The sequence below is a fragment of the Squalius cephalus genome (assembly GCF_949319135.1).
Source record: "Squalius cephalus genome assembly, chromosome: 8".
NCBI lineage: Eukaryota > Metazoa > Chordata > Actinopteri > Cypriniformes > Leuciscidae > Squalius > Squalius cephalus.
Genome location: NC_137129.1, coordinates 16,822,052 through 16,966,230, shown reverse-complemented (window position 1 = coordinate 16,966,230; position 144,179 = coordinate 16,822,052). Strand labels below are relative to the sequence as shown.

At 38.4% G+C, this 144,179-nt stretch overlaps 2 protein-coding genes across 9 annotated transcripts; both read left to right on the top strand.

Annotated features, from left to right (window-relative positions):
* Positions 1-22,692: 22,692 nt before the first annotated feature.
* ccn2b (cellular communication network factor 2b) lies at positions 22,693-28,120 on the top strand. 2 transcript variants are annotated; one of them, XM_079878696.1, is made up of 5 exons: positions 22,693-22,851; positions 23,786-24,002; positions 24,188-24,439; positions 24,752-24,963; positions 26,449-28,120. In XM_079878696.1, the coding sequence occupies exons 1-5, from the start codon at positions 22,795-22,797 to the stop codon at positions 26,752-26,754; spliced, it is 1,044 nt and encodes a 347-aa protein (XP_079734822.1). In that variant the 5' UTR covers positions 22,693-22,794; the 3' UTR covers positions 26,755-28,120. The 2 variants fall into 2 exon arrangements, with proteins under 2 accessions (XP_079734822.1, XP_079734821.1); XM_079878695.1 differs by having other exon boundaries at positions 24,188-24,451.
* Positions 28,121-41,656: 13,536 nt separating this feature from the next.
* Positions 41,657-127,808, top strand: epb41a (erythrocyte membrane protein band 4.1a). 7 transcript variants are annotated; one of them, XM_079878685.1, is made up of 21 exons: positions 41,657-41,671; positions 63,881-64,281; positions 85,637-86,413; positions 87,389-87,493; positions 88,058-88,100; positions 88,201-88,276; positions 89,346-89,564; positions 89,841-89,928; positions 90,660-90,812; positions 91,739-91,836; positions 91,953-92,128; positions 95,645-95,883; positions 96,737-96,811; positions 97,083-97,121; positions 101,706-101,768; positions 107,396-107,566; positions 118,779-118,907; positions 120,623-120,721; positions 121,138-121,218; positions 121,552-121,668; positions 125,148-127,808. In XM_079878685.1, exons 2-20 carry the CDS (start codon positions 63,889-63,891, stop codon positions 121,648-121,650), a joined length of 3,123 nt encoding a protein of 1,040 aa, XP_079734811.1. In that variant the 5' UTR covers positions 41,657-41,671; positions 63,881-63,888; the 3' UTR covers positions 121,651-121,668; positions 125,148-127,808. The 7 variants fall into 7 exon arrangements, with proteins under 7 accessions (XP_079734811.1, XP_079734809.1, XP_079734812.1 ...); XM_079878683.1 differs by lacking the exon at positions 41,657-41,671 and adding an exon at positions 46,401-46,566; XM_079878686.1 differs by lacking the exons at positions 41,657-41,671; positions 101,706-101,768 and adding an exon at positions 46,401-46,566.
* Positions 127,809-144,179: the final 16,371 nt, after the last annotated feature.

The window sequence follows — 144,179 nt, the reverse complement described above, 5'->3', positions numbered from 1 at the left end:
ATTTGTCTGATCCCTCTATTAAAAATAAAACAAGGTGCAGACACAATGAGGCCTTTGGATCTAAGCTGTTATTAGGTTGTCTGTTGCTATACCCGAGCATCAGTTTGGTTAGAAATCGTCATTACTGTTTCCAGCCTCTACCGTGGGGAGATCAACTGTACTGAGGTGCTGATCCTCCCAGGGTGATGCCCTTTTTATATTTGGTCTCTTCTGCCATGACCCCATTCTATCTATCCATCTAGCTCTTTTCCATATCCCATTCCATTGCACTTTAACATGGATTCCCCATGGAAGCTGATCTTTAAGCTGTCATTGAATATTTTTAACCTTTTTAACCCTGCCACAACCTTTTTGTGGCAGGGGCAGATGGAAACCCAGCTATAATTTGAATACATGGGCAGCTGAATCATCTCTCTCTTTATTTTCTTCTACTATATAGGGAAAATGGATGTGTGGCAACATGTGTCTAATGTTTCCATCAGAAGGTCACGATTAGTCTTGCACATGTACCTTTTTGTCTGTAATGTCTAATGAAGCTTGAGTGCACATTGTGTGAAAATAGCTATGATCTTATCCAGCAGGACATTCCCCTCCCTTTTACTGAATGTACTTTAACATGTACACACTTAATAAGACACTAAAAAGTTGTAGAAATACATTGGCTAATGTTTGCCAATACAGTCATCGATTCAGGAACCATTCCTAGATTCTGTTCTGTGTTAGCCTTCAATCTATTATGAACAGAATATTGAATGCAATAGACCACAGCCTGAAATGGGTTTGGGTACAAACATATGCAAGATTGCAGAGGTATATTCAAGACCACAGCAAACAGAGCATTTAATTAATTTCTACAACACTTACTTGACCTTGTGTTCTCCTGAAAACATTACAGGTATCAACATACTTGAATCTTCATGCATAGTCTCATGAGGGGGCCCACAAGTGCCTTATGTAAATGGCACATATATTTTTGAAAGAACTAAGTGTTTTTTGCTAAGAATCAACTAAAAAAGTTACACAGTGTAGCTTTAATTAGGGTTGGAGCTGAACTTTGGAGTATGGTAACATTCAGGAGCAGTATACTGATAGCTACTTACAGAAGGCCTATCTCATGATCATTCTTCTTTTTAAGCTCTTACTTCGTATTACACCTGCTCAGTTCTAAAACCTAGTGAGCTGCCTTCCTGTCTACTGCTTACAAATGTAGTAAATAGCTGCTTTTCACCTGTTTTTACATCATGTGCACTGCTTTGTAATACTTCTCCTGACCTACAGAGTTGTGTCATCTTTCTCGATTGCAAAGGTACTTTCTGACCTCCTGGCATATCTTTTTTGTTGTTTCCACATTTGCTTTTTGTTGAGTTTATTTGCATTTTTGACACTTTCTTTGAGTTGTTCTTTATTGCACCAGCTTTACTGTGACTGTTGCCACCTAGTGGACTCACCGTTAATTCCAGGCATGAGTGCAGATGACTCAAGTGGACAACTGAACCATACTTTTGGATTAAGGCAGCCATGCTGAAACCACCTCTGTTGGCCACCAAGCTTGTTCCCAGTGGTCAATCTTGTTTGTTTTGATGAACTTGTCATGCTTAGGGACAACCTGTTTAAATATGCTAAGACCAGCACACCACCTCTATGTTGCCTTAGAGTTTTGCTAAGGTATCTCGATTTCAGAACTGAGAATGGTGTGCTTCATGGCCTTCTTTCCTTTGTTTCCAGACGCCGACACCCAGTCCTCACGTTTTTCAAATAACATCAGCGTTAACTTTCAGTACAAGGTCTGTGTCAATATTCTGGCAGTTGTACAGCACCGCCCCGGCTCCTCGCTGCTTATGTCAACTCCTCTGTAGACCTCACCCAGAAAATACTACAGCAGCCCAGTTCCTTTGGAAAGCTCTCAGAGAGCTGGGCCACTAACATGTAGAAGAAACCCATTAATCTTGAAGATGTTTCTGAAAAGCATTAAATGTGCTTAATCTGATCTGGCAGTCATTTTGATTGATCGAGGGCCAGCTGGCATGGGCGCCTGATATTTTGGCCCTTGATACAAAGGAAGTCTTGGGAGAAACATCAGAACGGAGAAGGTTAAGAGGTCTTCCAGCATTCACTTAATCATTAGGCTACAGTAAGCTGAACTCGAGAACCAGATCAGTATAATTCAGGAATGATTTATTGAGACTATTTTTATTAACCAATTCAAAATGTACCTCACCAATCTAAAAACAAACTAGGGTGAACTGTCCCTGTAATTCTGATGGCATCTTAATGACTACTATGTTTGACATTAGATCTAGTGTGGAAATATGTCCTCATTTTGAGAGAGTTGTTCTCCTTAAGAACAAGGGATTGGCTGTGAAGGTGGAACAGGGAGAGATGGTAACGAAAGAAGAACCTAATTCTGATGGGGTGTGTCTCCCTGACTCCGGGAAAATTGGTCCGACCATCTCGTCCACCTCCCCCACCCCTTAATTCCTTCCAGACAGACTGAATGTTGAAGCTGGAAGGCCTTCAAGGGCCTCTCCTGTCTGGAATGTGTGAACGCACTTTGGGGGGAAACAGTGAGACGGGTTATTGGGCGCTGGAGAGAACCAGGGCAATGTGATATGCCACCTCAGCCACTGCTGAGCACCTGTGGGATTTAGTTTGGAAGGAAAAAATTCCCCTGCTTTCATCCTTGAGGGCTGTCATCTCTCTGAACACTCGCTGTCCACCACCTCTACCCTTTCTTCCCCAGCCGATATACCCCAGCCTCCCTCCCACTTTCAGCCTCCAGCCCTGGTGCAACATTTCATCCATTCGGCTCAATGGAGACCCACCCCAGAGTCAGCCTGGGCTGTGCCAGAGGTATTTCCGTGCAAGAGTCTTTCCAAGTCAAACCTCTGGGGACGGAATAGTCCCTGCCAGCATGGAGCAGTCAAAACAACCCTCTATTCTGAACAACTACCCTGTGGGTCTGCACTAACAGTGCCTAACTAAACCAACTGCTCTTGCTGTTTACCAATAGAGCAACGGCTGGGTTGTCTTTTCTGGGTGTTTTATAACTTTCCTCATTACCAAATGGGATAGTAAATATGTCAGTTGAGAATATGTCTGTAATAAGGTACAGTATGTGATGTAGAATATTTGCTCTAGGTATCATAGGGTTGTGTAAGATGATGAATGGTAAAGTTGGTACAATTCTTATTTCCTCCAAAGATACAGGAGGAATCAATGCACCCTTTGTTCACCATCAACACCTTTCAAGTCACTCACAGCATTATATAATATCTAAATTTCTTCTTGAATAACCTAACCAGTTGTAGAATGCAAAGATTTGTGATTATTATTCCAAATTTATGTTACCACATGAGTTTTGAAAGGGGGAAAAATATGATGCAAATTTTTCCACTGAGAATTTTTTTTTTTTTAAAGATAATGCGAGTTGCAATAGATGTTTTCTTTAGTAGATTCCTTATTGTATACTGTGTGTGTTTATATTTTAATAATGCATCTCACTTACATGGGGGGAAGACTATGTTGACTTAAATGTCTCAAAGTTATTAAACATTTAAAGACTGATTTGTCCAGTGCAACCTTTCTGTCAACTCTGGTGTTGTATACAGTGTATTCACCACAATAGTTCCTATTTTCCCCCCTGTCTCTCTCTCTCTCTCTCTCTCTCTCTCTCTCTCTCTCTCTCTCTCTCTCTCTCTCTCTCTCTCTCTCTCTCTCTCTCTCTCTCTCACACACACACACACACACACACACATAGACAGGCTTGTGGAAAACCATGTCTGCTGCAGTGCTTTGCATTCCTGTGGTTTGACTGGCTTTTCCTGCCTTGAACGTGAAGAGCGACTGCACTGAAGAACATTCCTTGATGCTTTTTTCTCCATGTATTTTTTATTAGCTCAGTTTGTCTTTGTCAAAACGCACAAAGTCCACGCAAACCCAGAGGCAGTGATTGTGTGTCCATGCAGGATGTTTTAGCTTTGCTCTGGCCATGAGAACAGCTAACACATCTTTTAGTCACCATTCGCTGCTGATGCTAGACTGATAAAGATGATAACAAGAGTTGCGAGTTGACACAGACGTCCGAATGTTCTCATATCTGTCTCATATCCAGCAGTGAGAAGGAGGTCTTTTAAAACTGTACAAACAGAGAGAGGTCTTTTAAAACTGCAGCCAAGGATGCAAATTCAAGACCACATGTTTTTCTAGTTGGTACATAGTGCAATGACTGAAACCGACAGGACAGTTCATTATGTTATTGAGAACTATGGTGGGATTTCGAGACATCATACTATATTTGTATCCCACCCTAAAGATCTTCCCTTAGCCTGGCGTGCCAAGAAACCATAAGTTTATTGAAAAAGCAGCATGAGTTACATATGATCTCACTGTTAAAGCACAATCCTGGGGATAACCGAAGCGCAACCCTTGGGCCTTTTACTCTGTGAACAATAGTCTGTTGTGTTTAATAATAAATTAGAGACATAACAATAGTAATTACAATCAACATGAAATAAAAAATCAACCTATTTACTTAATGCATGTTAATCAGTTTTTTTCAGAAGGTTTTCCTCATAATCTTACATTAAGATGTAAAACCTTTCTTTGCCTTTGAAAAAACTTTTGCTCCATTTTGGTGTATGTAATGTTTTTTTTGTTTTTTTTGTTTTTCAATCTAGCCAGTTTCTGAAGGACAAAATCAAGTCTGGCCTACATTTCTTCATATAATATCCAGTTTTCCTCAGAAATATATCAGATTATGGAATGAAAACAGGTTGATAATGGCCATGTTGACCAAATTGTAACAGTATGAGTAACAAAGCAAAAGTTACTTAAATGTTATTGGTTGTTTTCATGACATTCTGCATCAGTTTTTTGAAGTAGAGTCAGAATGTTTTTGATGTCTGCAAAATGAACTTAACATAATAGCTATTTTCTACCTTCACCCGTGTCACTGAGTAAATGCTGCTTTCCTTTGTCTTACCGTGATTTTTCCGATGCAAACGTCCTTGCTCTGATCCATTCATGCAGCTCTGTGCACACTTAAATTGGCCTTCCAGCTGTGCATTTCTTTGGATCCCATTTCCATTGAGCTTTAGCCAATCTCTTAATGGCTAAGTTTAGTACAGTGTTCAACAGTGAATGAACAATGTAATTCCCAGCTGAAAAATCAGAGCTGATTTGGTTGTTTTTCTTTGACTCTGCTTTTGAGAAATGAAAAACCACTGTCATTTTATGCTACAGATCTCTGATGCAATCGAACACACCTCTTTGGTAGCAAATATTGTGGAATTTTTAGATATTTAATTTGAAAAACATTAAAATACCTCAGTCTAGTTTCATAGTGTTAGCGTTGGGTGGATATAAAGAGCGCATGGCGATGGAGTAGCAAACAAAACAGGGAAATGCGCAGGAGATAACTTGAAAACACAGAATAGCACAACCACTTCAACATAAATGATACAGAACAAATATCATAGACAAATATCAAATATCACTACAAATATCACTAATACCATAGAATTGTGGTGGCAACTTTTAAAGGTGACATATTATGCCCCTTTTCACAAGATGTATTATAAATCTATGGTGTCCCCAGAATGTGTCTGTGAAATTTCAGTTCAAAAAACCCTCCAGATCATTTATTATAGCTTGTCAAAGTTGCCCCTTTTTGGGTGTGACCAAAATCGCACCGTTTTTGTGTGTCCCTTTAAATGCAAATGAGCTGCTGCTGCTCCCCGCCTTTGTTCAGAAGAGAGTCGATCCTTTACACAAGCTTCGGATACTCCAGCAATAACAAACGCGAATTTCAGTCAAATCTCAGAAATAACCCGTTGCGGAGTGCAGCCTTACAGTAAGAGGTTCAACTTTTAGACGCACATGGACGTTTCTGAATGGTTGGATACATTTATGTAGTTGTTGTGGAGTTACATTGATTAATCTCATCGACTTGCATGTACTGTCATGTTTAACTTTTACACAAGTTGAGAGTTCCCTGAGGTCTTTATAAGACAGCCGTGACATTTTTTGGTCAAACACTGTTCTGTGCTCGTCTGTGCAGCAACAACAGAAAAGTTTGCATGCTTTGCTCCAACTTTTGCCATTGCGTTAGAACTGGTTACACTGTTGTGAAGCACTTGTGAAAACCAAATGGCGGTGCCGTGGGTGGAAACATGCAGATTAAGGGGCGGTAATATTATAATAAGATCCCCTTCAAGGGGAGCGAAATCAGATTGGCTTAAATTTTGACATGCTTGCAGAGAAAGGCTTACCAAAACCAAGTTAATGGGTTGTCACTTTTCACGTTTTGAGGGTTGGTAGATGCCCAGGGGACCCAATTATAGCACTTAAACACGGAAAAAATGTCCCCTTTTAAAAAAAAAATACACATGCTATTGTTTTTTTCCTTTTAGAAAATGTACACATCTAGTATACTTGGTTATACAGATACTTATACAAATACACACGCACAAACTAACAACAGTTAATTGTTTTGTTTTTGTAAATGTTAGAGACATCTTGCCTTTATTAAACAACGGAATAATGAATAATAATAAGAGTTTGCAGAAATAACCCAAAAGGGCAAAACAGCAGAAGACTCATTTCCAAGAAACAGACCCCAAGCAAAATGTTTGACCTTCCTGTGTCTGTTATTCTAGCCTCATTACCAGGTCATTTCACAGGGTCAGCTAACAGCAGCAGATGCGTGTTACACTGGTTGTTATATTGAATATGAACTCATAGCTTTCAGATTTGGTTTGATGGTTGACCAGGCACAAAGCAAATGATGAGGAGGGTGACTGTGGACGGATGAGGATGAAGGAGTCATGAGACTGAGATGCTGATGAGCATTCATAAGCTGAACATCATAACATTCAGTGAGCACATGCAGTCACTCATCCTCAAGAGCAGAGTAAGTAACAATTTATTAGCATGAGAGAAGTACTTTTCACAAGTCTGGATAAACATTTTCAAGTTTGACGCTATAAACTACATTACCATTCAAAAGTTTGGGGTCAGTGTTTTAAAAAGTCTCTTATACTTACCAAAGCTGCATTTATTTGATCAAAAATAGAGTAATATCGTGAAATTATGGGAAACTTGCTGCTTGTTGTGAAGAAGTTCACGTTGTCATTACTGTTGGTGGTGTAGATGCATATGTATACAGGCTAACCTGAGTGATTCTCACACCCCTAGTGCATTTACAAGTCTGCAATTGAGAATGCTCTTCCACAGCCAGATTTTCCATAAATGCAACCCCCTGGGATCTCACAGCAGTGCTGTTATGTCATCAGAGTTTCCACAAACATAACTCACATAACTGTTGTGCATTTTGTCTCAGAATGGAATGAACAGTCCTGTTTGACTCATCACAGCACCACGTCAGCAATGCTAAGATGTATTAGTGTATTATTTAATTTTAAGTCTCGAAAACCTCCCTTAAAATGTGTATGTAACCCTTCCACCACAAAATGAGTCTTCCTCAATACAGCAAAGGCAGACCTCTGTTCAGAAAATAGCTCACAAATAGAGTCCAGTATGATAATAACAGGAAAAATTAACAGTCAAACCACAGTTGGGCTGATACTAACGTTGGATATATTTTTTTGCCTCTGAAAATACACAAGTTTGGGATGAGACATTAGACCACCCCGGAGCTTTGGTGGAGTTCCATTCTGGGATAGAAGCACAAATCTTTAACTCAATATTTCATGGAGTATATAATTTTGAAACAGCAGTGCTGCATATCTCTCCCTTACCTCCCACGTAAAGCGTAAAATTGTGTGGGAGAGCTGAACACATGCCAAATGAACAGCAAGAAATCAGCTTAGTTTGACATTAATCATCTCAATGTTTGTAATTAGCACATGGTAATGGTTTTCACGATGCCTATAAAGTAAATGTTTTTGATTACGTACTGAACATACTGATGAAATTCTGAGCAAATAATTTTCATTACAAATAACAGTAACACTTTATTTTACGGTGCCCTTGATACAGAGTAATTACTTAATTAGGTACTTAGTAATAGACATTGTAATAACATGTAACAAAATGTACTTAACATGTAACTAAGTTATGGAACAGCCTGTACTTACAGATTGTAATTACACACATGTAATAGGCAGCTACTGTTACACGTGTAACAAGCCGAGTTGGATAAGGTTTATAGATACACATGAAGTGCACTTAAGTACAATCTTGATACACTTTATTTTATATTACATACAAGTAATGCTACAGAACATTTACCATGTGTAACTGCAGACCTTATAGCCTAACATATTTAAGTACTTGTTGTTACATTGTGTTATACTAAGTACTTTCTTACATAATTACAGTGTACCAAGTCCGTAACACGTATGTAACAGACTCGGCTTGTTACACATGTGTAACAGTAGCTGCCTATTACATGTGCGTAATTACAATCTGTAAGTATAGGCTGTTCCATAACTTAGTTACATGTTAAGTACATTTTGTTACATGTTATTACAAAGTCTATTGCTAGGTAATTAATTAAGTAATTACTCTGTATCAAGGGCACCATAAAATAAAGTGTTACCCAAATAACTTTCACACTCTTATATAAGTTGTGTTCCACTTGACATACTATACACTATGCACTATGTACTCAACAGTCTAATGTATGAATTTTATAGGGCCCTATCTTACACCCAGCGCAATGCAGCACCAAGCGCGATGCAAGTGTTTTTTGCTAGTTTCAGTCCGACGCAGTTATTATTTTCACGTCCTGCGCCATGTTGTTTAAATAGCAAATGTATTTGCGCCCATTTGTGCGCCCATGGGCGTGCTGGTCTGAAAACGAGGTGTGTTCTGGCGCATTGTTGGCACGTTGCTATTTTGAGGCAACAGAAATAGACTGCGCCATTGACCAACTGAAACCTGGTCTAAAGTCAATGGGCAATATTTTTTTTGTTATTTAATGAGCGCGTTAGTAATGTGCGCCTATTGGCGGGTCCACAACGCGCATACACTCTGCTTATTAAACTCACAGGGATGCACAGCAGCACACAAACATGCCAAATATTTAAAATAAAAGGATTACAATGTAAAAGATTATTGTTGTGTACATAAAGATATGGTGGAATCCGGCTTGTCCCGTAGATGGCCTGCTTGCACACTTTTACCTCGCACATGAGCAGCTCCGTTTGCGCTCTGGAGGCGGCTTCGGTCTTTCCACTATCAAATTTCGTCATGTAAATAGCGAATCTGCCATGGCGCGAGTGCAACTGGCATTTAAAGGGAATGGGAGATGAGACTCTGATTGGTTTAACGCACGTAAATCCCAAAACACACCCATTACTCATTATGAGAATGGGGACAACCCTTTTAGACCATGTGCCTGGCGCGCCGACCATTTTTCCCGTCGTTAAACTAGCAAAAGTGGATTCGGACACGCCCTAAGTGAACTTGTGCCGTGCGCTTTAGACCATGCGCTTAGATCAGGGTTCACCAATCTCGGTCCTGGAGGGCCGCTGTCCTGCAGAGTTTAGCTCCAACACACCTGTTTGAAAGTTTCTAGTATGCCTAGTGAGACCTTGATTAGCTGGTTCAGGTGTGTTTAATTGGGGTTGGAGCTAAACTCTGCAGGACAGCGGCCCTCCAGGACCGAGATTGGTGAACCCTGGTTTAGATCATTAAAATAGGGCCCATAATGTTATTTTGTCATCTAGTATCTATAGAGTCTGAAAGCCCCTCCACCTCCATTACAGAAGCTGCAACTGCTGAGTACATGAAGTGTCCAACGTGCATCATCAGGGTATTTAAGAATTTGCAAACACACTTCTTCATTTTGGAATTTTCATTATCAATACACTACATTTACAAAATAGCACAAAAAATAGATTGGGACACATATAGTTTTAGGCACAAAAATGCTAAATGCAAACTATTGTGGCTAATCTAACACCAGAGCTGTCAACACACTGATCCAACTTGAAATCCAAGGAGTCCATTGCATAAGACAGGAAACATTTCCATTACTCTTGCTACATTGGTCAAAATCAGCTAGACCAGCAAAAACAGTTCATGTCATATGAATAAAACCACCTGCTGTCAGGTAGCCTGCCTTCCAAGTGTACATATTTTTTGTAATACAGAACCTGCTGGGGAAAAACTTGCTTAAACCAGACTAAACTTGTTAAGATGGTCTCCCAGCCTGGCCAAGCTGGTCTTTAGCAGTTCTAGCTAGTCCCCCAGAATGGTTAAGATGGTGTTCAGCTAGTTTAGATGGTGTCCCAGCCTGATCAGCTCAAAAGTACCCAAATCCCTCAAAAATACCAGCCTGACCATGCTGAGAGACCAGCTAAGTCCAGGCTGGTTTAAGATGTTTGGAATCCCTTATGAAAAAAAGTTTATTCAAGTGTTCTATTAGTATACTTCTTTTAAACTAAAAATAAGAAAGTATACTTTCAGTCTACATTTGATATACTTCTCAGAAATATACTTAAAATTACACTTAAGTGTACTTAAGAAAAGTACTGAAAGAGTACTTGTACTAAGAGAAAAGTCTCAAGTATATTTGGCCTGTACTTGTACTCAATCTTTTGATCGAGATATACTTAAAAGTATAATTAAGTATTCAAAGTATACTTGGCTTGTAGTTGTGTTAACTCTTTTCATTGAGTAGCCTATTAAATATACTTTTTTTACATAGTTTTTCATATACAGTCTTACGAAACTTACATTGTTTGAAAATATTGATTAGAATATTGATATAAAACAGATATAATTCTGCATATCTGAATTTTTGTGTAGGCTAGTCCACTGAAAGTTTGCATAGGAATTTATTTTAATTCTACTTTACTCTTTCCCCTGCACCATTGACTGAATTTTCCAGCTATCCATGTTTTCACTGTTATACGGTAGGGGGCGCTATGACACATGTTCTAGTACAGAATCTCCGGATCAAAACACAGGAGAAGAAGAAGCTGAAACAAGTGATAGAAGATTGCTCACGCAAATGTAAAATAATGTGATCATCAAACATTAAACAGCATGTAAATCAAAACTGCTTAATGTTACCAAATGAAATGTCGAATCCATGAAGAGAAAACGACTGTGAAGCTTTGTTCAACATTTGTTGGGGTGTTGGACTCAGTCTGCAGCAGTCAGGTGGTACAGGTAAGTGCTCTTTAAGTTGTTTATGTTCCTTATTATTGTAATGTTATGTGCTTTGAGACATGGGGTGTGGTTTTGCAAACTCTACTGTATGTGATCATGTGTTTTAAAGAAAGCGTGGCTTTTGAGAGCACTCTGAAAAAAGGGTGGGATATTATGCTTTTAAAGCTAATTTGCTATTGCTAGCCGCTCCAAAAATTGCCTAACCTACCTTTAAGTCTTGTCTGTGAAAACGGGGGATAGTCTTTTGAAAATGATAGTCTTCGATAGTTGCTAGAGGGGGGTTTTACCTTCAGATTCTCTGAAGCTTTGGGCTTTTAGCATGTGGAGATGCCCCATTTTTCTTGTTGAATTTCAATGTTTCATGATGACTTTAACCTTGTTCCTCAATGCATTTTTTCATGTGCTGCTGAACTGTTACTATTTAAGAAAAGGGGTCTCATTTAGAGTTCAGAAAGGGTTGCATATGGTTCATTGACCTTAGCTCAGGGATCAACTATTAGTCAATATGTTTAGACCACCTGTAGGCTGAAATGGTTTACAGGTGTCTGTACATGCGCTCTCTGTGGATTTACATGCTTTCAGTGTTTCTTATGGCAGTTAGGATAATCAGTCATGTGGCAGCTTTAAAATGTCAAATGTCTGTGTGAGATAGGCCTAGATGCTTTAGAGAGGCACATCTGGGCTGCAGACTTGAGATATTTCATTGGTAATATTGACATTGGTGGAATCTGGAAGCACAGGATGTTCCGGGATTAGTGGAACATTGAACATTTAAACATTCTATTTTCCTTTTCTTGTTGGGGGCCGCCCGTAAAATCTCCACCTTTGTAAAAAGCAGGGCTTTCTCGAGTTCATGAGGATGCATTGATTCCATGCCAATAGCAAATCGCACCCCAGATCACCTTTACTTGCAGATAATATAATATTAATGAAATAAAAGGCCACTTGAGTATGCATTCATGACTAGAAAGTACACTTATAAAAAGTGCACTTTATAATAATGTTTTGTACATTTTAAGTTATATTTTTTAAAGTATCTTTTGTCATACTTCAAGTACCTCATTACAATTTAACTGTATGTTATTGAATATTACAGTACAAAGTTAAAGTTAATGTAAAATTAATCTTGAAACCCTAGTGATCAGACATTAATAGGACACAGACTTTTGAATCTTGTGTGCGTTTCATTAGTTCATCATACAAACCACAAGCATTGACAACTACATTGAGCTCTATTATACATGATTTAACAAAGGCACATTCCCTTTAACAAATCTCAGAGGCGAATTACAGCAGTCAGCAGTCTTGATTTTCTTCATCCTCAGTTTATTTATTGCATCATGCATCCAATATAAGATCCCAGGCCAGTGCCAGAGGAAAAAAAACAAAACAAAAAGGTTCCAGAAAGGGAGCAAAAAATAGAAAACATTTTAATTTGAAAAAGAATCAGCTGTCTAAACTTTACTCATCACTAGACGATACAGCAGAACACCACAAAACCACAGGTATGGGACACAAAGTGCTTTTCAAAAACCATCCACGTTGAGACAGGAGGGAACGGGAAAGTGGAAAGAAAAAACAAAAAAAGGATAATGATGTAGACAGGCCAAGTGTGTAAGGAATGTACCAGCAGCTTCAACAACATCCTGAGGGAAAAGAGAAAAAAACTATTTTTAGCAGAGTACGATTCACCTCATTAGAGACAAGGTGCTTTTGTCATCACAGTGGGCTACAAGAAATTGTATTACATAAAGTCCAACAACGTGGGCTGCTAAAGAAATATTTCACCCAAAAATGGAAGTTGTGTCAGCATTTTCTCAGCTTCATGTGTTTTCAAACCCATTTGATTATTACTGTGGAGCACAAAAGGTGTTATATAAAAGGTGAATATTTGAAGAATATATTGGCTATATTTTTCAATGTAATGAAAGTTAGAGTCTGTCAAGTTTCACATGCTATAGCTTGTGTTGAACAGACACTTCAAATCTTCGTGCATTCGTGAGAGAAGTGAATTATGAGTCACATCTTCTCAGTCTCAGAAAGATCAGTGAATAATGACTTCTAGTCAAGTTTGCACTGCAAAAATAAGGCAATCAGTTTCCAAAAATGTTTTAAGCAAACTGAACTTGTTAGAATTTACAGTACATCCATTGTGATTGCATGGAATAGAGAACCCAGTACATTACACGGAGTAAAGAAAGTCACATGAGTTTGGAGTGACATGGGTGACAAAACAGAGATAACAGAATTTTCATTTTTTTAGTGAACAATGCATTAATGTCCACACATTTATATGGATTTTGTCTATTGGAAATGCTCGTCTACTATGAAACCTAACTTTTTAAATGGAGCCTATACGTTTTTTTCTTCTCTTAGACAGTGTGCTTTTACTTTACTTCTTTAAGAGAAATAATTGACAGCAGTTTTTAGTGCACTTGTGTTCAGTCACATATTGAATGGGCTCTTTATGTATGTTGGGAAATTACGTTGGTGTTGTTTTAGATGTTGAACATACTCTCTAATATTAAATTAGCTTTGACAGAATTGTGCTTGACCATTTCAGACAGATTGACATTTCAGTTATTGATGCAATTTATTACAGCCAACCAAAACTATTTGAAAAACACCGTCATTAGAGGGAGTATTGGATTTGTACAAGGCTCTCATTGACAATGTCTTACATAAAAGTTTTGGAGTTGGATAAAAGAAAATGTTAAAGTTGGACTCCCTCCTGTTTAAAAGAATGTGCCCAATAAAATAGCAAATTGTTGGATTTCTTTAGATGGGTTTTGGGGGGAAATGTATTTATAATGTAACAAATCTGTTCCTTTCTTTTCAATATGTATGCTAAAGTTTACAGCAACCAATGAATCTACTGTAATGTGCATTTGGCTTATAGATCAAATAGACAATAATAATGGCTTCTATCTTCCATCATTAACATCATTATCCTCTTTAACTCTGCAAATAAATAAAGGTCCCAAAAGGGGGTTTTCATAGCGATGCAATTGGAGAACCACTTTTGGTTCCTCAAAGAACTTTCAGTGGACACTTTTTTTAAATTAGTTATTTTTATAGGATATTTTAACAATCTGAAGAACCTTTTTCCACTATAAAGAATCTTGTACAATTGAAAGATTCCATGGATGTTAGGTTCTTCATGGATGCGTAGATGCCAATAAATAATGTTTATTTTTAAGAGTTATATGACGTGCCCATGCTCAGGCTCAGGCTCACAGTAGGAGTGAAAGCAGAACTTGCATGGGACTTATTTTACCTCACTTCTGAAATCCATCATTACTGTATGTCTCTTTCAAGTCTCTCTTTTGGGTTTCCTCTGAATAAAAATGGCACTACTTTTTATTTATTTATAGTTTTGTACTTCCTCTACTCCCATTTACGTATAAAAGGCGTCCATTCATTACCCCAGTTCTAAATCCATCAGTTCTACAGTAACTTCCTGAAAAAAATGCTGGTGTCCCCATCAGGCCTCTTAACTTGCTTAACCAGCAACACTTCCTTGGTCAGTCAGCTTCAGCATTCCACCTTTTGCACTCCTGAAATCCCCTACCTTCAGCAAGAGGATATAGCCATATAGTAATCAGATGGAGAGTAAACCAAAGGCAGGTGTAAAGTATGACATACTCATGAGAACAGGTGCTTACATCTGCATTAAATCAAAAGGGGAGATTAACTAAACCGAGAGCCGCCTAATGAAAGTACCTTTGGCATAAGCATGAAAATACACTCAAAGCTCTGCCCTGTCTGGGCGTCTTTGAAGTGGGAGGTAATGAACTGAGTACAGGATAAGTGCACTGATGCTGAATGAGAGATCTTTACAGACATGACATTTACCCTGCTGTCCCATAGCACACCACCACCAGAAAATAAACTCATGGATCTGAACACCTCTGATCGAAGAAAGAAATGCACCGTGCTTCTTTCTTTTTAATTTATTTAGAATGTTGGTTCAGTAGCACTGTTGTCTCACAACAAAAAGGTGTAAATGTGTTTTTTCGAGGTTTTTTTCTCAAAAGCATCATAATCTTAAGTGGATTGTAGAAATTACAAGCACCAATGCTATCTATGTACATATATCTACTGATGTCTACTTAAGCTTACAATACTTTTGGCAAACAGTAGGTTCCAGCATACCCCATAACTAGGATAATGATGTACTGTATGGATGGATGGATTGAATCTCATTGCGAGTGAGATGTTCTGCTCTAGCATAATTTAGAGATGTAAAGGATCTAAAGGTAAGCCTTGAGGAACCCCAATTTTATCTTTAAACTGCCATTTTGTCTAATAGTGCTAAATAAACAAAGGCAAATGCAAATTTTAAACAAGGTCTTCAACTGTTTATTGTCTTTCACAGGTCAGGAAGTCTTTACAGATGCACTTTACATTATGCTAATACCCACTATAACACCCCTTTGCTACAGTGGCGATTTTGCAATGTGCTGCATTATAAATTGTAGTCAACAACATCCAGCTTGCTTTCATAAACTTCCATAGACAATGTTTAGGGCCTCTAAACACATGGTTTTCTATTAGGTAACTGTAAACTATCCCATTCCTACATAGAATTATAGATCCTCCATGTTTGTTGCTCTCATGATAGCAGTGCTGCAAAGGTTACCTGCTGAGGCTACCAAGAGGAACCAAGATGCCAGGTCGGATCAGGGCAAACACCTCATGTAATGGAGACTGCAGAGAGGTCAGAACCCATTCTCATATCCTTCTCTCTCCACACCAAAGGGGGCCAAAATGCTTCCGTTAGACCACTTGATAGATGCATGTGATTTGGGTTGACAAAGTTAATATGTCTCTGGTGAAGGGTGTTACATCCTCCTGACAGTGCAAATGTAGTGGAATGTTTCTTTTCAAGCTGTGTAGTGTGATTACCGGAAGATTCTCCTCATAGTTAATCGGAGTATCATGGAGTTCACAGCTACAGCAGCTCTGCTGAATCACTGAGAACCAGGAAAAGACCACAGGGCTGCATCCCAGTTTGTATACTTATTCTCTGCACAAAGTAAACACTTTAAATAACAAATATTTCATTATAGTCAATGTTTTCCCATTGAATGTTTTCACTGAAGGGCTGAATGAGGCTTAAAATGAATATTTTCCCTGTCTGCTGCCTTTGAGTCATTATTCACACAATATTTAAGGCTCAGAAACAACTTTGTTTCCTGGTGGACTGTTAAAGATCAACACACTATAATTTTTTTTGGAAAACCTGTAGAAGTCAGCCAATCAGATTCAGACTTTCGCCTTTGTGAAAGTGTTTCATAAGTGTTTTTATAAACTTCTGTGATCAAAACTGAAAGCTAAAGATGAGCAAAGATGACAGCAAGCATTTTGCACACTTCCATGTTGTCCTGTACCAGCCAAGAAACTACAATTGAGATGAATGGAAATGCTAACAGATAGCTTTGTCCATCTATTAGACCTCCTTGGAACATACTACATGTCGTAAAATAGTGTATTGATACCATAAATCCCTTTTTGCATACACTGTAGAATCTCCAAGTGTCTATAAGTAAGGTGTAATGCAACATACAACTGCACTTGTATCACATATGCAGTGCTGCAGAAACCAAAAGCAGACATTTTATGTACCCATTAAATTGTGTCATTAATCTAGGATTTGGTGTACCAAAGGCTGGCAGTAAAGTTGTCCATATCGTGAAAGCACACCACTCTGTATTCCGTAACAGTCGAGACAAGCAGATGGCAAAAGCTATTAAACCTGCGTACAACAGGTTTGACCACTACACTTTTGGTGTTATGTTTTTCAGGCAGCAGCTGTTTCTGTTTGTTCATTAATGAGCATGCAAACAAAAAACAAGGGTAAGATCAGATGCTGATGTTGGGTGTTTTTCATCAGGAGAGAATCTCACTATTTGTAATGTCCTAAGAATCAATGACAGAATTCCATACATCTTCTAGATAAACACACTAATATTATAATACCTAGCCTGCTAAGATCACTATGGAGAACAGAATAAGATTGTAATATTTTAGATTCTACAAGCTTATCTTAATTATGGAATTATGAATGTTATCATATTTGTTGCTTGGAGCATCTAGTTATCACTCAACATCTGGGCAACCTGAAATGTTGTGTCCCATCCTGCTGTATCTGACTCTGAAACCGGTAGAAAACTAGCACAGAGCAGCCACCAGTCACAGACATGACATAGACTGAGAGTACAGTTAGCAGCCTGTCCTGCAGCAACAGAGTCATGGCAACTCCACACTCACACAGCTTGAGGATATTTATGGCACTCCTTAGTTACGGTTCTGTTTTGAACTTATCATGACCATACCGGAGTATCCCGTTGTCAAAGCACAATCCCCATCCCACCACTCCGTAGGAGAGGAAAGAGTCCACGGCGCGCTGCCTGCTGTTACATTCCTGCACCTCAAGTCCCCTAGCCCTGAGAAATAAAATTCCCATGAAAACACTACATCACATTGGCCTGGCGACTGCCTATAAAAGGTTGCCTGTAGTACACATTATCCTCTTCTTTGTCTTCATGGATCATTTGTTTGTGATGTGTTAAAGGCAACTGTGGATAGCACTATTGTGAAGCATTTCAGGAAGTGTGTGCATACGTGTCAGCGCTATCTGACACCTGATGGCTCACACGACCTGTGTGTTATTTGCATGGGCGAGGAGCATGCTCACTTAGTCCTCAGGGGAGCTGAATGTGAGCATTGCAAGAGTTTCTCCATGAAGTAACACCACTCTCGTTTGTCCCTTTACTTGAGGGAATTGGGGCAAGCATCTGTGCCTTCTGCCAAGGCGAAGAGGAAACTGTGTTCTTGGGGTTCACAGTTGGAGCTTGCCAAGGAATTTGAGAGAGGTATGGACTTTTCTTGTTCTTCGGTGGCTGACGTGGGCGATCTGCTGGACGAGGATGTGTTATCATTCACATCCTCTGACCCAGCAGGCAGCACACTTTTGGCTTTGAGCCAGGAAGAGCAGGATGAGGCTGATGAGGGAGAAGATGATACTGAGCCCTCTTGGCTTGCCTGCCCTCCGTTTGATGAGCTTCTTGAGGTTATGTCCCGTGCCACAGACAGATTAGATCTGCCTTAGTGGCGCGAGAGATGTAAACTCGCCCGTGGCAGGTTAGATGAGCGTTTTTTTTATCCGGACATAACCGCCATGCTCCTGTGAGCCTGCCGTTTCTACCTGATCTCCATGCTGAGGTAGAGAGATCATGGAGGAAAGAAACCATATTCTGCCGGCATCCATCCATTTCAGCATGCAAATTATGCGAATGTGGAAGGGAAGCAGGAGCATGGATATGTGTCGATGCCCCCTGTGGAAGAGATGCTAGCGGGCTATCTGTAACATCTTGGTTAAATGGCAGAGCATTGGCTGGGGCTGCCCTGCACATGATGGCTGTGTTGCAGGCTTATCAGGCTGACCTGCTGAAGGACCTGGACCAGGGTCAAGATTTACCCCCTGAGGCAGTGGCTATACTGTTCCACACTACAGACTTGGCTCTCCGGGCCAGCAAATAGACTGCTGCTGCGACTGGCAGGCGGCAATAGTGGCCACGGAGTGGCATGTCTTGGTGAACTTGTCCGACCTTGGGGAGAAAGAGAAAAACTTTCTCCTCGATGTGCTGGTTTTCATTTTTGGAACAACTGTTGAGACGGTGGCTGGAAAGTTCAAGGAGGTGAAGGCAAGGTCTGCAGCCTCTAAGGGGCCTGACCCATCTGGGTCTGGGACCATAGACAGGGCCAGAAGGTAACACCTGCCTCCACTCTAACTGAAGTGGGGTGGGTATAATAGAGGTTTTGGCACACACGCTTACATCAGGCCCTGGGGCTGGACCTATGTTTTGGCTGTGTCTCATTTTTTTATTAGTTCTTTCTGATAGGTTCAGTTCATGTGAGTGATCTGTTTTCAAGTCTCCTTGTCACACTGCTTGTGTTTTTAGCGCAAGAGCATAGCTAGGCCTCCTCTCATTTTAGAGATTCTTCATGCTGAGGCATCCGCTCTATTGAGCTGAGTCTAGATGGTATCACCAGATGTGTGTGGCTTTCTTTGAACTCCCTTGGTGAAGTTATTTAGAATAGAGTGTTGCTAGGCCTCATCTTGCTTAGAGAGTCATCCTGCTGAGGCCTCCACTCCCCAGAAGCTCCATCTTGATGGTAATATCAGGGTGTTGGGCTCTCTGTAAGCTCCCTAGACAGGGCTGTCTTTAGCTTAGCTTGTTGTTAGGCCTCCCCTTATTTTAGAGGGTCATCATGCTGAGGCCTCTGTTCTTTATTGCTTGATCTAGACATGGATGCCAAAGGTGTATGGCACTTTTTAAGGCCTCCTTGGTATGCAGTTTGTTGGAGGGAGAGTTGCCAGATCTCCTCTCATTTTGAGAGTCATCTTACTAAGGCCTCCACTCCCCAGAGCTCCGCCCTGATGACAACATCAAGTTGTATGGCTCTTCTGAGCCTCTTTGGTAAGGTTATCCTTAGTGTAGCAGGCCTCCCCTCGCTCTAGAGGGCTGTCATGCGCAGTACAGCTAGCAATTATATGAATAAGTTCTCTGATGACACAGGTATCCCAGATCTCATATTAGACACATCAAATTCAGTTGCATATAAACATGAGGTTCAGAACTTTGTCCAGAGGTGCGACAAACATTTTCTTACCATCAACATTAAGAAAACAGTGGATATGGTGTTTGACCCCAAATCCATTAGAGACCACTTACCAGTGGTCATCAATGACCAGAATATAGCCCAGGTTGACTCTTACAGATATCTGGGCATACACATTGACAATAAACTGACATGGAGTGTTCAGGTAGAAAACGTACTAGGGTCTAACAGCGACTACATTTTCTTCATAGGCTAGGGGTCTTTGGTGTTAACCAGAAAGTGTTGCTTCTCTTCTACCATGCTGTAATTGAGAGCATTCTGTGGTATGGCATCTCAGCCTGGTCTGGCAATCTCAGTGTACAGATGAACATAGAGAGCCATTAAAATCATGGGAGTCAAGCAGCATCACACACTCCAGGCTGTCTTTGACGAAACAATCATCAGACAGGCCCAAAAAATGATCTCAGACCCCACCCATGTCCTCCACCCTGAGTACCAACTTCTTCCCTCGGGAGAAGAACTCCTTTTCCCAAGTGTCCATCAAAGCCCTAAATGACAAGTACTTTTTCAGATTTACCCCTTTAAAGGAAAACGCTGACTTTTTGGGACTTTAGCTTATTCACCGTATCCCCCAGAGTTAGATAAGTCCATACATACCCTTTTCATCTCCGTGCGTGCCGTAACTCTGTCTGACGCACCCACCGCTAGCCTAGCTTAGCACAAATACTGGAGGTAAACGGCTCCATCTAGCCTACTGCTCCCAATAAGTGACACAATAATGCCAACATTTTCCTATTTACATGTTGTGATTTGTATAGTCACAGCGTGTACAAATAACAAGGTCACATGAGACACAGCCATCTTCTAACTGTATACATACTGGGAACTATATTCTCAGAAGGCGAAGCACTGCTACTTCTGCGGAGTGATTTACTCCAACTCTGAGCGAACTCTCTGCTCCTCACCACGGGGCTTTTCAGGTGCTGTGAGCAAATCACTCCGCCCAAGTAGCAGTGCTTTGCTAAGCTAGGCTAGAGGTGGGTGCGTCAGACAGACTTACGGCACGCACGGAGATGAGAAGGGTATGTATGGACTTATCTAACTCTGGGGGATATGGTGAATAAGCTAAAGTCCCAAAAAGTCTGCATGCTATGTGATCAGATGTGGTACTGCATGTGTAATATATTTCAGTTATATTTACTCTGCAGCATAAACACAAATATAGTGAAATATATAATATAATAGATTTCTTATATATTTTTGTAAATATTTACATGTAAATTTTCAAGCTAACAAAAGCACAAGCATACCTGCATGTACTAAATAATTTAGCTGAGAAACTATAACTGCACTGAGGAGTGCATGGTCATTAATTTTTAAATGTAATAATTACAGTCATTATAGTACTTGACCAATCACCATCTGAACCACAGGCTACTCTTCAGCACAATGGTGACCCCAAAAACATACCAGAAAACCTTTTAAATTCCAAAATAATAGAACATTAAATACTAACAGATTTCCCCCTATATTAATATTGAGCAAAACACATTAAATAACACTTCATTTTAACATTTTCTCTCCTTTAACAGTCAGAAGCATAGCATGCTGGGAACCAGAAATCTCTAGTAACTCATGTGTGTATATGTATGTATATATATATATATATATATATATATATACATATGTGTGAACATACATTCACATTTAAATGGGAACATGTATGTGCAATATATGTACACAATAAAGGATACATCTTTGTGATTATTACATGCAATGCTATTTTTGTCTTCATTTACAAATATTTTATATGTATTAATATACAGTCATACATGGTCAATGCATATATTGCAGTATATTGAAAAATATAAGCACTAGTTTCCCATATATGGAAATGTATTATGTAATATATCGCATTATATGTTGCAGTATGTTCCCTTATATTTTTGTTCCGTAAGGGTAATGCTAGCTAAATAACTGCTGAATGCACCTTTAAACTTTAAATTTAGAAATTCTGTCATCATTTACTTAAAATACATCAGTGTTTTTTGTGCATACAATAACAGTCAATGGTAGTCCTAGTACTGTTTGTTTTGAACCCCACTTACTTTCATTTTATAGACAAATTTTTTTTTCTTCTTCCTCAAAATATCTTCTTTTGTGTTTCATAAGAGAAACAAGAATAACAACAGAATATCACCAGATTTTGGAGTTGACACTTTTTCTTCAGAAATGTAAAAAAGTCTAGTTTGAACCACTTGCTGTGTGTTTTTGAGCACATTTTGTCTCTTTTCTCTGAATGACATGCTTCAGGAAATAGCTGCAATGCGGGAAAAATAAACATGTTTCTTTCTCTGCACCTGACGGATTTCATGAGCTTGTTTTGTATTTCCACTAAACACACTGTCTCTGTGTAATTTTGTCCCAACAAACATTAAATTGTTGGCCGTGTCATATCCTGTCCTGCAGGCCTGTCTAACATGACATCATGTGGTGGGAAATACTTTTTTTTACTGTTTAATGCAATACTGTTTGATGCCAGTCAAAACATGAAGCATGCTCGCATAGTTTCACACATCACTTGTATGACGTCTAAACATTGTTGCATTACAACAGTATCTGATAAACATTCTAATCTATCATCTGCCAAAACATCTTTAACCATCCTGTAGATTGGCCTACATTAATTTTCCGATAAACGGTAGTCAAACCATGTGCAGAAACCAGACTTTTTCCCATGTGCACGCTCTGGAATCTGTGGTATGATTAATTGAAAGGCTGGTCGACAGCATCTCTTGCGTTTTCAAACATTATGGAAAACCATCTGGAATTGAAATATTTTCACCCCTCTGGGTCGCGTGGCATGGCTTGACTCCGGTGGGCTACACCCCATTCTGGTAGTATTTAAAGAGGGGCTCTCTGCTCTCCACTTCACAACAGTCCTGCAGTCTAACCGTGATCACAGACACCAGAGAACCAAAACAAACCCGTGGAGTGTGCTTCTGTTGGGAACTCTTTGAGGAAATGGCTGGAACAGTATTCACCAGATCATGCATCGTTCTCTGCTTGCTTATACATATGGTGAGTGAACACATCAATAATATTTTCAAAGTAAAAGTAAAACCTGTATTGCTATAAGCTTTATGCAGAATTGACATGAATTAGCTGATTTGATTATGTAAGTTAATTATTTATTATTTTACTATCATTTCAAATTACATAATGAGACACATAGGAATTAAATAATCAGTGTACAAGTGTATGTTTGTGCTACTATCTGCAGAGTGAGGCGGTTAGTTGGGGATGTGTTTAACATCTTAACTATAGTTTTGGGTAATTTGGTCTAATAAGGTTTCATTTAATGGATTATTATAATGTTTCCCATGATAACATGTGAGGGGATTATGTAAGTCACTAACTGGTTTGTGTTCACATATGATGCTCAGAACAGTGATCTCAATGCAAACTGAACCATTTGAAGGAAAATATTCTGCATACTTTTAATGTATAATATTTATATATACAAGCTGTATTTGATAAATATGCCTAATGAATTATTATGAATTATTATTATTATTATTAATTTATTTTTATTATTTACTGTTTTATATTCAGTATAGAAGTCACTTTTTAAACCTATGATATTTTTTCTACACCTTTTATTATTTTAAACATGCTTCATATGATGAAGTTATACTAGTGTAATTCCAAAACATCACTTCCCAAGTGACAAAACTACATAATCTCTAATACATTTTATCCCCCCATGTGGCCATCAAGAGTATTGCATATGGACAGTCTGATCTATTAATTTTTTCCAGGCAGATAGACACATTGTAGAATAAACAACTGTCAAACAACATAGAGAAAACAAACCTTTTGCTCTGTGCATGCTCTGGAATCTATGGTATGATAAAAGTGTTATTACCACAGATTTATGAAAGAAAGCTTCTATGAGGGATTGCTAAATCTGATGCAAGTTGAAACCCTAACATTGTGTCATTGTTCTATGCAGGCGATGTGTCAGGAATGCTCTCAGCCCTGTGACTGCCCAGCTGAGAGCCCTTTATGTCCTGTAGGCACCAGTCTAGTGCTGGACGGCTGCAGCTGCTGTAAAGTCTGTGCCCGACAGGCAGGAGAGCCCTGCTCTTTCCTGGAGCCATGCGACCATCATAAAGACCTGTATTGTGACTATGGTGTGCTCAGTGACACTGAGACAGGCATCTGTATTGGTGAGTATATGGGTGCAATGTTGTGTTTTGGAATGTAATTTAGGGGTTACACATTTTGTTATATAAAGAGGAGAGAAGTGAAATGAAAATCAATGTTTCTGCATGTATTACACTACACTTTTTGTCCACAAGTGGGAGCCTCTCATTGTTATGAAGTTGTCTTATGTCTGTTGCATGTGTTGCAGCTCAAGAGGGTCAGACGTGCGACCTGGGGGGTGTGATTTACCGCAGTGGTGAGACGTTTCAGCCTAGCTGCAAACATCAATGTGTCTGCATGAATGGGGAGATTGGCTGCGTACCAACCTGTGCAAGCAACATACGGCTGCCCTCTCCAGACTGTCCCTACCCACGACGTGTCCAAATCCCCGGCAAATGCTGCGAGGAGTGGGTGTGCGACCAGATCCCACAAGAAGACACCTTCCAGTCAGCAATGGCTGGTAGGTCAATCGGCAAGTCAAATTTTCTTTCATTTTGCTTCACCATGTTGAAACAGCTGCTTCTTTATCAAATCTCCCAATCTCCCGAAAGCCCTGTCATTGGGTGTGGGGCAGATGGGGACCACCTACTGTATGAATAAAAAAATAATGAAATATGGTCCTGGCGGGCCCTGTGAATTTCCACATTTCGGGTCTTTTTCCATAGCAAACTTATTTTACTAGCCGCTCTGCATGACAATAATATGCTTTCCATTTTCATGTAAGTTATTGTCATTGGCACATGGATTTAACACCCACTTTCTCTTCTTTCAGCATATAGAGAAATAACTGATCAGGGTGTCCAGTCTGAGAGCGCAAGGGACAACTGCATCGTTCAGACCACTGAATGGAGTGAATGCTCTGCAACTTGTGGCATGGGTGTGTCCTCTCGTGTAACCAATGACAATGAGCAATGCCAGCTGGAGCGGCAGACCCGCATGTGCATGATCCGCCCCTGCCATGCAGAGCTGGAAAAGGACATAAAGGTAAGAAGGGTTGAGAGCACAAAGTAAAGCTGAAAGTATACTTCCCTTGTCCGTGTTCCACTCCGGACTGTGGACAGTCCGCATGAAATAATTTTCGTCCTCTATGTAGTGCGCATGCACTGAATGTGTCCATCCATGCACTTGATCAACAGAGTATACTTTGAAAGGCTTGTGTGATTAATTGTGAGTTAGATGGAGCGGAAGTATACAATGGGCTTTAAAGGGTTAGTTCACCCAAAAATTAAAATTCTGTCATTAATTACTCACCCTCATGTCGATCCAAACCCATAAGACCTTCGTTCATATTCGGAACACAAATGAAGATATTTTTGATGAAATTCTAGAGCTTTCTGACCCCCCCCATTGACTGCAACATAACCACCACTTTCAAGGCCCAGAAAGGTAGTAAAGACATCGTTAAAATAGTCCATGTGACTACAGTGGTTTAACCTTAATGTTATGAAGTGATGAGAATACTTTTTGTGCGCAAAAAACAAGCAAATTCTAGTCGCTTCATAACATTAAGGTTGAACCACTGTAGTCACATGGACTATTTTAAAGATATCTTTACTACCTTTCTGGGGTAAGAAAGCTCCGAATTTCATCAAAAATATTTTCATTTGTGTTCTGAAGATGAACGAAGGTCTTACAGGTTTGGAACGACATGAGGGTGAGTAATTAATTAAAGAATTTTCATTTTTTGGAGAACTAACCCTTTAAGGCTGAAACTATGAAGTCTTTGACATGATATGTAGGGGAAATGATATGCATATTAAGAATTCACTGCCATGACTTATTCACTTGTTCCCTTGTTTCATTTAGTTTAATCATGGCCATGTCACAACTAATATATTGTGAAAACAAATTAATACAAGTTGCCACAATTTACTTAAAATGAGGAAAGTAATTTATGCAATGTAGGGAAAAAGTCTTAATTCGTGGCCATGATTTCGACATCACAACACGTCATGTGAGGGGCTCCATACTAAAAATACTTAACGCAAGTATTTTATATGTGATTGCATTCTGAAGTGTGTCGCAAATCATAATGGTGCATTGTGCCACTAGTGTAAAATGTGTTGTTGTGCAGATCAGGTCAGCTTCTGTCTTGGTTCCTGAAGAAAATCTGAGAAATTTTGTTAATCAAAATAAACTAATGAGTTAAGCAGGTTAGTTAAACTGTCAACATGTTTATAGCTATTTAATGGCACAACATTTTAAGAGTAAAGACGAAAGTTTTTGTTGTACAGCCCGTCTGTATGCGCGAGTGATTTGAGCAGGGGAAAATGTAGTAGGCCTATACCCAGGCCTTTACTCTATCGCCTCCTTGAATAGGTATAAAGTTTGTTACGTTTAGAGTAATACAAAAACGCATGCCTAATGAGACCCAGTGCAGCCGAAAGTTTGTTTATGGTCTTCACTTTTTTCAGTAAACCTATCAAAAACCATCTTAAATATTAATAGCCCACCTCTTCCCCATTACAGAGAGGGAAGAAGTGTGTGCGGACCCCAAAGAGCCAGCGCGGGATGCGCTTCGAGTTGTCTGGATGCCAGAGTATCAGGCTGTATAAGCCAAAGTTTTGCGGGGTGTGTACAGACGGCCGCTGCTGCACACCTCATGCCACCGTCACAGCCGAGGTGGAGTTCCGCTGTCCTGAGGGCGACACTTTCAGGAAGAGGATGATGTTTATTAAGACCTGCTCCTGTCATCACGATTGCCCCCGTGAGAACGATATCTTCCTTGCCTCAAACTCACGGAGAATGATTGGGGACTATGATAATGACATGTGAGGAGCTGTCCAGTGTAACACACACACACACACACACACACACACACACACACACACACACACACACACACACACACACACACACACTGATAATCAAGCACATGTGCACATGAGGCAGCTCCGTGTTTTACTGAACCCTGAAATACTCACGCCCTGTGAGCATAGAATGTTTGACATGAAGTGGGCATTTTTATTGGCCCCGCAAATCTTCTCTTCTCTTGTTTGTAATTTTTGATGCTCTGAAGTCATCTGGCTGTTTGACTGGTCATGCTACAGCAGACCTGAAGCACTGAGAACTTTGTGTTAATAGGATAGTTCACTCAAAAATGATAATTCTGTCATCATGTACTCACCCTCATGTTGTTTCAAGCCTATGAGCTGTTTTCTTTTTCTTTTTGGGAACACTATAGGGGAGTTTTTGAAGAATCTTGATGCAGCTCTTTTCCATGATAAAAATTCATCGTGATTACATCTGTAAAACTCAGAAAAGAACCACAAAGACACCAAGGAAATCAAAAGAAATATAGGACATACAATTTTTACATTATATTCGAAATATTCTTAAGTCATAATGTAGTTCTGCATAATGAATAGACAAATTTAAATCAGAAACAATTTAATCACTATAAACTGTTATTGTGTAGAGAAGGGGTGAATGAAGATTCTTTAAAAAGTCTCCAAATGACATAATTTGGGTTTGGAATACTGTGAGGTTAAATAATAACTTTTTTTTTTTTTTTAATGATTTGTATTATTATAATAATTTTGATTATAGATAATGATTATTTTTGGGTAAACAATTCCTTTAAGACATTGTGTACTAATGGAGTAGTTAATTTCAAGAACGTTTTCCTCAATACAGGAATAGATTGAAATGACAATAATGTAATCATACAATTGTATTTTTTCTTTCATTTGTAAAATGTCATTGGGTCATCATTATTTACGATTATTTTTACCTTACAACAAGGAATAATATTTAACAACTGATGTAATAACTTTTAATATTTGTATCTAATTGAACACAATCTGTCAAGTATGAAAATCTAAAATGAGTCCCAAAGTATTTTGGGAAGAAAACATTCCAACAAAAGAGGCTCAGATAATGAGATACTGCCTGTGTTGTTTACTGTTTATTTAATAGAAAATGAATGGAAAAGAATTGAACAATGACGAATACACCTTGTGTAAATAATGTTAGACCGTGTACAGATTGTACTAATTTATGTAACTGTCGTTTAACTCTTAAATGTAGTTTTGTACGTGTACTGTATTACTCTGTGTTCATTGTAATCACCTGGCAATGATACCAGCGAGTTATTTTCTGATGCACTTTTATTTTCCAATAAAGAAATTATATTTTTATATATACTCTGTGGATTATTGAAGTCACTTAATCCTATACCAACAAAAGGCAACTGCACATTTAAAGGGCCCCTATTATGGATTCATGTAGCATGTAACATAGCTCTAAGTGAATGAAAACATCCTACAAAGTTTTAAATCTGAAAGTGCACTGTATATAAAGTTATTGTCTTTCAAAAGTAAGAGTCGTCTCTGAGTCAATGAAATGAATTGACCCTTCACTAAGCCCCGCCCTCCTTAGTTACTGTTGCTACGCCTGACAAGCTTTTGCGCCTGGCACGTCTATTACAGTATATGCACCAGTGTCAGACATTCCCAAGGAGATAATTAGTCATTTTTGGCGAACAGGTGAAATATCTGACAGAGCAAGACAAAAGGGACTGCAGTATGCATTCGAGGGATATGTCCACGACATAATATGCAACCGATTAGAGAATCATTTAATCAAAATTGAAGCTAAAGCCTATAGGTCCCAGCGCAAGGATGCAGCAGCCGCCTCATACGCTGACCATTCAAATGGGAAACACACAAATTGAGGAACAGCTATGTTTATGTTTATGTTTCCCTTGCTAGAAAGCTTGCCAGACTTCCCGCTCCTAGTTACGGTTGCTAATCCACGATTGGCCTGTGGCGGTTTTTCGACCGTGGCTTAGCGAACGGTCAATTGTTTTTCAAACGAGTCATAAGCCGTTTCGTTGTGACGTCAAGAGGAAACATTAGCATATTGCCCGCCCACTTGTTGCGCGCGCAGACACCAGGGAAAACTTGAACCTCAAACCTGCAGCTGATTCCTGTGGATACTGGATAGCATCATGTCGAGAAAGAAGCTGTGCTCTACAATGTGAAGGTAAAGACAGTTTTTGTTTTTTTTCACTGCCCAAGGGCGAGCATGTGAAGAATCAGTGGTTAAAATTCATCTTTACAATATCACAGCAGTATAATCCTAAACTTTTGCTAAATGCTCCCTTTATTTTACTTGCAAACTGCTTGCTCTTGTAAGATTGTGTGTAAAATAGTTTTGAGTTTTATATTGTGTAGGTCTCCTGCCTGCTAACTACTGGCCAACTCATGTTATCACTGTCTTACTGAAATACTTCTGCTGATCAGTTTGTGGGCCACTATTACCTATAACTGTGTCTATTAATGCAGATTGTCTGTCATTCTCACTACTTTGAGGAACTGATGCACTGTTATTGATACAGTTTCCACGTGTTCACCACAATATATTACAAAAATACTCGGTAAATAAATTAGTACAAGTAAAATAATCGGTTTGTTGATGGACATGCACTTGTTAATGCTGATGGTGACTAATTACAGTTGCAACATCTCATAATGTACCTCACACTGAGTAGTGTATCACTGAGAAACGTCCTGTTCGAGTCATCCTTGACGTTGCGATGGAGGTTCGGGTTAAATAAATAGTTCTTCCAGTGTTTCATCATCGGACTCGCGCTCGCATCGATATTGGCCATATTTACATGACTGCAAATGACCCAAGTCCAGTTTTTCCTCCTATGTGGCACAGATCACATATGACCCACGAATGTGTAAGCAGGAAAAAAAGCACATGTATTCCGATTCTCAGATTGTGGAAATAAATCTAAATCTGAATCAGATATGTGCATTTGTGTCTGCCATGTAAGCGGTCAGATCAGATTTGACCCTGTCAATGCGAGTCATACATCATTGAAAAAGCAATAGTTGCGAATGACACCATCTGCGATCACATGACTCTTTTCAATGCCCAGGCTGCAACAAGGGCTCTCTCCTCTTTTCTTATCTGCTTTAAGAGACCAATGTTTTGCTGACCTTTAAAGATGGTGTGGAAAGCAAAACTTTTATTATTTCCGGGTCAGTACGTCTACCTTGGGTTGTTTCGTCAAGTGTATAGTCAATGCAGATATCGGATATAGTTAACAAATCAGATTTGGTTTTCAAGACCTGCAGTGTAAATGCGGCCTATGAGTCTAACTCTTTCCTCATGTTCTTTGTTGTTATAAATGAACCTTAACCTAATGTTAAAATAATGATAAAGTTACATGAATTGTTGGAAATAATATAGGCTACTATAAATATTCCTACAATTGATTTTAATATTTTTTCTGATGTTTTTCACTAAAATAAATCAGCAAGTTAACATTAGATGAATAAGAATTAGCAGGAATTCTAAGCATTTCAATCAGACAACTGTTGGAATTGTTTTAGCAAGTGTGTGCAGGAAAAGAGAGAGTTTTATATTTCTGGCAGAGGCTCAGGATGCTGCAGTTCATTGTGTTATTGAGAGTGGCTCAAAGGCAGGCGGTTCATTCAGCTAATCTATAGATTGACTGTCTTTCTGCTGCTGAGACAGTGGCTACCACACACATTTGTTGCTATTTGTCCGTCCTTTAAGAAAATAATAATGAAAAAAAATAAAATAAAATGGAGGTTATGAGACACTTACAATGTAAGTAAATGGGGCCAGTTTGGCCAAAACATAACAACAGTCACTATAGTTGTGCTCCAAATGACGTACTGTACACTATGCACTACAATGCATTATGTAGTCAACCATCTAGTGTATGAGGAGTGAAATGTTCATCATTCCACATTTCTTTCCCCCAGTTAATTAAATGGGTAACACTTTACAATAAGGTTCCTTTATTAAACATTAGTTAATGTATTAACTAACATGAACTAACAATGAGCAATACATTTATTACTGTTTTTGTTAATCTTTGTTAATGTTAGTTAATAAAAATAAAGCTGTTCATTGTTTGTTCATGTTAGTTCACAGTGCATTAACTAATGTTAACAAAATTGTAATAAAGTATTAGTAAATGTTGAAATTAACATGAACAAAGTTGAACAAATTCTGTAAGTGCAGTTCATTATTAGTTAATGTTAACTAATGTAGTTAACTAATGAACCTTATTGTAAAGTGTTACCATTAAATGCATCATCCTGGGAATTTGAAGTCTGCACTTTTTCTTTTTTTGGAATTTTCAGTGTGAACACATCTAGGCCTATTTATATTACAAAATTGCATCTATAGTGCATCAATGACTCTGTTTCATAAGTATATACTTCTGTTAAACTGCCTCATGATTAGGCTACTTCTACAATGTTGTTTCAAACTTTTGAAGCTTGACAATTTTGGTTGTGCAGATTTTCAGTGGATGGACAAAATGATTAGAATATTAAAAAATAGCCTAAGCTATATAGCATATCTTCATTTGTGAACAGAAGTCTTTGGAACAACAGGAGAGTGAATAAATTTGGACAGAATTGTTACCTTTAACATCCCTTTGACTGGTATGATAAATGTCACAATGCAAAAATTCATGAATTCTGAATGAATGAATAAAGGCTTCACTTTCATTATACTTTCATTCTTTCTTTTGCTATCCTTGGAAATTTCACATAGGCATAGGCTAGCCTACTCCCTAGAGTATCCAAAGGTTAAATGTCTTGATCAAGGGCTCAGTAGCCTACTTAGTTCATAGATTAACCCTGCAACCATTTTCCCAGTCAGATGTTTAACCACTACATAACCCACACCGCAGAAAAGGAATCGTGATTTGAACATTAAGGGGGCATCACCAGAGAAGAGCTGTGACGCTCGCCTACGAAAGAGCACAGCGTCGACAACAATATTATAGGCTACTGGAAAACCACCGCACAGGGAGAAAGGACAGCGCCTTTTCTTTGCCGCAGGTAAACACTTCTGGGTTAGCCATTTAAGCCGGCTGGTCAGAATAATGAAGATAACTATCACTGACTAGTATCGCTATTTCGAGGACAGCAGGTGCGACTGGCTATTTCTGAGGTGTAAAGTGTGTGAGGCTGATTGACAGATAATGTTGCTATAGTTACAGCAGTGACCGTTAGAGCGGTTCGCGCTGTCAGCTGGATCAGCGCGTGCATTAAACGGATCTAAATAAAACACTTTCAGCTGGATTTATTACGGAAACAGAGATGAGCATTCTGCTCATTGTTAGCACGGTTACTGTTACTGCATTATGCTGCCTTGAGATCTGTCATTTCGAAGTCGTGCTAAATTGCTGTTGTCATTTTGTTTTATTTCGTAATTTCCGACCATGCACTTTCGGTTAGTTGCAGTCGTATATTTGCAGTCGTATATATCAAAAAACATATATTTGAGGCATGTGGCTCCATTTCTATCCGTGTCAGTATTTGTAAGTTATGTAATAGGCATTAGTATGGTGTTATTTATCGTACTGCAGAGAAATGACCAATATCTCGACCCTCTCCCCAAAATGTCGTGTGGATTTAAACGTGCTCAATGGAGAAGAAGAAGAAGAAGAAGAAAAAAGTTATTGTTCATTATTGATTTTGTTTGACAGCTGCTTTTGGCATTTTGTACATGGATCTTCTGTTTATGACGAAAATCATTGGTTGAGGCAACCAAGAATGTTATTAGGCTACATGACATTAAAAGGTCACAGGACTTCCTGATTTTGTTTCCATAATGGTGTGAATTATGATGCTATGCATAAGATGTGGCTGGCAAAAGGTATTTGAAACGAAACCCCAAATCGCAATGGAAGTGGCACTAACTGGCTCACCAAGCCCTGAAAATTGGGTTAAATTCAAAGCTAAATACAAGCTTTTACAGAACACACATGGATTGTAGGCCTATCCATACAACACCTTTTAAAATGCACATAACCCTTTTGAAACATACCCTAATGTTGCATCACAAAATGTAGGGAAAATAAGGAGAACTGGAGAAGGTTGGACAAAATGTATCATTAATGACCAGACAGTTTTTGCTTTGCGTTACAGTGTAGTAAACAGCTCAGTTCCAATCAAAAATAAACTTACACAGAGAAACACATGACAAATGTACAAAATGCTTGCTATGCTTGTTCACAATGTTCAAAATGTTTAATCAAAATGTGCAACAATTACATTTAGGGCTACAATAGCTTATCATCAGTACCACTTTTTACCTCATGTAGGCTATGTAGCCTACCCTTAAGTAATACTATGAAGTTTTATGGGCAAGGCACAAAGATGCCCCTTTAAGGGTACTGCCCCAGTGACAAGCTGTTATACTGCTAAAGGTAGAAGGTTTAGTATGGCCATTTTTTTCTGAGAGTGCAGGTTATATGAACATGTTATGTAATGTATTGAAGTGCAGGTGCATTGGGGTCTGGGCATACACTAACCAGGAGGTTTATTATTTTCAAAGTGGAAATTGTATTGGGGTAAAACTGTTATTAAAGAGAGATGCTCAGGTGGGCATTGTTTCATAAATTGCAGAGCTGGAGGTGGTGGTAAGTCTGGTGGGTGATCTTTTAATGGGATTTTGGTGCTACAACAGATTTGAGAATAAGCTTGAAATAAACAATGTGCATGCTTTATAGTGTTTTTAATGTCTGAATGTTATCTTCATGCTGATTTAATGATGTGCACACTCACAGCATTGTTATTTATTTGTTATTTAGTCCAATAATAGCTGATTTTGCCAAGTAAGACATGTTCCTCAACATATTTTGCTGATCCTGGAACAACATTTCAGTACAAAATTTTTATCCTAACCCTATCCTTACCCCTAAACTTAACATATAACCAAACTTATCCCTTAAGTCAGAGGGAAATGATAGGTGAATAACACTGATGTAGAAGCACCTAACCCTATTTGTAAGTCTAAACTTGATATAAACTGTAAACTTGTCCCTCAAATGTGATTGGTTGTTTGGAATGTTGTTCCAGGATCAACAAAGATGTTGATCCAGGAACATGTTGTACTTCATGAAATCACATTCACCTTCGTCTGCATATCTGAAGATGTTATAGAATGTAATGGGATGTGAAGTGGTTTGTCTAGAGAAAAAAACAACTGAGATGAATATTAAGTTCTTAAGGCTGAATGCTGATTGTCATATTCACTATTTTTCAAGGTTTGACATTGTAATCATATAGTTAGTTATGTCCTTTCATGTCTGATATTATACACAGTCTTTCATTTTTAGCAGTGGCGGCTGGTGCTAAAAAGGGAGGTGGGAGTCGGACTGAATGTAATTGTTAAATAACCATTTAACTTGTGATATAATAATGTATCACTACTCCTTAGCTAAAAAATGGAAGTTGAAAATTCAACTGTTAAAGCATGAAATAAGGTACCACGAATCAGTGAATTTGAGTTTAATGTGGGTATATTTTCAGTAATAAAATAATCATTAAAGAATTTGTAATCCTTTTTTTTTTAAAATCAGCCATTTATATTGATGTGATTCAAAGATGAAGGCCATAATACTAATGTTGTCCACAAGAGGGAGCCACAGGATAACAAATCATTTTTAAGATCTCAGTTTAAAGACGGAAAATTGCTCAATAAATTGACTAGTAAAAAAAGGACTAAAAAAGGACTTTGTGTCAGGTCACAAATCACAGGATCCAAAATGCGAATAATGGTAAGGTTTATTTAGAAACAGCAAGATAAACAAGACAGGAAGGCTGGTGAAGGCGGGCGGTAGGTCCTTGGCAGCGCAGGGTGACTGCAGTGGGCTGAACACAGTCCTGGAGAACGAGGATGACTGAAGCGATCAGAGAAACCCTCACCAGGCAGAACCCAACAAACGCTGACAGAGAGACGCAGGATAAATCCATGAGACAGAAGTACCAGGCGGAAAACTACACAGACACAAGACCAGACAGAGAACCAGCAAACAATGATCTGACACTGAACATGACAAACACAGCACTACATATAGGACTCATAAACGCGGCACACCTGCGACTGATCTGATTGCTCGTCAGCACAGCTGACGCTGATAGGCAATCAGATCAGAGCAGTACACACAGAATGAACAAGCAAACCTGCGAACCGTGACATTACCCCACCCCCTAGGAGCGTCACCTGACGCTCCCAGAGGGCCCTACCTGGCGATTGTAAGCATCGATAAGGGAATGATCCAATATGTCCCGAGCAGGAACCCAACTCCTCTCCTCCGGACCGTAACCCTCCCAGTCCACCAAGTACTGGAATCCACGTCCCGACATCAGTCCAGAATACGATTAACCGAATAAGCTGGTTCCCCATCTATGATTCTCCGGTACGCCGGAGGGAATTTGAGGCGGACCGTCACCGGACTAAGGATCTTGGTGATGGTAAACGGGCCAATGAATTTAGGAGCAAGTTTTTGCTCCTAACGGAATGGAGAGGAATATCACACTTTTTGACCAGCGATGTAGACGGGAGGCCTCGATCGGTGGCAATCGGCCTGGACCTTGGTGCGCAAACCCACCTGGAGAAGAGTCTCCCTGGCCGTTCTCCAGATGTGTCTGCACCTCTGGACGAATTTGTGAGCGGAGGGAACCGCAACTTCGGATTCCAGACTAGGAAAAATTGGTGGCTGGTACCCTAAGCTACACTCAAATGGAGACAGGCCCGTGGACGACACTGGTAATGAGTTATGCGCGTACTCAACCCATGAGATATGCTGACTCCAAGAGGACGGATTCTGTGACGCTAAACATCGCAACCCTCGTTCTAATTCTTGGTTGGCCCTCTCTGTCTGACCGTTGCTCTGGGGATGAAACCCAGAGGAAAGACTGACATTCGCCCCCAGCAACCGACAAAACTCTCTCCAAAATTTGGATATGAACTGGGGACCCCTGTCAGAGACTACGTCTGTCGGGAGGCCATGAAAATGAAAAACGTGGTCTATGACAGCAACCGCTGTCTCTCTGGCTGAAGGTAATTTGGGCAGAGGGATGAAATGAGTAGCCTTCAAGAACCTGTCCACCACGGTTAAAACCACCGTGTTACCCTGTGAGGCAGGGAGGCCTGTGACGACCAGGGTCTCAAAGGAACTGACAACGGTTGAAGGAGCCCAGCAGGAGGACGAGTGGAAGTCTTACAACTGGCACAGACCGAGCAGGCCGATACAAAACGACGAGTGTCACGAGCCATAGTTTGCCACCAGAACCGTTGTTTAATGAGAAAAATAGTACGATTGACTCCTGGATGACAAGCCACCTTGGAACAATGACCCCACCGGATAACGTTGGACCGCAATCTCTCTGGCACGAACAACCGACCTGGTGGGCATCCGGGCGGAGGCACTACCCCATGTAAGGCCGTGCGGACCTTTGACTCGATCTCCCAGGTCAGCATTGAAACCACACAACTCTGTGGAACGATGGACTCGGGAGAAACCGGGCATTCAGATTGGTCAAAAATGCAGGACAATGCGTCAGGTTTGATGTTCTTGGAACCTGGACGGTAGGAAATGGAAAAATCGAATCGACCAAAAAAAAGTGAGCCCTCCAACCAATGACACCACTCCTCCAAGGCTAACTTGACTGCCAACAATTCTCTATTACCAATGTCGTAGTTACGTTCGGCGGGTGACAAACGATGAGAAAAATAAGCACACGGATGAACCCTGCCGTCCACGGAGGAGCGCTGGGAGAGAACCGCACCTACCCCCACCTCTGACGTGTCAACCTCCACCACAAACTGACGAGAGGGATCAGGGGCGACAAGAATGGGGGCTGAAACAAAGCAGTCCTTGAGTTTGGAGAATGCAGTCTCAGCTGCACTAAACCACCTGAAAGTCGTCATGGTGGAGGTCAAGGCAGTCAGAGGCGCGGCTAGTTGGCTATAGTTGCGAATAAATCGCCGGTAAAAATTGGCAAAGCCCAGAAACCTCTGCAGGGCCTTGCGGGAATCTGGAGTTGGCCAATCCACCACTGCCTGAATCTTTTCGGGATCCATGCTCACCCCCTCAGACGACACAATGTATCCTAAAAAAGGGACAGACTGTGCATGAAAAACACATTTCTCCGCCTTGACAGAAAGCCCATTCTCCAACAGCCTCTGAAGCACTCGTCTGACGTGCTGAACGTGTTCCTGGAGAGACGAAGAAAAATCAATATGTCATCCAGGTAAACATATATGAACTGATCGACCATGTCTCTCAGCACGTCATTGACGAGTGCCTGGAAAACCACGGGGGAGTTGGAAAGACTGAAAGGCATAACCAAGTATTCAAAGTGCCCCCTGGGGGTGTTAAAAGCGGTTTTCCACTCATCCCACTTCCTGATGCAGACCAAATGATAGGCGTTAGGAAGATCCAACTTTGTGAATAAGGAAGCGCCCTGCAGTCTCTCGAAAGCTGAAGACATCAGCGGCAAAGGATAAGTATTCTTTACTGTGATGCTGTTCAGTCCTCAATAATCAATACAAGGACGCAGGGAACCGTCCTTCTTACCCACAAAGAAGAATCCCGCCCCTGCAGGAGAAGAGGAAGGGCGGATGAGTTTGGCTGCAAGAGAATCAGAAATATATTTCTCCATGGCCTCCCTCTCGGGAGCGGAAAGAGAGTATAATCTGCCCTTAGGCGGAGACGTACCTGGCAATAGATCTATCGCACAGTCATAGGGATGATGCGGAGGAAGAGAAGCAGCCCGAGATTTACTGAACACCTCCTTCAGGTCTAGGTACTCCCCGGGCACGTTAGACAGGTCTGCCTGTTCATCCTGCAACACAGAACAAGACACAGAAGAACAAGCAGACACCAAACAAGACACATGACAATTATCACTCCAAGACATGACAGAGTTCTGATGCCAGTTTATGTGAGGGTTATGGAGGGTGAGCCAAGGGTGTCCCAACACCACAGGAACAAAGGCAGAGTCAATGAGGAGAAAATGGATCTCCTCGACGTGGTTGCCAGATGTTATCAGACTTACCGGTCCGGTGGAATGAGTGACGGATGACAGGAGTTGATCACCAAGTGCGTTTACAGAGATGGGATGAGTGATAAGAATTATGGGGATTCCTAGATGATGCGCCAGGTCTCGGTCCATGAAGCTCCCCTCTGCTCCAGAGTCCACGAGAATGTTACACAGATGATGCGAGGCAGCCCACTGCAGTCTGACCGGGAGGAGCGTCGATTCTCGGGAGGATTCATCCAAGGAAATACCACCCGTCAGTAACCTCCTCCTTACTGACGGGCCTTGACTTTTACCGGGCACTTTGAGACAAAGTGTCCCCCGGCTCCACAGTACAGACATAGTCCCTGTGCTCTCCTCCGCTCCTTCTCCTCCCAGGAGTGGCGAGCTCTGCCCACCTGCATGGGTTCCGGATTGAATGATGGGCCGACCGTAACACAGGGAGTGGTGACAAGATGGACCTCTACGTCCGGAATCAAACCTCTCTGCATCAGAAGGTCTCGACGCTGCAGCCTTGCGTCCACTCGAATAGCTAGATCGATCAAGCCATCTAATGATGCAGGTAGGTCCAGAATGTAGATTTCACTCTGGATACGGTCGGCCAACCCATGCAGAAACATGTCCCACTGTGCCTCGCTGTTCCACTTACACTCCGTGGCCAGTGTCCGGAACTCTATGGAGTAGTCTGCCACCAACCTATGGTCCTGTCAGAGGTCTGCCAACACTCTGGCCGCTTCCTTGCCAGAGACCGCACGATCGAACACCTTCTTGAGCTCAGCACTGAAGGTCTGAAATGACTCCAAACACTGATGTCCCTGCTCCCATACAGCGGTTCCCCATAGCGCCGCTCGTCCGGATAGTAGCGTTATTACAAAGGCTACTTTGGACTCCTCGGTGGGAAATGATGAGTGCTGTAGAGCAAAAAACAGTGAACATTTCATCAGGAATGCACAACATAGTTGTGGCTCACCCGAATAGGCAGCAGGAGGAGGCAGGCGAGGTTCCGGGTTGTTGGTAGGACGGTCCATGGGTGGAACAGCGGGTGGTGGATTAGGCACAATGGGCGTGTGGGCAGACTCGGCTCTAAGATGTTGCAGCTGGGAGGTAAGTTCCGATACCTGCGGCACCAAGGCCTGAACCGCTCGACCGGTCGCCGTGATCTGGGCTGAACATTGTTCTGGAGAACGAGGATGACTGAAGCAATCAGAGAAACCCTCACCAGGCAGAACCCAACAAACGCTGGCAGAGAGACGCAGGATAAATCCATGAGACAGAAGTACCAGGCGGAAAACTGCACAGACACAAAACCAGACAAACCAGAAAACAACGATCTGACATTGAACATGACAAACACAGCACTACATATAGGACTCATAAACGAGGCACACACAGAATGAACAAGCAAACCCGTGAACCGTGACACTTTGAAATTGCAAATAGGGAAACCAATAAAAGACATGACTTACATCGCATCCAGCTCCATGATTCTTACTTTTTTTTTATTCATTTGAATGCCTTGTAAAAGTATTTTTTGTAAAAAATAAAACCGAATTTAGGCCTACTTTCATCTCGGAAGAGATATTGCGCCTAATTGAAAGTCGAGAATGGTCCAATCACATGAATCAACAATATCGATTTGCTAAAATCAAAGGAGGGAGGGTCAATCTGAAACAAGCCAATTATAGCTCAGCCTCAAGTCACAAGTTTCAAAAGTTTACTGACCTACATAGACACCCATTTGTCTGGCGCCATGCACATATAAAACGATTATTTGAAAAGTCGATGATTTTTAATAGGTGCTAACATGACTACCAGTCGAATAGTATGACTAAATAATGTTATTTCGTAATTATTTTGCAATAGGCCTATATATATATATATATATATATATATATATATATATATATATATATATATACTGTATATATATATTAAACTTATTTTTAACATTTTGAAGTAGGCCTAGCCTTCTTCTCTTGCTAGCACCCCCTATTGACCGGCTGCCAATGTTTAGCATAATTAACATAATTTTATGATAGTTTTCTGGTTCTTTGGTTCTAACACGCTTTTGGACAATTAAGCCATGCATAAACATATGGATTGCATCGGACCAAGAGGCATTTATTTTACAAAATAAAATTGTGAAAATGAAGTATGTAAGCAATAAGGTATGAAAGGCTGTGTTGTATCGTGAATAAGTCATAGCTGAAGGGCATTGTTAGGCACGACTTGAAGCGAATTTTCCCGCTGGAAAAAATAGTCCCATCCTGACCATGAACAGCAACAGAAGTTACATTATATCGCCATTAGATGGCAACAAAGACTGTCTTTATGAGTGAGTCCCCGGCATTAGTGACGGCCGCGGTGAAAAGTGCAGTACTTTTACTGGTAGCATGCCCTTATTTGAGCTGATGCTTGAGGGCGAGTTTTCGATGGGGAAATGGCTAGTCGCTGTAAAATGATGCAACCCATTTTTATGTCGATTGCCCTCCAGTATTTCTAGTGGTGACATTGCTAAAACAGTGTTAACACATCCCCTGTGAGGTTGGGTGATTTTAGAGAATGTGCGGTGCAAGCATAGTCTGCACACCTTCAATACAATTAAGTGCACTTCTTTTACACAATGTTTATTAGACATACTGTAAGCAATATTGCAAACTTTGTCACCTGTCAGAAAGTCAGTATTAACTCTCCCCTGTCTGTATGCATTCTGTGTAAATTACCAAAAAAAAACAAAAACAAAAAAAAAAAAAACATGAAAACACAATGCCCCATAGACTTACATTGTTTAAGTGTTCTGTCAACACATTTTATTTTTCACAGTAAGGATTACTGTACCTTTTTTTATTCTGATGAAAAGTAGCCTTTGGAACGAGTTGAGTTATTTATAAATCTACCTCTTGGTATGTCTTTCATATCATGCTCTTTTGGATCAAATCATGGTCTTCATTATCTTCTGGAAATAGAATTCAGGGGAACAAGATAGGCCGTAGAGATGAGCAGCTAGCATCATGATAATGAAACATGAGCTTAATGGGAGTTTGGTTTCATTCTTGGCAACATTAAATATTGAACCTTACTATGAGTGATAAGAGCAAGAAAAAGTATTTATAGAGAGCTAGCTCATATTTTCACTCTCTCTTCTCTCTTCTGTCTTCCATTTTTTTAATCTTCTGAGGTGGAGAGAATGGTCATTGTTAGAAATTTTATAATACACATACATTCTTTAAGTTATGACAAGTCCTAAACTATGTTTTGGTGTAGAAATTGTTAGTAAAATATATTTAAATCCTTATCCAATAAATTACGAATGACTTGAAAAGTCACGTGGCCTTTGAATGTCATTGTGGACAATGTGTCAACTGACCTTGTCAGCTGTCAAATGTCAACTGACCTTGACGTCAGTGATTCTTTGTACAAAAGTTAATATATTACCTTTAATAGAACCAAGAAAATTCAAAATTCATTATTCAAAAAATAACATGCTTGGTCTTCCAAATGTCTTTTGAATTTCAATAGTTTCATCTGCAGCCAGTAATTCAGTGCACAAACATCTTTATACTACTCTTTGCAAGCGAACCATTAAGTTGGTGTCCTGTTTTCTTTTACATTCAGTAATTTTGTTCATGGTTCTTTATTTTTTTTTAATGAAGGCATGTCAACTTCTACTAAGTGACAGATAAATTTGATTGGACTTGTACAAAAGTTAAACTAAAGTTTACTAAATACACTTTTATATCTGGCTGTATATGTATTGCTGATATGTTTTCTCTGCCTCTCTTTTTTATCTTTCGCATCCTGGATTGGATTCTCCTTCATTGGCTGATGATTTTGCTGGAAATGACTCGGTGTGATTTGTGGTGAGTTTGTCATATTACTTCTTTTATTTATATTGAGATTTGCAAAACTCAGCAGAACAAAGACTGGTGATTCATTGTTTCAGGTCACATCATGGTTCCCTCAATAAACTCCACATTTGCTCACAAAGTAAAGAAATTGCTTTTAAAACAAGGATTCAGAAAGTACCAATATCAATCTTTTGTCTGAGACAGACAGATGACACTGTACTGAGAATTAGATCAGATATCTGAGATCTGTAAATCTCTTATCTGTGCTGGCAGAGATGAGGCCTGAAACACAAAACCTCAGGCTGAAAAGGTTATCACATCACTATAAAAGCTTTTTACACTCTTCAGACACTGACAGATGATGGTAACCGGGAACAACTGATAGATAAAAAGAGTGCAATGAGATATTTTACAAGACACTCCTCAAGAAAAAGGGTTTGCACTTTCAGAAATTCTAATTAAATTCATTATTATTATTTTTAATTAAAATAAGGCATTAAAAATTAAATTGCATTCCTTTTTTGAATTTATGTTTTGCCTAACTTTATTGTGACACCTCACAGTAGGACTGAGGGTTTTATGATTGAGTCATCTATGTGTTTCATGGCTAAAAAGAACTGCATACAAGACATTCAATGTGTCAACCTTCAACTACCTTTGCAATGATCTTTTGGCATTTACTGTATACATATTTTCTTCAGAGCATTTAGTGAATCAGTGTATCAAGTACACACTAATCTTTATTTTGAATGTGAATGTGTACTGCAGGTCATTAGGAAGCTATGCGGTATATGAATGTTTGGGTCAATCCCAGTCATTTTGTTTTATATGGTCATTTTATATTGACGGTGTATAATATATGCAGAATTTCTGTCTTTGAAAAACTGGAAATATTGCAAATATAGGGTGAAAATAGTTTTAATCCATAGCAACGAGGAAAAGCACATTTCTTTATTCATTTTTCTCTACATTTTCTAAGGGATGCATCTTTTTTTATTATGCAGGATAAAGATATTTTATTTGCTTCATCTTGTGAAATAGAGATTCAAAAAATGTCATTAAAGTAATAGCTCCCATGTAGTTTTACATAATGTCAGCAGATGGCAGCAGAGAGTCTGATGGGGAAATGGAGGAACAGGTGGTCACTGGCTTGAGCTCTGGATTAACCACATGCAAACAGAAAGAAAAAAACATCATCCCAGGAAGAAACAGTGAAACTCAAAAACACCCAGAGGAAGAGACTATTTACTGTGGATGTTTTCATCACATCAGCCTTTTTTGTGTGTGTGTGTGGTACGCACTTTTGAACAACATTTCCAACAAAAAACAAAAAAAAACACGATTTTATATTTATATAATTCATCATTAACAATATATGATGTGATAACATTTATTATACAGTTATTTGATAAATAAAATATATTTTTAATTAAAAAATTAAAATTAAAAAATATTTATATATTTAATATTTATTTTATTTTAGATTTTAATTTTGTATGATGCCCAACTGTTAAACTTTATATTTTGTATTTATATTTTTATATTTATATGTTATATTTATATTTATCTTACCTCTGAGCAATGAAATCCTCGAGTCTAGAACAACAACTGAGCTGACAACAGAAATGACAACAGATACAAGTCAACATGCATTGTGTCACAGTTTTAAAGTCCCCCTGTGGTGAAAATCAAGTTTTTAATGTTGTTTATATGTCTATGTGGTGTCTTTAATATGCTTTAAGACAAACCATGTGCAAATTCATAAGTCAACACCATTGCTGAGTATTTTTTCTTTAAAACTGCAGTGAACCAAATACAGTCTCAAAAACGCGGTTTGAAATCGCTGGTGTTTCTGACGCCACAAACTACTTTGTAACCAATCACGTCAATGAGTGATTGTCAACTAGTGGATCTCTGAGCTGGCGTGAGTGAGTGGAGGCGGGGCTATTTTGCATATTCATAGAACTGCGTATACTAAATGAAGCAAGGGTGTAGAGTAACATTCAAGCTATTTTAAGGCATGAAGAAAAAAAAATTCAAGGAAAAACCCCTTAAATATGTCATTTTGGTGATCAAAGATGAGTTTTAAGGGATACAACTATTGACTGCAGGGGGACTTTAAGAGAAAATAATGCTTATAATATTATTAATAAATATACATCCACATTTATTATTGTTATTTTTTATATGAACAGTTATGATGAACATTGCACAATTTACAATGCAAATAGGTCCAATCTTTGACATATGAAAAGACAGGGACATTGTACATTGTAATGGCATCAATGCTTTTGTTGTGCGTAATACTCATTATATTTTTTATTATTTTTCTGTATTTTATTATTTTTCTTTTATTTTTATATCTTTCTGTATTTTCATGTTATTTATGATAGTTATTACAATGTGTATATGTAATGCTATGACTAAAGACCCTATCCCTGTAATGGATTATGGGTGTAATGGGTTGTGTTTGAAACACAGCAAGTGTGTTGACAATTTTTGGCTGCACTAACGATCCCCAAAATCTCTTGGCCATATTGGTGTGTGCATCTCTGACATGACATCATTCATTCAGTTGGAGGTCTTCTATGGCCTGTCAGGTTAGAGATATTTGACTAATGCTGTGGTGGTTGTCAGAGCAGTAATTAGGGGTTTCATGCCCAGCTGGTGCCCACTATCACAGCTGTTAATGGAGAAGATCTGGGGGTGGGGAGGAGATGCAGAAGGTTCTAGAGGGACGGGGTGGGGTGGGGTGTGTGTGTCTCCTCTCTGTCGCGACCATCTCTGGGGACTTTGACTGTCTGGTTGGTGCTGTCACTTTGTTTTAGCAGATGTATTGCAAAGCACCTGTCCTTTACATTATCCATGGGAACTTGAAGGGCCAATGCTCCTGATGTGGGAAACCACATTAGAAAGTGACAGACAGAGATCCATATAGTATTAATTATCAATGTAACCAGCCACTGATAAAAGATCAAGTTTTGTTTTAAGAGCCAAAAAAGGTTCATTGATGTCCTGCTACTGAATAGGTCCCTCTTAGATTTTAACAAAAACAATAATACATATTTGTGACATTTTTCAAATAATGTCACAAATATGTAATGCTGTAAGCATTCAGCCAAGAATAATAATAAAATAATATTCTTGGCTGAATGCTTACAAAACAAATAGGCCTAAATGTGAACAAACAAAAGTGCACATGCACTTTTTGTTTGTGCAGTTACTAGGGCGGCACCATCATGCATTATTTACTAGTAGTGATGGATGATGGCTTGTTTTGAGGGCAGAGGGAACACACCCAACCCTCCAGTCATGATTATTGTGTGTATTGGTTAGACAAAATGCTGAGATTTACAATCCTATGAAGACATTATATGTCCATTAATAGCAGGAGAAACCTCATATATCTGATGTATCTGAACCTGAACTACACTAGATAGTTTTTTATCTGAGATTTGTGGCACGAATTCATTTATTTATTTTCCTTAAAAAGATAAAAAAATAATAAAATATGATATATATATATATATATATATATATATATATATATAGACACACACACAGACACACACAATTGGTCTCAATTTATATTAAGTGTCTTTAACCTATGTACTTAAAAAATGACTAGGTGTGGATGGTAACACTTTATTTTACAGTGTCCTTGTTACATGTTACATATACAGTAGTCAACATTTGAAGTGGATTAACCTTTCATCAAAGTTATACATTAATTTTGAACAAAACCCATTCTAGTCTTAGGACAACTTTGATGTACTTTTTTGATCCACTTCAAATGTTGACTACTGTTACTTTAGTAAGTAGTATAAATTGTGCATATTTACATGCACCTCACGCTAAACCACACCCTCAGCCCAACCCTGACAAGTAAGGCATGTAGTTAATTATAACTCAGTACTTAAATGTATACTTATATTGTAACACGGACAGCTTGTTTTTGTTTACCACAGTTTACATCACGTCAAGATGTTATAGCCTATTTAAGTTTGCAGGGACATGAATTCCCAAATAACAGAACCCTTCAACTGACCACCTAAATGGTAACTGGGCAAGGCATTAATATTGCCAAATGCACCAAGAGACAATACTTCAGACTTTGAACTGAAAATCTCTGTTGTTGTAATAACAGCTGGCACTGACTTCTCAGGTTCTGTCAAGAAGTAGTTTTAAAAAATATATATATATGTATAATTACAATGTAAAAACATGTAGCCTATGTACACAATAACTGCATGTATCGAATGATCAAATTGTATCAAATTTAACTGAAATGTTAGTAGGCCACATAGAAGTTAAAGACACATATAAAGTGAGACCAAATATTTACATTTTCAGTGGAAGAACAAGTTGCTTTTACTATCACAAAACAGCAGAACCTATTATGTAAGTGTCTGAGATTAAAATCATCCAGTTGAGTCAAACACTAAACACTTTTTTTTCACCTGAAATTTGCAACGCATTTGATATGGGAGATAAACTGTAATACGCTAAAAGCTGATCAAATGTTGTTCCTTTTTTAGTCAGTCATGCCTAATTTGGAAACAAAGTAGCAGCTGAAATTAAACAGTTTCAAAACGAATCCAGTTGATCCCGTTTCTAAGTCTCCTTGGTTACGATGCTGCTGCAGCCTTAGCGCCAGGGACCGAAGCTCAGTGATCTCACATCTGATTGGCTCATGTCTACCTCTGCTCGCCTCCCATTGGTCGCTTTTACAAATACGCTTGGCTCATTGCATAGATAGCCCCCCCTTTTTACTAGAATCTATACAGCGTTTTAAAAAAAGGTTGGATAATTTTGTACATGGTTTTGCTTGTGTGATATCTGTGGAAAAGCGGTTTCAGGATATTTTGTTGTGGATTACTTCTACCCGTTGATGAATTAAGGGAAAGGTAAGAGGGGAATCTTGCTGCTGGATTATGTATTGTGTGATGCTCGCGAGGACGGGAATATGTTGACATTTTTTTTTTTTTCACATTCGGCGCCATTTTCAGACATTCCATTCACGCGCACCTGCTCACGCACTATGATTATCAATATCAAAGCATTTTGATCGACAGCTGTCAAAAAACTACAGACGTTTTAAAGTTATAGTCGATTGATGAGCGCTCTGATTTATTGTTTTGTTTCGGTGCACTGTTGGCGGGCTGTCCGTATACTCGCATATGTTGGATAGTTTAAGACACTCATGGCAAATGTTTTCATTTTTATGCGCTTTGATTTAGTATACAACAATGTACTTCAGGAAAAGGGTTAATTTCTGTGTAGTTTATGTCCGTTCGGTCGTGTCGTGTCGTGGGAAATTGTCCCGTGAGGCTGTATCAGAATAAAGCGGATGTGTAGCCTACTTCGTGCAGGTGTATTTACTGTAAACAATATTATATTGCTATGTCAATGTTTATTACTAAAGATAGTTGTGCATAACGCGGTTAGATAATTAGATAATCTGTCCTCAAATTAAAAGGCGCTCAAGTTGCCTTTCTTTCTTTCTTTCTTTCTTTCTTTCTTTCTTTCTTTCTTTCTTTCTTTCTTTCTTTCTTTCTTTGTTTCATTGATTGAATCAATATTATTTGATATTACAGAATAAACCTGGCTGCATTACAACAACAAAATGTAAAAAAAAAAAAAAAAAAAAAAAAAAAAATTTGTTTCAGATCAGATTTTGCACAGTTTCACTTTGAGCATCATCAGTCTGTGTGAGAACTGCAAAGCTGATATTATGATATTTAGAGGCCCTGTGACACCGGATCTGTCATAAAGACTAACAGTCTTGAAGTCAACAGATCATATGCTGTGACTTCTGGATACTTTGCATTGCATTTCATTCAAACACAGAGGCCTTATAGGTAGTTATTTTAATAGCTACCTTCACTTTGTTTCTGAGGCTTTAGCCTCAGCTTGTGCCCATTCAGAAATGTTATGCAATCAAACCCCATTTATAAATTGGATGTGCTGTAAGCCTTCCTATGTATTTGTATAAAGAAGAAAAAAAATGACAGAGATGTGTAATAAAAAGCGCCTTTTCCTTTTGATTGAACAATGTTCTCTCTGATGTGATTTGAACGCGCATGTTCTTTGCATGGTCTTTGTTATTGTTCTGCCATGCAGCAAAGGCACTCAGGAATATCTGTTTATAAGTGAATGCGAAGTAGGCACTGTTATGGTTCCTTTTAAGGTCTTTCCTGACGTGTGTTCAACTTCTGCATATAATGCAATTCAGTCCAGATTGTAGTTTAACACACCACCAGGGTTCATCAGGGTGTGTGTGTTTTGCGCTGCTGGTGATTCTGAATTAGACATTCTTAGCAGAATTACATTATAAGTTCTTGTGTGTGTGTTCATTAGCCCATGCACACCTGTAGTGTTAATAGTTGAAGTGTTATTGTTCAGGGCCCTGGGTTTCTCATTGATCTGGGCTGCGTTTCTCAAAATTCTAAGTAGGCTTGATGTAATCAATGGTCTCTACGATCGAAAGCTCACAATGCTTTTGTGAAACGCAGCCCTATAAGTTGCAAACATTTTATTCCCCTAAATCAAGTTTCTTTGTACATTTTGATTCATTTTCTTCTTCTGTTATGTTTTCAGGTTCTTCTTTTTCCTGTCTTTATGCTCTCCGTTGTGTCTTTCTGCTTCTGTATGTCTGTTTTATACTCGCTGTCTCGAGTGACCGCCCCCATCCGTTTTGTGTCCATGGAGATCAGGTGCACTGTGTTGGCCTGTGTGACCATGTGGTCATTGATTGGTTTGATTGTTCTGAGTATATCCTCCTGAGCCCCAGCGTGTGTGCAAGTTTACGCCTCCTGAAAAGCCACTTACCCTTCGGTGGTCCCAAGAGGAACCTCTCAATCTTGTTAGTTTGGTCACATTTGGTCTGTCTATCAGCAGTTTGCTGAAAATTGGCTTCTTTAATTTGGTTTATCAAATCTTTGTCTTACTGGAAGCTTGTGTGTATTTAAATCTTGGGTCTTTAAAGGTAAATTTTGTAATTTGGCACCATTAATGGCACCAAATGGAATTACAAAAACTATTTTTCTGACTTTTTAAGGGGACATATTATACCCCTTTTTACAAGGTGTAATATTAAATCTCAGGTGTCCCCAGAATGTGTCTGTGAAGTTTCAGCAAAAAACAAACAACCCCCCCCCCCAAAAAAAAAAAAAAACAGATAATTTATTATAGGCTACCATTTTTGAGTGGAAGGAAAAACATGCTGTTTTTCGTACATGTATCTTTAAATGCAAATGAGCTGCTGCTCCCCACCCCATTTTCCAGAAGAGGGCGGAGCCTGTACAGCTCCTGCCTCCGATACTCTGCCAAAAACTAAGACATCTGTTTGGATTTGATTATCATCTCTATCGCGGTCACGCTCATGTGACATTGCAGTTCTTTTCATCATCATGAAAGTTAATTATCTGCATGTGTTTTAAAGCCATAACAGTTTAAACTTCTAACAGTTCACATCCAAAGCACACGCACAGAAAGCTGTCTGTCAGACGGCGCGTCCTGAGTATTAAACTGATTTCTCGTTGGCGCTGAATCCGCCGATAGCCTTGTGGCCAAGTGCGTCGACATGTAGCGCCGTTGTGCTTTGCCGTTGTGCTCGAACCCGAGTTCGAGTTCCAGCTCGTGGACCTCCCGATCCCATCCCCTCTCTCCCCTCACTGCCTGTCTAGCTACTGTCCTATCCTAATAAAAGGCAAAAATAAATCTTAAAAAAAATAATTAAAAATAAAAATAAATAAACAAACTAATTTCTCTTACACATATTATTGCACTTAAACTGTCAAATGCACACAAGGTTATGTCAAAAACACACACAGTTCACAAACATGTTATGTCTGTGAATGTAAACAGGGAAATAAATCTCATTTGTACATTAGATCTGTGTATTAAAGTGAAAGCAGCGTAATATACAGTACCTACTGCTGTTAATATGAACCAAACAACAAAAGAAAAACAGAAAATCTCTCACTTCCCTGATTAAATAACTAGTAGCTTTAATAAGAATACATTTCTTACTTGAATGCTGCTGTTAAATGCTCTGGCGAGGAGATGAACATGGCGGACTGTGTACAGCTGACTCAGGGGAGGAGCTAAGCTAATAGGGCAGATTGTCACCAGTCGTGGGCGGGGTACACTCACGTAAGAGTAGGGGGAAATCTGGAACCGCTCGTTCGGAGAGACTGTTTATGATTTATGGGGATTATAAAAAAGGACTGGGTGGATTATTGTTATTATAGGCTGGTTGTTTACACACACTGTGGACACACATCTGTGTTCAAACTCCTTATAAAAGTGAATTTTGCATAATAGGTCCCCTGTAAGAAAATGTGAGTGGTGCTTACCTATACGAAACTCAAAATGCTAGTTTGTTGGTAGTGAGGGTGTTGCTAGGTTGTTGTTAAAATATCCTGCATGGTTGCTGGTTACATAGGTTATGGACATAGGTTGCTGGTTATAATTACATGTGTAATTATAATCAGGCTGCAGCGGGTTTTGTGTAGTAATGTAGAGCTACAGTCTTCATGTCAAAGTATTCACCTTATTCCTAGCGTATAGGCTACAGGCCATTGTAACTTGATTGTATCAAGGCTTCACCCACTTCCATTTATTTTAGCTGTCTGTTAAGCTGCTTAGTATTGCAAACTTTTAGTTGTTATTATATTATTTTCATTTATTAATGTAATCATAAACAAACTGGTTTGTAGTGCAAATTATTTGATCATTTACAGCATTTGGTTATTATTCCTATTATCTGCTTATGGAGGCAAATGAATCGGGAGTGTCCACGCAATCACAGAAAATAGCTTACTTCCGTGAGCAAACAAAAAATATTTTAAAACATATTTTCATATATGTTTCAAAATGAATATAAATGGCCAAAAATATAGCCTACTACTAAAATAGATTTTCTATTTCCTTTTTTAATATAGCCTATTTATTAAACATATTTAAATATTTATAAAATATAAATATATTTGCAAAATGGGTTTACCTAAAATGTACTTTATGGTTGGAAATGCATTTGCATTGAAATATTGGAATATTTTAAATATATCCTCCTCATGCAGCACTGTTTACTACATAGCCTATATTATTAGCATATTTTTTGGTCTGAAAAAATGTCTGTAATGGAATAAATACAGCCCTTTAAAGTATTTAAAGCTCTTTCTTTCAGATCAATCACAATCAAAGTTCAATTAATGCCAAGCTACAGTCACATTATCTAGGTTTGTAAGTTTGACTTTATTTTATTCGTACTAAAACATTTATATGACATTTTAAAACGACCAATTATTTTGTTTGTTCGACTGAAACTTAAAGTGTATGTAAATGTATTCAGGAAGTCAGCCTGCTAATAGCTTACTTACAGTCTCAGCATATTTAAATGTACAAAAACCACACACAAAAAAACACACTTAAGCTTTAATTGGGCAAAATATGATATACCGTCTCCATGTTTCTAATTTATATAGTAATGTAAATCGGGTTTGCTGAGGCTAGAGTTTTCTGGGTCATTCACAGCTGACTTCTGTCCTTGAGCGCAGGGTGAGCAAAAAACGGGTATCTAAAGATGGAGACCAACACGACAGTGAGAGCAACAACAACTGACAGTGAGATCCAGATGCTTGCTCTCTCTACATTAGTACATCGAGAGAGAGAGAGAGAGAGAGAGAGAGAGAGGGAGAGAGAGGGAGAGGGAGAGGGAGAGGGAGAGAGAGAGAGAGAGAGAAGAGAGAGAGAGAGAAGAGAAGAGGAGAGAGAGAGAGAGAGAGAGAGAGAGAGAGAGATTCTCTCTAATCCCGCACAGGACCCCGATTAATTTTAAAGCTTCTTTCCAGTCTTAAGCTCACTTTCTGCATCCAGTTACAAAAGTGCACAGCACTTAGGCTTTCTACTACACTGTTTACTCTGTCTTTCAATTGTTTACTGTCACCGTAGCCCCAAAGTGCCTCTGTTAGTGTGGCATCAGTGGTAGGTATGAATGAAGAAGAAGCGATTATGAGACGATGCCTCCAGAGGAAGACATTTTTGTTGCGTAGCCTATCTGATCAAGAGCCAAAATTGCATGTGCATTTTAAAAGAATTAATCTAAAAATGGAAATTATGCTCAGTTCACCCTCATGCCAACCTCGAAGAAAGACATTTCTAAACTTGTATTACTTTTTCTTCATTGGTAAACAAAATCAGATGTTTTGGAGAATGTTCACATTGCTTTTTTCCACATAATGAAAGTGGATGGGGGCTGGAGCCTTCAAGCTCCAAAAAAAGCTAAACTTTTTCACAATAGTCCAAATAATCTGAAGTCATACAACAGATTTGTAATGCATCATCACACATATCATACATATAGCCTACCGTTACTGTGATATAAAACTACTCGTGTCTGTATTTTTGATTTTGGTCTTAAAACTCACCTCTGAACTGAAAGTGGCAGTTTTGTGCCACTGCAGGTGTGAATGTATTTGTGTGTGTGTGTATAAATGTAATGTCACACAGAGCTGTGTACATCTGCCTCTTGTGAGGTTCGCACTTCCCATTTTTATGCCCATTCAGCAGCTCCTGACCCTGCCAGCCAATCAAAAAGCAGCATTCCAGTGCTGAAGCTGTTATTGCTGGGGATTTAACCTGAGATTTCCAGCACTCATCATATTCTCTCAGTCTCACACTCCCTTAAGGCCCATTCACACCAAGGACGATAATTATAATGAGGGTCAAAATGTTTCTTTTATTTCAATTACGGTAAATGAATGTACTATATTTTAGTTTGATAATGTTTTTCATTTAATATTTTGTATTTTTAAGGGATTTTATGGTACTAAATTAAATGCTGTATTTATAATCCATTTATTCAAATTTTGAGCCTATACCTGAAAAAAAAATTCCAACTTAAATTGTCGTAAATCTTGAATGATTTTTAGAGCACAGATTAAGTTTGATTTCTTTTAAAAGACGACACTTGACACTTGGCACTTGGCACTTTTTAAATAAGTTTAAAAAAGTTACAGAATTTTACATTTATTGTTATGAAAAATGCACAAAAATACTATTTAAATTTTTTTATATGAAACATATATTTTCAAAAACACGTTTTACTATAAAACTGCAAGAAAATCAAAGCCATAATTCTAAACAAGCTGTGTTCCAAATTTGAGCTTGATATCTCAAAAAAAAGTGCTTTTAGGAAGATTTTGTTTGGCCGCAGTACCAAAAGTTTTCACTAGATGAAATTCGTCTCCCATTCATTTCCAATGCAGTATTTTTTGACCGCGAGAAGCACAAAGTGTGACTCTTTTTTTTCAGGACCATTTAACCTTTTCGAATCGAATCATGTCCGAGATTTTTGTTTTGTTTTGTGTTCACATAGCAAGTGCCAAAACCTTTTCCAAGTTTCATACCATTCTGATGAAGTAAAATAAAAAAAAAGTAAAAAAAGCCAAACGTAAAATTGACCGAAGAGTACCAGAGAGTTAAAAAAACATGGAGATTTTTAATATTGATAATACTGAATATATATATTTTTTGAATTCCTCAAATATGTGAAACCCTTTGTTCTGCTATTTTAACCTCTAATAAATATGTCATAAACACATGTTTAAGTTCAGCTTAAAAGCTGTGTCATAGCATAGCCTACATTTAGGAACACACACAATGACAGTTGAATGTTGCACAAAGTGCTGTGGTTTTATTAGACATTCCCCCGGTTGCATTTTACAACTATTTGAGCAAATGCAGACAGAGTGACAAATCATTCATGAATGGCCATCACTAATAATACGCAGCCTCTTCATGTGATTTCGCTTTTCTGCATTGGTCATCGAGCAATTTCTTCTCTAAAAGGTTATGGCACAATAAATCACTCTTTTTTTTTTTTTATCACTACCACCACAGGAAAAACTGCACATTGCACCCAGTTTCAAAAAATAGTTTGGTGCGATACGATTCCAAATTTGGGGGGCTAGAGGGGGGCCAAGCTTGTTGACATGGGGGCAACATACTTATTATTGACACACAGCATCAGTCAGCTGGCTTGAGTATGGTCTCAAACTGTTTATAATACATTTCTATGAAAATCTTGTTTTTGAAAGACAGATCTGTGTCTGCTGGAACGTTTCCACTTAAATCTCCAAATTAGCTTAATGTTTGTAAATAAAAGTGAGTATAGTCTAGAAGTCTAGCCCTTTTCACAAGATATTAAATAAGTCTCTGATGTCCCCAGAGTATTTATATGAAGTTTTAGCTCAAAATACCCCACAGATATTTTTATATAGCATTTTAAAGTTGTCACTTTTTGAGGGTGAGCAAAAACGCTACGTTTTTGTGTCTGTTCCTTTAAATGCAAATGAGCTGCTGCTCCCAGCACAGGGGGCGGAGCTACAACAGCTTGTGTCCTTTTACCTCACACAGACATGCACTGAAAATTTCAAAAACTTTTAACCTTTTATGTTCAGACCGGAGTCAGAAAGATGGAGGGACTCAAAAAGAAGTGACAACATGTAGACAACATTTCTGAATGGTTAGTTGGTGAATTTATGTAGCTTATGTGCAGTTATCTTCTAGTCATTGATTAGCATATTCTGTCTTGATAATCTAACTTTAGGGTTTGTGATGTCACTAACCCGGGAGGAATGTTGTGTAGTCCCTACCAGCCGTTTGTTGTAGTCCTTAAAAGGCAGTTTCTTTAAAATAAAATATCTCCCTTTGCTTTGAACTTTGAGCGTCGTAACTTTGCAGATGTTGTTTATGCTCAAACAGCAATATTACACACAAACTAAAATAAAGTGAAATAATTTTCAACCACCCCTTTAATTAATAACAGTGATGCTACACTATTGAATATCCACACATACTGTAGTTGGTGACTTTTGAAACTTGTTATTGCTTCATCAATCAGCATTTGGTATGAGCATTGATAAGCCGATAGCCTATACAGACTGATAGCCTATATACTGATTATTCTGCCAATATTTGGCAGTTTTGAGATTATTGACATTGATCAAAAAATGTAACTGTGCTTACTTGATTACTGTAACTATAATGTGATAGTTATTGAATATAGGCCTAAGTCAAATATCATCAAAAGGTTGAAGAATATTGAAGTATTTTTTATTTTAGCTGTAGAGCCCAACCCTTTCCTCTTCCAGAAAAGAGCAGCCCTAGCGTGAAGATAAATGTGTAAAGATAAACAGTCATGATGATGTGCCAAATGAAATCTGATATTTGGTGTTTGTGAGAGTGATGATGATGAGGATTGCTTTGAGTCAATAAGTGTGTGTATTCCTCAATAGAGGTTGTCGGTCAGGTCAGAGGCGAAGGGTCTCGCATATGTCCACTTTTCACAGTCTCTGAGAGGCCAAAACACCCCACACACCATCTGTCGCCGCTGCACCATCTGATTTGTGTGTGTGTGTGAAAGATAAGGATGATGGCTGTAGATGTGTTGTGGATGTTAGTGTTTCCTTCTGCATTTTAGTGCAGAAATGTTTTTCAGTTAGAAATTGCTAGTAAATTTAAGAAATAATTACAAAGAAACAGCAAATAGCACATTGAATTAAACATTACATTTTCATGTAGAAAGACTCAAATATATTTTTGTTTTAAAACATACTCTAATAATCTTTATTTAATGACTTTAATAACTTTTTTTTTTACAGTGTGGGATCTGAGTGCAGTGATCTGTAATAAACTGCAAGTGTTGCAGTGAGATATAATTGAATGAGTGTGTGTGTTTCTGCACTTGATGCATAAGAGGATGATTGTGTGTGTGTGTGTGTGTGTGTGTGTGTGTACCTGTACCTGTGTGTTTAGGTGAAGTGTAAAGACTAAGAGATGATGTTGTGCGTGGGCACTGGGCAGGCCTGTGTTGATTTTAAGGATGATGTTGTGATGTGTGTGGAAAATTTAGAGAGCTGTAATTAGATAAAGTTGTGTGTGTCCATTAGCAATAATGGGATAGTAGTGTGTTTTGGTTCACATGGTGCTCACACGTGTATTTTGGATATTATGTATTATGTATTATGTATTTTGGATATAGTGATGTTATTTGGATAAGAGAGCTGTGTGGTGTATTGATGGATGATGGATAAGTGTGTGTGTGTGTGTGTGAGGGGGGGGGGAGTCTTCTGGTTAGGGGATATAATATACAATTTGTACAGTATAAATAAACATCATTATGGAAAGTCCCCATAAAACATGAAAACCCAACATGTGTGTATGTGTGTGTGTGTGTGAGAGAGAGAGAGGGGGAGGGGGAGAGAATGTTAAAGAATGGATTAGTGTCAGTGCAGTGGTGTTAGTGGCCAAAGGATCCGAGAGAGAGAGGGAGAGAGAGAGAGAGAGAGAGAGAGAGAGAGAGAGAGAGAGAGAGAGAGAGAGAGAGAGAGAGAGAGAGAGAGAGAGAGAGAGAGAGAGAGAGAGAGAGAGAGAGAGAGAGAGATCAAATATTTATTTATTATTATATATTTTATTATAATAAAAAAAACTGGAGTTTAGTATAGTTAGTATATCTAATAATTTTATTTACTTATAAAATTTTAATTTGATTACAATAATATTTATTTTTAAATTATTTTTACTACATTAGTAACATTTATGTATTTTATTCATTCATTCTTCGTTAATATCTTTTATTTATTATTACATACCACATTATGTCTACCGATACCTTATTTGAACTTTGGCTTTTCTTTTCCTGATTGTTGAATTTCTTTTTTTTTCATTCACTCCTGATAAACTCAGCATTGGTGTTGTTGTCTGGCGTTCAGAGAGGGTTCAGGACTTCAGCGTGTCTAATGTGTCTCTGTCTCAGTTCAGTGTGTTTGTTTCTGTCATTGTTGTCTCAGTAAATCTATGCCGTCACGCCCACGGCCCCTCCTTCCTCCACCCCGCACATTAATAGCGGCCGTACAAAAGCATTGTAACACAAATGCATGTGGACAGGCCTCATATTGACGGTGAACAGGATATTAGGGGTGTGACAGGGCCTGTAGAAAGGATGACGTTGATTTGGGGGAGATATTGGACGGCCTGCGGGAAAATGAGCAGTGTGTTTGTTTGCTGTTATGTCACTGGAAGCTTCCAGACATCCACACACCCTGCTCACCTGTTCCTTCAGGCCATGAAAATGAGATGGCTTCTGTAGAATTATAGCCTACCTCTTTTCACGAACACAGCGCGGAATACAAGACAGTATAGTTCGTAAAATGGGCTCTGCACCTGCTGGTCTCAAATCAGGAACTGACGCAAAACAAAACTAGATCACTACCATCATTATTAACTGAGTTATTTACACTGCAAGCACCCGATGTGGAGCGTTGCAACATGCATTCAACTGACAGACACCCTATTGCTTTTAGCCCTATTATACCCCTATTATACCCAGCCTATTATAATTAGTTACACACAGGCTGCAACCGAATACTATATAGGCCTAGTAGGTAAAAAATCCATAAAACAGTAATAGAATAGTGCCCATATAACCTACTACTTCCGGTGAGATTCTGAAATGCATATCCAATGAACACTTTACTGTGCCATGAGGCCATGGGGAGAGGATTTGTGAATGGCAGGGAAGCAATGCAAATACTGGTATGTCCAACTCAATCTCACAGCAATTCGTACAAATTTTATGAGGTGGCTAATTCGTACGAATTCATTCGATCTCACTCATGTACAAATTTGTACGATTTTTGCCCAATTCGTATGAATTCGTACGAATGACCTACACCTGACCCCGCCCCTAAACCTACCAATCACTGGGGTTTAGACAAATCGTACAAATTTACAAAATTAAAATTAGCCACCTTTTACTCACTCGTGGTCGTGGAATTGCTCTTGACATAGCTTTGGTAGGTCACAGAACAATGTCGACATGATGAATGTTATACATAGAGAATACATTCACACATCCATTCATAGTAAATAGCATAGAACATATTTTTTAACAGTCATAAATTACTTATTTAAACGAAGTACAATGTGCGTGATTTCGGATTTTTTTTAACCTTGATTATCTACCCTGTTCTGAAATATTATTTTATTGAAGTGACATTGATTTACACAACACTTTATACAATACAGATTGTTTCAAAGGAGCATCACATTAATAAACAAGAAAATAACAGTGTTAATGTTGTAAAATTCATAAATTATAAAATTAAGCTTAATTTTTGCTGTAAAGCAGCTCTACAGAAAACGGTTTATAATTCAGCTAAATTTAGTTCAGTGTTTCAATTCAGTTCAGTAACTGTCAATGTTGCAAAGTTCATCAATCATGAAATATGTTCAATTCAGCTATAAACAGCTCTACAGAAGACAATTTAGTGTCATTATTCATCTCAAGTCAGTTCAATGTTGATTCAATTCAGTTCAATAAGTGTCGATGTTTTAAAGTGTCATTATCCAGCTCAATTCAGTTCAAATTTTGTTCTCACCCGATAGTATCAGTGCAGTTAAGTTGATAATATTACTGAATATTAATTGTTCAAAAATATGTTTTCAAAACTCGTAAACGGAGATCATCAGGTTTGTTTGCGGGCAGGTTGCTGTACTCTGTGTGTCATCATTTGGCCCTCAGGTCAGTGGAAACGTGGGCTGGTTCTAAAGGAGTTTCGCAGATCCCCTAGCAGAGCACTAAGTGTGTGCATTTGCTGTAGGGTCAGTGTCCATCTACACTTTTTCTTTTTTTGCTTGCATTTGTGCAGCTGGATGGTTTAGTCCTAGTTGAGCAGGTGGTGGGTATCTGTAGTTTAGTTGTTGATGGCTTTAAGTAGATAAAACAAGAAGTTTAGAAGTTCACTTCCTGTTTGGGTTCATTTCAGGATGGGAGGTGTAACACTTTGCATTTGGCAATCACAGACACCTGCACTCTCTTAATAAGGAGTATTTCATTGTGTAGTCAGTATGAATATGTTTCTCTATTGAAGAGACTGAGGGAACACACATAAACAATTAGCCTATGTTGTTTTTCATAGAACCTGACCCTCACAAACCTCAAAACTAAGTTCCTTGTCCTTATTTTTATGTTGATTTCTTGAGAATAAAGTAAATGAAAGATATCTGCTGTAAAAGGGAGGTTAAATGCATATTAGTGCCAGATTAGTTTATTAAACACTCACACAAACACACAGCCATTCTGCATGAATGGGACTGTCTTCTTTAGTCCACTGTGTTTGCTCTCTGTCCTCAAGAGACAGCTTGTGCTTAAACTTGAACCCTCATAATGAGGCTTTGTAATTATTTTGCTAATGAACAGGAAAGAATGATGACTGAACAGCAGACCTGTGTGTGAATGTGTGTGGACAAAAGGATTCAATAGGAAGCTATTTGAGTGTGTTTATTTACTTGTCTGTGTGCTGTGCTCTATTAATTGTTATCACTATTAATGTCAGCACAACTAAAATAAAAACAGCCTTTTTTATAATGTGGTGGAACCCAAATTTCAGACCTTAATATAAAAAAATACCCAAATTTCAATGCAATGCAATACTACACCAGAGGGAGAATTTTATTTTTATTTTTTTACAGGAGGGGGATAGAGAACAAAGGAGAGAGATGCATGGTCCGGTCAGAGGATGGAATGGATTATGTTGAGTTGGGAATTGGTGAGAGGAATAACATCCTTGAGTTGTGTTTAAGGTTTCTTGTGCTGAGCACTCGGGCAGTTTAGTCTGAATCTTAATGGGACAGCAGTACAGTGAAAGTGCTTGTTTGGTGAGATCATGTTTTTTTTAGACTCAGCAATTCTCCTTTGATGTAACTCAGGTGCAGCTGGTTTCCTGCAGCCATTTGAGCAGCTTGTTGTGGTTGTCCAGGTCTAAGCTGTACATGTACAGAGATCACAGCAGCACAATATTTACTCTGAGATATTTGAATAATATTACCATTGTTACATGGTGTTCAGCTACACACCAATTACATGAAGCTCAAGTATAATTCGGCCATCCGTTTTCCGTGATGATCCGCGCACTGTCCGCGAACTGTCCGCGTTAAGTAGCCTAATTTTCGTCATCAGGAGGCTCCGTGAACCTCTGCGCACACTGTCCGCATGCAGTCCCTTATATTATTGGGAGATACGAGGGTCCGTGGCTCTACCATTGGAAAAAGTGCAACGCTATCTTGGATCACGTGTGTCTTGATAACCAATCACATTACAGCCTTGACAATTTGATGTCATTGAATTTCATTCAGAGTTGTACGGCTGTCAATCACTGTTTGCGGATACCATAGGAAAGAATGAAGCCCAAAGTATACTTTGGCTGCCCGCGTGGCATAATTTTCATCATCAGGAGGATCCGCGGACATGCACACCCCGTCTGTGCAGCCCAATTTTTGGGACTGCGTGCGGACAGTGCGCGTACAACAGTGCATGTACGAGTGACTTTAGCGCTTTGAAAACAAAATCCACTAGATAGTGTGCAAACGCCGAACGCGTCTTTCCACGCTCACGGCCAAAGGAGTAGGCCTATACTTGGAAAGGCTTCCGTGCTCAACTGTGCGCGAGATGGAGCAGAACGTGGAAAATGAAGTATACCCAGGGCCTTGAGAAGTGCCATAAACTTAATCATACCTGTCACACAATTGTCAGTGACTTCTCTTATAAAACAGCAATTTTTTTGTAAAATGTTTAAGAGCAAACATGTTGAAGATTAGCCTAGTCGTCGGGATGTCGATTAATTAAATGATTGGCTATTTCCTCATAAAAGCCGAAATTCAGCATAGTGAAGCTCCTCCATTGACATCCATTCATAAACAACGGCCTCTTGTCTCCGCATTACACTTTTTCCGGCTAAGGTTGCAGGCTTGCAGGACGGTGTGCGTAGAATGGTGCATATACTTTGAAAGGCTTTGAGACTGTGTGCGAGACGGAGCAGAATGCAGAAAATTAAGTATACCCGGGCCTTTACTTGCCCATCGCGGCACCACCCAAACTGCTTTTGCTTTTTTATAGAAATAAAAACCGTTAGGCCTAGTTCAGTTGGACACCGGGCGCTAGCGTCTGCTCTGCTCCATATACAACGCGAGCTGCTGAGTCGAAGCACAGTGCTGCAGAAGTCAGATTTCACTTATTACCTGATCAATGGCAAAAAAATATAGGCCTATATACACAGAATAAGCGTGATCGCGAATTAAAAAGCACAAGTGAAAAGCGAGCGTGTATTCAAAAGCCAACCCCCCTTCATGTTATTGGTGTTGTTGCAAGTTTATACACCGATGTGAATATTTCCTCGTGACATCTCTTGTAGTTAAGGTACTGTCACGTTAGCAGAATGTCTGCAAAATTTTTCAGGCAAAAAAGGTAAATTGTCATTAGAATTGTAGTGATGAAGCACTTAACACAGAAGTCACTTTCAAACCAAGTAGCTTTCTCTTGGTCAATACTGTGAATTTTGCTGTGAAAGTCTTTTGTCCTCACGTAAAATTCTATTGAAATGACTGAATGATGACACCGCAACATTAGTTAAAGTGGTGTTGAAGAACATTTCACCAGAGAACTGAGAAACATGTTGTGTGACATGAAATTTAACATGCGTGAACGTGAGTGGCGCAATGCACCAAACGCAACTAAACCCATTATAATCAGTGATACTGTCTGAACATGGTGTAGGATGGGGAGTGGACAATAAACTGACGCCCCTTCTATTTCTGACATATTCCATGTACTTGAGCAGCTTCTGACAAAAGCGCAACTTCTGAATGTTTTGACATGTTCAGACAGCCTCAAACTGTTGTGGTCTGGTGCGGCACGGATGAACAAATTCAAAGGGTGTAAGCTTTGAGCTCCCAATTAATAAATAAAGAGGATAGTTGACCCAAAAATTAAAATCCTGTCACCATTTACTCACCTGTAAGTTGTTTCCAAACCTGTATGAATTTCTTTCTTCTGCTGAACACAAATAAGATGTTTTGAAGAATGTAGGTAGCCAAACAGTTCATGGGCCCCATTGACTTCCATAGTATTTTTTTTTTTTCAATAATCTACTGATGTCACCTTAGTGAATCCACTGTTGTCTGTGCAACCCAGGTCAAGCTGCATCAGGTTTTGTAACGGCTTCCTTAGACCATCACCCATAATGTTTCATGTGCGCTCATTGGATTAGATTTGACACTAAAAGTGTGATCTTGTCATAATTGGATATGGCTTCACTGATTATTTCAAAATAGAGAGATGCATTCTAAAAGAGCACATAACATACATTACATTTACATTTAGTCATTTAGCAGACGCTTTTATCCAAAGTGACTTACAAATTAGGACTAAATTAAGCAAGTCATTATGAAGAGGCAAAAACAACGCAAGAAGTGCTCAAAATACGAAGTTCGGGCATTATTCAGAGTAGCATAAGCCCGAGAAGTGAGGTTTTAAAGGGAAAGGGAAGGTTTTTTTTTTTTATTTTATTTTTTTTTATGCGGTTAAGTGCTCACGGAGGAGATGGGTTTTCAGCTGTCTTTTGAATGTTGTCAGGGATTCTGCATTCCGGATGAGGGTGGGGAGAGCGTTCCACCAGCATGGAACTGTGAATGAGAATGTTCTGGAAAGTGATTTTGTGGCTTTCTGTGATGGAACCACAAGACGTCGCTCTTTGACCGATCGTAGGCTTCTGGTAGGGATGTAGACTCGTAGGAGTGAGTGAAAGTAGGAGGGAGCTGAGCCTGTGATAGATCTGTAAAGCAAGCATCAATGCCTTGAACTTGATACGAGCAGCGAGAGGTAGCCAGTGCAGAGAGATGAACAGAGGAGTGACGTGGGCCCTCTTGGGCTCGTTGAAGACAAGACGAGCTGCAGCGTTCTGGATCATCTGTAGAGGTTTGGTTGCACATGATGGAAGTCCAGCCAGAAGAGCATTGCAGTAGTCAAGCCTAGAAATGACCAGGGCCTGGACGAGAAGTTGTGTTGCATGCTCAGTAAGGAAAGGCCTGATCTTCCTGATGTTGTGCAGTGCAAACCTGCATGATCGAGCTGTCTTTGAAATGTGATCTGTGAAGGTCAGCTGGTCATCCAATATTACTCCAAGATTTCTGACCGACCTTGATGGGGTGATTGATGATGATTCTAGCTGGATAGTGAAGTCGTGTTGTAGAGATGGATTGGCAGGGAGGACGAGAAGCTCAGTCTTTGCCAGGTTGAGCTGCAGGTGATGTTCCTTCATCCATGTCGAGATATCCGCCAGACAGCTTGAGACCCGTGCAGCTACTGTGGGATCATCTGGTTGAAATGAGAGGAAGAGCTGTGTGTCTTCAGCATAGCAGTGGTAGGAGAAACCGTGTGCCTGTATGATGTGTCCCAGTGACGTGGTGTAGATGGAGAAGAGGAGGGGACCAAGAACTGAACCCTGAGGAACCCCTGTGGTCAGTTGATGTGCTCTGGATACCTCGCCTCTCCATGCGACCCTGAAGGACCTACCTGTGAGATAGGACTTAAACCAGTGACTTAACAACAGACCGCCACTCACTCCATACACATTGTCTTCTTTTTCTTTTTTCTTTTCAAGAAAAGCCATGATCAGAATTATCGCTAGAGATTTAAGAACAAAAACCTCCCTTCCTAGTTTTTGTTTGCTCACTACCATTTCAATCCCACATGTAATTGCAGCTCACCATCACGGAACATGTCACGGATTGATGATGTAAAACTACGAACCTTCTGTTTTTAATGAATCTTGACTATTGTACAGTCTGATGTTAAAGACAACTGAGATCCCACAGTGTGACATGGCTTACTGCGGGGATCATGTTTGTACTGACAAGCAACAATCGTATAGGACTATTGAAAATCGCACAATGTGCAGCCGGCTTTAGAAATGTATTAACCAAAAATTGAACAATGATTTTATATCATTGTGTTTGCACATTCCTCATCATTAAAAGTCTCCTCCTTTTTTTCACAATTAGAGATAGTGTGGATTTAGTGTATATTAAGGGCACTGAGCGTTGGCATTTTTGTGACGCGGGACAGCCTTGCACATTTATTTCCTGCCACATGCAGGAAGGTATGCGCAAGGTATTGGGACAGGCCCATACTGTGAAAATCCACTGGAAAAGTATTACATCCGGACATTTTTAAAATAGTCTACTATTTTCACTCTCCAATCCTAATCTCATTATATTTAGGCTAAGATGAATATTATTTGAATTTGAATGCAGTCAGTAATTATAAAATGCTATAAATTCGATATGTAACTTTAACTGAAAGTTTTCTTCCTCCAGTGACTGCCATGACGACAGACGAGGCGGAGAGCGTTCAGAAGAAACAGGTGGTTGAGCAGCAGCAGGAAGAAGAGGACCCCACTGCACAGGAGCCAGGCCCCACTGATACAGCTCAGAATAGTCCCTCTGGCACCTCTGCGCCCTCTGGGGGCTCAGAGGAGGAACAGCAGCTAAAGCCGCGACAGCGCACCTCCGCTGGTCGTGGCCTCTCCCGCCTCTTCTCCTCCTTCCTGAAGCGCCGCTCGCAGTGCTCGGAGGGCGAGGGGGTAGAGACGGAGAGGGCCAGAGATAAGGATAGCCAGGAAGAACCCAAAGCTCCTATAGCGGACCCCGAGCCAGAACTGCGTATAGAGGGCGATGTTGCTCTAGACCAGCACTCAATCAGCAGTGCTGAAAACCAGGTGAGAAAAGCAATATATTGCTTTTGTGAAGAAATAGCCATTATTTAATTAATGACAGCCTATCAGTAATGTAACATGTTTGCCATTAAACATTAATTTTGGATTGATCTAGTTTTGGAGTTTAAAACTAAAAAATTCTGTTTTATAAGAGAAATCATGAACAATTTTGCAACAGGTAAGATTTAGTTTACAGCAGAGGTGGGAGTAAGTCACACATGTGCAAGTCACAAGCAAGTCTCAAGTCTTAACCTTCAAGTCTCAAGCAAGTCCAAGTCAATTTTGTGAAAAGTCAAGTCAAGTCAAGTCAAGTCAAGTCAAGTCAAGTCAAGTCAAGTCAAGTCAAGTCAAGTCACTGCTTTGTCAAGCAAGTCAAGTCGTAGCTTGGTTCACAAGTCACTGGCAAGTCATACAAACGTTTTATGATTTCACTGAATTTATATATTAAAATAAGTTAAAACTACAGAAGTTGTGGACTATGGTTTTATTTGCAGCATTTTTTTAAATATGCATTTACACATACAGCTGAGTGGTTACTACAATAAAAATCTAAAAAATAAAAAATAAATAAAATTTCAAACTGCTTTAAGAGAAACATAAAACACGACAAAACATTAACAGTTTTTAATGTTGTTTTTTGTCATTGGAAAGAACAACATATTTGGCTTTAAAGTATGATTGGAAAGAAATGTAGCAAATGTTATACAAAACATAGCCTATGCCATCATTAATTATCATTTGAATATTGACAACATTAAGCTACATTTGAAAACATAATTGTGTATAAAGAGGCATGCTGTTTTCACAAATATTCTCTCTAGATTTACAGATAGTCAAATTAACTATAACAAACAGGTTAAACAAACCATAGCTTACTTTTAGACGTGGTGAATGAAGTTCGACTGTTCGAGCTTGTGATGGTCGTCCGATATCCCTTGCCAGTTATTATGCATGCAGCAAATCTTCTTGTATGAATATGGTCAGTTTTAGTGTTTATATCCAAAAAGAAACGATGCTGGGAGATGTTTTTGTATTTAGCGCGCGCTCACCGCGATGTATGTTTTTTCTGGGCTTGTGCAGCGTCACGCAATCGCGCAGAATCTGATGACTGGCGTCAATGGTTCCGTTGCTTTCATTTTGTCCATCAATTGATGTTGCGATGATTTATATAAAAATGTATATCAAGTCATTCTCGAGTCATACAGTTCAAGTCAAGTCTCGAGTCATTGGATCTCAAGTCAAAGTCAAGTCGAGTCATTTTCTTTATTTAGTCAAGCAAGTCTCAAGTCCTTAAATTTGCGACTCGAGTCTGACTCGAGTCAAGTCATGTGACTCGAGTCCCCCATCTCTGGTTTACAGCAGTTGTCATTCATTTCTATGGCCTTCACAAACAGTGATTGAATGACGTACAACAGAAATTCACTCATATAAAGGCTATAATATGATTAGTTATCAAGACACACGTGATCCATACTGTCTATTGCGCTTTTTCAGATGGTAGAGCCATGAGGTTGATCTCATTACAAATTATGTAACTCGGAGTGTAGCTTCTTCCTGGGCGCTGGCACAGAGTGCCTCGCTGACAGATAGCTCTAGAGCTGCTGGCTGGGCGACACCTAACAGGTTCGCTAGATTGTATAGCCTTCGTGTCGAGCCGGTAGCTTGCCGTGTGCTCTCTTCTCATAGAAGTCAACACCGTAGGCCCCGCTCAAAGTGTCGGCTTGCTGTGCCATTTCCCTCCCATGGACCATATACGTGCGCCTTTCTTGCTCCAGTTGAGTTCCCCATTGTCGAACCCTCTTGAGTTCCTCCACACCCCTCGGCATTCGGACGTGGTGGAGCATCCGACGCCAGGCCTAGCACTCGTATGCATTTGTAGAACCTGTGCTAGGCTGGGTCCCATATGTTGTGATCCCTACGGTGATCCCATATGTGTATTCTTTCACGGTACGGCTCCTTGCGGCGAGCCCGTGTCTTTCCCTGAGGCAGAGCCTGTTCTGCCATCTCTGACTGGTGTTGTCTCCCCCCTGCTATAGGCCGGAGCCACCTCAGTGACATTCCATATGTTGTACTGCCCGGAAACGCCCAGTCCATATGTGTAACTTCCACATGATACCTCCCTACAGGAAGGATGTGGCTTCCGCAGCGTCTCCCTGTCCACCTAAAAGGCATGCTTTCCCAGTGTTATCCAAATCTGTCTGAGTGGGTAATGCAGAACAGCTGTGGACTTCCCTGGCCTGAGCCCTGTCCCATTGCCACCTCAATAAATGCAGGGGGATCAGGAGGCTTTCGCTAGGCACTGGAAGGTGGCAGCACTAGTAGGCATGTTAATTGGGATCCCAATCAGTACGGCACGCCCGACTCACATCAAACGTGACCGAACTGAAAGGGAACGTCTCGGTTACGTATGTTACCCTCGTTCCCTGAAGGAGAGAACAGAGACGTGAGTCCCGTCACCACAATTGCTTGAACACCATGCTTCCGTATTCCGTATGAGTCTTACTTTCCTTTCTTTCTATCAAACAAAAATCAGTCTTTTATCTTTGTTGTTGTTTCTGGGGAAAATTAAGCACTCACAGCCCAAATGGTTAACACCTCAAAAAGCTTACCCACGAGTCTAATGACGAGGGGAGGGGTTGCTTCAAAGTAGCAAACAAATGTAGTAAAATCTGTAACATTGTTAACTTGTCTTAAGTTATTTTTGTTTTTTCTACATTCTTTTCCAAAATGTCCGTGCTTGCCACAGTAAGAACAACTGGCTTCTCTAGGACTTTTGCGTTTCTGTTTCTCTGAATTGACCTTAAAGGATGCTGCTGCAATTTTTACTCTTGCCTTGACATCAGAGTCTATTTCCCAAGTAGCTAATTTGTCCAAGTTGCTTTGCAGGGTTCTATTTGACCATGTAAGATCTAAGAAAGGCAATGCATTTCTATGTTCTGACAAAAGACCATCGGACCTTGGTGAACTAGAGGACCATTATGACCTAACACCTTCTCTGGAGTGTCGGCAATTCCGCTGTAAACGGCAGCGGTCTGGCAAAATCTTTCTGTGTACTCGCATACATTTTCTTCTTTCTCTTGTACACAGCTAGTAACTCTCGACCAATCGATTTTGGGTCCTAAGATATTCTTTAGGATTTTTAAAACACCTTCTCTCAAATCGCCTTTACTGACATGTTGCAGTTCGGAAGTAACAGCAGACTCAAAATTGTTGAATTCAGATTCAGTTAGAATTTGTGACATCAGCTGTGTGACTTCCGGCAACGACATGTCGTAAAGATGCATTTTACTGAACAATGCTCTTCTAAATTCAGAAAAATTTCTTTGCACTGATGGCAAACTTTCAGCAATTCTCTCAATATCTTTAGGACCTAAAGATGTTTTGACAACAGTTTGTATTTGGACAACAGAAGATTTGTAAGTAACACTTTCAGTTCCCTGAGATCTTCTCCTAGCCCCACAAACCTGCACTGAATCTACAGGCTCATCAGTTACCGATTGGATGGCTACATCTGTTTCAAAGAAAGCTTTTAAGTCAGGATAATTGTTATCAGGCTGACTAACTTCTACCACATCAGTTTTTTGTGCATCTTTGTTGTGGTTTACTTTCTTAGTCACAGAAGATAATCTAGCACGGAGCTCTTTGATCTGTTTCTCTAGCTCTGAGTTGCGCTTAGACTGTTCTGTAGCTAGGGTTAAACCAAATTCTCGGTGACAACAGATAATGGCTTTCACATTGTTCTTGCGAATACTTTCTCCTAGTACCTTCTTACAATCTTCAATTGACCACACTTTGTCTGCATCAATGCCAAATTTCTTTGTTAAATTCGATCTGACTCTCTCAGTCACGATGGAGTCCATGTGCTCTGATAACAAAGACTTGAATTCCCTATCTGTCCAAAAAGGTGTAATCAGTCTAGTACTTTTCCTAAACATTTTGTGAATTTCTGTTCCCACAAAACATTAAAACTTCTCTCTACTGTCTACAATAGAGGGTACACTTGTTAACACAGCTTAACTATTGTTAACTTTCCAAATTACCAACACTTCACACTTAATCTCCCTGCCTACAAAAAAACAGAGGATAAACCAAAATATTAGCAATTTACGCTAAATCTTCCCTGCCTACAAAAACAGAGGATCAACCGAAATAACTAGCACGTAAAGCTAATTCTTCTCTGCCTAAGGGTACACAATATTAACCTGTAATGTTAATCTTCCCTGACGGGCAGAGGGTATCTTTCATCTCTAAAAAAACTTTTTTTAGAGGATAACTTAGTTAACAAAACCCTGCAGCTGTCTGTTAACTCTTCTCTGAACGGCGCAGAGGAAAAAACACATATACTGGTCTGTAGCGGTTCTTTGAATGGAGTGAAACTCACCAACCCTTGGTTGTAAAGGAAGATTCTGGAACTCAGTCAGGCTTTGAGATCTTTGAGCTTGAAGTTTCAATCTGGAGGAAGCTGGAAAAATTCAGTCTGGTAATCTTTGTTTAGCTGGAAGTTTCGCTCTGGATTCCAAAAGATGCAGTCTGGAAAGCAGATCTTTTGTTGAGCTTGCTGTTTCAATCTGGATTCAGGTCTTTGAGCTTGAAGTTCTTTGAGTTTCCTTTTTCTCCATCCGGGTTCACGGCACCAAGTTGTTGTGAACTTAGAATCGAAAGACCAGGAGACTTGGTTGTTTCTTCTGCAGGATTTTTTATTGAGAACACGATCTGTCGGTAGCTGCAGTCACCAAGTTTGAATCTGTGAGATGTTCTCTTACAGTTTATATACATTTAGGGGCAGGAACCAAAACTTTGTGATGAAACAGGTTTCGGAACCTGTTTGGGACTGAGAGTGCTGCCCACCCTAATTCACTCAGCATATCCATTCAAATGCTGAGACCTGAGAACAGGACTGACAGGACTCTCTTGCTAAAACACAAACTCCAAGAGTTTCAGTAAAACAGGACTGACCAGAGTCTTTTGCTAGAAAACTCTGATAATCATAATTTATACCTAACCTTAACATGCTAAATTCAATGTAAACCTAAATTAAACATTTTAATAAATTTGCATTCCCCAGGTTGGAGTCATGGCTTGGTTTCCTCTCCTTCCTGCGACTACTTTTGTCCTTCAACTGCTGGAGTCTCTTCACTTCTCCCCTTTGGATTCCATCACTTACTGTGGTTCTCCATGCGCTGCGATTTTCTGCAAGTGACTCCCAGGTATCTGGGTTTATACTAGTGGTTTTCAAATCACGCTTGAAAACATCCTTATAACGCAGTGCTGGTCGGCCTAGAGGACGGTGTCCTGTAGCTAGTTCACCATATAGTATATCCTTGGGAATATGGCCGTCCTTAATACGGCACACATGACCTATCCATCTGAGCCGATGTTGAGTTAGCAAAATGTGCATGCTGTGGGAATTTGTCTGTTCCAGGACAGATGTGTTGGTGATCTTGTCTTCCCAGGTTATACCAAGGATTCTTTCCAAGCGGTTTTCCTGTCTGGCATATGTCGTCCAGGTTTCGCTGCTATACAGCAAGGTGTTGAGAACGCATGCTTGGTATACTCTGAGTTTGTTATTCAATGAGATGTTATTGTTGTCCCACACTTTCATGCTGAGTTTGGACAATATTGCAGCAGCTTTTGCAATACGTGTGTCTATTTCTTTGTCAATCGACAAGTGACTGGTGATGGTGGAGCCCAGATACTTGAAGTGGTCAGTGTTTTCTAGCACCTCATCGTCAATGCTGATTGATGGTGGTGAAGGGACATTTTGGCTCATGACATTGGTCTTTTTAATGCTGATCGTGAGCCCGAACTCTTTGCAGGCATGGAAAAACTGACTGAGCAGCTGTTGTAGTTCTTCTTCAGTGTGCGCCACCAGGGCTGCATCGTCTGCAAACAGCATCTCTCTAATGAGTACTTAGCGGACTTTAGTCTTGGCTTTCAGGCGGGTCAGATTGAACAACCTTCCGTCACTCCTGGTGTGTAGTTGAACACTTTCTGTGGAGTGTCTAAAGGCAAATTTTAGCAGCATGGAGAAGAAGATGCCAAACAAGGTTGGGGCAAGGACACATCCTTGTTTGACGCCGCTCTTGATTTCAAAGGGTTTAGAAGTTTCGCCATCACAGCTTACTATCCCCTTCATGTCTGCATCAGCTGGAACAGACCCTTCCTGCTCACTAGGTCAAACGCCTTAGTGAGGTCGATGAAGGCGATGAAGAGTGGCATCTGCTGTTCTGTACATTTTTCTTGAAGCTGACGCACAGAGAATATCATGTCCACTGTACCTCTTTTAGCCCTGAATCCACATTGTGACTCTGGACAGATGCAGTCAGCAAGGACTTGCAGTCATTTTAAGATCACTCTAGCAAACACCTTGCCCACTACGCTCAACAGTGAGATGCCCCGGTAGTTGTTGCAGTCTCTGCGGTCGCCCTTGTTCTTATAGAGTGTAATGATCTTAACATTTCGCATGTCATGAGGCATCATCCCTTCTCTCCAGCAGAGGCACAAGAGATCATGTATCAGTTCCAGCAAAGCTGGTTTACCACACTTGATGATTTCCGGTGGTATACCGTCCTCACCTGGTGCCTTGCCACTGGCTAATTCGTTAATGGCTTTGCTGAGATCTTCTAAAGTTGGATCAGTGTCCAGGTCATCCAGCACTGGCAGGTTTTCAAAGCAGCGAGGGCTTCTTGGGTAGAGTTCCAGGTAGTGCTCAGCCCAACGACATATTTGCTTGTCCCTGTCAGGTATATATATTTGACCAGGCTCTGGGCTAGAATCAGGGAGGCTTAAAGGGAGCCTACAACGTGAACTTATTGCTAAAATCCACAAGATGGTGGAGCCACTCAAGGAGGACTAGCAGAACTAGCCTCAGATATCATAAGTGTACTCTCAGAAATACTGTGGGCCCGGTTTTTCCTACTTTACATTGCCAATGGACAGTGTACTCAGCTAGAGCGCTATCGACCCTTTAAATGAGGGGAGTACAATCTTACACTACCTGACTATCGAGGAGGCCTATAGAAAGGCCTACAACTTCAATTATCAAAAGTGTCAGTCCATGGCATGCTTAGGCTATAAGGGAGTGTACTCAAACCCGTCCCAAATGGGAGGGTGTACTAAAGTGAGCCCCAGTGGTGCAGGGCAAATAAATTAAAGATGTGGGTAGTCAAAAAAAAAACACTAAGCCCAAGGGAAATGGAGGCCTCAGCTATGAGGCCAATGACATTTTCACCTTATGACTTGAAAAGTATTCAAGGGGCCTAGTTAACCAACCTAAAAACTAGCTTGGAAATTTTAGCTACAATATACAGCTCTGAAAGCGGAGACCACAGTCTTACTGCTTCCAACTCTCTCTTCCCAGAGAGAGACAGGTATGACAACGCCCAGAATATACCTGCATGGGAGGCTTAGGAATAGCCTGCTACCTATGCTGCTATTTATTCTACCCTTAACCCTCTGAGGTCTGAGCTGTTTTCTGGGCCCTGGAGGTGTTCTGACATGCTCTGACATTTCTGGTTATTTCTGTTACTTGTGACATTTTCATGGCTAAAGTCTAATTACACTGTATTCAGCACAAACTCTGCTACAATAATATATCAACAGCATGTATGTAAAAGTTTGTAGTTTTGAGATAATGACATTTATGCGTGGTTTGTGAAAATACAAAAAAAAAGTCTCACTGAAATAAGGCCATTAAACCCCTACTGATTATTTCTTCACAAGACTTTTGAAAATTGTATGACGTAGCCTAGAATATTTGCTGCAAAACTATGTGAAAATCACCCTGACTGCTCATTCAGAGAAGACAATATATTGATTTAAAATTTTTACGACGTGTTTTGTGTGAATAAGCCTTATGCGAGAGCTCATTAATATGTATGGATTTTCTCACCTGAGAAAGACAAAGACACTCCCCTAACGGCCCTATTAGGAGCTATCAGGCCCCTATCATTCTGAGCAACCTTGCACAATACTGTAAATGAGGAGATTTAAAAAAGAATGGCTTTTAAATTGTTTGGATTTATTTACACAACATAATCCAAATAGACACAACAAATGGCAAAAAAGCACTTATTGAAAGACAGAGACCTTTGTGCCATTCCTAAAAACATTGTACATACCTTTCATTTCCAAGGTGTTTGATTTTCACTTTACCATGTTCATGTTCCAGAGACTCATGTGAATGTTGAAGTCGGCAGGACTCAGTGGCATCTGGGCCCTGAAAAAAAAGTGAACATACTGATATCAAGAGAAAGGCCTGCACGATTTTGGAAATAAATATTAGATTTTTCTGGTTAAAATTGCTTAAAAATTCACAAAATACACACACACACACACACACACAAATGTTTCCAACAATATATAAAATAATGAACACCAGGTTTGTTGTGCCTTGTAGGCATAGGCTATGCGCACTGCTGGGTAAAATAATAATAACAATAGATAGCAGTATAAATCTTCCAAAATATTTCAGTAACAACCAAGCTAGAGAAAAATATATTGATTATCATGTTACTTCAAATGTTTCCATTCGTTATGATGATATGAAATGAGAGAATAGTAAAAACATGAAGCCGTTTGGTGTGTTTTGCTTTTCAAATTTTCAAATGATACATTCAAACGCGATCGCGCTGCAAAATCTGATACATTCAAACGCGATCGCGCTCAAATATAAAACATTATGGTTACCATATACATATCTACGTTTGACCAGATATCCACACACACAGTAGGCCTAACAGTAAACACGGGTCTAAATATTATAATATTCCCCATATATCTAGCAACAGTTCAACTGCAATGTGACATTTATGCAACAATAACAAACATGTAATAATTTCTTACCTTAAACCTTTCTTGTCTTCAAATTGCGTTCTTCTTCTTCTGAGGTAGCCTAAATCCAATGTAAGCTCAGGCGCGTCTTTCAAACTCGACGAAAAGTGAAGTAAAGTGTTTTGGTGTTTTGTTGTTGAGGTAACGAGCGCGTTCGCGTTCCATGTGGAGATTTGCATGTGAATATCTTTTGCGCGAGTGGGCGTGGCCAAATTAACTGTAATGAGCAAGCGTTTGAGAAGCTGGACATCTTGTTGGTTTTATACAAATTACTTAAACAGAAAATATTTGTTTTCGTTTTGAACCCGATCATTTAAAAGTACACACTTAAATGTTTATAAAGGTATATGGCTCATAAATGTGTGACAAGTATTCGCTGAGTTTTGTTTCAGTTTATAGACGTGCTCAAGAAAAAAAAGTTCACCGCGACGGAGAGGCAGAACGCACACCCTGTTTATTTTCTTTATTTTACAAAAGCACAATGTTTTGATTTGATTGTAAGTGGACACATACAAAAGTAGAAACATCACAGATTCTTTTTTTATATTTCTTTTTTCTGTATGACCATAAATGACGGAGTAATTTAAGTTTATAGTGCTACAATGTGGAGAAAATCCAGCAAAACGCGCCCCCGCGTTTGCCGACCTCAGAGGGTTAACATCCACTAGCATTATCGCCTAATGCCAAGGTGGGCCTAGGCCAGGGGTGCCCAACCTTTTTTGACCCAAGATCTACTTTTCAAGTAGCCAACCTCCCGAGATCTACCAGTCCAGTGTCAACATCGCAAACCCACACACATCGTTTCCAGCCTGCAGTAACTAACCTCACAACACTTTTTCTTGTTGTCACACAACTACTAGACATCACAACACAAACCCTCCCTCTCTCAAACACACACACAGACAAATTCCCCTCGCGCACACACACACACACACACACACACACACACACACACACACACACACACACACACACACACACACACACACACACACACACACACACACACACATGCCAATCTGCATGATGAGCAATAGTCATAACTGACCTTAATATGAACCAAACAGAAAAATAAACCAGATAGAAAACAGGTAGATGAGTTTGAAAAAAGGAAATCACTTTCTACCTTAGTGGGAGATCTGGCACTGGGAGGAGGATAGCTTCTCGTAGTCAGGAGTGTAGGAGCTGGTTGCAAGGCATAGGCAGGCTGCAAGGTGGTCATCAGTCATTGTTGATCTGTACTTGGACTTGATGATTTTCATGTGCGAGAAAGTATACTCGCACAAATAAGTTGATCCAAAAAGAGCTGCCAGGTTCAAAGCACATCTTCTGAGATTGGGATACTTCTCCTCCACCAGTAGTTTCCAGAACACTACATGCTCTCCAGGTTGAGCGGATGTTGATCTGGCTTTGATTTCAATGTCATTTTGCAATGTCAGAATCTCATCCTCAAGAGCGGAGCTTTCCAAGTCGAAAAGTGATTTGACTTTGGCGGCAATGTCACCAACATCAACTTGAACCAAATGGATAACACATATAGCTGGCTACAGGCTCGGATGCAAAGTCAGTAAAACGCCTCTCAAACTCTGCCGAGATGCTCTGAACATGCTCCTCATAACGTGCACTGTCAAGCTGTGTCACACCTTTATCTTGATGTTGTAGTTCTGCTTGCATGTGAGGGAAGTTGCACAGGTTACCACGCTACATCCTGCTTGACATCAGCTGTAACTTGCTTTTAAATGTGTTCACTGAACTCATCATGTTGACTACATCTTTACCCTTACCCTGCAGCTCTAAATTCAATTCATTGAGCTTGCCAGTGAGATCAGTGAGGAAAGATACATCTAAAAGCCACTGGTGGTCCTCTAACTTTGTATGGTAATCCACATGTTTTGAAAGCTTCTGGAAGTCCTTAATTTCAGGCAATATCTCCATGAATCTGGCCAAAAATTTACCTCTGCTTAACCACCTAACATCCGTGTGAAGCAGCAGGTCTGTGTGCTCAGCATCATTCTCCTCCAAGTGAGCACGGAAAAGCCTTCTCTGCAGACTCCTGGCCCGAACTGAACACACAATCTTCATCGCAATATCCATCACTTCTTTCATATTTAAAATCTTTCCACACAACGCTTGCTGGTGAATTATACAATGATAATTCAGGATATCCGGAAAATATTCACTTTCTCTCTTGGACAGTGCAATGAACCCACTGGTGCAGCCCATCAAAGTTGTGATGGAGATCAGCTTGAAGAGCGGCAGTTTTGTCTCACTAACAAATCCCATGAAAGGTTTAAAAATATCCTCACCTCTGGTGTGTCCTTTTAATGGCAAAATTGTGAGTTGCTCTTCCTTGGCGCTCATGTCTTCAAAAACCTTTCTGATGAAAACACACAATTGTGCCACATTCACCATGTCAGTCGACTCGTCAAATTGGAGGGAAAAGCACTCACATGCGTCAGTATCCTTCCTCAGTTGCTCCTCCTCATCCACAGCCATTCTCTCACATCGCCTTGTAGTAGTATTGCGGGAGAGTTGCACTTCTTTAATGGCCTTCACAATCTCTGTTTTATTTTTAAAGTCGTCAAAAAGGCTATCCGCTGCTTTGAGAAAGGCTTCCTTCACCATATCGCCGTCATTGAATGGCTTCTTGTATTTAGCAAGGATGTGACTGACGCGATAGTAAGCAATAGTTGCAGCCTTACCCTGGGTCTTCGGTTTGGTGAAGATTGACTGCTGCGCTGCAAGCTGTGCTTTCAAATCCCGCACTTTTGTGGCACATAAAGGCGTTTTTGCAGGGAAATCCCTCTTGTAGCTCCCGTGTACTGTTTTAAAATGCCGCTCCAGATTCCCTTTCTTTGCCAACGCCACCGTTGCATTGCAGATCAAACAAACAGGCTTTGAATGAGAATAAACAAAAAATAATCTTCCTCCCATTCAGGGTGAAAATTCCTGTCATGCATGTCACGCGCGACCGTATGTTAAACGTGGCCTACTTTTTTTCTTTTTCTCTCTTTTTTTTATACTTTTTTGTAGTGTACATTTAATACAAAATATTACACACACACACACACACACACACACACACACACACACACAAAAACCTTTATTTTTTTCATTTTTTTCTACACCCCTCACGGTCGACGATCGACTGGTTGGGCACTCCTGGCCTAGGCTATATGACTCTTAGACTGGAGTAAATAGACTGGAGTCTATCTACTCCGATAGACTGGAGTAATGATCGCTTGATCGCTTCCTGTTTTGAATGCGCATGCGTCGCGTCTGAACGCGTTGTTGTCTTTGGAGCTCCATCGATTGATTTATAATTCTTGATTTCTCTTTAAACTCACTTACAACGAACATTTTCTACTTTTCCTCACCTCATAGTTACAACGCGGATTGTTGAGCAGACGCGTCTCAAGCCTATTAGTGATCCAACGCTGGATACTCCTATAGGTTACGTCCGTGGATCACGGCTGAACGCGTCTTCTCCACACTCACTTACAAACAAACATTTTTCTCGCCTATCGTGCGTCTACTCTACACCCGTACCACTAAAAAGACGGATTATATCCAAGACTTCAGCCATAAACTAGTATTAATACTGATAGCATCACTGGTAGCGTCGTTGCTAACTTAACGTTACTGTCCATCTGTTAAAATGGCGAATATATCAGATGTAAGTAGTCTACCTTTTGGTGCAGGTGAGGACACATTTGAGCTGCACGCGGTGCAGTCTGAGCTGGAAGCTGTTGAGAAACAGATCCACGACCTTTTAGTGAGAAAAGCCGAGCTGATAGCCCGGCGTTTGGCTCTTGAAACATCACGCGCCGATGCACACAAATCAGTGATTAACGTTACTAACCCGCTGACTCCGACCTCGTCTACTCCGTGCGTTTCTCAACATCGGTGCCGAGCGTCGAGGTCGCGATCAGCCATGGTCTCGTTCACTCTGGCTCCAACACGCCACCATGAAGCCTGGATGATTCCGCAGCGGAAGACGCGAGTCAGGTCTAGAAGACTCTCTCCGACCCTCCCGGTTTTCGAGATATCCACACAAAACCGCTTTTCCCCTCTTCGCGAAACAGAACGCGATGCTGTGATCATCGGCGATTCCATCGTTCGACACGTACACGCTACGTTAAATAAAAGTAAGGTGCATAGTCACTGCTTTCCTGGTGCTCGTGTTTCTGAAATCGCTGCTCGCGTTCCCGAGATTCTGAACGAGCGCGTCGGAACTGTGGTCCTGCACGCGGGAGTGACCGACATCAGGCTGCGCCAGACGGAGGTTCTGAAGAAAGACTTCAGGAATCTGATCAATACGGTATGCAGCACATAGCCTGAAATAACGATCATTGTGTCAGGACCGCTTCCCACGTACCGACTAGGTCATGAAAAGTTTAGTAGATTATTCGCGCTAAATGAATGGTTAATGTCATGGTGCAATGAGCAGAAACTGCTCTTTGTAAATAATTGGAATCTGTTTTGGGAGCGTCCTAGGCTTTTCCATGCCGATGGCTTACACCCAAGCAGATTTGGATCGGATCTTCTGTCAGATAACATTTCCAAAATGTTAAATACCATTTGACTAGTAACCAAAAGTCCAAATCATAGTCTCTGCTGCACCAATTTAACTGATATAAATACTAGTGTTGAACATTGCATAGAAACTGTGTCTATTCCTCGTTTAGTGAGATCAAATAATAAATCTACTGCAGGATCTAGAAAAAATCTAATTGTTATTAAACCAGAAAATGTTGCTATTAGTAATCAAAAACAATTTCTAAAGCTAGGTCTTCTAAACATTAGATCACTCACACCTAAGGCAGTTATTGTAAATGAAATAGTCACTTCACATAATAGCTTCAATGTACTTTGCCTTACTGAAACCTGGCTTAAACCAAATGATTATTTCGGTCTAAATGAGTCTACTCCATCAGGATACTCCTATAAGCATGAGCCCCGTCTGATTGGTCGTGGCGGCGGTGTTGCAACAATCTATAGAGATATTCTCAATGTTACTCAGAAAACGGGCTATAAGTTTATTTCGTTTGAAGTACTTGTACTAAATGTTACGCTCTTAGATGTTCGAAAAACATCCCTATTATCTCTAGCCTTGGCTACCGTATATAGACCGCCTGGGCCTTACGCTGATTTCCTAAAAGAGTTCGCAGATTTTCTCTCAGACCTATTAGTTAATTTCGATAAAGCATTAATTGTTGGAGACTTTAATATTCACGTAGATAATTCAAATGATGCGTTAGGGGCTGCGTTTACAGATTTATTAAACTCTTTTGGGGTCAAGCAAAACGTTACCGGACCAACTCATCGTTTTAATCATACACTCGATTTAATTATATCACATGGAACCGATCCAACCGATATAGATATCATTCCACAAAGTGACGATGTCACTGACCATTACATGGTAACTTGCATATTATGTACTCCTGTAATATATCATGCTGCGCCGCGTTATCGATTAGGCAGAACAATCCTTCCATCCACCATAGATAATTTTTCAAATTGCTTATCTGATCTGTCTCAGCTGATGAACTTGAGGAATTAACTAGCACTATGAGCACCATTCTCTCTGGAACATTGGATATTGTTGCACCCATTAGATTAAAAAAGGTCAGAGAGAAAAGTAAAGCACCATGGTACAACAATACTACGCATGTTCTAAAGAGAGAAACCCGTAATTTAGAGCGTAAATGGAAAAAAACTAACTTAGAGGTCTTTAGAATCGCATGGAAAGACAGTATGTCACGCTATAAAAAGGCCCTAAAAGCGGCCAGGGCTGAGCATCTCCGCAAACTAATAGAAAACAACCAAAACAATCCTAGGTTCTTATTTAACCCCGTGGCTAGACTAACAAATAAACAGATGTCTCCTGAACAAAATATTCCGTTACAGTTTAGTAGTAATGATTTCATGAAGTTCTTCACTGAGAAAATAGAAAACATCAGAACCACAATTGTAAACGTTCAATCTTCAATCGCGCCTTATAATTCAGCCTCAATTATCACCCCGCAAGAACAATTACAGTGCTTTACAACTATAGAACAAAAAGAGTTAAATAAACTTATCACTTCATCTAAAACAACAACATGTTTATTAGATCCTATACCAACTAAACTTCTGAAAGAAGTGTTACCTGTAGTGGAAGAGCCTCTCCTCAATATTATTAACTCATCTTTATCTTTAGGTCATGTTCCAAGAACATTTAAACTGGCAGTTATAAAACCTCTCATTAAGAAACCACAATTAGATCCACATAATCTAGCAAATTATAGACCCATTTCAAATCTACCTTTTATGTCTAAAATACTAGAAAAAGTTGTGTCCGCCCAACTGGGCTCTTTCTTGCATTAAAATGACATCTATGAAAAGATTCAGTCTGGATTCAGGCTGCACCATAGCACTGACACTGCGCTCGTTAAAATCACAAATGATTTACTTTTAGCTTCTGACCAAGGCTGTATCTCAATATTAGTTTTACTTGATCTTAGTGCTGCGTTCGATACTATAGATCACACAATACTCTTAGATCGACTACAAAATTATACTGGTGTTCAAGGACAAGCATTAAGCTGGTTTAGATCGTATTTATCTGACCGCTACCATTTTGTTTATTTAAATGGAGAAAAATCTATCATAACTCCAGTAAACTATGGAGTGCCGCAGGGATCTGTGTTAGGCCCTCTGTTATTTTCAATATATATGCTGCCACTTGGAAATATTATAAGGAAACATGGAATTAGTTTCCATTGTTATGCTGATGACACTCAAATCTATATTTCATCACGGCCGGATGAAAACGCTAAATTATCCAAATTGACAGAGTGTGTTAAAGATATAAAAGATTGGATGACGCGCACTTTTCTTTTATTAAATCCAGACTTTTATCAAAAAACCACCCACAAAACCTCTCACAATACAACTAATACATAGTAGGATGTCCTGTTACTTTATCCTCTACAGTAAAATACCTGGGTGTTATATTAGACTGCAACCTGTCTTTTGAAAATCATATTTCATATGTTACAAGAACAGCCTTTTTCCACCTTAGAAACATTGCTAAGCTACGTAACATGCTATCAGTTTCTGACGCAGAAAAGTTAGTTCATGCATTCATGACGTCGAGACTAGATTACTGTAATGCTTTATTAGCTGGTTGTCCTGCAACCTCAATAAACAAGATACAGTTAGTCCAAAATGCTGCCGCCAGAGTTCTAACTAGATCAAGAAAATATGATCATATAACACCAATTTTATCATCACTACATTGGTTACCTATAAAGTTCCGTATTAATTACAAGGTATTGCTACTGACTTATAAAGCCCTAAACGGCTTAGCTCCAGTCTATTTAATCGATCTTCTATCGCCCTATAATCCATCGCGCTCTTTAAGGTCACTAAATTCAAGGCTTTTGGTCATACCTAGGATATCCAGATCCACCAAAGGAGGGAGAGCATTTTCACATTTAGCTCCAAAACTCTGGAATAGTCTTCCTGATACTGTTCGTTGCTCAGACTCGCTCTCCCAGTTTAAAACTAGATTAAAGACGCATCTCTTTAGCCAGGCATTCATATAATACTTTTAATCTTACAGTTAAATTCGACCTCTAGTTCATAAACGCCAGAGGAGAACTGGCCCCCGACTGAGCCTGGGTTCTCCCAAGGTTTTTTTTTTCTCCATTAGGTCACCTGATGGAGTTTTTCGGTTCATTGCCACTGTTGCCTTTGGCTTGCTCAGTTGGGGATATTTGGGGATATTTAATTTAATTAATCAATCAACGATACTATTGATCAGCATTACCAAACGTGGACGTTCCACTAGAAATAAACATTGATGAATTGTTTTAATTTAATACTGTGAAGCTGCTTTGATACAACCTATGTTGTGAAAAGCGCTATATAAATAAACTTGACTTGACTTGACTCTTGTAGAAAGAGGAGGGCAGTACCAGGGAAAAACTAGACCTTACAGAGATAAGCTGTAGATGATCTAAATCTAAAGAGCTTACGCTCAGATACCGAGGGACTCGGGACGGAAAAGCTACTAGCAGATCGTCTCAACAAACTCCTAGTATTCATGCCTAAACCAGATATTAAGGCAGCCCTCGTGGGGATGGCACTTGAATATCCTATGTCTGATGTTATAGTCTCATAACAACTCTCAGAAGTGAGAGGAGACCTGCTATACAAATACAAGGTGGCTATCCAGGTGGCCGAATGAGGGTCAACACTTGGTTGGTCTATTTGGAGCTTTATACAAAGTGGTGGCCTTGGAGGAAGTGGAGGAAGCCATCCCATGCTAAACATTTTATTTGAAGCTCTCGTGCACGGTGGCCTCACTAGAGATTTCTCGATGAGATGAAGCCAACCTGTACATCACTGGGTGACCAATATTGGCACCACCTACTACATAAACCTAACAACTCTATCACAAGAGGAGGCTTATGATAAGGTTTGCATACCTACCTATAAAAAGGGGAACTTCAGGGTCCTAATTTTAATATCCTATCAAACATACCCCTTAATACTTTCTAAACAGGGAACCGAGATCTAAAGTTAAACAACCTTATATTAAAGACCTACCAAGATCATCCTGCTGCTCATAGAGTGGCGGCCTAAATTTTATTCTTCGAATGAAGGCCTACCACCCAAAAGCTAGAAAGGGCACGCTTCGTCTCGGGCCTGATGTAAGAAGCGCCTGGGGTAAAGAAAAAAGGGGGGAGAGGAAGAAGAGAGGAGAGGGTGGTTGTTATTCACCCTCAGAGGAAGGGGATCCTTCACTGACGCTGGGAGCGACTGTGCTGGATCACCTCCCTCAGATCCCTCTTCTTCCTCATCAGCCGTCTCCTGCTGTCTTGGGCTAGGTGCCAGCAGAGCACATGTTGCTGGATCAGAGGATGTAAGAGATAACACATCCTCGTCCAGCAGCTCACCCTTGCGAGCTTCGGACTGGCGTGAGAGTGAAACACCTCTCTCAAACTCATTGGTGGCCGAGTTTCATCTGGGAACCCCATCATCTGAGTCTCCACGATGCCTCAGCACGAGCGGGACCCGAACCACTGGGCCCAGATGCCTGTCCCTCTTCCCTCGAGAAGAGAGCTAGACGAGAGCGGAGTTTTCTTAGAGGAAAACTCTCACATTCTGCACAATCAGGTCTCTCAATAGCTGATCGTGCGTGCTCTTCGCCCAAACAGTAAACGCACAAGATGTGTGTCATCTGGTGTCAGAAACCTGAGACACGGATCCACACACTTCTTGAAACGCTTATCACTTGCCATAATTGTTCTTACCTTTTTCAGGTGATTGCAAATCAGACAAAACAATCCCTTCAGACGAAAAGAGGATGATATGTTCTCTAGGCGCCCCTTTTATACTTCCGGGTCGCACTAGTAGCGGGCGGCAGTGGCTCAGTGGTTCATGTAGGTTGTCTACAAACCGGATGGTTGGTGGTTCAATCCCCGGTTCCACCTGACCAAGTGTCGAGATGTTCATGAGCAAGACACCTAACCCCAGCTGCTCCCGACGAGGATGGCGCCTTGCATGGCTGACACCGCCGTCGGTGTATGAATGAGTGAGTGAATGGGTGAATGTGAGGCTATGTAAAGCGCTTTGGTGGCCATAGGTCTGTGAAAGCACTATATAAATGCAGTCCATTTGCAACTTGAATTTACCATTTAATGCAACTTGCATTTACCATTTAGTAGTGACGTCATAGGCTGTCGCCGGTCAAATTCGATTGCCGTGATTGGATAGCTTTTCAGACACCAGTTCACGTGGAGGGCATTCCCCATTGCGTCATCGGCGCAGTGCGAGTTCCCTTTCGAAAGGGAACTTTGTTGCATGCAACACTACATAAAAGTATCATAGTAGTAGTCCATATGACTAACAGTATGTCATTTTTTTCTGCTGTATATAATATATAATAACAATGCTGCTGAAGTGTTTAATGAGTTGAAGTGTTTAATAGATAGTCCCCCGGTTTCATAGACAAGGCTTAAGTCTAGTCCCAGACTAAAATGCATTATTAAGCTGTTTTAACTGAAAACAACTTGCAATGACATATCTTAAAATAGTTGCAGGTTGCCATTGTTTTGTCTCAAGATGCACACCAGTAATGTTTTTTTCTAAGGAACTTTTATAAAACCTACTTAAATGTCCTAATTAAACTAATGCCTCATCCTGCTTAATCTAAGACCGGTCTGTGAAACCAGCCCTTTCTTTTTCAAGATTTTTTAAACAAAAAGTATGAGTAACACTTATCCTACTGGTGTGTGGGCTTAACAACATGTCAGATATGACCTCAGATTGACAACTGGATGTTCAAACTGTTTGCATGTAGCAAGGGATGTCTGTCCAAAGGCTAACTGGACTGTGGACTGTGCTTCACACATCTGACATTCACACGTTTGTTTTATGGTCAAAGGTTGCATGTTAAAACCTTCTCTGCGCAGCTCTCATCTGTTCCAGCAGCACTAGGCCTAAAAAAAATTTTTGTTTGGTTCCTGTCTCCGACCGACCCTGTCAATTTATGTGCGACCCAAATTTATTTTATGAGCTTGGGGAAAAAATAATACAAATTAAATAAATACACAAATAAAAAACTTTGAGGCGAACTATAATTTACGTTTTTGTACAGCACCGTTTTTGTATAGCACTCTTGCGATGCAAGAGAGAGTCCTGCACGGGTCCGATTTTGTAAATCCGCACCCGCCCGTACCCGCAGTGCTTAAAACCGCATCCAACCCGTTTTCCGACAGCAGCACTAATTAAAATCCGCACCCGACCCGACTAAAATAGAACCGACACCCGACCCGCACCTGAAATAAAATCAGTTTAGCCAATCACATACAAATATAGACACACTTACAAAAATGTTTATCGCCAGGTCATACAGAAGTTATTACACGACAATTAACACAAGGACAACTTCAGCCGAAGCTGTCAAAAGGCCGGTACATGAAGAACATGGCTAACGTTAGCACAAAACTGAGTAGTCTTGTAACATTTTACCAATCGAACAGACGCGGCTACAACACTATATCTGCCACGCAATGTCGTCTAGCCTAACGTTACATCTGACAATTTTGGGTTCAAACACGCCCTGCACACCACACATACTTAACAGTGTTAAATTTGAAAAATACTGCTCGATAGAACTGCTTGGTTTGTTACCACAGTAACAGTTATCTGCGTGCTTCCTCGGCGATTCCACATTTGCGGCTATCCAACACGAAAATGCATGCAGCAAATAAGCCGTTCACAATATTTTCTTCAGATAACTCCAAATTTCTCCCACACACTGGACTTGATTTTTGATGACGTATTGTCGACAACTTTACAATCTCCACTAGCTATTCTTTTCTTCAACTCCTCAGCATCCATCTCGACGACTGCAAGCAGAACGCGCGCGCGGTTATGATGAATTTTTAAAAGTGAAAGTAGCCTAGGTAACGTTATAGATCCTGGGAGGGCATGGCACGTCGGCACAAATAAACTGATGTGGATTTTAAATTATTTTATCAACTTGAAATACAGGCATATTTTTGTAGATGTGTTCCTAAAAATATGCATATATTTTTACGTTTGCATGTGATTGTTTTAAACCCGTGTTTAGACCCGTGTTTCCCCCGTTTGTATTGAGGTTAATACTATTAAAGGTATTAGATGAAACATTGCTTGAGATGTCTGTTTTTTTTGGAGTAGAAAAAAGTACACACATTTAAAATCAGCGTGTGTGTGTAACATGCTGGGACACACAAGGTGGTATAGGTACATGTAGCCTACATGTAGTATAGGTAGGCTATGTTATGAAAAAAAATAGAGTATCCATCGCTACTGTATAGTAAAATGAAAAATATTATAGTAATTTCCTACCCATCTCTTGCTGCCACTAAAAAAAAAAAAAAAGAAAAAAAAGAAAGTAAATACCTACCGACCCATGACCTCAACTGACAGCCAACCGGAACAAACCTTTTTTTTTTTTTTTAGGCCTTAAAAGCTTTCTGAGAGGCTGTTCATACTGAACAGGCACTGCTAACTGCTGTCAACATGCCTCAGCTTTTTCCTCTCCGCTAGCTTTTTATTATTTATTCTGCTCTCTTTTCGCTTGAATAGAGACATTAAACCACGTGTTATGGTTGCGAATACATATTTTGCTAGGTTTCTATCCAACTATTTTTGCAAATATTTTTTAAATTTACAGTTAAAGGCACAATGCTTTAAGTAGCTTTAACGGTTTTATGCATTGCTTGTTGATTGGATGTTGAGATTTGGGAGCTGCACACAAAAGTAGAAAAAGGGCTTTTAGTTTGTTTACACAAAAAAGTCTTTCCTGGAAAACAAGTTTGTTTATTGCTTAACATTTTGGACCAGTTTCTTGAAGGGAGGTTAATTTTCATCCGTGGAAAAACTGAAAGAATCATTTTGTATGAATCCCTGGGTCTAGACATTGTTGTTTGTGTATTATCTAAACTTTGGTTTTAACATGTTTAATTCTGTCTTCCTCCAGCAAATCGTAGCAGATCAGAAGGAAGACGCCGAGCTGGAGTCAGGCAAAGGAGAAAAGGGGGAGAAGGGGGAGAAAAAGGAGAAGAAGGTCAAGAAGGAAAAGGAGAAGAAGGAGAAAGCAGACAAGGAGAAACCAGAGAAGAAGGAGAAGCCAGAGAAGAAGGAAAAGCCAGAGAAGAAAGAAAAACCAGAGAAGAATGAGAAGCTAGAGAAGAAGGAGAAGCTAGAGAAGGAGAAGCTAGAGAAGGAGAAGCTAGAGAAGGAGAAGCTAGAGAAGGAGAAGCTAGAGAAGGAGAAACTAGAGAAGGAGAAGCTAGAGAAGGAGAAGATAGAGAAGGAGAAGCTAGAGAAGAAGGAGAAGGAGAAGCTAGAGAAGAAGGAGAAGCCGGAGAAGAAGGAGAAGAAGGAGAAGCTGGAGAAGAAAGAGAAAGCAGAGAAGAAAGAGAAGGAGAAAAAAGAGAAGAAGGAGAAGAAAAATGAGGACAAGGCTAAAAGAGAGGAGGGAGAGAAAGACAAGGAGTGTGAGAAGGAAAAAGAGAAAGTAGAGGAAGAGCCAAAGCCGGAAGATGCAGGTGCGGCAGAAACAGAACTAAAGGAGGAAGGAGAAAAAGAGGAAGAGAAAGAGGAGGAGGATGAGGAGGAGGAGGAGAACGCAGTAGAGGAGGAGGAGGAGGAGGAGGGGGAGGAGGGGAAGAAGGAGAAAGCATCTCGCCGCCCCAGGATCATGCACTGCAAAGTCAAGTTGCTGGATGATACTCTCTTTGAGTGTGAACTGGAAGTAAGCGACATGCACACACAAAGCACACAACCAACGCTTTTGTTGCTTATCGAGTGCGGTGTATCATTGTCTAGTCCCGGGAGAGTGACTCTGAAACTCAAGCATTGCTCAAGGGCTTTTACTTCCTTTGCTAATTGACTCTCAGACTACCAAGAGACTGTTTCTGCTGATGTGACACTTTGGCCTGCTTTTGTTGCGATCATACTGTGTGGCTCTTAAAAACAGACTGAGCTGACTCGATGTCTACCGAGAAAGCATTCCAAGCGAAACAGAACATCCTTATTAGAAGCAACTTGACTTGCAAGTCTCACTTTACATTCACAGCTATTTCTGACGTTAGCATGTAGCGAGCTAAGCTAACAATTAAATTTCATGACCGACACAAGAGTCTATCAGAATCAAATCTACCTTATTTTTAACGTTGTAATTTGAATGTGTCGAGTCTTCAGGTCTCAAGCCCTTCCAGTTATTTTAGCTGTAACAACGTTATGCTGCTTGATATTTCTAACTGTTACTTGTTATCATATTTTTAAAATTATTATCGTAATCATAAACACACTGGTTAGTAGCGCAAATTACTTTAACATTTACAGCATTATGTTATTCTATCAGTTTTTTGTTGAATCTCCACACATTCAAAGAAAATAGGTTACTTCCGGCATTGAAAAATAAGGTGGATACAAACTTACAAAGACAACTATTTATGTAGAACATACATTATATGCTTCAAAAATAGTAAGTGAAAGAGTCAGCATAATTCAACAACGTTTCAAACTGAAAAGTGCTACATTCCTGTCACATGACCTCCTTTCTTTCCAAGTGATCTATTTATCTTGTAAAAATGTCTTAACCTTTAGCAGTCCCGTAATAGTAATTAGGCTAATCAAAAATGTATTTGCTTTAAAAACATAAGTCTGCTTAAAACACTAAATAGTACTATGTTGTTATGATTTAACTACATTTCTTTGTTTCCAGAAACATGCCAAAGGCCAGGAGCTGTTTGCAAAGGTGTGTGACCACTTGAACCTGTTAGAGAAGGACTATTACGGTCTGGCCATATGGGAGACACCAACCATAAAGGTACCTCAATCTGTTGGCACTTACTCACATTCTTTTAATATTTACGGATATTTTTTTTCTTGACAGAATGTTTTCTTCAGGTTTAATTTAGCTTTTGAAATGTTAATTCTATCATATATATGTTTTTTTAAACGATTAACTATATGTATTTTAAAAATAGATTTGCTTTCTTCATAGTTATCAGGAGTTTTGATAGCAGTAAAGGCCTGATCACACCAAGGACGATAACTATAACTTCAAAGTTTTAATACTGAATCTAATTATATAAGAATAGATATGTCTACAGCTATAACAATAACTATTAAAAGGAACAATATCTGAATCACTTAAAGAAAATGATGAACAATAAAAACATTGAGAGCCAATCAGAATCCATCCAACTTTAGAATCCATCCAACTTTAAAGAGCTTGAGCATTTAAAACGGCAAATGACTCAAATGCAGAACTTGCTTACAATTATACAGAACGTTTGGCGGGGAAGCTGATAGTTGTTGTTGTAGTTATCTTAAAGTTATCGTTCTTGGTGTAAACAGGCCTTTAGTTAAAGCTTCCTTTTTCTTTCAGACATGGCTGGACTTTACCAAGGAGATCAGACGGCAAGTACAAGGTGAGTAATTGTTCAGCTCGTTGGTATATGTTATAATTATCAGAAAGTCAGTCTCTATTTTCTGTTGTTGCTATTTTAAATCATGTTTACATACATCTAGGCACCAACTATGATTTCACATTCAATGTGAAGTTCTACCCTCCTGATCCTGCCCAGCTATCAGAAGACATCACCAGGTGAACAGCACTTTCTTTATTCTATATATAATGTGCAGACACACCACAGTCTCTCTGGAGTTCTTGACTTTTTCAATGACCTTTGCATTCACCCATCTTTTTCTGTCTTTCCTTAACGTTTCTTTTGGCTAATGTCTAGGATTATAGCCGTATAGAAATAAAATCGGTTAGGTGAAATGGCTTAGTGAGATTATCAAATCACAAAGGCTGCAATCTAATAAAATATATTAGCTGCGGGCAGTGCCAGTCCTAGACTTTTGGGGGCCCTAAACAAAACATTCTGAGGGGGCCCCTGTCAGTGCATTCAGAAAAACACCAAAATGTCAAGAGCAGTGAGTGATTCTCTTGCTTTCCTATGTTGTTTGTTTAACATTAAATGACAGAGACAGCAGCAGGTTTATTATTATATTTTTATTATACTAACAAGTATTCGATTATTTTCCCAACTGTTTATGTTCACTGAAGACAGAACTGACTGCATTTAAATGAAAACTCGAAAAGATGGACATTTTAACACAAAATGTATTTGTCCGTTTAAGCACCAAAGTAACCTGTACTTGTCGATGTTTCGTTCTATCTCGGATGGTATATATGTAGATATATGAATGTATATGTATGTGAATTGAATTGGAACCACAAGAATAATACAATTCTAAAATTCCATCTCTACTTATATCCATTTCCAACCATATTGGACAGTAATTTGTCTCTCTCTATTCCTCTCTCTCGCTTGCTCACTCACTAATTTTAAAACTAATCTCTGATACTTGCCAGATTAAATCATTAATAAAATGGAAAGCCTCCTGCTGTTTCGTACCAAGTGAGCATGCAATTCTCTAGCCAGTTTCATTATCACACTTGTAAATTACAAAACCCCTTTCACCCTGAATAATCACAGCGGCACACTGACGTCACTTTACTGTTGTTGTCACGGTACCAGTTTTTGACTCATGTGTATTACGTTCAGCTACAAAATCTTGTCCCAACTTGTAACATGTGATATCCTGGCACATAATGTCATAATGTCTTTGAGTTTTTGAGCTTAAATGAAATTACTTGCACTGCGCAGGTACTACTTGTGTTTGCAGCTGCGGAAGGACATCAAGAACGGCCGTCTGCCCTGCTCTTTCGTGACCCTGGCCCTGCTGGGCTCTTACGCCCTGCAGTCTGAGTTGGGTGAATACGACCCAGAGGTTCACGCCAGTGACTATGCCAAGGAGCTCCAGCTGATCCCAGGACAGACCAGAGAGCTTGAGGAGAAAGTCATGGAGCTTCACCGCACATACAGGTGATCATGACTGTTTCTTGTTGGTGGGGTGATGATTATGATTTATTTACATACATATATACTTATGATAAATGGATGTTTGGGAAACTTTTGTTAGGGCAGGGGAATTAAAAGCACATTTACTAGAGGTTAAGATTAAAATGTTTTTGCACGTTTCGTTATTAAGTTAATGTTATGATCCTGAGTAAAATTAGATAAGAATTTAATGTGTTGCACTTTCAAATATACGGTCAGGTTTGCAGGATATATGTAGCATGTTTTTTTCTCTCCCTGCAGATCTATGAGTCCGGCTCAGGCTGATATGATGTTCCTGGAGAATGCCAAAAAACTGGCCATGTATGGGCTTGATCTCCACCAGGCAAAGGTACAGTAGATTGACAGAAGGCACTTTCCACGAATGCGATACGAAAAATAAGGGTTTAAGGGTTGTCTTTCCTTCTTTATATGTTTGCAACACAGTTTGAAATCCAGGATTTTATTTTCTATCAACAAATTTGAAATATCAATATCAATTAAATAAAATCTTTAACATTTTTAAATAAATTAAATGCAAAAATATTATATGCCAGCATTATTTAAATGAAGTTGTTTTGTAGTTATTGATACACTTATAAACATTTATTTGATCATTTGTTTTTTTGCAATAACTTTGGTTGTTGATTGGGTTATAATAATAATAATAATAGTAATAATAATAATACATACATTTACAAGCCTCCATTTACTGCAGCGTGCTGTGACTCAAAATACATTCAATTACGTCTCAGTTAGACTATGTGACTTTCCCCAGAATTGATTAAACCACCTGCTTCATGAGAAATCATCAGTCTGAGCTGTCATATAAAACGTCCTTCATATCACAGGAGTGCTTGTGATAAAAGCATTGCATGTCCTGCCACTGCTCAGATTTGGTAGCTGAAACCAGGTCAATCTGTTTGCATCAAGTCTTGGATTTAAATAAATGATAGAATTCACTTTTTTAAAAGTGAAGCAGGGGCGCCTCCTAGTGGTAGAGCTTTGTAAAATGCTTGTTTACACTACCTCAAATCTTGAGTCAAAAGATGATAACAGAATACTGTTTTCTCTTTCTGTCAGGATCTGGATGGGGTGGATATAATGTTGGGGGTTTGCTCCAGTGGCCTGATGGTGTATAAGGACAAGTTGAGGATTAATCGATTCCCCTGGCCAAAAGTTCTCAAAGTCTCCTACAAACGCAGCAGTTTCTTCATCAAGATACGGCCATCTGATGTATGTGTACACAGACTTAAACTGAATTTAATCAAGCCACATTACAATTAGGGTTAAGGAATGGTTTTTTTGTGTTTTTTTTTTTTAACATAAAGAGCTAAGTCTGACATCACCTATATTGTAAAGATTATTATTAAGACACAATCTAAAAACATTTTTAGGATATGACAAGGTGGAACATAATTTTATCAAAAATAATGAAGTTACAGCTCACCCAGAAATGAAAGGAGGCTGTCATTGCTCACCCTCATATTGTTTCCAAACCATACATCTTTCACTCTGATGTAACTGTCAGATGAAACATGGCTACATTAGACATGCTTTGTCTAGATTGGCGTCACAAGATGCGAGGAATCAATTGTGCTTGACATCATATTACTCAGAAGTAGCATTTTTACAGCAAATTTAATTCGTTGGAATAAAATGAAATATTAAACGTAATCAGTATCATATCAAATTTTATATTAAAAAACAGTTTGACAGTTCCTAATTTTTTAATTTAAAAAAATGTAATAAAATTTTAACCATTCTTTTATAATATTATCCAGGTACTGATGTTTGGGATGTAAAATAAATGATCTTTATTCACAGTCTAATGTTTAATACAACATAAATAATAAAAAAAATAAAAAAAATAAAAATGTTTTTTTTTTTTTTTACAATGTATTCAGTTGTCTATTTTTCAGTCAGCATAGATAACTGGAAAATTATTTGAAATTCAAAAAATTAAACACTACATATACTCTACATAGAGAGACTCACATATACTCTATATCTATTTTGTTAATTTCATTATAATATTTAATAACTATTGTATAATATTTAATAACTATTGGTGATTTTTCTGTTCATGACAATCATTTGTATGTTCAGTTATCATTCGTTGCAATACATTTTATTTTGAACACTTTTTAAACATTTTTTAGCTGGAACATTACGAAAGCGCCATTGGCTTTAAACTGCCCAACTACAAGGCCGCCAAAAAGCTGTGGAAAGTATGTGTGGAGCATCACACATTCTTCAGGTATAAATATCAAGCAATGCGTCACAACATGTATTCACATCTTAGTAACTGTTTGTTTTTATAGATTGATTTGAGTCCACATACTTTATGAAGAGATGTAAACTCTTCTGTCCCAGGTTGACATCCACAGAGGCGGCCACTACTCCCAGGAAGTTCCTGGCTCTGGGATCAAAGTTCCGCTACAGCGGGCGTACTCAGGCTCAGACCCGTCAAGCCAGCTCCATGATTGATAGACCTGCCCCCCATTTCCAGCGCTCTGCCAGTAAGAGGGCATCCCGCAGCTTAGATGGAGGTGTGTAACCATCTATGAAATTATTTTTCTCTCCCATTTTGATTTACTGTGTTCAGCTCTGATTGCCTATGGGTACAGCAAGTTATATTGAAAATAGAGGCAGATGATTGGCAAACTTTGTTGGATTCTGGTCAATCACTGCTAGTTACCTCAGGGAGTTTGACATCACAAGTCTGATACTTGCTTTTGCTCTGCTTGAGATCTCATTTGCTCTTTCATTCTCTCTCCTTCTTTCAACCTCTCTCCATTTCTCTAATGTACTTCCCTTGGGAAGGTTCAGACTCCTTATGTAAGTTGTTCTGCAAGCAATCTGTTTTTATTTGAGCTGTGAGCAGAAGTCGTTTGTCTCTGCTGGCTTTACACTGAAGGACAGACACATTCTGCATTCAGGCTACTCTCTGTGTCCACAGCAAACAAACCCACTAACAATCATATGTTGGACAGCTTTCTCAGTCTTCAAGCATGGGTTTTGACTATGGCTATTCTTGGATAGAAATGTTAAGTCATGTTGTCAATTGTGTATATATGAAATGAGTGTGTGATTAAACTGTGTCAAACCCATTTCACACTCTTGCTGCCATATAAGATACCTCCATTTGGCCAAATTCCAAAACAACATATCATACTTCATGAAAAAAAACAAAAAAAAAAACACAGTGCATACTCTTAAAAAAAAAAGAAGGAAACTTCAGCATACTTTTAAAAAGAGTACTTATTATGAAAACAATATACTTTAAAAGTACTTTATTTTAAAATACGTTAGTCAGCATCTGTCGGTGCTGGTGAATTGGCCTTTAAATGGATAATTCACCCCCCAATTTTTTTTTCCATCATTTACTCAACCTCAAGTTGTTCCAAATCTGTATGAGTTTCGTTCTTCTGCTGAACACAAAAGATGATATTTTGAAGAATGTTGGTAACCAGCCTGTACAGCCATTGACTTACATCGTAGGAAAAAAACTATGACCATGGATGTCAGTGGTTACTGTCAACTGTCTGGTACCAACGTTCTTCAAAATATCTTCTTTTGTGTTCAACAGAAGAAAGAAACTCATACAGGTTTGGAACAACATGAGGGTGAGTAAATGATGACAGAATTCAATTTTGGGTGAACTATCCCTTTATTTAATTATTGTTAGATTATCTGCAAGTAGTTTTTTAAAAAGGGGTAGAAACAAAAATTGTACTACAAAGTTTTTAGAAGTATTTGTTCTATTAAATGTATTATATTTACTTGAGTTACATTTTTGTGTGTTTAATAGAGTATGGAGTTATTCATTTTAGAAACATGCTAAAATCAGACTCCGTTGGAATCTTCTGGTCTTAAATTTACTGACAGTCCTTTTCAGAGTTGCTACCAATGGAAAGTGTTCCAAATCAGTCTCTTGTGGTTTTATTTTGATTAAAGCAGCTGGCTGTGTAGATGGTGACAGCTCACTAGAGATTGGAACAGAGCCACGTGTCTCTGAGGTAAAGTGAAGGTGTTTTCTTGTGGTATAAATAAACTGTGGTTGCTTTAGGCAGTGCAGGTGAACTCACTGTGGGAGAAAAATCACAGCAGTGGTGTGATCCAGAAAAGCAACCCTAGTTAACCCACTGATAATTTAATTATTCATCCTTAGGTAGAATACAGGCCCAGACTTAATTACTTTCTGCATTCATCAGAGATGGACCGTTGGTTATTTATTACATAAAAATTCCATGAAGTGAATCTTACATAGTCTTTTAAAGATTTCAGTTGTTGCAATTCGCGAATTGCCCTCCCTGAAATGCTTATAAAAAGAATAGCAAGACAGAATGATTGCTGTTTTGATTAGTAGTTTGATTAACAAGTTGGTTCCTGAAAATTTTAAATGAAGGTAAGTTTGGTATTGTTTATTCTTGTGGATAACAACTCCAAGCATGTACCTGTGAAGACAAAGTCTATGCAGAGTGAGATTTCGAGTTCCTGAAGCAATTGTTTACGTTGCAGTTTGATTGTCAGGTCAGGCTTTACCCAGAGAATTTCTTACAGGCCGACAGGAGCTTGATCAGCTCAAAAGGAGAGAGAGGGGAAAAAATTGGAAAGAAACACTGCAGGATGATTGGTTTGTGCTCCTTGGCTGCACTCTTTCAGAAACCTCTTTTTCCTGAGGGTGGAGCTTTATTCCCTCAGCTTGTTCTTCTTTCCTCCTAAAGTTCCTAATCTTACGAAAAACAACAGTATCTGTCACTGTGTTTACATGATTTTGAAGATCGTTTCATATTTGAGATGACTCAAAAGACTATTTTAACTTGCCCAATATATATATATATATATATGTGTGTGTGTGTATATAAATACATACAATTAAGCGTTCTTAAAGAGAGTCCACTTTCATGACTACGTTTCTTAACACATTTTTAAAAAGTGCACTTTGTAATTAAAAACTTATAAATTTATAGTAAGTACTTTTTAAATTATAAAAAAAAAATCTTGACTGTTGACTGACATAGTAAATCACATGTAAAGTACTTCATTAAAGGGGAACTTGGCAACTATTTCAACTTAATAAATCCGTTTAGAAATCATTTGGATGGTTAAATAACCTGTTCTGGTGAGAATGGTGACTTTCCCCACACCCCCCAGCGTTTCCCGGCGGAAAACCAACCTTGCAACATGGGGACTAACATCCCGGTAAGTTGGAAATAGGAAGTCTCGTGAGAAGCGAGAACGAGAGAGAAACACAAACTGCTTTACAGCAATTCAACATAAACACACACGCCATATGATACTGTGTATGATGTATTACCCACCTCGGTAGACAACAAAAGGGAAAATCAGCGAAGAAATGGCTAGAGTTGCCATGTTCCCCTTTAACTGTAGCGTGTTATTCAATATTACATTTAAAGTTCATATATAAAAAATGGTATCTTCATGGTATCTTCAATGCAACTTCATTACAAATGTGTAATTACAAATTTATTTAAAAACATAACATACAAGTTTCAATAGAAATGGAATTAAAGTATGTTTTATGTTTATTAGTAAATTCGGCAGTACACTTGAACCATTTCAAAGACAACAGAATAATGAAATTACATATACATATGTGCTTAATTCCTACTTACGTAGGCTAAAAAACACTCTAAAGTTCATCTGGTGGCATTTATTATAAATATAAACTATAATATATATATATGTATTTTTTTAAGTCCAAAAACATTACATTCAGTTTTCACTTATAGTATATTAATTCAAAGTGTATTATTTCCATAATAAGTACTCTTTTTTTTAAAGTATGCTAAAGTGTACTCCTTTTTCAGAGTGTATTAATTTAGGTTTGAATCGTTTTATAATTATCACAATAAGAATGTGTATTACTGCTTGTGTGTCTATGTTTCTCATCAGAGGTGCACAGCAAACACCTAAACTGTTTTTATAGCAGGCAAAACTCAAACAATTGTCACTATGTTAAAGTGAACTTATTTATTTTTACTCCATGATTTTAGTGTAACATACAGAACTCCTCTGTCCCATACATTTCTCTCTGACAGCCATGGTTTCGACCCCAGATAAGAATGCTCGTCCCGTCAGCGCTCCCATTATGTCTCCCATTTCCCCGGGTGATGTGGCTCCTTCCCCAGTGGCATCTGCCGCCCGCACTGACCGTAAAGAGACGTCCACGCCCACGGGCCGTCTACGCTCCTCTGAGAGGAAGAGTGAGGTGAAGGCCCATGTGACAGATGGCTCCAAAACACACAGCACCAAAGCAGAGGGCACACCTGAAATCAAGGTATGGCACACACACAAATATATACTATAGTTTGTCAATATAAAATTAATGGAAATGTATTTTAAATCATTATTAATGCTTTTATTTTATTAATTATGTTTTTATTTGAACAAAATCATATTTTGTTTTAGATCATTTTAGTGCCCCCTATTTTTTGTTTAAGTATAGATGAAAGCCTCGGAAATTTGTTTTCAGACCTGTAGATCATTTGCTTTGTTTTCCGAAACAGGGACTTAATTTGTTACAATGTTGCATTTTCTTCTTGGTTCGGTTTGCTTTCACAAGGCAACATTTCAAAGCATACCAAAATGTGTTTATGCAAGTCACATGTGAGTAAAGTTTTCTTTAGTTTTCTTCAGCAGTGTTGTGGTCCACTGCTGAGTTTTCTCACATCAACCGAACCACCCCAGAGTTTGTTTGCAATCGGGCCGAGACCACCTCGTTCAGGCGATCTCGGAGCGATTGTTTTGGTACGGATCTGAGCACGTTTGCTGAGTTCATATATGCCTAAACGAGGGAGAAAGTGCACCAGGTTCCTAAACAAATGCTCCAAATGAGCCAGGTGTGAAAACGCCCTTAAACAAAATGTAAGAAATACTTTGATCCATGAATCTTTTTTATAAACCTGCAGTACAGACTCCTAACTGACCTTTGAATTGTTGGAGTAAGTGATCAGAAAGCAAGCCTAAAAGTACCTGTAAGAAGCCGCAAGGCCTTTTCATAACTAGAATGATTACAGTTCCAGTTAGAAAGAAAAAACATCTTTACTTGAGACCATACATGTAAGATGGACATAATGTTTAGGTCTATTTGAGACCGCAAGAGTATGCATACTCTCTCTGTGCTGCTACAGACGGTAGCCCGGCGAGAACGGCGGCACCGTGATGCCCCGGTGGTGACGGCCACCAATGGGGAGAGAAAGAGCCAGGTTTGTGCTCATGATTTCAGCCAATCACTAAGGCTGTTGTAATATGCATAAAAAAAAAAAAGCAAAAAAAAAGCATTTGATAAACTTGTTAAAATATTAATGCATGCTGACAATATTATAGTATCATACTATTAAGACATAAATTAACAGCTGTAAGAAAATCATAACCATCGTGAATCTTGTTTTTTGATGCAGTAAGTGAGTAGCAAAGAGGTAACTTGTTTTGTAGACACTTACATACTCTCTTTCTTCCCCTCTGGGGTCTAAACAGTCGCCACGGGCGGACACTGAGATGGTGCGCATGAGGAAGGTCAGAGCTTGTTCCATACAGTTATCACAGCATGAGGACGATGCCATTGTACTCATCATTTCCTCACTGCCCATGTTTTACAACAAAAATATAATTTATTATCTGCTTTGGCTGTATCTTGCTTGCACTTGTATGAGTTAGGCTGTACCAGACAGCACTGTAGCTGTCAGATACATACCTATTCAGGCTGCACCAATGAATCAGTGCATACTGAGGTTTACAGAATGAGTGAAGTACGGATGAACATTATGACATTTACATTGTTATTGTGGCATTTACTCTAGCATGCATTGTCTGTTGCACTGTCTTTTACATAGATGCAGACCAAAACTTTCGTTTTTAGGAAAGACAAACTGTGTTTTCCTGCTGCAAACCTGAGTTACTCCAACTTTAAATCCAACTGAGATAAATAATATTTTAAATAAACACTTTTATATATACTTTTATACTTTTAATTCATTAACATTTTTGGAGAAGCAATTTAAAGCATATTTTAAGGAATGTTTAAAACAACCTAAGCTCTATCAACAGAAACGTGTTAATGTATAACAAAACTGAAGAACAAAATCAATGAGATTTATACACTACCAGTCAGAGGTTTGGACATACCTATTTTCCTGAAAAACCCATGCCCTGGATGATTCCAGCAGTATATATTGAAAAAAAGGATACGGCCAAGCACTGAACCCTGAGGTACCCCGGCGACACCCAAAGAATTTACCTGTAAGGCGGGAATTAAAGTGTCATGAAACCCCTCTGTTAAAGCACTGGTCGTTCAAACCTCAGATTTGAAAGACTCAAGAAATGGACGTGTAAAGCTGTGGAAAAGTGGGAGTGTAGAGGATGGGAATTAGGGAGACAACCAATAAAACACAGACCTACAACAGACAAATTATATTTGTTAATCATTATACAGACAAATGATTATTGAAATATGAGCTGAGAAAAAACAACCAAACAACAGAGTTGGGGGCTCATTGGTGAATTTTAAAATTATAACCCTATGACAACAAACTCACAAAATTCTGCTACTAACTACTAACAACTATCATGAACAAATCAAATACGTTTTGATAAATTATTCTTAGAAATATCAACAAATCAGCATTATAACTTTGCAGAGCTATTGGTCCATATGAAAAATTAGGAAGATTTTCATTATGTTACAAGGACTACAGTCTCTGAACAAATTGCACACATCAGTTTAACACAGAAGGATTAAAGGCATAGTTACTTTTTTGTCCATTCTTCTTTGAAATTTCAACATACAGTCTCTTCAGTGTATTAGAATAATCCATTATGTCACTGCGTTAATGATCACTGTCCTTATTTGCACATATATATATATTTCATTTGAAGAAGACATGATGAAATATGTGTTCATATATGGTGCTGTGTTACTTTTGATCTGCACTGCAAGTGTTGTTAAACTCATCGTGGTGCTCCGCACATATGTGTTATGTGTTGGTAGTCAAACTCCTAATGCAAATGGCAGAGGTGAGCGAACGAACAGAAGCGAAGCAGTCTTTTGTGACATTTGAATTCTTTACTAATCTTAGATTAATCTAATCTCATGCATAATACAGTGCAGTGATTGGATTAAAAAAGTTTATTCTCATGAATAATGCGGAGAAAAGCTCAGAAATAAAACATAGACGCATACTCTCCAGCCACGGCAGCCAATCACCACTCCGAATTACTGCATACTGTGGTATTACCGCACTTTTCATGATGTTGGTTCAAATTTGCTTTTTAAACCGGAAGAACATAATGGCTCCAAAAAACAAACATACAAACTAACATCTCAAAAAATGTGTTTTAGGGTTTCATGACCCTTTAAACAAGTGGAGATTCATGTGATGCTCAAGTTGGAGTGGATAGAAAAGAGGAAGTGGCTGACAGTGTCAAAGTCGAACAAAACGAGAACAGATTATCGTTAAGATGCTCTTTCCACCTGTGAGGCTTCATTTAAGGATAGCAAGGCTGAATATGTTGAATTTTCGCTTTGAAATCAAGTCAGTCAAGTTAAATCCTTACTGATTACTGTCTAGCAGTTTGTTCTGTGAGAAAAAAAAGAGAAACCTTGTTGAAAACAACTTGCTCAAGTGTTTTTCGCCATGAATAGAAGAAGACAGACTAATCTGCAGGTGGTCTGGAATTTAATGTTAGTTACACAAGCCATTTTGAATGTGCTGGGAAAAGTTCCAGTGCGTAGTGATATGTTTATGTTAATCACATGTGAGTGCTGTGGGGTGGGAGAGATGCTGTGTAAAAGATGGGAGAGAAAAGGATCAATGGTAGGTTGGTTGGAGAGGAGAACTTAAGAGACCTCTGCCTCCATAAGAGGAGAGGAGAGATTTGCATGCGAGTCGTGGGTGTTTGTTAGTTGTTTTTGTGTGTTGAGAATTGGCTGCTGCTGATTGTTACTTGATCTGTGAAAAATTGGCAAAGTTGTTAGCCATTAGGGAGGATGTGGGAGGGAAGAGGTGAATGCCTCCTCAGTTTGCAAGTATCTGAAGTACTGCTGATCTTGTTGTGTAGTTGGATGCTTTTGCAGTGTCAACATTGGCAGAATAAGATGACTGCAAAGCAATGGATCTCTGACTAATATGCATAGGCTCTCTAAAGATGTGGTCTGACCTGACAGCACGTGTAGTGTGTCATTCTCAAAACCAGAAGCCCAATGGCATAGACTAAATGTGATTGGCTACATTTTTATACAGAACCTACTCTAGAAAAAGCTGTAACATACAATAAATTTCATATTTTTAAGACCACCAGGACTCATGTGTGTGACTCTAAATTGTATCCTCAATTATTAAAACTCATAATTCAAACTCAATAATTCAAATTCAAATTGTTTATGAATTATGATTTTTAGTCAGCAGAATGTTTTGGGATTTGCATAATTTTCTCTTGACTGCAATGAATAGTGTACTAGCCTAGAAGTGAAAGAACAGATAAGATCTAGAAAGGTTGTTAAAGTGGAACATATAGCATTATTTACATTTATTTAATCCTAACCATACTTTTAAAAAGAGTGCTTATTGCAGAAAGAGTATGTGAATATTAAAAGAGAATATCTTTTAACCCACTTAAGTGGGAATTAAGTACATCTTTACATGTAATTGTATAATTACTTCTTTGTTCTTGAAATATGGTTAAAGTGTACTGCCAAATGTACTGACAAGCATTTGTGGCAAACTAAAATATACTTTAATGTAATTTCTATTGAAACATGCATGTCATGTATTAAAATATATTTGTAATTAAACATTCATAATGATGAAGCAATTTAGAATTTAGTATATTTTAAATATATTAACGTTAAATGTTATATTGAATAACATACTACCGTTAAAATTATAATCAAATACTTTATATGTGCTTTAATGTGTTTGTATACACTTTCAGATACGTATACTTCGTTAAAGCACAAAACAGGATTAACACAGTCAAAAATAAAAGTTTTACTTTAAAGTACATTTTAAATGATTTCAAAGCACATTTTTAAAAATTGTACTTAACTCTTTGCACACCAGCGTTTTCTTTTTTTTTAAAGTTGCCAGCCACCACCAGCATTTTTTTTTTTAATTTTCACAAAAAATTCATTTTGTTGTATGAATATCTGAACTCTGCAGGGAAAGAGTTTAGTGTGTTGTTAATAAACATGAACATAGTCATGAAAGCGTACTCTCTAAGTCAGGGTTCACCAATCTCGGTCCTGGAGGGCCGCTGTCCTGCAGAGTTTAGCTCCAACCCCAATTAAACACACCTGAACCAGCTAATCAAGGTCTCACTAGGCATACTAGAAACTTTCAAACAGGTGTGTTGGAGCTAAACTCTGCAGGACAGCGGCCCTCCAGGGAACCCTGCTCTAAGTACACTTAAATGTACTTAAATGTGATTTAATTAATATTATATCGTGCAAGAAGTTCTTCTTTTAAATACAGTTTTAAGATTTTAAAGTACAAGTGCACATTCAATACAATTAAGTACACTTCTTTTTTTTACCAGGGTAAGCCTGGAGATCAAAAGCTTTTTAAGTTCATGAGAAATAAAAATGTGGTCATGTCCAAACTGCTGACTGGTAGTGTGCTTTTATATACTCTATCTAATCATGTGGTTATAGACATTAGACAATGCTCACTTATATTAATCTTATAACCAAGATTATCCAAAACATTTTCAAGACAAGAATTACACTGGTTTTGTTAGTGTTGCTGGATCAGAATGGTCAGGATGCTCAATCAAATGTAGCATTGATTTCATAACACCAGAAAGTTGCAAAGTGAATAGCGTTTCACAAATGATGGCAAAAAGGAGTTTATTTTAAACTCATTACACTTTCATAACTTTACCCATTGCACAATTATTCTTGACCTTGCTGTCACCCCTGACCTTTGACCTCTCCCCCCTGTCTAGCTGCTGTGGTTCATCCATATTTGATTTGTCTCCATTCTTCCACATCCCCACACACTGAATGCAACTGCAGTTCAAATCTTAAAAAAATACCCAAGAATCATTTCATGATTTTCTCTACGTTCAAACACTGCCGACTTTTTTCCCCCCTGTTCTTCACAGAAAAGAGCTAAGAAAATTGAGGGGGAAACTATTTATATCAAACATAGCAATTTAATGTTGGAGGTTTGTATTGAAACTCTGGAAATGTCTTGTTTTTGCCGCTGCATGTCTCACTGCATGATATTCTGTTTCATCTTTTTTCTTTCTTCATTCTTCTCACCGCACACTCTTTTGTGTTTTGTTTTGTAGCTTAACCCTAAAGGCTTGGCATGCACTATTTACCTCACTAACTGTAATGCAAGTACTCGCTTCTATTTATTCTTCAATTTGTTTTTAGCACTATTTCATTAAATATATGATTGGGAATTTTGATTTAATTTCTTTTATGTATTTACTTTTTTTTTTTCTTCAGTTCATAATTTAATGCAAAATTGATCTGATACAAAAATGTAGCAAGCAAGTAGTTGTAAAGCACTGACAAATACATCTTTAGATGCATTTTATTTCATTAAGCAGTAGACTCTGTTTATTCTATTCCAGCTTCTCTAAATATTTCTAATGGGCTTTTCACACTTTAAATTAATAAACAATTTATAACCCTGTATCTTGTTTTACTGTTTACATGCTTCATACTTTACCCTGGATTATTAAATTAATCTTGCATGGTCAGATTTTGAGATTTCACACTAGATTTAGCCTGCAAATTGACGTCATAGCTTAACAGTTCAATACTAATGATTGAAAAAGAACAGCATGTGTACAGACCTATCCAACTGTGGAATTGTCACCACATAAATATGCTAATAATAAATGCCAATAATACAGTCTCTTCATCGCTAATTAATGTTTTCTGTCACGGTTATTTTTAATGGTTTACCTAGTATTTTTAATGGCCTGGACACTGAAACTAAACACAGTGACTTAGCTAAGCACATGGATATTTAATCCAATTCAGAATTTCATGGCTTAAAAATGGTCTTTAGTCTGGGTTAAAAACAGATGTTGACCCAGGGTTAAACATAGTGCGACAAGCCCATAAATATTCTGAAAAAGTGTACTGTTTAGCCAGATTTACAGTATAATCATTGTCTGTCCATTTAGCTACACTTCATGTGTTTATTTATTTATTTGTTATCAGATCACATGATTATATTACTTATTTGCAGTGTTCTTTTATACAGATTATACAGCCTGTCCCAGTCATATATTTACATATTTATATTTAAGCTACAAAAGCTGTTTGTTACTGTTGTCCTTGTGAGGTCTGATGAGTCTGATAATGAGTCTGACAACCAGATGTATTTTGTGACATTAACCCCTTCAGCCACACCATGACCTCTGTATCTGACCAAACATCTTGTATAACACTGTGTCTATTATAATATTAAGTGTTAAGATTGCTGTTGGTGTTTGAGCCAAGCACTGTTTTGCACTTTGCTTTGTTTCATAAATCAACTGATTAAAAGACATGTGTCAAATCTATCATATGCTGCATTGAATTGGGACAGCATATGATTCATTTAGTATGCTAGCTTTAGAATGGATATAGACCAGTTTGCAAAACAGCATGTTTAGAGATCAAAACCCAGCATTTGACCCATGTCTGAACTCAAGCTTTGTTCACACTGGAGCTTGAACGGCTAATGTTAAAACCGATGAAGTGCTTACATGATTACCACCTCATCTACCTTTTAGAGAAGAGTTTAATTAATGAGATAACATCAGAGATCTTTTACAAACTAAAGTGAGCTGCCTGCCAGACTAGCTTTTAAGGCATCATAAGCAATCCAGGAAAGCTATACATAATTAGCCTGACAAGCCAGACCCACATCAAGATGTTGGGTCTGGGAACACACCATTGGCAGGGCTCAATCCGAGGGGCGGGATAAACGGTTGTCTTTCAAATTCCCTCTGCACTCAATAGGATAGCGCTACAACCAACCAGAGCGTTTTCCCACCAGCGGAGCTAGTTGATAGATTAAACTTTTGCCGTATCCGGTCGGCAAAACTCCGAACACATCTTCCTTTTTTAAGGATGACTTCAGTGCCGTTCTTTGTTCTTTTCTCAAAGAAAAGCTTAACTCCAAGTCTTCCAGAGTCGTGGCCAAAGCCGATTCGAAAGACCGCTGTTCGCCAGCAGCAGCATCTTCGCCATCTCCATCTTCGCCATCTTCTTTGTTTTCAAGTAGCAGGGAATTCACGCGGAACCATCACAACTCTGCCGTCATTATGTTAAGCCCGCCCACCGACTCTTACATGATGTGATTGGCCTGACTAGAGTTTGTTTTTTCCAGCTCGCAAGCCAACGGAGAGTTGCTAGACGACACTGGCTGCAAAGTAAAATTTGCTGCCGCTAGGGTGCGCCCAGATTTCTGGGCTAATACATAATAGTACCACACAAAATTATTTTTATTTATTATTTTAATATGTTAGCATGTTACTAAGCTTCAGTATTTTAATAGATGTAAAATTTTTATTTTATATATTTTCTGTAAATGATAGAATACATAAAATATTACCTTACATTTCTGCCAAAAAGGTTTCTTTGGAGGCAGAATAACAATTGCTGACTATTGCCAAAAATATATTTCATTTTATATGTATATGTGTTCAGTGCATGTGATGTAAATTTGATCATTAGCATAGTACAGTATGCTTGCAGCTAGATTTTTCTAACCGTGCATACTCTGTACGCTCAGCTCACACATGCACATTTTGTCCACAAGGTGGAACAACAAACTACTGGAGATGCAATAATATTAGTTGTCGAGTGCTTGTGTGAGGGGTTTAAGAGATACACGCAACTCTTTAGCAAAGACATTTTTATCGCTCATCAATAAAATACTCGACAAAAACTAAACTTTCTAGTCCTCATGTCGAATGCCTGTGTTCATGCACGCTATCAAATGAAGTATACCTTGAAAGATTGTGCATTCGTCTACTATACATATGCTAGCATTCTTGTCCAAACTAAAGTATACTTTGGGCCTATTTTGTAGAACACTTACGATGCTTTAAAATACTGTCTAGGTTGTCAGCTCACGAGATTTAAGAACAGAACCATTTGCTAAATATAAACAGCAGTTTCAAACAACTAGCCTGCAAACTTAATTTGACACACTGTAATGCAGTAGCTTTTTCAGCTGAAGTCTGAAGTCAGTGAATGTAGATGATGAGGTCTGGTTTCTCATGAGAGTGTTTCACTCTTGCAGATGTTCTGTTGGGCACTGAGACACAGATCAGTTCTCTCCATTTTATTTCCAAAGTCTCACCTGTCTACCACAGTTAAAGGAATAAAGATCAGCTGAGATTTTAGACCGTCTGTCTCTCTCTCAATCTCATTAATCACAGTTTGTCTGTACACACATGGATCGTTTGTTTTGAGCAGTCACAAAGACTCCTCTCTGAAATGAATATTCATAGCGTCATAGTGTCTGAGCATAGCTGATTACCCGATGCCACTGAGAGGAGATGATGGGTGACAAATCAAGCTGCGGGTGGTGAAAAAAAGGGGAAAATGCAATGAGAAGACAGTGAAAGTGGAAGAGAAGAGACCTGTGTCTTGGTGGCCCATGGGCGATCTGTAGAATGGCTTTGTGTGTGACATTCGCTTGACTGAAAACCGATGTGACTAGGGATGGGGATCATAAGAAATGTAATGATTTTGGTTCCTTAGTGACTCATGTAAAATAATGATTCAGTGAGTGAATTGGTTGATGAGTTCAAACCCATGAGTTCAAGACTTATTTGTGTCTGATTAATTAAAAATAACTGCTTCAGTCATTGATATCTACACACTGTACATTTGTTGTTGCGTGCAACCAGCGAGGACAACACATTATACAACACAGCACGTTTGTATTGTGTTGTCCTCACTGTTTGCACGCGACAACAAATCTACAGTTATTTATTGTTTATTGTATTATCATGTACACATTTTTAAAAGTAAAGTTTTTAATTGTCATCTATGTTTCCATGAAGAGCCTTTCCATTGTACAAAAGGTTCTTTATAGTGGAAAAAGGTTCTTTGGATTATTTAAAAAAAAAATGGTTCTCTTAAAGGTCCCATGACATGAAATTTTCACTTTCTGAGGTTTTTTAACATTAATATGAGTTCCCCTAGCCTGTATATGGTCCCCAAGTTTCTAGAAATTTCAATCGGTGTAAATCGAGCTTTTGCTATCTTTCTCTGCCTTTGAGAAAATGGAAGCTCAATCGCGCTGATCTTGAATCTCCTCCTTGTGACGTTACTAGGAGGAATGTTACCTCCCCTGTCTCTGCTTTGCCCGCCCAGAGAATATTTTCCGCCCATGAGAAAATGAGCTAGGAAGTAGGAACGCGCACGCGCGATTTTAGTTTGTCTACGAGAGATATCATGGCTTTTGAGCGAGCGAAGCATAACAATTGCTCAATAAATGAACACCGAAGGGTTAATACAGAGCTGGGCTTGCTGAACGTCTGAAACTGGATCACTCTCTTTGGCTCAGCTACACACCTCGGAACAGTAAGTCAACTAATGATATATAAGTGTGTTGCTTTACTGTTTATGGTTGCCTAGACTGTTACACGTAGAATGTGGCTGTCACATTAGCTATGCAGCTATGCAGTTTATGTGTGTGAATACACACACTGTAACGCGAGTGTTGTACACTTCTTTGTTATTTGGATAACCGTTTTCCTGTTGGTTATACGGCGCGCGCGATATCCGCATTTCAAGATCGCAGAGCTTGATGATGTAATTGTAATAAGATAAATTACAGATGTTACAGATCACTCATGAAAAGGCATCAGTAGGTTAGCATTAGCTACATGATAATAACTGTAAACCATCCGAATAAAGTACCGTATATACAGACATAATATTTTAAACTAACCATTCGGAAACGTCCTGCTGGAACCGCTGAGTTGTTGCTTCTCCATCCGGATCAGATTCTGGGTCAAACTGAAATGCTTGAAAGACTGCGTGTCTTCGTGCCATTGCTATATCCAACGTAAACATGCACGGACCGGTACCGTTGCGCAAGATGGTCAAGGCCACACCCACCCTCTACCTTGCGCCGCCTTTCTCCTCCTCATTAGCATTTAAATCTACAGACACCGAAACGGCCTGTCTGAAGGAAGCTCATTCTGGGACTGGCTTGTAGTGGCTATAATTCTGCACCGAGGCTGAATTTTTGAAAAGAGATTTCAGATACAGTACTAGGGACCACTAAGGCCTATATTAAAGCCTACAAAAAGTAGCATGTCATGGGACCTTTAAGAACTGTTTACTGAAAGATTTATTGAGGAACCCAAAATAGTTCTATGGCATCTCTGCAAAAAAACAAACAAAAAAAACAAACATTTTGGAACCTTTATTTTTAAGAGTGATGCACAGTCTTTCCCATCATCGATTCAGACTACAAGCTCACAACCCACCGCAGATGGAATCTGTGGAGATTTAAGAATCGTTAACGGAACCAAACATCTTAAAATTATAAAAATACTTGATTCCCAACCCTAGATGTGACATCCCTTGAGTTTAATAGTGTAAAATAGTGTTTTATGTAAGATCATTAAACTAATGAGACATCTTCTTTGGGTTATTTCTCTCTCTTAATCTCTTCATCTGTCCTTCATCTTCCTGTGTTCTCTCTTTTTTTCTCAATTTTGCTATCGGTTCCTAAATTTCTCTTCTTCTATCCTCTTGCGCTTTTTCTTTTGACCTTTTTGGTATACTTTCTTTCCGCCTGGACCTCTCTTTCTCTCAGGATGTGGAAAAGACACAGACAGAAATCATGCGCCATCACACGAGTATCAGCGAGCTCAAGCGAAGCTTCATGGAGTCGGTGCCCGAGCCACGGCCCAGCGAGTGGGACAAGCGTCTGTCCACCCACTCGCCCTTCCGCACCGCCAGCTTCAATGGCCAGCTGCAGCCCGACGTGAGTACTGGGGTTACACACGGGGTTAAAGGTTACACTTCATTGTTGGATTTAGAGTCTTTGTATGTATGAAGATAAGATTGAAAAAGCCTGTTCTTGAAGATAGATTTGATAGTCATCCATGTTTGTCAGTGGTAGTTTTATACCGCAGCATTGCATTTTCAGACTGGGTTGGAAAATTGATGACCAAAATCCTTTTTTCCCCTCATATACATTCCATATCTATAAATTGACTGACTGCTATGACATTTTTGGTTGTCAGGTTATCAGAGCGCCAAAAAGTTGCGTTGACAAGGTTTTGGGTTAATGCAATGAGCACTTTTGAAGAACTGATTTTTAGTGACATCAAATCTTAGAGATTTACTTAGTGGTCACTGGTGAGTAAACTAGACATCGTTGAGCAGAATTGTATATTCAGCTTTCTGTTACCTCTGTGAAATTATTGTTTTTTTACACACATTTTTCTACCATTTCTTCAGTGTTGCCTATTTTCGGAGACTGCAATACCATTATTTGCATTCTCTCTTTATTCTTCATCTATTCTATCTATCATCTTCTTATTTTTTCATTTTCCCCCTTAATGGCAAACAGTAGTTGGTCAACTTTATATTTCAGTCAGACTGTCTCTTCCTGTGCAAAGTTAATCAGACTTTATGCCACTAGTCAGAATGATGCACTGAATAATGTGCTAGGTGGAACTTTACGTGTTATAACACAACCTAAGTATGATGTCGCTATGATGCACATTCTGCAACCCTGAAAGCACAGTTTTTTTTATGTGACAGGCAGTAAATTAGACAAGTTCAGAACTTGGAACTGAATGCATATTCTGCCAGCCTGTTCAAATCATTCTGAATCATAAGACGAACACCTCATGCTAATGAAGCTCAACTTTCTTTCTTCTATGAAACACAAAGGAGAATTGATCCTACGACTGAAAAAGAACTGCACAAATAGCCAATCAAATCGCTGCGCTGATAAGCCTTGTAGTTATCTGTCAAACTTACTGATCTGTCTATGACATACAAACCTCCTTTTTTTTTGGCAGTTTCCCAAGATTATCAGTGCTCGACATTAACGCTTGTCCAGGAGAATTTTATTTTTTGAAGATGCAAGTGAAAGAGTTTACCAACTGGATGAGGCCTGATTAAAATGTAAAAAAAACAAACAACAAAAACAAATAGGGAAGCACCACCAAAAATCTTTGTGCGAGTATGATTCTGATTTTATTACATTCAGTGTAAACGACCATGGATAATGGATAATATATTGATGGTAACAAGGTTGCGGGCATTGAGACTCGTGCAGCCTATCTGTGTGTGAGAAAGACACTCGTAGAAAAATCTACTCAAATTGCGCAACAGCACACACAAGAAACTCACAGAAACGTAATATCGAATGATATACATTTTAACAGATATACTGTTAAATATATATAAAAAAAATATTGCTAATTCTTTTATTGTTAAAATATTAAGCAGCACAACTATTTTCAGCATCGATAATAATAATAAGAAATGTTACCATAAAATCAACATATTAGAATGATTTCTGAAGGATCATGTGACACTAAAGACTGGAGTAAAATTCAAAACAGAAAACAGTTAACTTACTTTTATACTTTTAATTTGTAATACTATTTCACAATATTACTATTTTTAATGTATATTTGATTAAATAAATGGTGAGCATAAGAGACTTATTTTAAAAACATAAAAAATGTTTAATGTTTAACATCACACAATCAAGTTTTTTCGAAGAATCAGCAAATCAATTGCAAATGACATCGATTTTTATTTTTTTATAATAGTTCAATAAGCAAGTAATAATAACTTGACTTGACACAATATTGACTGTTTTTGCTTTATTTCGCCAACAAAAATAGGTCCAAACAAAGCCACAGCAGAACAGTTGCCATCTCCGAGCAACAGTGGTGTTTCATTACTGAATGATTCAGCTTTTTTAAACAAATTGGGTGAGTCAATAATTCAATGACCCATTCATAATAACAGTCACTTGCTTCATTCTTGAATAAATCAGCCGTTTGAACAAATTGGTTAAATTAATAACTTGCCGCCACCTATAAATGCATTCATTAAATAGTTAGAACAGAGATTAGAATATTGCTTCTAAATAAATTACATTAAAGCCACAAAAACAAAAAACAAACAGACAAGGAACTTTTTTTTGCTTAGAAAAGTGAATGACTGATTGACTTATCCGAAGGACAAGCACATAACAAGGCTTAATGTCAAGCTCTGATTATGGTAAAAGGTGTTATTATGGTACATTTTATTACGTATCCAATGGAGTTTTCTCGATTGGTTTTGTTCACGAAATCTCGAAATATATACAAGAGTTGGATCAGACTCTGGAGTATGCCACATGAACATCCAAAAGGGAAATAGTCCAAAAGATTTTAAATGCACTTGTCATTCTTTATGGCATTGACCTTTGTTTATTTTAAACTTCAGTGATTTGTTTTCTCCATTAAATACAAAGTCTGTATATAAGCTAACTTGATTCTGAGAAAAACACAAAGAACAATTATTTAGCCCTGTTTGCATATGCGGAAAGCATCCGTTGCACATTTTTCCTGTTACGCCCGTTTCACACATACTCCGTTCCGTGTGCAGTGCGTATGCGGTGCGTGTTGCGGTGCGCATGCGGTGCAGGAGCAGCACGCGCTATAGTGCTTTCACATATGCTGTATTTGCAGTGCGTAACTGATCCGTGGCTGTACCACAAACACATACTTACTATTTTTAGTTCAAATCCAGAAGTTATGCAGCAACTTTTATTAAAAAAATTTTTTGTCACCATTGTCACCAATATTTAACCATGTACTTATATTAAAATCGCAAACATTTTAAATTAAAACTTAAAATTGACAAAAACAGCCGACTCTCATGCCTTTTCTTTTGCATTTAAATTTTAATACAATAAATCTTGCATGTCACAAAGAATTTGTTTTTCCACCTCCACGAATGAGACGAGTGTTGTTCATTATGTCACCTTGTTGCAGTAGCACCTCGTTGCAGTGGCACCTCACTGCAGTACACGAGATCCAGGGGGCGGAGTTGGATCCAGATGTAAGGGCTGGAGATTGGTAGGTTTAGGGGTGGGTTTAGGGATCAGGGGGTGGAGATGGGTAGGTTTAGGTATATGTAAGGAGCAGTTGGATCTGGATCCAACTCCTCCCCCTGGATTTCGTGTTCTGCAGTGAGGACCATCTCCCTTGTTGAGGTCAATTGTAGTTTTCCTTGCTTTACCCCGGTCTTAAAGTAAAAAGATGACTGTGAAAAAAAATAGTATTTAATTAAATAAATTTATGGTGAGATTACTACATTTTATTTAATTAAACGCATTTATGGTGAAATTACTACATTTTCAGGTCAATCTGTGTTCATTTTGACCATGAAACATGCGCTGTCACTTTAATTCAGTGTTTGCAGCACAGCAAAAATAGACTCGGTGCGGAAACGATCGCTGCACTGCTGTATACGCAACGCATCTGGAACGGATCGACGGACTGCAACCGCGTGCAGTGTGAAAGCTCTGACCTGTTAACATGGGTGCGGAAAAAAATACGCACCGCACTGCAAGCGGAGTATGTGTGAAATGGGAGTCAATGTCCATGTTTATCTTCTTGGGGTAGATTTCCCCTTGTAGTTTCACTATTTTCTCAATGTATACTGTTATATTTAGTGTTTCAACATAACAACCTGATACAAAAGCTTGTGCTTTCTGTTTTTTTGAATGATGATAAATTGCATTTGAAGTAATTTATTCCAAAGTCATCATGTACATCAGTGAGTGAGCTGATTCGCAATGTAATTTTGTTTGATGGATAGATTACCCAGTGAGTGTGATTAAGTAATCGCTGTTGTAAGGTTAATTATGCTGGTTGCTCTTTTCCATGCAATTAGACCTCGTGCAAATTGAGGTTTTCAAACTGTAAAAGGAAGCAAACGCACCAACAAGTAGTCCATCCTATATTTCGAGTCTTCTGAAGTTGTACAGTTAGCTCTTCTATTCTTCTAAATGTCTCCTTTTGTGTTTCACAGAAAAAAAAGTAAGTCATAGGTTTGGAATAACGCTGAGTAAATGATGATTTATTTTGCCGAACTGATTCTTTAACATGATAAATTATGCGGAACTTGATAAGAGACTAAAAATAATTTGGTTTTACTTTGCAGTTTTCACTGATACAAAAGGCATCATGTTGGTCACTTGCACATGTTGGTCAGTGACACCTGAATAAGCAATAAGCACTTTATTTATAAACTCTCAGTGTGTTTGTGTGTGTGTGTGTGGGCATGTGTGCATAGGTGAAGATGCCTCCTCTCCTACCCATTCACTGTGTAGCGGGAGGTATATCAGAGGTAAACGTACTCTCATGACTTATGTAGATAAAGAACAACACAAGCAGAAGCATAAATGGCCGCTGGACGCTATGGTCATGACCCAGTCAGAGTAGGAGAACTCCTCTCTCTCTGAATCTGTTCACTGCCTGCAGCTTTTATAGATCCCCCTGACCACGCCCTCTGCAAAAGCCACACCCCTTTATACTGCTGCTGCTGCTCTCTGAATGGCTACTGACGGCTTTCCTCTGCTTTGATCTGCCAATCGCATGGCTGGATTACACTGCATAAATAAGCTGCATGAGTCTGTTAGTTCATTGACAACCAAAGTAAGTATAAAAGGAAAACGTAGTAAAAAAGCAAATAGGAAGAGCAAACAATAAGAAACTGATCCCCCATTTTTTCCTCTTGTTGTCCATCCTTTTCTTCCCATTGTAAACTCTCCTCCATCTCTCCTCGCAAAGTCTTGTCCTGGATCACAGTCCTGTCCTCCTCCACTTTCATCCATAGCTCCATCTCCACCTCGATCCTCCTCCTCTCCAAAAACAGGAGTGTCTAGAAATGCTCAGAGAGGGGCACATCCGCGCCCCTCCTCTGCTGAGGCTTATTACATCATGTACCAGTCTCAGACCTAAACACAATACACTGCCACATGACACACTCCTCCATTCTCTCAAATTCTCTCAAGACAGTGTGCTCTTCTAGTTAAGTTGTTACATTTTAATACAACTATTTAGTATATTTTATGCTTATCCATAGTTGTCTTAATTAAAACACTTGTCTAATATTGATCATCTCTGTGTTTAAGTGTTAGCACTAGAGATGGTAATTGTAAAGAACTGAATGGTTCTGATTTCTTAATCATTCAATTTGTGATTCCTTTACAAATTTTAAGGAATCATTCCCCATAATTGGCCTTAAATATATATTGAGCAAAAATATTAAACATTTTAAAGTAGGGTTTATATCAATAAAATACTGAAAACTCTTTTAAAAATATAATAAAACAAAAAACGCAACTGCACGGCATGAATTAACATCCACGTCTCGGTTTATTTCAAGATTAAGATGACAGAAGTAATGACTTATGGGTTCAGTTATTAAGTCAACAACTGTTCTGTGATGTGTTTCTCAAAAGTATTGTTAGCCATCTATGGTCGCATAGTTCCGTCGGTACCAATATAGTTCAATGATTTAGCGTTTCCCGAAACTGTAGTTTCAACAAACATTAACAAACTTGTGAGGTTGAAACTACAACTCTTGAACTGTGGTCAGAAGCATAGTTTCTTGTTAGTATGACATATAGGCTTCAATAGATCATGCTTTTGAGTGAAAAAGCAAGCTAACATTCAGGGCAATTTAGATCTTTCATTACATATGTATACAAATTTCATTCTATGTTATTTAGTTTGTCAAGAGAAAAAGTGGCTTTAAAGAGTGCGCATGTGCTCTAGTATCATGTTCGATTCAGAGCACAAACTCTCAACTAAAACAGTTTCTTTGGCTGTGGTACTGCAGATTTAGTGGCACACAAAATGCCACTTTTGTGGCATTTTGTTTAGTTTTTAAAAGTATTAGTTAATTAACTGTTAACAGAAATGAACATCATGAAATTCATTAAAAATGGAACCGGTTCTGAATAAGAACCAGTTCTTGATTCCCAACCTTAGCTAGTAATGAATGATCTTTACGGATATAGTAAACTCTGATCTAGCCATTGACAGAGTGTAGTTCTGTGACAGACACATCCACTGATCCGATCGTCTAAGGATCTCGCTTAGTGGTCCAACCCACCCAAACCCTGCTGGTTTTTATGGTGTTTTTCTGTCAGTGATGGATATTTGCACTGCCAAAATAATGTCTGCTGCCAATCCTCATGTCAATCAGATGTCCACCATGCCACAAACACCATAAAAACCCTCAAGGCCTTTGCTTCAATCCATCTGGCCTGCTTAAAACACTCTGGTCAGATGCCGAGCCCGGACCCATCAGTACTACCCCCATCAATCTCTTCCCATGTCTCTCCCCATTCCCCATGTCTGTTCATTGTTCTGTGTCTCTCTTGGTGTCCCGTTGCCCTGCGCAGAGATGGAAGTGTGCAGCAGGCACGTGGAAGCAACAGCAGGTAAGGGTCAGGTGGGCGCCCGTGCCAGGAGGGCTGCCGCTACTGCAGCATATGGAGGAGGATGAAGATGATGATGACCATAATGAAGAAAAAGACATTGAGGCTCAGGGACATGCCGTCCAAGTCTCCATAGATGTGTCAACAGAGGAAGAGAGCCGTGCTGCCCGAGTCTGCCTGCTGTACCCAGTGTTACTGCATCGCCCTCCAGTCTCCTTCCTGTTGAGCAGCCTTCTGGTCTTGACGCTTATGCTGTGGTGGCTTGTCTTCATTTGAGAGAAAGTGGAAGAAAATAAATAGATATCAGGGAGGCAGCAGAGCTGAGCTTTTCTGGATTATGAGACAATGAGGGAGAGAGGACAAGTTCATTCCTGTTTTTCTGTTTGTTCCTCTTGGATTCTTAATGATTTCACCACTTCACAATGGATGCTGATTGACAGCTTATAATTTTAAACTATTTATGTACTGTGACACAAAATCCCTGGATGCAAGAGCACTATGTTTTCTTAATATGGTGTAAATATTCACTTAATATTTCTCAGGCTTTTCAGATTACCTTAAGTTCATTTTGAACTCACTGCTTAAAATAACCATTAAATTTCACTCAAATTACTTTTTATTTTTTATTTATTGGTGTTTTCAAGGTGAGTATGAATTGAAATGAGACTGTTCTTATTCTTATTTTTCTTAATTTCTGCAATTAATTCATCTTAAAACATTTACCACACAGACTAAAACGCTGTCTTGAAGATAATTTCAGGTTTCAGTGTTGTTTTTGTAATAAAAAATTATAATTTTGGAAATGTCCCATTGACCGTCCTAAACTATCATTCGTTTTCCAGTTAAAGTTGAACTGATAGTGTTGATGTCATCATACAGTAGTATTTTCATATTACGTTGTGAGTGGTCTTTTTTATGCATTTATTTGCATACTGATTTCATGTTTGGTCTTTCAATTATGCACACCGAAATCCTAAAACCTAGCTTACCTGAAACTTTTAACACCATTCTTTTACTACCTCGCAAACACTGCTGATTTCTTCAGGAAATGCAGTTGCAGCTTGTTTTTGTTGTTGTTGTTGCTCCTTTTGAGGTAGTTTTCTTTACCATGTGACCAGTGGGTTTCTCTGGACAAGTTTTCAGCACACGGTGCACTTTGCTTCTCTTTGCAGATCTCTTCTCCATTGTCAGCCAATGCATAATGAAGGGACAATTTCTGTAATACTACCAAAAACTAGTCTACTTCTTTGTGAAGTGTATTTATGTTTTATCAGCCCTTAGAAGTAGGTTATCAGGGCTTTAATTACACACCCCTTGAATATTATAATGTTTCTCCTTCCCTGGGACTCCAGTATGCATACAAAAAATCAGAACTACTGTCATGCTAGCTTTAATTTTGTCTTGTGTGGTATAACAATCAAATCCTCTCTCTCCATAATGAGTGAGAGAATGTTTTTGTTTTTTTTAGTTTGAAAAAAAAAAAAATCTGTATTGGATTTAATATTTAAGTTGCTTATTTACTTTAAAAAAAAAGGACTTTAGTCAGAGTAAAATGGTATATTTAATTTGACATTTCAGGTGTTTGGTTCACACTGGTGGATTACTGAGACAGTTCCAGTAAAGTGTCTAGATAGCATAGCACTGTGATTGCAGCCTGAAAATTATGTCCAGTACATATGTGTTGTGTTCGCTCTGTTACCTGATTTGCATTATTTATTTAGTGTATCAGGTGTAAATAAATGCCACTGTCAGTTAGTACAAATTATTCTCATTCAGTTGGATTTTCTCAGGCCTTGTTTTATTTAGTTTCATATATTTCATATCCTCATTTCCATTTGCTTCAAATTACATATGACGTTTGCTTTGACTAAGGTCCATTCCATGATAAAGACAATCCATGGTACAATCAATCAATAAAATGTAAAAAATAACTTTTCTATTAATTCATTTTCAGATCTAGAACATCATGACATTCCCTACTATTGATTTCTTGTGCACTACTGTGTAATCCCCATATCCACTGCAAAAAAAAATCTTAATTATTATCATAATGGTTCTTGGTTACAGCCAAATTATCTGTATTCCCCAAAAAACTGCAACTACTTCATATGATCCTCTTAAGAACACCAGAAAAAATATATATCCAAGATTCCAAATATTCATAATCCATTTTTCCTCAGTATAACTAAGAGTATATATGGATTATAAGAGTGGTATATAATCCAATGAAAACGGCTTATGAAGATGTTACCTTTTTTTTTTTTTAAATATCTTTTGCAACAGATTTTGTGGTTCATTGGGTGGTAAGGATATAATCCAAAACATTTCCCCCTAAAAATGCATAATTAGATTTAGACTAATTAGAGTTCCCTTTCGAAGTGGAACTCTACGCTGCTGCTTCACTATGGGAGCGCTTTGCGTGAGCCAGTGTCCGAAGCACACAATTTTTGACGTCACAGGCTGAACAAAGCACTGACGGGCTTTAAAAGGCCGCCTATGGAAAACTTCATCAGCTTCTTTGTCTTCAGGAAGCTGTCTGTGTGTCATGCATGTGAATCTAGCGTGTGTATGTTTGAGAAAAGAAAGTAACAAGCGTGTCAGCTAGATTTAGGAGGTGTCACGCCATGCAAGTGATTTATTACTCCAGATGATGCACACAATCTCTTTAGGAGTGGAGCATGCTCGGCCAGCGCTCGAAGGCGGTGTTGCAAGTGTACCAAGCCAAGCTACTGATGCTGACCAAAGCGAGGGGGTGTCTCCAAATGTAGTTGTGGAGCTCCACCACACCACAGACCTCAACCTGCACTCCACCAAGCAAGTGGCCCGTGCCATCGACATCGTCACCACAGAGCGGCATGTGTGGCTAAACCTCTTGGGGCTGAAGGAGCAAGAAAGATATTTCCTCCTTGATGCCCCGCTCTCGCCTTCCGGACTTTTTGGCAAAAGTTCCAAAAGTTCAGAGAGGCGGAATGTTATGTGGCAGTGGCATTTGAAAAGTACATCCCCCATAGCAGTCAGTGTCCTTCAGTCCCCTCTTTTGATCCTGTAACCAAGCCCAGTTGGCAGCAGGTTCAGAAGGCGAGTGCTTCACCTCCAAGGAGTCAGGGCTCGAAGCGGCCACCTCGCCGGAAGCCGAAAAAGGATCTCAGGGAGGTCATTACGGCTAAGAAGTAGTCGAAGCCGTGATATTCCTTCCCCCCACACACACTTCTTTTTTTCTTTTTCTTTTCCTTTACCTTTTCCTCCCCTACCCTTTCTCTGAAGGGTGTTGGGGTTCAAGAGGTTGTTCAGTATTTGCTTACGAAGTTAAGGAAGTTAATATACAGTACTCTCTTTTGTTTCTCGCTCCTAATGATAGAGTGCTTTGTGTGACTTATGTTTGGCCCCTTTTAAATTCACTAATAACTGTAAAAGGAGACTTGCAGACCTAATGTGATTTGTCACACCGAGCTGTTCTTTAAGCGCCACATGGTGAGCCCTTGAATTTGACACAGCGTTAATTTCCCATCGTTATCTGTCAACCTGATGTCGCCTTTATTGGATGAAAACAGTATTTGACTTACAATGTGTCAAATGTTTCTAAATCAAAAGCTTTTTTGGCGGAGTGCCTATAGATAAAATATTAAAAAGCAAAACTAAAGTAATTTGTGATGGTTTTGAAATGCATAATTTGCATTTCTGAGCTGAGAATTATGGGTAATAGGGAGTGGTGGGCAGCTAGGAGTGATGATGGCTTCATTCAGGCTATCTCATTCAATAGGATGTAGTTTTGGAATAAACACTCCTCACCCTAATAGACGAGTGTTTTGGGAAGCTCTCTGATAGATTTTGCTGTCCATGGGGCTCTGCTCCATGGGGATGCCTTTCTGTGCAGCATAATTTCATTCCAACTGAGATAATTGCCATTGTCAAACATCGTTGTCAATTATTTTCCTTGTAATTTATGTTAATATACTTATTTTATACCATCTTTTTACCATCTAAACATCCAAAAGATGCTAAAAACTGTGTTCCTGAATTACTTCTTGTATTGCTGTTGTATACATCAGTAAATCAAGTGACTAAACAGTCAAATTCACTCTCCTAGCAACATGAAAAACCTGTTTATATTTTGAAATACATTAGTTCAGTTCAACACAAGCTCTCTGACTATCCAGACTACTGGCATGTTATGATTGGTTACAATGCTCAACCTCTTAAAAAAAAATAAAAAAAATAAACATACCGGGAGTAGACTAAATGGAATTTTGAAATTGTAATTCCGATATATTTGATTAATTGCGCAGCACTAATTGTAACATATTTCTCTGTAGTATTAGCTCAGTTTGGTGGCAACTTTATACCACTTACATTTAAGAAATACAATCAGTGTGCCATATTGAAAGTTTTTAGATTAGTTAACCACTCTACTCAACATAAATAACATTATTTAATTGGAAAGGTTGATAAGGTAACTATGATATATGACTGTATTTTCTGCCTGTTCTAGTGTGTTTTTTTTGTGTGTTTTTTTTCAACCATTCAGAGTTGCACCAGACTATGCATTTTTTTCTTGTCTAGTAGCTTTTTTATATAGTCAGCACAGAATATCAATCTTACAGTATGAAGACTTGACCAAAGGTTCCAGATGGTGTTCGGTAATTGGTGGTGTGTGGAGGTGAAGTTAATGTAGTGAGAAAAGCAATTCTCTACTCACTCTCTACCGTGTCTTGACCCCTTTTCACAGTCTCCCGTGGTGAAGACAAAAACTATTACTATTTCTGATGTCACCAACTCCCTTCGCAGTGAAATCACCACCAAGGACATCCCTATAGTCCACACAGAGACCAAGACCATCACCTATGAGTCTGCACAGGTGAGGGGAGTCGATTTTTGAATCAACCCTGTTGTCTGATGTGAAGATTGCTGTGTTGCTGTCATCATTTTTGTTTGTCCTGGGTTTCTTTTCCTGTGCCAGTATTTGTCTGAATTTGTCACAAATGTAATGCACTTAACACTGGGTTGCAAACTACTATCAGCATCAATCAATACATATTGGTATCCATATCGCACAGTATTAGTGATTTTGTTACGGATAGGCATTGGTCAATGTTGGATATTTAATTGACCAATATTTGACTTTGGAAGTTTTGCATATTGGCACACATCTGTATTCAGAACAACAGAACCTCTTATTCTGTGCTGTATGTATTCAGTTTTTATTGTAATCTATTGCAGTGCTGTCACTGCCAGTGTGCATTTCTGAGTGCGTTATATATTAGTTGTACAGCATTTCTCTCATCTGTACTACCTAACCAGAAGCTAGTTTTTCAAAGAATGTCTAACCAGCATCACAATGAGGGTTTATTTGATCTCTTTCAAAAAACTTTCATCCATCTTTCAGAATCTATAGTATAATGCCTGAATTCACTTCTAGCATATAAATCTTACTGGTTGCATTTTATTTTACAGTATGTGCACTTACAGTGTACTTACCCAAGAAATTACTCAGTAAGGTAACTACATGAGTAATGGTTAGGTTTAAAGGTAGGTTCAGGGTTAGTACTTAGTTATTACTCTGTTATTGTGATTACTAAAATAAGTAGATAGTATGTGCATGCAGAACAGGACTGAAATAAAATAAAGTGCTACCAATTCACTGTCATGGCCGGGAAGGCAGATGAAGACCAAGAATTAAGTTCCAAAACACCAAGTTTAATAATATAAGCCCTCAACGCAGGCAAACAGGCTATAGCAATACTCACTTGACGTAATCATAATAGATTTGAGACTGGATAAAGAGTGAAGACAAAAATTAATAAGAAAATAAATCAAACGAAAATTAGATAATTAATCAAACACAGCGGAACAGAACAAACTCAAAATAGTGTTGTCATAGAAACAAAGGAGGTGCTGGAAAATGAACAAAGGAAGATAGAAAACTAGTAAATACAAAATAAATGTCCATGATATAACTAAACAAACTGAACATAACATGACATTCACGTTTAGCATTTCTACTCTCATTTAAAACAATTTTTTTCAAACCAAATTATTCAAATTTAGAATATTCATGGTCATATTAGCTATTGGCAAAAAATATTATAATAAAAACTACTATTTTAAAACCATTTATTGGCTTTTTGGTTTTGCACTTAATTTCTATATAACACTACATTTCTGCTTATTTTAGCAGGAAGCATTTGTCTTATATGAAGAAAACTTTTGCATTCTCGCGCAAAACATGTTTTCCCCTGAGAAACTTAGCATTCTCAGAGCAAACACAAAACTGGTGATTGAAATCATTTGAGATGTAAGGAAAAGCTGCTTCAATGCTTCTGTGAGAAAATGCAAATGTTTTGCTTGCACACGCAAAGTTTCTCAAGGAAATCCAAAACTTTTGCCACAGAACACAAAAGTTTAGCAAGTTTCCATTGAAATATTATTTCCCCTCCCATCTCATGTATTTTCCATCACCATGTCCCCTATGGGGCTCCATAGTTTTAGGAAATAGCTGTGTGAATAAACAATAAAAAATGAAAGATATAATAGAGGAATATTCTAACCACATGTGTGTTTGTTTGCTAATAGCCTAATGCACTGTCAGAGAAGGAGTCTGGGATGCTGTTGAGTGCTCAGACCATCACCTCAGAGACTGTGAGCACCACCACCACAACCCAGATCACCAAGGTACCTGTTTTTCACATCAAATTATGCCTAAACTTGCAATGTATTGGAAAGGCCTGCACCATCTGCTGCTTAAAGAACTAATTGAAGTTAAATTATCTTATTTAAACACAACATAAAACTCATTTAAATTCTTAAAATTATAAGATTGCTGCAAAACATAAAGAAAACTTTATAAAATCCAAGTTACAAGTGATTTGCATGTGCTGCATACTAAGTTAGGTCATTGTTCACAATGGTGCCATAAGGCTGCGTACATGAGATAAAGCCATTGTTAATTACAATTTATATCACCATTTCACAGTATCTTTCCATTTTGCAAGTTAGTCAAAAAATTGCCGTAGTGCACAGATGAGATATTTTCTCCACTGTGTTTCTGGCTCTCTCATTCTCTCGTTCTCTTCCCTTTCTCTGCTCAGACGGTGAAAGGCGGGATCTCAGAGACCCGTATCGAGAAGAGAATCGTGATCACTGGAGACACTGAGATTGACCATGATAAGGTGAAATGGACATGCAGTTAAGAACCATGTCAGCTACATAGTAGATGCAAAATATTTTTAAAGACATTCTCATTCTAGAGAGCTTTTTAATTGGACAACAATTTGTAGATGGCCCTAAGAAAGAGATGATGTCATCAATATTTTTTCCTGAAAAAACTAAAAACAAAATGCATATATCAGTTTTGATGGTTCTGATAACCTCAATGCTAAGCTAACATGCATTAATTAAATTCAATTTTGATTTCATGGGGCCTTTAAACATATCACATGAACAATTGCTACATGTTTTTAGCCTTGCAGTTTGGTTTAAATACTGTCCTCTCTGGCCACCAGGCTCTTGCTCAGGCTATAAAGGAAGCAAAGGAGCAGCACCCTGACATGTCTGTCACTAAAGTGGTGGTGCATCAGGAAACAGAGATCACCCCTGAGTAACTCCTGTATGAGACATAGGTTAGTATCTACATGCTCAAGCACAACCTGTGATTATAAGACCGGGGTCGGTAACCTTAGTCAAATGATTACAGCAAGAGAGAATAATGTTTTATGCATTTAATTTACTTTTTGTACATTAGAAATATTGAAGTGATCTGCATGCCAAATGACATCTTGCTGTAATGCTTCTCTGTCGTCACTCAGCATGTTTTATTCAGTTCTGATCTATATAGGAAGCTCAAAAAAATTAAATGAGCTGAGTGGAAAGTGCTGCTTGTTGAGCTGGAAGTTGCAGTTTTGTAAAGGAGGAAAACTCCTTTAAGATTTAACTATTTAAAAAAAATGCTGAAGTAAATTAAAAGTTATTGTGTTATTTTTTTATCCTTCATTCATTACTGATTTTTGTTATCAGTGAATATAAGCAATTCAGTGACAGGATAAGAGATTGCAGTGTATCTACAAAATAAGACATGCACATGTTTTGAAGTGTTGAAGATCTTGTGGCTGAATTGCTTAAATCTTCTGCATTCTAGTTAGAGCTTATTTTATTCATATGCCTGACAGAAAAAAATACAGTTCTTGATTTCTTGCTTTATATAAAGCATAAAAACATCTTGGGTTATGCATGTACACTGCATCAGTTGTGGACGCTTTGGGGACACGTCCCGCGGAACCCTGGTGTCTGAAGCTCGTATGAAATCACGGCAATCTTATTAAACATTGAACGTCATTGAACAACAAGTGCGTATAAAAGGTTCAAACACGAGACGACTCCCGCTTTCCCGCTTATAGAAAATGTGATTTTAATGTGATTTTAAACTTATACTGTTACACATGCATGCAGCAAAGAAAAGAGCACGCGATTTGTCTCGCGCTTGAATGGTTTAAAATCACTTTTTCTGTGATTGCGCTTTGGATGTGTGCGCAGCACGGAAAACAGCACTGAATGGATCCATGCAGCTCTTAAAGGGTCAGCAGCCTAATTTTCCTGCTGCCGTCTCTATAATAACACTAATCAAACAACAAAAGACAAAGAGAAAATTCACTCTTTCTTGACTGAATAACTTTTGTAACTATATTTATAATGTCAATTTTATTTATAAAGTGCAGTGTTATTTTACATTTCATTAGTTTCTGAACCTGAATACCTGAAAATCATATATTTGTTCAGTTGTATTTATTTGTTCCGATTGCTAATTTTTTATGTTCTTTTTTAAATACTGAGTGTTTACTTGTCTTTAATAATGCTTGAAATTTATATTAGTTAGGCTAGTTGTTTTTGCTGTGGTATTTTTGAACCATAGGCAAAAGTTCCTTGTGTAGGTGTTTTTAGCCAATTGATTTTTGTTCATGATATTCAGCTACAATGAAATGTTTTGCTATAAGACATGAAAAATAAATGAAAGATATCTAAGTTTTTTTGTTTTACCTTATTGGAATTGAAATTAGGAATTGATAAGAGTCGGAATCGTTAAAATTTAAGCAATACACAACCCTATTCCTTACCACTATTTTTTTGTTAGCTGTTTAATAATTTGAATGGCACTCCTGCTGCCAACCTAATATGTTTGAAGAGCGACAGACAACAACAGTAGGGACTAAAGTCATAACCAATAAGGTTTGCGTGATTTCACATGTGACATCGGGTTCCGCAAGACGCGTCCCCATAGCGTCAGCAACTGACACAGTGTTGAGTTCCCCTTGAAAGAGAAGAACTTTTGCCAGAAAAAAATCATTTCAGTCTGTGATTTCAAGAGAACACTCTTGAAAAAGATCACCAAACATTGTTTTAGGATATACATTCCAAATTGAAGATTTCGTCCCGTAACATGCTTCCCCTTTCAATGTTGCATGTACTCAGTGTTTCAAGCAAAGCATTACTGCTGTACAAATACATTATTGTGTCATCGCTCCCTCAGCAGCCTAGGTCTCTTAGCTTGATGGGTTTATGGGATGTATTTAAATCTCCCCTTCTATGGTCAATAAAGCCATACCCTCTCCAGTGCTACTTTAAACCCATTACAGCATTTCTGACATTTTTGTCTTCCAAAAACAGTGATGAAATTGCAGAACACTGCAAGCTTACCACAACAAACAAACCAAAAATTCCCTTAACAAGATGGTAACGATGGAAACCCTCCACAGCACACCTCATACAAACAGAAAGCAGTCCTTAGGATTTCAGAGAATTAGACACAGACGGGTAAACTGTATGATTTACAGTTAGCATTAACTGCGCTCTAATAAAAACCTCAGTCCCGGACAGCACTGTTATACTGCCGTATTTATTGCTGTTATACATATATATATAGCAGGGTTGGTGGCATTCAGGATTTTAAATTCCAGTTCAGCTCCAGAATTTTAATTGAAGTAGCATGATGCAGAATTTAATTAGATGATATTAATATTAGAATTTATGGAATATTAGATGATACATATTATTAATTAGATGACATTAGTTGATATTAATAATCAGTTCTTAATACCAACTACAACATTTAATAAATTATTGATTTTATGGACTATGATGACAATGAAAACAATGTTATTTTAGTATTATTTATATACTATTAACTAATATTTTGACAGTTTTTCTTTTTATATTTTCAGTTTTCATTTAAATTTTACTTTAAGTTTATTCATTCATGTGCTATGGTCATTTTTATTAGGATTTTTAATATTTTTATTTAGCTTTAATTTATATTTCTTTTTATTTTTTGTTTTAGTAATTTTAGTACTTCAACTTAGTTGCCAAGGCAACATTTCTAAGTTTTTAAAGTTTTTCTCTGATATTTATATTTTATTTTATTTCGGTTTTTTTTTTTTTTCTTTTCTTTTTTTTCAATTAATGATTTTTTACAAATAGTTTTAGTACTGATGAAGACTTACATTAGAATACAAGAATCACTGCAATATTTTCAAAATGAAGTCAAACATCAAAAAATTATCAACAGAATGTTTGGATTTTTGACTACAGTCAAAACAATTAACACAACAGATCAAAAGTAAAGTTAGTTTCTTAGTTTAATCCTTTTTTGTCCATAGTTTTGAGACATACAGTATGTGTAATGAAAAACTAGTCCAAGAACTCTCAGAGTTAGGTCTGTAAATGTGGGACTTTTAGTCTGTTTGTGTGAGGTATTGGGCATCTGGTGCTGTTTAACCAGCTGTCAGGGTGGTATGTATACAGTCACAGAACTCCCAGAGGATAATGGTTAATGCTGCCCTGCTAGTTTGTTCCCCAGTGCCCTGTTTTGTGCGTGCAGAGACCCAGTTCACCCCATTCGCCCCGTCAGTGTTTACTTAACTTTCTCTCAGCCAGAGAGTGCTTCAGTCTTCATATTTACCATCCACCATTATTTCTGTCAGTCAGGTCTGCATTCCCAGTTTTCGTCACTGACTCCGTGACCCATTTGGGATGTGTTTACTTTTTGCCTGACCAGAAATGTTCTTTCTCGCATGATTGCTGATCACTCTTTGATCTCACATCAACACAGGGTGAAAAAAACGGGACCAGTCAGGTTTATGAATGTGAAAAAACAACGCAAGAGCCCTCACATCCAGCCCCTCCCCATCAACCCACTATGCCCACCAAGTCCCCCCCCCCCCCCCACGGAAAACACTTCCTGTAGCAGCACATGTCCCACCCAGCCATTGCCGTCTGTGACCGCCATATTCCAGACCCTGAACATCTGTCAGATCTCAAGCATCTTGTACTGCAAAACTGAGCATCTACAAGTACTCCTGTCCAGCGTCCAAAAGCAGAATTCAAAGCAAAGATTCATCCAATTCCCAACATCTTGGACAGATTTTTCCAAAAAAAACCTGCCAGACCTCCACCTCGTTCAAGACATTCCATGATAGACTGAACCATGTTACAAAATAGTTTTGTAAAACAGTGACAAAAGAGCATCTTTTTATCTGTAATTCATACAATATTTTTAGGGTGGATTCCAAAGGGATGGTTTACATAATAACAACTGGGCGGTGGGAATTTAAAGGACAATTTTCTAAAGTGTCAATTTGTATTTTTTTTTTTTTTTTACTTAATTTATTTCTTTTTGCAATTGGTTGATTATACATCTGATTATGTTGTTACAGGCATTTTCTGTTGTTGTTCAGACAGGGCAAAGGAGCATCTTTTATAATGTGAAACACTTGTTAAAGGGAAAGTTCACCCAAAAAACACATATTTTAATTCTTTTCAACACAAAACAAGACATTTTGCAGAATATTCATGCTGCTCTTTTCCAAGTCTCAATGTTATTCCAACAACTCAATGTTGTTCCAAGCTGGTATGACTGACTTTCTTCTGTGGAACACAAAATAAGATATTTTGAGAATGTAATGTAAGTTGATAGTCACCAGAACTGTTGTTCTGTCAGAATATGTTCTTTTGCGATCCATAGGAGAAAAGGTCATACAGGTTTGGGATGACATGAGGGTTAGTAAATAATGACAGAAATTTCATTTTTGAGTGAACTATACCATTAAGTTGTTTCCCCTTCTCTGTTGTTCTGTAATTTCATTTACGTTCACATACATTCAAATGTAAAAGGGTTTAACATCAATAATGCCAAATGTCATTTGTTATCATGAGTCTCGCAATTGAAACTAATGCATCAGTTCGAACATGGAAATAAGATTTACTGCAGAGGAGGGGAAGGTTTTCAATGGTTAAATTTCATTTAAATTCCTCATACAAACACCTTTTATGATGCCCAATTCACTTTCTTTGAATGGGAAAAGAGCAGCATGAACATTCTGCTAATTTCTGAATTTTGCATAAGAAAGAAAATCATACAGGTTTGGAAAAACACATGGAAAAAAATTCATTTTTGGGTAAACTTTTCTTAAATCACAACTCCATCTTGTTGTAAAGTCCCATATTTTATGTTCCTCTTAAATGTGAAGGTATTATTTTGTTCTTGGTGTAAAAATAATGTGTTAATTTTATTCAGAATGCTGGAGCAAATTCAGATGTTTTCTTGTGTTTAAAAGTTTCGTTACTTTGCATATTTGTGTTAAGGCTTGTGTAAATTTTATTTTGTTTCATTGGCAATGTCATCCTGTGTCATCATGGATTTGCGGTCCAATGAAGATGGGGTAGGGTATTATAGTGAAACTACATTCTATGATATTTCTATTTATTTTCATCAGTTTTGTTTTCTTGTTTGTGTGTGTACTTTGCATTTTAGATGCCCTGCTCTCTTAAATGCAGCTTTGATGTGTTTTTTTTTTTGTATTAGATCCAGAATCCCAAACACCAGCTCCTGCCAGTTTTAAAATGGGATTTGCAGGGATAACTATTCATTTTCAGTATATTTCTACTTTTCTACTAGAGGGGGCAGTATGTTCTTACCCATGAGTCTATAGCAGATCTGCAAAGCCTTCAAAATGAGCATCCACACACAACCTGAAGGGGTTTTTAGATGAATTGGAATTGATAAGTCAGGAATGGAGTTAATTTGCAATTATGGTAAGAAAATGTGCCAAACATGAATCTGAAAGCGATCAGACGGATCTTACAGCGAATTAAAATGTTTCGGTCATTCATTGAGACATTCTTTTGTAAAGACTGACTATTCTGGTGCAGTAATTCAATTCTAGAAAATCGAAGTGGGAATTTTGTGGATTTTATATTGTGCATCAACACTGCCGGTGGCATAAGGGCTCCTGTGGTAAAGCATACTGCCCCGCGTCAAGCTGACAAGTCCAGTATGTCCAGTTTTTAAATGTCTATTTTCAAATGTTACGCTTTTATAATAGTTCAAATAGTATCCTGTACAGAGACCAAGGTGTTGTAGTTTGTTCGGTGTGTTGTTTTCTTCATTGTGGCACTCTTTTCCTATGCTAGTCTGGGGTGAAGAAAAGAAAAGAATCATACGTTTGTCCTCATAGGTTCTTTTTCTTCTCATCACACATTTGTTTTTTGCTTGTTTTTATCCATCACTGAAAAAAAAAGACAAATGTACAATATAGCACCATGGACTAAATAAACTCCCAACATAGACACATTCTTCACTTGGTTTCATGAGTTTTTGTTATTCACAACCTCCTTTACTGTCTCCTTGTGTGTTTCTTAATACATGTTCCAGGTCTCCTTTACTCGGTAGGTTATTACATTTGTAATCTTTCATTAAAATGAAACTACTTCCTTTTCAGTTGACATCAGTCTCTCTTTTTAAACTCCTCCCCTCCAACCAACACCCATTTTTCACAATCCAATCAATAGATAAAAAGTCCTGCATAACTTTTTACCCTTTAACACTCTGTTTCACATGGAAACATGTCATGTGACAGAAGTAAAATTGGATGTAAATGTGATCTAGACTTCATGGTAATCAAGTCTCTAATAGCTCAGACTCTAGATAAGGCAAGAGTCCAGATAACCATTTTATAAATCAGCTCAACATAGTAACCCAGAAATCACTTCACACAGCAGAAGAACTGCTCGACATATTCCTTCTGTTACAGGCGCACACATGCATATGTAAGATGTGTGAAACAGGCCTAACACTTCAAACAAGCAGTGCATTTTATTACTAGTGTTTAGCTTGATGAAAGCACTGGTGCAGTTAATGACTTTGACTGCAGTGGATTACCTCATAACCCTGGAGACAGGTGGTGTGAAGTGTGAACACAGAATGACACGACAGAATCCAGAATAAAACAAGACTCATCAGGAAGGTTATAGACAAATCTGAAAACAAATTTAGCTGGATATGACAGCATTAAAACGGAGAGGAATGTTGCAGATTTTCTTGTCTTTGCTTCATACTCTTGCATCATGCACTTTACACTTCGGTTCAGTTGCATAAAAATGGGTGGCACTAAAAGTGGATGTGGCTGTTTAATTAATTTATTACACTGCATTTGGGGTTCTTACTAGCCATAAAATGTCTAAAGTTTAAGATTTTAGAATTAAATAAAATAAAAAATATGCTAAATATTTTCTCCCTAATACCATAAACAATAAAAGTATCATAATAGTCATACAGTATATGTATTATTTTGTAGTTCTGGCTGTCTATGTAAAGCAACTATTATTTGGAGCCTGTTAGGTGTTAATTGTGGACCCTACGACAATTCAAATAATATCCATCTTTAAATAATAAATTAGTGTAAAAGTGATTAAAAATTGCAAAAAACAAAACAAAAGCTGAAGTCAGAGAATACTTCTCATTTGGTTGGTCTATGAGCTGACCAACTCAACAGGTAAAACTGTTTGAGTAATATTTAACATTGAATACTATTTAATTACCTACAAATGTTTTTGTCAGCATATTAACTTCAGTAAAACGTGAACCTGAAAAATGAACATGAATGTCTTTGTATTCCCATTATTTGGTTTTAGAGTTTTGGACCCCATTGTACTTTCATATATGAAGTATATACTTTATAGTGCATATTATAAATGCAAAGTGGAACACAACTTTAATGTCTCATGTTCTTTGATATCTGCTTATTCCACTTGAGATTATCCTCTTCATATCATGTATGCTGATGGTGCACGCTCACATATTTATGTTCTGATCATGTCTGCCTTGTTGGCACATTTCTCTTCAGTCTGTCAGAAGGTATCAGGGAGGAATATTTAAGAGCTTTAGAAAGGCTCCATCCTTGTAACTCGTGAGCTGAAGTCAGTTGGAATTATCCAGGCAATTAGTTTTTCCTGGAGCTGTTATTTATGGGAATACTCTGAATGTTTTGAATGTTTAATCTCTGGCTGCCAATTAGCATTTCTCTAAAGGTCAGCGGGAGGGCAGGACCTCAACCATTATAGCATTAATGTGTTTGTTCAACCACCCAATAGGGTCTGAGGCTGTCTTACTCTTGAACATCAGAAATTTACATTTTTCTTTAAGGTGTGGTTCTTTCCACAGTCAGTTTGAGGCCAGGGACCTCTCATTTATTAAACTCAAGTAGGATCAGATTTGATCCCAAATTCCATACGTCAAAAGGCCACAACTGATGTGAAAATGTTCTTATGCGTATACACTAACTGTAGAGTGGTCATATCTGTAAAATAATCTCATATCGTACCTTAAAATGTAAAGTTAAATAGACAATCACAATAACATTATTATATGTGCAAAAGAGCAACCGCTTTGTGCTAATTACGACATTTAAATAAGTTCATTCATTATATGATTTACTGGAAAAAGTTTAATCACACACCTTAGTATTCAAAGTTTTTCTTTTCTTACTTAGTATTTTTGTCTTGTTTTCAGTCCATATATTTACAAATTCTTAAATCAAGATACATTTAACAAGTAAAATGACGTAAGATATTATGTCTTGTTTTCTAAAAAAATAAATAAAAAAAATTAAGTGAGTTTTTGCTTAAAATAAGCAAGATTATCTGCCAATGGGGAAATAAAATAAGCTTGTTTCCATTTGAATTTTTTTATATTTCGACTGGAAACAAGACAAAGATATGAAGTAAGAAAATGTCTTTTTGCAGTGTTTTTACTGTCAAATTAGGATGAAGAACTTAAAAAGGTATGTTCTCTTAAAGCTACACTGTGTAACTTTTTTAGTTGATTCTTAGCAAAAAACACTTAGTTCTTTCAAAAATATATGTGCTCATTAATATATAGTATTCTCTTAAGTTTATAATCTGCCATTGAAAGTATGGGTGCCTTTATATGATATCTATGGGTGAGGGGTTCGCCATGTTGCCCCTCCATCTTAAAACTACATTAGCCAAAGAGGGACATGCCTGTAAATTCAAGCTTCGCCTTTTGCGTTTTTCACTCAGTGACACCTGACGAATGCGAGGGGGAGATTACTCGCGAGCTCGCGAGTGCCGGCAGATTTGAAAGATAGTGTGTGTGTGTGTGTGTGTGTGTGTGTGTGAGTGTGTGTGTGTGTGTGCGTACTCACATTTGAAAGAGAGAATTAAAACGTCAACGCCACAGACAAATCAGCAAGACCATAGTCAATATTGGAGTAACTTTTCCCAGATGGAAAGAGCTCATGAGGAGAAAAGATTTTAAAACGGACGCCGAGGTTGCCTGCTTTCTTCTCGACAGGTAATTCAGCCTGTTGTAATTCATTTGTGTAAATTCGAAGTTTTATAGTTGCTTGTCTAACCATAGCATGGTTGTGCATAACTCCAGAACGACCTCTAGTATAACTTCATCCTTGCGTCAATGGGGAAAAAGTATTGTTTACCTTGTAACATAAATCTGTGCTGCGACGGATCACAGGTGATGAATAGTTTTAAAGGCACAATTTTTTAAGCTATATAAAAAAAGGACACTGTAAATTTTAGTTATTTTTAATTGCTTTTACTTTGTACACATTGTAACGTTAGCCTAATCTGATTATGCTGGGATAGCCGATTCCAAGGGTGACGTTTACCTCCTGACATCTGTCCTGTAGTTTTATTCATTTTAGACGTATTGTTTATTATTGTCATGGACGAAGTGATAACTGGAAGCCATGTTAATCTTGGAATAATACGGCCACCGTAGGAGTTAAAACGCCCTCGGAATTGAGAGGAACAGAAACTAATTTTCACTGGGTAGTCATATACAATTTCACCGCTAGATGGGGGTAAAAATCACACAGTGTAGCTTTAAGTAAACATGTTTGGCATACAGTATTTAAACTTCCGGGGGTCCTGAGCAACTGCCATTGGGATGAATAGAACAGGAATACTACATGGAATTGTCTTTGTGAGGCTAAACATTTGGATTTTGGCTATTTATACAACAGCTTATTAGAGTAATGACCAAGTTCCTGCTTTGTTTGTACACAGAATGTTTAAAATGTTAGTAGCGTGTGCCATTCATTGCAGCGATTAATAATGCAATGAAATAAGGTAAGCTTCCAGTGTTAGCCACAAAAAGAGGCCAGCCCAGCACACGATCTTGAATTCATATTCATGAGTGCACTGAGTTAAATGATTATTATATATTAGCAGCAGCTGGTCTGCCATCTGCCCATGAGGTGCAATATTCAAGGGTTCATGAGAGGAATTTTAAAAAGATAACTACTTTTTTCTGCTTTAACTTTAGGTTATTTCACACTTAAATGAAAAGGGAGGCAGTTTGGAAAGTCTTATTCAAATAAAATGACTCTATAGTGTTTATTTTCCTACAGAAAGCATGTGTTTGATGGATATTGCTGTTTTTGGACCTGATTTTGTGAATGTGTGCAGTCTAAGCAGGTCTATTATAAGTTAAACATGAAATCACCATTTCTTAATGTGTAAAACGTTTTAAATACAGTATTTGATAAATCACCTTTGATAAATCGCCTTTAATAAATCACCTTTAGTAAATTCATGTCAATGTCAAAATTGCCTTCGTGAAAATAGTGTAGTGGGAGATGGACGTTGATATTTCTCCATGCCGAAAAACAATATTTGAACAAGAGGTCAAGCGAAGTTCTGTCTTCTTCAAATGTTTAATAGTCTTTAAATTGTTTTCCCCTGTCTTTGAATATAATGATTTGGATCCTAAATACCTCAAGAAAAGAATCAGAAGCCAAAGGAAACCTCTCTGTTCTAGATTTAAAGCATCTTGTCTAAGAGAATTAATTCCAGAGGGAATATTTATTTTAAAGAAAGAAAGAAAGAAAAAAGACAGAGGATATTCTCTTGCTTTTCCCCTTTTTAGAAACTAAATTGTGTGCAAAATACAATTTTAATGAAATGCTAACACAAGGGACTGGTTTTCTTATTGTCTTCATCTTTAAACATTAAACATTTTTTTTTTTTTTTAATGGGGGTGTTATGTGTTATTTTCCTGCTCAATGAAGTCAGTCCTGCCCTAAAGCTAGAGAACGGCATGTGCTCAGCCATGCGGCATGCTTACATAAATACTTCTCTTTGCTTTGGTTCAACTCAATTATTTATAAAACAAATTTGAGTATGTTTGACTCTTAAAACAAGGAAAACATTTCTACTCTTCTACTAATGAAGACTTTTCATTGATATTTTGAATTGAAAGTCTTAACGTAGCTGAGAGATAAAAGCTTCTTCCACAGTCCAGAAAAATAATTTATTGAAAATAAGCTGCAAAAACTGTTTGCATTGGAGCCTTAAAGGTATTATAAAATCACCCATTAATACAATGCATAAAGTCAAGAGAGGGGTAGAAAATGGTCATAAAAAGTAGATAATGACTGTTTTGAGTGCAAAAAAACATAACTTCACATTATAAGTGGACCTCAGGGAAACACGTTTTTTTGTATATCATGACCCTTTAAGCATATAGATAAACTGCATAAATTGTAAAATTAAGACAACAATAACCTTTACTTTCCATACAGAACATGAGCCCAGTGCAGGCGAAAATAAGCTTAAACTTCAACACAAAGAACCATATCATCTAAACATCTAAATTAAATTAAACTATTGATGTTGTTGAAGAACATTTGGTAACACTTTAGTTTAGGGTCCAATTCTCACTATAAGCAAGTTGCTTATTAGTATGCGTATTACTAGGATATTGACTGTTTATTAGTACTTATAAAGCACATATTAATGCCTTATTCTGCATGACCATATTCTACATCCTTTAATCCCACTCAATTCCTACCCAATACCTAAACTTAAAAACGACCTTACTGTAAGGCTCGCCCAATCGGCCCAACAATGGTTTTCAATAGAGCGGGTGAAGGTTTCCTGCGCGTTCTGTCTTTTTTAAATTCCAATTCAACTTTTATCTCACTCCATTTTATCGTGACCTCGTAATTTCGGTCGGAATTCCAATTGGTTAATGACCATTTGTATAATAGTTTATCTAGACACTTGATTATTCTATTTAACTCTTTACTCCTATTGCCATTCATTCGGTTACCAATGTCGCTCAGGGTTTCGAGCCGGCCGTTTAACGCAGCCCACGATCACAAACTCATAAGTCTTGGTCACTGGACAGAGGTAATTGACTATACTGTTTAGAGGGCCGCTCCCATGCTCGCTCTCTCTAAAAGTATTTTATTACCCATAGATCTGTATATACTTGAATTAAAGTAACACTTTCTCTAGTCAGAGGTCATGACCACTAGACTACTACAGATATAAGCCGACCAACATTACTTTCTCTGATAGTAGATTTGGTTTTGTCATGCCATGGTTTCCCACGTACACTTAGCTAGAGTATTACAATAAACAGAGGTAAGGCTCACCCTTTTTAGGTTGGTCGAGCAACATTCTGTTATCCTAAATGGAAATTCCCTTTATTAGCCTAAGCCTATATTTATTATACACTCTAAGTACACTTGAACCAGGGCCAAGAGTTAGCCGAAACTCTAAAATCTCAGTTGCCGTGCCCTATGCTCCACTCAAAACTGAACTTTAGTCTGTTTATTAGTCTACTAGTCAATAATTTCAGAGTAAGTCAGAATAAAATCAAATGTAACAATTTATTATTAGTCAGGTAAATGTTTCATGCCAATTACATAATCAATTCAAAGATAATCCAAACAAAACATCAAATGCTCTGAAATTCTTTCACTATGATGCGTCATTTGTCCGTAGACTGTAGTGCTCCTTAATGTAATGAAAATATTATTATTAGACCTTTTAAATGTTCTTCCGTGTTTCTCCCTCGTTTTGGCAGTTTGTAATATAGGGTTCGATTTTTAACCCTCAACTGTTTTTTTTTTTTTTTTTTTTTTTTTCTCTTGGAGGTCATATTTTAATACTCATGTGTCTGTATAATGAGTGTGTTGAAGGTCTGTGTTTTATTGGTTGTTTTCTCCCCTCTTCCCACCCTCTACACTACCACTTTTCCACAGCTTTACACGCCCATTTTTTTAGACATTTTCCAAATCGGAGGTGTGAACGACCAGGCTAAAACTGGGGGTTTCATGACACTTTAAATACCCAGACCAAGACAAAAGATCCCCCAATGTGGAGTATGAATTTACAATAGGAATTTGCACTGACTAGGGTCATAGACCTAGGTAGTTTACACCTTTTGGGACCTTATTGTAAAGTGTTACCACATTGAAACGTTTTTCATTTTAAGGCTTTAGTATTTAAAGATTTATTTGCTTTTTTATTTTCACTTTTTCCTGCTATTCAATTTGTACAGTCAAGGAAAGGGGCACTTTAATTTCTCCCTCTTGACGACGAAGGAATACCGGAATGTTTTATTGAGGTGCTTATGAGTGTATGTATGCCATTTGATTTATTTTGTTGCGGTCACAATGACATGTAAGTGGCCCCTGGGTCTCACCAGCCAACAGAAACAATTTAACAGACAGTAATGATATACTCATCATATGCGGACAGACCCTCTCAAGAGCTCAGGTGACTGCACTGCATCTCTCTCTCTCTCTCTCTCTCTCTCTCTCTCTCTCTCTCTCTCTCTCTCTCTCTCGCTCTCTCTCTCTCTCTCAATTCAATTTTGCAAAAGCAAAATTGTTTTATTGGCATGACTGTATAACACATTATTGCCTAAGCTTGGAATACATATAATAATTATAAATACATCAAAATAATAAAATATTAGAACTTAAATTTAAATGTACAAATTAATTAAGTGTACAAATTAACAGTGTAACAAATTAAAATATGTGTGAACATTTGATACCACAGTGTTTTAACATATATATACACACACACACACATTACTGAGGGTCACTGTGGTGGACAGTAGGGAAACACACACTGAGGTCAGACACACACATTACACACACATTTACCTGCTGTCTCTCAGGCTGTGGCACATCGATACATATCTGGCTGCCAGTGCTGCTGTCTGACCCTCTCCTAGTAACATCTTTATCTGTTCTACTTCAGTTATGGCTGTAAAGTTCTGTATTAAGTTAGTGGATTTGTTTATGTAGAGGTCTCTGATTGAACTGTATTTGTGACAGTAAAGGAGGAAGTGTGTCTCTGTATACGATCTCTCCTCTCCTACAATGAACACACACCCTTTGCTCTCTGGGTATCCAGCCAGCAAACAAAAATAAGTTGTCAGAACGTTTTGCTAACATTCCCATTAGGTTAGGAAAACGTTATTTCTGAATGTTTTCTGGACTTTCACATCACCCTGAACAGCTGGCCCGTCCATCACCGGGCTTACACACAGACACTCAAGCATCGCTAATTAACCTATGCTGCATGTGTTTGAACTGTGGTGGAAACTGTTGTACCTGAAAGAAATCACAGAGAACCTGCTAACTCCTGGTTCAGCCAGGACTCGAACCAGGTGATAGTGCTACCCACTGAGCCACTGTGCTGCCCTGTTTCAATTCATGTTTTTTTATTAAGCAATTAATTTCTTACAGCTACAGGTCTGGATTTAAAACTAACAGGATTTTTAAGTATCAAAAACTGTTGACACATTTGTCCAGAGTGTTTACATTTTTCCAGAGTATAAAGTTTCTAAGTGCATTAAATATTTGAATTACAAAAATAACAGATAAGACTTTACTTTAAGATTCACATTTTACTGTGTAGTACACAACATTTTGTAAGAGTCCAAAGTAGTAAGTACACAGTCCAAACATCAAGTGGAATCATAAAGAGCAAAAATTACATTTTCTAAACGAAAAACACAACCCCACCACAAGGGAAAAAAGAGCACAAACTCAAACATACACAACTAGACAAGTCAAATCTAACAAGACATGTGGAAAACAACACAATAGAAAAAAAAAAAAAAAAAAAAAAAAAAACACCACAAAATGTTCTGTGTATATGAATTGTTTCATACAGAGTTTCAAATACTGTCAATACATTGATGCTTAAGGCTGAAGAGAGACCTTATGTAATGGTTGTCTGGAGATGCTGGATGTTTTGTTTAAAGATGGCATGGAATGGAGAGCATGCGCAGAGTTGTGAGTGATAGAAAGACAATGAGAGAATTTAGTTCATAATCAGATGAAATGCTGTTACTGAAGGGAAATTCAAAGTCCTGATTGATTAGTGTAATGCATTAGGGTTAATCCCAGCTAACAAAGAACCCAACAAACACAGAACTTTCCCCCTAAAGTTCCCATATGGTTCCCAGTTGGTTATTGTTTTGGGAACCAAATAAGAAAGTTCTAGGAACATTATCTTTAGGTTCTTTTTTATAACCTAAAGAGAACTTTCAAGAACTTTCCCTGCAGGTTATTTTTAGGTTTTATTTTATAGTATATTTTAAAGAGAGCTTTCCAGAACGTTCCCTGCAAGTTTGTTTTTTTATAACCTAAAAAGAGCGTTCCAATAACATTCACTAACGTTCTTTAAAAGTTATTTATAAATGTTAGGACAAAACGTTCTTAAAACATTTTTAAAAAACTGTTTTGAAAGTTCAGAAAACATAAAAAAATAAAAAAAACATTTTCATAACATACCCAAAATGATAGAATGGAATGTTCTTCTAACGTTCACATCAACCAAAAACGTTCCTAATACGTAAAAAGAAATTACGTTTTGAATGTTCGGAAAACATTAAAAAAATTACGTTTTCCTAACATTTCCAAAATGATAGAAAGGAATGTTCTTCTAACGTTCACATAAACAAAGAAAAAAAACGTTATTAATATATATAAAAAACAAAAAAAAAACAGATGTTTGGAACGTTAAGAAAACATTCAGAAATAACGTTTTCCTAACATTTCCAAAATGACAGAATTTGAATGTTCCTCTAACGTTCACATAAACAAAGAAAAAAACGTTCTAACTTTAAAAAAAACGGATGTTTTGAACGTTCAGAAAACACTCAGAAATAATGTTTTCATAACTTAATGGGAATGTTAGAAAAACATTCTAAGAACATATTTTTGTTATCAGGGAATTTTGTTCTAAGAACGTTTTATATCAATATTATGAGAACATCAGTCAAGTACAAATAACATCACAAGGACGTTCCATGAACGTTGTTATAAGAACGTTTTCACTTAACATTATGAGAACATCAGTCAAGTACAAATAACATCACAAGGATGTTTCATTAACGTTGTTATAAGAATGTTTTCACTCAACATTATGAGAACATCACAAGGATGTTTCATGAACGTTGTTATACAGTAAGAACGTTTTCACTCAACATTATGAGAACATCAGTCAAGAACAAATAACATCTCAAGGATGTTCTAAAAACGTTGTTCTAAGAATGTTTTTCTCTCAACATTACGATAATGTTTTTTTAATTCTGTAAACATTATAAGAACGTTCCAGAAACATTATTTCAGGACAGTTTTTTTTACTAATATTTACCTTTTACATAACATTGGTGAAAGTTATGGGAACGTTCCCTGTTAGCTGGGCAGCTGTTTCTGTGTCTGCCGGTCTCGATGGCTAGACTGTGTTCACTCAGCCTGTACTTGCTCAGGATTCGTCTCTGCTTTGTGTCTCTCACACTCTGGAGATGTTCTTCCAATTCATAATTTGATTTCAGAGTTCGATAGAATTGTAATTTACTTTGTGTTTTAGTTTCCTGATCCCAATATTCCAGATTTTCAGATTCCTGTATTTTTAGACTATTGGATAATTTGGTTTATTTTGATGTTTGTGTGTGAAGCAGTGCTGGTCTGAGACTGGTTAGTGTAAGTAGAGTTAGCCAGGTTAGTAAGTCTCAGAACCAGCTGACTGAGGGGACTTTTTTCGGAGTTCATTTCTTGGGTTTGTAGTGCTTTAAAATGTAGCGATTCTGTGGGACTTGATTTTAGATGCATCCAGAATTTGAGGGTTCGTTTTTGCATAATTGGGTGTTTTTCTTTGTAGTTTTAAAATAATTTTGCAGAATTCTGTGTGTAGAGCTTCTGTTGGATGTCTGTCCCATCTAGTGTAGATCTCATCACTAGTGGATCCCAAACCTCACTTCCATACAGCGCAATGGGCTGAATTACACTATCAAAGATTTTACACCAGATTGGAACTGGTTATTCAATTTCTTGGAATTTTTTCTTAATTGTGTATGGAGCTCTTCGAGCTTTATCTTTGAGAGCATTCACTGCCATACTGAAACTCCCCGATGCAGTGATGACCAGGCCGAGGTAAGTGTACTGCATCGTGAGCTCTAGGCTGGTGCTGCCTAGACTGAACTGATGTCTGTGGCTTCTTCTGAAAGACCTGTTGGTCTTTGTGAGGTTGACTGCCAGGGCCCAGTTCTGGCAGTAGTTCTCCAGCAGGTCCAGGTGCTGCTGTAGTCCCTGTCGTCACCAGGTCGTCTGCATACTGCAAGAGCTTGATGCTTCTGTCCTGTAGAGTGAGTCCAGGGCCCGTAGACTGTTCCAACTGCACCGCTAATTTATTAATGTAAATGTTGAACCGCGTTGGACTCAGGCTACAGCCCTGCCTCACTCCTCTTTTCTGGGTGAAGAATTCTGTATGTTTTTTGCCAATTCGTATTGCACATTTGTTGTTCGAACACATTGATTTTATAATGTCATAAACTTACCCCCGACCACTTTGTAAAAGTTTGTAATATAATCCGTTGTGCCAAATAGAATCAAATGCTTTTTGTAAATTGACAAAGCATGCAAATATTTTTCAGTTTTTGGTCTGTTTTACGTGTTTATTGATTAGGGTGTAAATGTGGTCAGTAGGTCTGTGATTTGGAACAATATGATGGGATTTCTTTATAAAAGTTTTCAAAATGATTTGTCAAAATGTCTCCATCTTGTATTGGTAGGTCTTGTGATTTTGTTGTGCTCAGATTATTCCACATATCCCAGAACTGATTCTGATTTATTGAATGTTCTAATTTTTGAATACTTCAGATTTGATAATTTTCTAAGTTGTTTTCTTTCAGTCTGAGTCAAACCATGTTTCATCTTTTTGACTTTTAGTGTATTTTTTGCCTTTCTTTTTCAATTCACTTCTATGTGCTGTTTTTTTTTAAAATATGTAATTGATTTAATTTGTAGCCGAATTAACACCATCTTTACTTGTTTCAAATTTTTTATTAATAAATGTATTTATTAGATTTTTTAGTTCTTCAGAACTGAGGGCTTGGACAAATTTGTCTATGCTGTCTGGAGCCCATCTGTATCTCTGCTGGACCTGATACATTTGGCTGGTTTCCAGTCTATTTTGTTCTGGTGTGTGATGTGTTTTGATATAAATGTTAGTTTGGTTATGGTCAGAAAGCGGAGTTTGCTGTTTGACAGTGAATGCACTGAAGGAGGATGGGTCCATGTCAGTGATGGCATAGTCAACTACACTAGCTCCAAGGCCTGAACAACACGTGAACCTCCCTAAAGAGTCCCCTCTGATCCTGCAGTTCAGTATGTACAGGCCTGAGGCTCGGCAGAGGTGCACCAACTCTCTACCGTTTTTATTCACTGTTTGGTCAAGGTTGTTTCTTGGTGGAAGTTTTCTTGTGAGACTCGGGGGGTTTTCGCCAAAGGCATATTCATTGCTCTTTGGATCTATGTCATCAGGTTCAGATCCAGTTCTTGCATTAAGGTCTCCACACAGCAGCACGTTTCCCTGGACCTGGAAATGGCTGATTTCTGTGTGGATGTTGTTGAGATATTCCTCGTCATGGTAATGGGATTCCGCTGGGGGAATGTAGATGGCACAGAGATACGTGTCTGTATTGAAATGCCAATTTGGATTAGTTTTCACCAGCAATGAAATTTTCCAACTGTAATAGGAGAAATGTGTTTGGCCAGATCCTCCCTGTACCACACCAGAATTCCTCCCGAGTCTCGTCCACGATGGACTGTACTTATTTTAACTGAGGGCACAATTACTTTATAGTAGCCTGAGGGACAGTAGGTAAGCGCATCATTTCGACACCAGGTTTCAGTGAGGATTATAATATCAACATCTTCGATATGTTTTAGAAATTCCACGCCTGTGCTTTTAGAACCAAATGTTAAAGAATTAAGACCCTGAATATTCCAGCAACTTATTTGAAATGAACGCATTTGTATTTTAAAAGATAAACCTATTTGGTGAGACAGAGAGAAAATAACGTGAAGCTAGTGTACATGTGAAAACGTACATGGCAAACAATTTACATTAGTGCACTTTTTTTTTTTTTTTTTTTTTTTTTGAGTAGAGCACTGTGTGTGTTCTTATCTGTGCATGAAACACAGATACAATTTCACAAAAACACAATTGATGTCTTAATGTGTGAAACTTTTTTAAATTAGCACCAAACTACTAAATGCACCTGTATGCAATATGAAATTCACAAATGAAAAAAAAGTTCTCATAAATTATACATTTTCTAAGATAGTGTCAATAGAATCTGCATGTGAAAATGAACTACAAACTTGAACTTTACATAAAACAAAACCTTGACTTGACTGAAAACAATAACCTGACACATGGAAACAGCAATACATACTACAATACATGACAACTAGACAGGGCAAACATGAGGGCTTACATACATGATTCAGGGGAACAAATGAGTATGACAACCAATGAATAAACAGAACTAATAGGCACATGACAAGACAATAGGTGTGTTCTAGCTCAACTATACTAGGCTTCCATCTGTCGGTATAGGCGAGGAGAAGTTGAAAACATGAAAATAGTTGTTACTGTTATAAAAACAAACTTTTGTTAGCATTAGCGGAAATTGTTGTTGTCAGAGAGTCTGGCAATAAGGAATAAGGTGTGTCGTCATCAAAGCTTGTGCTGCCGATTTGGGGCAACTGCAGCGCCTGACTCAGACGGCCAGTCTCGTCTTGCTCTCGTGGTACTTTGATGGCACACATGACACGGTTCTGTGTGACATGGCTGCAGCGCTGATCAAAGTTGGACAAACTTTTTAACCAGAATGCACTGCGTTTTTCAGGCACCGATCAGTCTGAGCGGCACCGCATTAAGTTGAACTCACTTAATAAACCAATCAGAACATGAACTAAGGAATGTGACAGGATCACATTCGGGGAACAGGGAATCACATGGCATGAAATAGGAAACATATGACTATGACTAAATTTCAAAATAATAAACATAGAAAAAATTCCTAAACAACTGTGACAGTGTATAAATCAAGTGAGTGTTGTTATTTCCCAACAATGCTAGTGATACTGTTTGGTCCATGAAAAAAGTGTCCTTGTACAATGTCAGTTACTCCTCACTGTGAGAGCCTGCAGCAGTAACGTGGGTAGACGACACATGAGGAGACATTATTCTGTTTGATGGCAACCAACAGCACTGTAGAGAAATAAACCAGTGTGTGGAGGTGGTGTCTTACAAAGTCATTTCAGGTTTCAGGTTTAATTTAAAAAAATCTACAAAAATAAAGGAACTATCCATTGTTATGCAAGCATATCTGTTCCAAAACCTGGTGAACTGCCTACCTATAGACAGTATTTTTAGGTACACTCCTGACATAAACATTTTTTGGGAATAGCACATAGACATTAGACAACAAGACAGCTCACTAGGTTTTGCAATAGAGCTTGACAACACTCACCTAAGTATGAAGAATAAAGATTTCCAATTCCATTACTGAACCTCACCTTGTTTGCCTCACACTGAACTCACTGGAATCTGTTCAATTTGGCTGGAATGATGAAGAAGAGCAGAAATACAATCTTTCTCTCAGTCTCCCACTACAGCCTGGGCCCTTGATACACTGTGCTGCATATTTAAGCTCACAGCTGCAATATCAGTCATGCACTGCTGTTTTCAGTTCTTGTTTCTTGCACTTTAACCCTATTAGACACTGAATCTTTCTTTCTTTCTTTCTTTCTTTCTTTCTTTCTTTCTTTCTGGTTTATATTTGTTTTGTGTATTGATTAACTTGGTAACACTTTATTTTACTGTGTCCTTGTTACACGTTACATTTAGTTAGTAATTGCTATGAACTGTGCATATTTACCCGGATCTAACCCCAAACCAAACTCTATTCCTAACCTTATAGTAAGAACATGTAGTTCACTGTAACATGGACAACTTTAAAATAAAGTGTAACCATTAACTCTAATATCTTTAGTAATAGGAAGCTGAAACATAGTTCATATGCATGGTAGACAGATCCGAATTATTTAAAGTGTCATGTGCTCACTGTAAAAAGTTAATTATTTGAAGTATACAATTGTAACCTTATGTAAATCATTGTGCATGTGAATTGGTATTTACTGTAAATGCAGTATTACCTTGCAAAACCCCCATTTTCCCTTGTAAAATTGTAATACATATAGTTGTAGGATTACCATGTTACATTCTCAGCACTTTTTACAAGCCCCATGTGACTTTTGACGAATGTGACTTTTGTGACGCATAAAGATGTTTTAGTTCACGTTTTAGTAGCAACCCAGTTCCAGGTGCTGGTTTGAGGAGTGCTAGCTTTGCACTTGCATATTCCAGTACTGTAACATTCATAGTTAGTATCTCAGTGGCCACTGGTTAACAACCTCTGAATTACATTTTGCTAAAATATATTAAGAAGAGGCCTGTGTGAATTTCATCATTCATCTCAACATTTAATTCTAGCACTGTTATAACAGTAGCACAAAGCTAATTATCTGGTACTGTATAATTGCACTATAAGTCATTTCTAAAGCCTTATGATATTATAAATTTTAACTTTTGTTTATCATTGTTTGCTAATGCAAGCATGACTTTTACAATTGCATTCTCTAAAGGTTGAACTTATTAAACTCATCTAGCACCGTTTGTGCCATGGACAATAATACCTCAATTGATACAGCTAGTTCTATAGAAGTGTGCTATCACTTTTCTAAGTGATAAATTATTTATTGACTTCGGCGTCATTATATTACGGTTGTTAATGTTTTATGAAAGCAAATGTTTTATGATCTCTCTGCAAGCAATATCTCACACTCAAAATATTAATAATAAAATGAACATTATCAAAATGCATACTCAGTGACTGATATCGTTTTTTTTATTATTATGGAATACACTTGTTTGTTCATATAGAGTTTGCAGTTTGAATGTTCTTGTTTGCTTCAATTTATTTTCAAGATCTGATGTAAATTATCCATTGTCACTTTCCTTGTGGCTGTTAAAGTCACACACAATGATATTCAAACTAAAATGAAACTCTTTTAAAAGTATACAACGCAGATCATCAGTACCTATAAGATTTATTTTTATTTTCATCCTTCGGATGAGACGTTAAACCGAGGTCCTGACTCTCTGTGGTCATTAAAAATCCCAGGATGTCCTTCGAAAAAGAGTAGGGGTGTAACCCCGGTATCCTGGCCAAATTTGCCCCTTGGCCTCTGTCCATCATGGCCTCCTAATCATCCCCATATACTGATTGGCTTCATCACTGTCTCCTCTCCATCAGTAAGCTGGTGTGTGGTGGGCGTTCTGGCGCAATATGGCTGCCGTCGCATCATCCAAGTGGATGCTGCACATTGGTGGTGGTTGAGGAGATTCCCCATCTATGTAAAGCGCTTTGAGGTCTCAGAAAATGCGCTGTATAAATGTAACAAATTATTATTATTATTATTATTGTCACTGGACACATGGTTTGCAGAAATAGAAACCATTCCAAAAATAGAATCCCTTGTCACACATCACATTTCACCTTCACAGCTGGTTAGGCCAAAACTTCTGATTAGGATCCAGTGATTTAATCATGTTTGGGGTTATTTAGGTATAAAATTTGTTTTACATCATGTAAATT

Coding starts and splice junctions, on each gene's coding strand:
- ccn2b (XM_079878695.1), top strand. CDS start 22,795: ATGGCTGGAACAGTATTCACCAGATCATGCATCGTTCTCTGCTTGCTT. Junction 24,003..24,187: donor TGAGACAGGCATCTGTATTG/GTGAGTATATGG, acceptor CATGTGTTGCAG/CTCAAGAGGGTCAGACGTGC. Junction 24,452..24,751: donor AATGGCTGGTAGGTCAATCG/GCAAGTCAAATT, acceptor CTCTTCTTTCAG/CATATAGAGAAATAACTGAT.
- epb41a (XM_079878685.1), top strand. CDS start 63,889: ATGACGACAGACGAGGCGGAGAGCGTTCAGAAGAAACAGGTGGTTGAG. Junction 64,282..85,636: donor TCAGCAGTGCTGAAAACCAG/GTGAGAAAAGCA, acceptor GTCTTCCTCCAG/CAAATCGTAGCAGATCAGAA. Junction 101,769..107,395: donor ATAGCAATTTAATGTTGGAG/GTTTGTATTGAA, acceptor TCTTTCTCTCAG/GATGTGGAAAAGACACAGAC.